This window comes from Perca flavescens, chromosome 12, assembly GCF_004354835.1.
Source record: "Perca flavescens isolate YP-PL-M2 chromosome 12, PFLA_1.0, whole genome shotgun sequence".
NCBI lineage: Eukaryota > Metazoa > Chordata > Actinopteri > Perciformes > Percidae > Perca > Perca flavescens.
In genome coordinates this window covers 17,667,658-17,810,525 of record NC_041342.1, presented here as the reverse complement: position 1 = coordinate 17,810,525, position 142,868 = coordinate 17,667,658, and the positions used below count along the sequence as shown (strand labels likewise).

General features: G+C 38.5%; 10 protein-coding genes across 22 annotated transcripts in view; 3 read left to right on the top strand and 7 right to left on the bottom strand.

Moving 5' to 3' along the window:
• Positions 1-12,359, top strand: part of adcyap1r1a (adenylate cyclase activating polypeptide 1a (pituitary) receptor type I) — a 20,664-nt gene extending 8,305 nt beyond the window's left edge. Inside the window, exons 3-13 of the mRNA XM_028593339.1 lie at positions 776-886; positions 1,001-1,101; positions 1,184-1,281; positions 1,547-1,673; positions 2,919-3,072; positions 5,602-5,662; positions 6,340-6,409; positions 6,526-6,617; positions 8,208-8,337; positions 9,318-9,359; positions 12,156-12,359. Of these exons, the coding sequence (XP_028449140.1) occupies positions 776-886; positions 1,001-1,101; positions 1,184-1,281; positions 1,547-1,673; positions 2,919-3,072; positions 5,602-5,662; positions 6,340-6,409; positions 6,526-6,617; positions 8,208-8,337; positions 9,318-9,359; positions 12,156-12,359 (1,190 nt within the window). The remainder of the gene's footprint in view (positions 1-775; positions 887-1,000; positions 1,102-1,183; positions 1,282-1,546; positions 1,674-2,918; positions 3,073-5,601; positions 5,663-6,339; positions 6,410-6,525; positions 6,618-8,207; positions 8,338-9,317; positions 9,360-12,155) is intronic.
• A 5,065-nt stretch (positions 12,360-17,424) lies between these two features.
• On the bottom strand, positions 17,425-44,937 carry LOC114565955 (vasoactive intestinal polypeptide receptor 1). The gene is made up of 13 exons (XM_028594296.1): positions 44,821-44,937; positions 43,984-44,089; positions 31,098-31,205; positions 29,110-29,210; positions 28,012-28,109; positions 27,578-27,710; positions 26,565-26,718; positions 23,754-23,814; positions 23,539-23,608; positions 22,812-22,906; positions 19,251-19,380; positions 18,398-18,439; positions 17,425-18,131 (listed from the first exon to the last, which is right to left on the bottom strand). Exons 1-13 carry the CDS (start codon positions 44,935-44,937, stop codon positions 17,985-17,987), a joined length of 1,362 nt encoding a protein of 453 aa, XP_028450097.1. The 3' UTR covers positions 17,425-17,984.
• A 4,363-nt stretch (positions 44,938-49,300) lies between these two features.
• On the top strand, positions 49,301-63,506 carry eef1da (eukaryotic translation elongation factor 1 delta a (guanine nucleotide exchange protein)). Of its 11 annotated transcripts, none has more exons than XM_028592672.1 (11): positions 49,387-49,419; positions 49,897-49,918; positions 50,891-50,926; positions 52,273-52,897; positions 54,430-54,544; positions 55,460-55,531; positions 59,351-59,429; positions 60,379-60,467; positions 61,015-61,215; positions 61,866-62,060; positions 63,388-63,506. In XM_028592672.1, the coding sequence occupies exons 4-11, from the start codon at positions 52,305-52,307 to the stop codon at positions 63,424-63,426; spliced, it is 1,383 nt and encodes a 460-aa protein (XP_028448473.1). In that variant the 5' UTR covers positions 49,387-49,419; positions 49,897-49,918; positions 50,891-50,926; positions 52,273-52,304; the 3' UTR covers positions 63,427-63,506. The 11 variants fall into 11 exon arrangements, with proteins under 11 accessions (XP_028448475.1, XP_028448478.1, XP_028448480.1 ...); XM_028592671.1 differs by lacking the exon at positions 55,460-55,531 and adding an exon at positions 57,443-57,499 and having other exon boundaries at positions 52,273-52,936; XM_028592669.1 differs by having other exon boundaries at positions 52,273-52,936.
• A 5,153-nt stretch (positions 63,507-68,659) lies between these two features.
• LOC114565513 (E3 ubiquitin/ISG15 ligase TRIM25) lies at positions 68,660-77,663 on the bottom strand. Its single transcript, XM_028593610.1, has 8 exons — positions 76,182-77,663; positions 72,950-73,036; positions 72,631-72,864; positions 71,215-71,374; positions 71,080-71,130; positions 69,971-70,021; positions 69,618-69,677; positions 68,660-69,518 (listed from the first exon to the last, which is right to left on the bottom strand). Exons 1-8 carry the CDS (start codon positions 76,764-76,766, stop codon positions 68,992-68,994), a joined length of 1,755 nt encoding a protein of 584 aa, XP_028449411.1. The 5' UTR covers positions 76,767-77,663; the 3' UTR covers positions 68,660-68,991.
• A 388-nt stretch (positions 77,664-78,051) lies between these two features.
• On the bottom strand, positions 78,052-83,658 carry ftr67 (finTRIM family, member 67). Its single transcript, XM_028593611.1, has 7 exons — positions 82,952-83,658; positions 82,066-82,161; positions 81,674-81,907; positions 80,481-80,640; positions 80,270-80,383; positions 79,527-79,625; positions 78,052-78,612 (listed from the first exon to the last, which is right to left on the bottom strand). The coding sequence occupies exons 1-7, from the start codon at positions 83,549-83,551 to the stop codon at positions 78,545-78,547; spliced, it is 1,371 nt and encodes a 456-aa protein (XP_028449412.1). The 5' UTR covers positions 83,552-83,658; the 3' UTR covers positions 78,052-78,544.
• Positions 83,659-84,647: 989 nt separating this feature from the next.
• On the bottom strand, positions 84,648-88,445 carry LOC114565575 (protein THEM6). Its single transcript, XM_028593715.1, has 3 exons — positions 88,252-88,445; positions 86,485-86,989; positions 84,648-85,929 (listed from the first exon to the last, which is right to left on the bottom strand). Exons 2-3 carry the CDS (start codon positions 86,983-86,985, stop codon positions 85,822-85,824), a joined length of 609 nt encoding a protein of 202 aa, XP_028449516.1. The 5' UTR covers positions 86,986-86,989; positions 88,252-88,445; the 3' UTR covers positions 84,648-85,821.
• Positions 88,446-89,236: 791 nt separating this feature from the next.
• LOC114565119 (protein THEM6-like) lies at positions 89,237-91,536 on the bottom strand. Its single transcript, XM_028592984.1, has 3 exons — positions 91,404-91,536; positions 89,515-90,022; positions 89,237-89,437 (listed from the first exon to the last, which is right to left on the bottom strand). The coding sequence occupies exons 2-3, from the start codon at positions 90,016-90,018 to the stop codon at positions 89,330-89,332; spliced, it is 612 nt and encodes a 203-aa protein (XP_028448785.1). The 5' UTR covers positions 90,019-90,022; positions 91,404-91,536; the 3' UTR covers positions 89,237-89,329.
• Positions 91,537-92,129: 593 nt separating this feature from the next.
• Positions 92,130-113,428, bottom strand: LOC114565118 (uncharacterized). Of its 3 annotated transcripts, XM_028592981.1 has the most exons (25): positions 113,353-113,428; positions 109,058-109,187; positions 108,403-108,564; positions 108,109-108,246; positions 103,754-103,905; positions 102,738-102,841; positions 102,453-102,642; positions 101,254-101,385; positions 100,319-100,462; positions 99,100-99,235; positions 98,061-98,211; positions 97,834-97,976; positions 97,165-97,276; positions 96,603-96,666; positions 96,270-96,473; positions 95,999-96,144; positions 95,711-95,829; positions 95,025-95,146; positions 94,564-94,661; positions 94,081-94,214; positions 93,759-93,883; positions 93,486-93,631; positions 93,174-93,276; positions 92,927-93,063; positions 92,130-92,758 (listed from the first exon to the last, which is right to left on the bottom strand). In XM_028592981.1, the coding sequence occupies exons 2-25, from the start codon at positions 109,185-109,187 to the stop codon at positions 92,626-92,628; spliced, it is 3,225 nt and encodes a 1,074-aa protein (XP_028448782.1). In that variant the 5' UTR covers positions 113,353-113,428; the 3' UTR covers positions 92,130-92,625. The 3 variants fall into 3 exon arrangements, with proteins under 3 accessions (XP_028448782.1, XP_028448783.1, XP_028448784.1); XM_028592982.1 differs by lacking the exon at positions 108,403-108,564; XM_028592983.1 differs by lacking the exons at positions 102,738-102,841; positions 103,754-103,905; positions 108,109-108,246; ... (1 more) ...; positions 109,058-109,187; positions 113,353-113,428 and having other exon boundaries at positions 101,466-102,543.
• Positions 113,429-119,310: 5,882 nt separating this feature from the next.
• On the bottom strand, positions 119,311-138,279 carry ccdc24 (coiled-coil domain containing 24). The gene is made up of 9 exons (XM_028593901.1): positions 138,215-138,279; positions 137,320-137,481; positions 133,298-133,482; positions 129,355-129,471; positions 129,141-129,245; positions 126,573-126,627; positions 121,751-121,814; positions 121,166-121,277; positions 119,311-120,406 (listed from the first exon to the last, which is right to left on the bottom strand). The coding sequence occupies exons 2-9, from the start codon at positions 137,467-137,469 to the stop codon at positions 119,419-119,421; spliced, it is 1,776 nt and encodes a 591-aa protein (XP_028449702.1). The 5' UTR covers positions 137,470-137,481; positions 138,215-138,279; the 3' UTR covers positions 119,311-119,418.
• An 83-nt stretch (positions 138,280-138,362) lies between these two features.
• On the top strand, positions 138,363-142,535 carry zgc:113531 (von Willebrand factor C domain-containing protein 2-like). Its single transcript, XM_028593431.1, has 3 exons — positions 138,363-139,145; positions 140,348-140,477; positions 140,633-142,535. Exons 1-3 carry the CDS (start codon positions 138,795-138,797, stop codon positions 140,821-140,823), a joined length of 672 nt encoding a protein of 223 aa, XP_028449232.1. The 5' UTR covers positions 138,363-138,794; the 3' UTR covers positions 140,824-142,535.
• Positions 142,536-142,868: the final 333 nt, after the last annotated feature.

Genomic DNA, 142,868 nt, shown 5'->3' with positions numbered 1-142,868 from the left:
TGTAATTTCTGCATCTATTATCAAAGTATTTATTAGTAATACAGTGGAAATTAGTAGAAATGTGAATATTTGGTTAGCATGTTGATTTACGGTGTGTTGCCCTAAATTTTCTGGTTGCGCCCCTAAAATTTTCAGTAGGGGGCCACTGTGCTCCTAGTGAAAAAAGTTAGTCTGGAGCCCTGGTGTGTCAATAGTAAATGTATATTATTTTGCGTTGTTTAAAGTCTTATATCGGTCTTATATTTGAGCAGGTGGTCGGTTCAAGTTAAGTGAGGCTGTAATATGTCCCCCTTCACTTTTAATAGTTTCAGGTTGATTTTTTATCATAAAACCTTAGTAAACATTGTCCTCTTACTGTCCAGCTGCCAAAATCCAGAGGTGAGAGGATCTGAGTTGATTAAAAGGTTGATACACTCATCTGAGTCAACTTCAATTATTACTGTACACTCAGAAATACAAGCTAATTGAGCATTTTTTTTGCACAGTGTTTTGTTTTTCAGGCTATACCAGAGGCTGCCTTATCTTATTACCTCAAGAGAGATAATACGATTTGAGAGTTGCCGCAACAGTTTTGTCCATGTGGTTGTCTCAAAAATGCTCTATCTTTGGAAATTAAACTTTATTATCTCCTAATTCAATTGCCTTAAATTCCAATTAATTCAGTTGAATTCAATTAAATTAGTGTCGGTATCATTTCATCACTTTTATAACAACAGAAATGCTGATAGAGCTTTACACTGACTTCAGTCTGTTTGTGTTTTTCTTGTCTCCTCAGTGTGTCCATGGATGTGGGATAACCTGACCTGCTGGCAGGCGGCCAATGTTGGCGAAGTTGTGGTGTTCAACTGTCAGGAGCTCTTCCGTGACTTCATAGACCCTGTGGATGGTGAGAAGAACCAAGAGATCATCTGTGTCTCTCATTAGATTTGGTCTAATTTGTATTTTAAATTATTAATTCCATTCAGTTCAATTCAGGCTGAGGTATATTTTTAATTTTCAGAGTTGGGGAAGGTCAGTCGTAACTGCACCGAGGACGGCTGGTCTGAACCTTTCCCTCACTATGCGGATGTCTGCTTCTTCTATGAAAACATCACTGATCCTGTACGACCTCCTTAACCATGTCTAAATTTAATATTACATTTATCACACACACACATGACTAACCCTCTGTCTCCAACATTAGGGCACGTACTACCCCTCAGTCAAGGCCCTGTACACAGTTGGCTACAGCACATCGCTGGTGTCTCTGACTACAGCCATGGTCATTCTCTGCAGGTTCAGGTGAGCATCACAAAGTCAGGTTTCTCATCATTGGTACATGGCTTGTTCTCCAAATTTTCTTTCATGTCGGTAAAAACTCAATAAAAATTTAGCCCGAGTGGGAATAAGAAAAAAAGCAGTGGGAGTGACAAAATCCATAAAAATTTGCTTTTTGTTTTTACATTTACAGTTTTTTTTACATCTGCATTATTTAATTTATTTGTCGGAGCTTTTAAGAGTGAAAACAAGATACGATTTTTATATATTTTGTCTTTCTTCTCTCCAGGAAGCTCCACTGCACCAGGAACTTCATTCACATGAACCTGTTTGTGTCCTTCATCCTGAGAGCCATCTCAGTCTTCATCAAGGATGGGGTGCTGTACGCTCAGGAAGACCACTGCTTCGAACACACAGTTAGTAATCTTTTTCATATACTGTGTGGTCACTCAGAAGCCCTAATACACACACATATCTATCTGTGGCTGATAAATTACTTCCTCATGTTTTCCATCAACAAGAAAGACCGTGACTGCTGCTTGTTTGGTTATTAATGAAAAAAAATATTTTCAATACACAAGGCTAATTATTTAATTAATTTAAATTTGAAGCAGATAATTGCAAAATGAGGCCTTTATTATTCTAAATGGTCCCTGCTGCAGATTTGAAGTCTGTATAAGATGTTTGCAGAGTTTTGGCAGTTGCAAAAATGTTTTCAAGATATATATTATTAATTACATATTGGTTAATCGGTTCCAGAGAGCATTATTAAAGGATTTCATCAATGTGCAGCCACTCATTATATAAAGGAAAGCATGCGTATAAAATGTGATCAAGCATATTCTGTTTGAGATATAAAGAGAAGTTTAAAGACAGAGGACTTGAAACACTTCCACTCCTGTCTTTCCTGTTTGATATGCACCTTTGAAGGAACTTCAATCACATGCAAATGTTTACAAAAAGCAAACACGCTATTAGATGACTAATACTCCCTGATTACAAATGCAGAACAAGCTCTTAGCCTTTGTCTGGTAACAAAACATTGCTCAGTGTTGTTAAGCAGGCATGATAAATAAACCTAATTAGGTACGCTAATGGCTTCAGCAAGGCCAGTGGAAATCTTCTACTACAGACTCATTAACATATCAATGGTTACGTTGCCCTTTTTTTCAACCCAGCTGCTTTAACCCAAGTTGCTTTGGCAATCCCAGGTCACCATTGTGGCACTGTGGTACAGTGCTGTAATTGGTTGACCCCTGTTAGAATATGGACTCTTTCATTAACATGATGTCATTAAGTCCACCTGACATGTAGGTGGGTCTCTACTGTTGGCTGTGAAAACATTTTAATCCACATATAGATGCTAAATGCTAAATGCACATTTTGAGGGTAGTTGCAGTGTGTTGGGACCCCGTCACTGCAGTGACAACGATCTCTGTTTACACGTTGATTTATAGGAATTGAGGACGTATGTCACTCTGACATGTATTGTCTTGAGCTTTTAAAAGAGAGGCTGATAATTAAACATGGATTTTACATTTTGAACAAAATGCTTTTACAGAGGATAAAACAACCAAGAAAGCCTATTTCCCACCTACACCAATAACATGTCCCTCTGCCTTTGCTCTACTAACACACCTCCCTTGTGTTTCCCCGTGCAGGTGGCGTGTAAAGCAGTGATGATTTTCTTTCATTACTGTGTCATGTCCAACTATTTCTGGCTGTTTATTGAAGGTCTTTATCTCTTCACTCTGCTGGTGGAGACTTTCTTTCCTGAAAGACGCTACTTCTACTGGTACACTATTATAGGATGGGGTGAGTAGTTATGGTGAAAAGTAGCAACTTCTCATTCAGTTCTTAATGTGAATTAAATCATTTATGCCACAATTTAAATTTTCAAAATTTAATTTACTTTTACGTTTTTTGTGTGAATTAGATTTGTATTCAAATTTGTTATGTTTAGAGCAGTGGTTCTCAACCGGTGGGGCCCGCCCCCCGGGGGGTGGGGGGGCGCGAGTAGGCTACAGGATGGGAGAAAAAAAAAAAAAGAATTCAGAAAAAGAATTTCCCCCATGTTGAAATGCAAGTGGTTGGACTGTAACACATTTTTGTCAAAAACTAATCTAGCGACTTTTACTGGTGTTATTGGAGACTTTGTTTTGTGGAGACTCGAAAGCACGTATCACTCTGCAGCTACTGTGCTCAACGAGCAGCGGGTGTTGCCGTGAGCCCCTCCCCCGTCCAAAAGCACTCACAGGCGGTCAGTCTCTCAGTAGCCTCGCGCACCAGTCCCAGCCTGCAGTCGGACCAGAGAGGAGACACACACCACTCCTCATATAAACTCATATTTTGCTCCTTGCAGACAGAGTGGACGCCTTCACACAAAAACTTGACCTGTGGCATGGCCGCATCAGTCGAGGGAACTGCGACATGTTCCCCAGCCTTGCAGACTTTATTTTATTTATTTCAATCGGCGTCTGAGCACCTGTCAGCAATGAGAGAACAGCCACTGACCAAGTGAGAGTGAGAACGGGTCAAATTAATTTCCTTGTTTCTGTAATAAAGACGATCGTGTGTGTGACTCGAACATCTCACATTTACCAACAAAACGTACAACGAAAGACCGCGCAAAACATTTCAGACTCTACTGCCAACGTGTGTACATTTTAACATTAATGTACGCTGTAACGATTTTTCATAATATAGTCACTGAAGCGGCTGCTGTTTCAGTACTGTCTGCTCTCTGCAGCGGGCGGGGCTGCTGCTCCATTTCCCCCGCGACTGACGCGCGCACGCACACACACACACGCACACACAATCACACCCGGTGGATGCAGGAAAAAACGCAGATGACCTAAATTGAGGACAGCTATGCTCCTTATTGTAAGTGCAATGAGAAGTTAAAGTCCAATAAGTACTTTATCGTCTGAATGCGTGTGTGTGTGTGTGTGTGTGTGTGTGTGTGTGTGTGTGTGTGTGTGTGTGTTTGTGTGTGTGGCCAGGATAGGACATTAACTAACAATGTGATCAACAAGCCACTAACAGTGACAGATATGTTCATATTTGATTCATTCAATAAATTATTATTTTTTGTCTTAAATCCACGGGCCATTTTCCTATTATACCAACATTTGCAGCATCCGGAGCCTTTTAAGGTTCCCTAGGAAATCTCATCTAACTTGGGGGCCGCCTTGATAATCCTGCATAGGGGCCCGGTGTTGGCTAGTTCTGCCACTGACCTCCTGCCCTCTTTCGTCATTCTGAGCAGCATTGATGCAGGAATACTCTCAACTCTGTGATGTCACCTTGAAGATTCTCCTCCCTTTCGCGTCGGCATATTTGTGGGAGGCAGGATTCTCAGAAATGACTGCAATCAAAACGAAATACCGCAATCGTGCACAAATCGAGGATGATTTGAGGCTACGTTTATCAGACATTTCGCCAAGAAATTGGAAGGGGGGGCCCAACTACAATGGACCAGCTTTGGGGGGGCCCAGCTTGCAAAAGGTTGAGAACCCCTGGTTTAGAGGAATAGGGAAAGGAATAGGAAATGATAGAACAATGGTAAATGCTATTGTATTTTAAACAAAACATACAGTACAGTATATTCTGGATTCTCATCATATACAGTTTGTCTTTGTCCTGGAGGTCTCTTTAAAACAGCTTTTTACTAATGTATTTGCCAAGACCTTTTAGATTTCAGCCAAACTTGCCAATAACTGTTTATTCAAATAACGTAGTAAAATACAGCTAAGGTAAGGCGAGGCAAGGCAGCTTTATTTGTATAGCACATTTCAGCAACAAGGCATTTTAAAGTACTAAGTTTTAAAATATATATATTTTTAAAAACAGCTAAACTAGAATAACATAGATATGAGATACAAGAATAAAACTTACAGTGCAGTATAAGAATTGAACAAGTATTTAAAGAAAGGCAGCATAAAAAAGAAAGATCTTAAGCCTTGATTTAAAAGAACTGAGAGCTGCAGCGGACCTGCAGTTTTCTGGGAGTTTGTTCCAGATATGTGGTGCATAAAAACTGAACGCTGCTTCTCCATGTTTAGTTCTGACTCAAATGACCTGAGAGGTCTGGGTGGTACTGTAACCAAACAATTTAGCATTCTTCCTATCTTGATTATGAAAACAGCTTGCTATAGTAATCTTTGCTGTGATTGATGAATACCCGACTGAATAAACAGGGTCACAACCACAAAAAATATGATATATAATTGTTGAATGTTGGTATTTCCCAAAAGTATGTTTAGACAAATGAGAAGTACTGTGATTATTATGACAAATGTACTGCATTTTTTTCCTCAATGTATATGATTACTGTTATTTCAGGAACTCCCACCATCTGTGTCACTGTCTGGGCAGTTCTGAGGCTCCACTTTCATGACACTGGGTATAACTCCTCTTCCAACTTTAGATTCACTATTTGAAAGGGAAGAAATGCACGTTTACTGTTAACCATGTTGTTCATATCGTATAAGGCACTATAACCTACTCAGAAAAGAGGCAGAAGCCTTTGGGTTGCTAAGACACAGAAGTCCACATTTTGTATTAAGATATCTCTCAATTTCCTCTTCATCTTGACAACTATACAATTTAAGATGGGGATTTGCAATTTCAGAAATTTAGGTAAACAGATAAGGGAAATAACTCCCTTCACCACAGATAATTTGTTTATGCTGACAATGTTTATAAAATCATTGGAACAAATTTAATAAAATTGTTAACTGATGTGTTTTTTGGTATGCAAATTAAACCTTCCCGTAGCCATTTAACAAGCTTGTGTTCAGCTCAACTTTATCTTTTATCATTTCTTGTGCAAAATACACTATAATACTAGTGAGTGTAAGCAAACAAACAGCATTCAGAATTATTGGACAGTTTTTCTAAGAAGGTTTAATTATCATTTTAGGCCTGCTTCCATTTTAAGTCGTCTACTCCCCTCTGACACTCGCCTCCACCCTTCTTATTTTGCAAATAGCCACTTGCTTGACATATTGTACTAAATGTTGAGAGAAAAGTTAATGATTATTGAAATGCACTGTTCTCCTCTTTCTCCTCCTCCTCCAGATGCTGGGATACAAATGATAACACTGCCCTCTGGTGGGTGATCAAAGGACCTGTTGTGGCCTCCATTATGGTATGACGGATGCTAATTTGTTCATCCAATTTTCTTATTTCTTATTTTCTTCACATATCCATTGCTTAACTGGCTGAAATGTAATGTAATTTTGGTTTTGTGTTGGTTTTTCACAGATCAACTTTGTCCTCTTTGTTGGAATAATCATCATCCTCGTGCAGAAGCTTCAGTCCCCTGACATCGGAGGAAACGAATCAAGCATTTATCTGTAAGTTACAATAAGCAAATTCACTAACTCCAATGTTATGTAAAATTAAAAGTGGTGTGTGTGTGTGTGTGTGTGTGTGTGTGTGTGTGTGTGTGATGTGTGTGATGTGTGTGATGTGTGTGATGTGTGTGTGATATGTCCCTAAAGATGTTGTCTTTGTTGTATTGTTGTGTTGTCTTTGTGCTGTGTAGCAGCTGTGCTCAGAAATGCTTCAGTGAGCCCACACAGGCTGTTCAGCATTCGTGCAGGATGTCAGAGTTATCCACCATCACACTGTAAGTGTGTGTGTGTGTGTGTGTGTGTGTGTGTGTGTGTGTGTGTGTGTGTGTGTGTGTGTGTGTGTGTGTGTGTGTTGTGTCTTGTGTCGACTGCATGTGTGTATCTGTGTTTTTTTAATGATCTGGACTCTCAAATGCATACTCTCTCACACACACACATTTGTATTCTGTACTTGTGAGGACCCTCATTGACATAATGCATCCTCTATAGCCCCTATAATCATCACAGCTACCTAGCTTCTAAAAAAGCTGAGCACTGTAAACAAACAGGAGTAAATGGTGCATTTGTTGGGGAACTATTTTCAGTGACCCCCACTGCAACAGTGTAGCTCATTAATGTGTTTTTAAAACAACAATGGTGCTTTATTGCAGTAGTAGTAGAATAAGATATCAGGCTTTGGTTACTAAGGCAATACTTGTTTGTAGGACTGAATCATTGTTGGTTTTGGTCTTTTCATGGGATTTTTTGGCAATAAGAAAAATAAAATATATTGTGTCTTATATTTAAAGGGAAACTTTGCAGTTTTTTTAGCTTAATTTACCTTAATTGAATAGCTTCGGAGTCACTGGAATGGTTATTGGACTTTTCCCAGGTTGAATGGTGGTCGTCTCACTTCCCCCTAGCACCTGTGAGCGGAAAAACCACCCTTGCAACTTTTGGCCGCCGAGCCTCCGGCCTCAGTGTCAGGAAGCATCACGTGATATCAGGTCTCGCAATGTAACAAATTGCTTCACGGCACTGCACACATACACGCCCCCATCCAGGAACCGGCTAGCAAGAACAAGGTAGCGATGGAGTTTTTCACACTATCGTCATGGCTGAGCCGGCAAAAAAAAAGCAGAAAGCAAGGAAAGCATTGTCGGAGGAACAGAGAAAGAGGAAACTGCAGACTGACTGAGTGAGTTTTTACACATTGGTACTGTATCTATTCCGAAGCTGTAGGGGGAGCTCTATAGAGAAACCTGCGAGCAAAAAGCGAGAAAATACCGAAGAAATTGCCAAAACTGCATAGCGCCCCTTTAAATGTAAACACTAAACATAATCATATGATTGTAACTGCTGCATTTTAATACATTGATGCCTTGATTGAACTTGAAGATTAACAGGGATTCATTTATTTCTTTAATTTATGGCTTGACTAAAAATTTAAACCTGTGTGTAAATGACTAGTTTACTATACAACAGTAATAAGAAAATGTGTCATAATTGCATTAGTAGCTCTGTTCTGCATCACGTCCAGCTGACCAGCACTAGTGACAAATGACTTTGATTTGTATTTTACTTATATTTCATTAAACTGTTTTTGTGTAGGCGTCTGGCTCGCTCCACCCTCCTGCTCATCCCCCTGTTTGGTATTCACTACACTGTGTTTGCCTTCTCACCTGAAGATGTCAGCAAGAGAGAGAGACTAGTCTTTGAGCTAGGACTGGGATCCTTCCAGGTACGCTTTAACAGCTCGAAATATCAGATGATGAAGGAGAGAACATAATGATGATAATAAATCATCTGAGTATACAAAAGAAAAAGAGGCTCTTCAGGAGAGTGATGGTGATATTCAAACCTAGTCATTCACTAACCACAGCTATGCAGCAAGCTAAACTCACTTCCAATAAAAGTTGAAGGACAACAGTTTTCCTTTGAAGTTTTTCCTAGAAGCAGTTGTAAAACTATGAAGAAAACATTAGACATAAATTCAGTGATAGTGATTACAAATCAAAAGAAGATGAGATATCACAAACAAGTTAAACATTGTTAAACAATGATTAGTATTGCAACAACTGGATTAACAAAAGTATAGATTCGCTGTTAAGGGACATTGTGTCTTGTAGTGGTGTGCAAAATAATCACTTCACGTTCGTATCGCGATTCAAGCTCTACCGATTCAAAATTGATTCATAGAATTCCAAAAATCTATTATTTTTTTATTGTATGTCTACTGCAATCACATAGGAAAAGTAACTACATTTACATACTGTGAATGCTGCAGCGCTGTGAAGGAATAATCTCCAAGATTACGTTATGTTCTGCCAGCTCACAGCCATAGCAGGAAAAGAGTCAAAGGCTGTAACATCCCTCTGGGTGTCGACCCTTCTGCAAGTATAGAAAATGGCAAACAAATCTTTAGAGGGAAATACACTCTTCCTCCTGAACAGCAGCTCCATATTCCTTTTATAGAAAATGTTACAGACTGGTCGACATGATGTGCAGTTTACTGATGACACTTTACAATCCCTGGATACTGAAGTTGAAGTTTTTCAAAAAGACACATCTTCAGAGCTGTCAGCACACACTATTTTATCTAGCTTTTAATAAAGATGACTGAACATTTGAAAGTGTGTCCTTCCTCACAATGATGCAGTGGTTTTTCTATGAATCTTTATCTGTATTTCTCTTATTTTTTGTCTCTTTTCTCCTCCTCAGGGCTTTGTTGTAGCTGTCCTCTACTGTTTCCTCAATGGAGAGGTAAGCTTTGGTCCCTTTTCATAAACAGAAATGCTTTTAATGCTATTTTTGATGCACATAGCACATCAGCAAATTTTAGGATAATGTATCTAAATATGTGGACTGATTATTACCCAAAACAGTAACACTTTACTATAAGCCCTCTATTTCTAAATGTATAATATAAAAACACGTAATTATTTATAACACACTATAATTTAGATGTAAGCGAATTTAAGGATTTTTCAGGTGTTTATTTTGTGATTTGTCAACAATTAGCCAACAACTCCTATAAAGCAAATGTAACTGGCGTTAATGAATGATTGATAAAACACTATAACATAGCCATAATAACATTTAACGATATATAATTAAAACAAACTATAACATTCTTACAGCATGTTAAAAAACATTTATTAATTTAGGTCCACTTAGATCTTTTATTAGTGCTTTTAGTCACAACTTGTGGCCTTCATCAGTTAATGGAGTTTGCTCCTTTGTGGAAATACTTTACAAAAAGGTACACAAAAATGTAGGTGGTTACTGAGGAACAAATGAGAAACGACGAGTAGTTAATGGTTAGGTAATCATTCGTTAATGATTAACCATGCAGTATGATGCATTATTTTATGTGCAGGTACGCACAATGCTTCACTAGTGTCTGAGTCCCAGTCATTCAGGAATTTCTCATTAACTAAGCAGTCGTTCCTCAGTAACTTCTCATTCGCTTACTGTTAACTATTGATTCATTAATACAGATACTCCCAGTCTGTTCATCAGTAACTGATCATTAGTGCTTGAGTCCCAGTCATTCAGGAACTTCTCATTAACTAACCAGTCGTTCCTCATTTGTTCCTCAGTAACTTCTCATTAACTTACTGATAACTATTGATTCATTAAGACAGTAATGCCCAGTCTGTTTATCAGTAACAGATCAGTAGTGCTGAAATACAGTTACTCAGTAACTTCTCATTAACTTATTATTTACTAATGATTCAATTAATACAGTAACTCACACTCTGTTGATCAGTTAATTACTCATTAGTGCTGATATACTCAGTAACTTCTCATTAACTTACTTTTTAATACAGATACTACGAGTCTGTTTATCAGTAACTTATCATTAGTGCTTGAGTCCCAGTCATTCAGAAACTTCTCATTAACTAGCCAGTCATTCCTCATTCCTTCCTCATTTGTTCCTCAGTAACTAACTACGTTTTTGTGTACCTTAAAAGTGTTACCAATATAATTACTAATAACATGAACTAGTTTTAACACAGTTATAATTTACATTTTATATATATATATATATATATATATATATATATATATATATATATATATACATACAGTACTGTGCAAAGGCAGGTGTGGAAACAATGCTGTAAACTAAGAATGCTTTCAAAATATAAATTGTTTATTTTTATTAATTTACAAAATGCAAAGTGAGCGGCCAGAAAAACATCTAAATCACATCAATATTTGGTGTTACTACGCTTTGCCTTCAAACTAGCATCAATTCTTATAGGTACACTTTCAAAAAGTCAGGGAACGTTGAGGATCGTAGACACAGTGGTCGGCCAAGGAAACTTAGTGCAGCAGATGAAAAACACATCAAGCTTATTTCCCTTTGAAATCGAAAGATGTCCAGCAGTACCATCAGCTCAGAACTGTCAGAAACCAGAAGTCTGGCCAGAAGTGGTCTTCATGGAAGAGTTGCAACCAAAAAGCCATACCTCCGACATTGAAACAAGGCCAAGCAACTCAACTATACATGAAAACATAGGAACTGGGGTGCAGAAAAATGGCAACAGGTGAAATATTTGGCTGTAGCAGAAGGCAGGTTGTTCGCTGAAGGGCTGGAGAGCGGTACAATAATGAGTGTCTGCAGGCAACAGTAAAGCACGGTGGAGGTTTCTTGCAAGTTTGGGGCTGCATTTCTGCAAATGGAGTTGAAGATTTGGTCAGGATTAATGGTGTCCTCAAAGCTGAGAAATACAGGCAGATACTTATCCATCATGCTATACCATCAGGGAGGTGTATGATTGGCCCCAAATTTATTCTGCAGCAGGACAACGACCCCAAACATACTGCCAAGGTCATTAAGAACTATCTTCAGCCTAAAGAAGAACAAGAAGTCTTGGAAGTGATGGCACGGCCCCCACAGAGACCTCATCTCAGCATCATCGAGTCTGCCTGGGATAACATGAAGAGACAGAAGGATTTGAGGAAGCCTACATCCACAGAAGATCTGTGGTTAGTTCTCCAACATCTTTGGAACAACCTACCAGCCGAGTTCCTTCAAAAACTTTGTTCAAGTGTACCTAGAAGAATTGACGCTGAGTTGAAGGCAAAGGGTCGTCACACCAAATATTGATTTGATTTAGATTTCTCACTGCATTTTGTTAATTGATGAAAATAAACTATTAACACTTCCATTTTTTAAAGCATTCTTAGTGTACAGCATTTTTTCATACCTGCCTAAAACTTTTGCACAGTGCTGTATATATAATACACGTAGAAAATATATATAAATTAGTGATAGTTAAATCTGTCCTCCTGATGAAAACTTTATATCAAAACATGCAGCACGGTCTAACCTAATTGCTAACCTCTGATGTAAAATATGAAGACTTTTATAATATAGTTTATATGATATAACCTTTACTAACTGTTACAAATGCTTCACAGGAATGATAAGTGTTATTTAGTGTCAAATACATTAATACACACCTGATGTCTTAAACTATCACCCACTGGAGCTGGTACAGCTTAAAGTACATAAAAAAAATGACCTTGTGAAGTTTCTCCCTGAAGGTGCAGTCGGAGATCAAGAGGAAATGGCGCAGCTGGACGGTGAACAGGTACTTTGCTGTGGACCTGAAGCAGCAAAGGCACCCTTCGTTGGCCAGCAGTGGAGTGAACGGCGGGACTCAGCTGTCGATCCTCAGCAAGAGCAGCTCCCAGATTCGCATGTCCAGCCCACTGGCGGAGAATGTCAACATCAGCCTCCCAACCTGAGCGTCTGATTGGCAGGAGTCAACTTCAAGGTGCCGTTCCACTTATGTACATCCAGACCAACCAGATCAGACCAAAGTGGCCCCTCATAACTCTTACATTCTATAGTTAGGCCTTCTGAAAATTAGATATTTCTGAAAGCATTTACTGGAGATTAGAGGTGCATAGCTGACTTTCATACTTTATAACTTCATTTGAATATACAATATCATTTGTTTGAGTATTTTAGTCAACTCTGATTGCAATCTTTCCTGATTAATGATGTACTTGATATCTGAACTGACAAATTCCACTACATAGATTAAAACAGAGACCTACTAGAAATTCCCTTTCTACCAATGTTTTCTATTTTAAATTATTTTAATAATATTGATGTGAAGTTGTTGCCAAAAACAGTAACAACTGTAAAAAAAGAAAACAGTAGTTAAACATTGAATGTAGGGGTCATATTTGGCTGTTCGTGTGTAAAGTAAATGTGCTTTAAAGTGCCATACAGGTTGCCTGACTGGATCCGATCTCTTTACAGTCCAAAGTTAAATAACAACCGCGTTCGCCTTGCTTGTACGAATGCACATTGTTTAAATGTTTCATCTTAAATTTAAACATTTTTCTACAATCAGCCGTAAGTACAGAGTATGTCAAAAAATAAATGGGTGGCGGGGGTGGGGGGGATGGGGGGGTGGGGGACTCATGGACTTTGTAAATAGTTACTGTTGGTGTTACGATCAGATTTTCTTTCTTTTGCATAACGCAGTATTGTAATGACCTTTTCACACAAAAGGAACTGGAGCCCAAATCTGTAGATTTCATCAAACATCCTGAGGACCCAGAAGATCCTGCCCCTTATATTCTGACCAAATTTTTTTTTATTAAATAAAAATACACACAGTATATGAAAGGACATAATGCCAATGAATGAGCACTGTAGGGCAGTGGTTTCCAACTTGAAGGTTCACACGATTAATCTGAGGGGTTGTGAAATGAAAACCAACATTTTTCGCCATTAAATTGTGTTAATTTTAGCTTTTTTCGTGTAAAACCAGATACTTTGATGTCTTCAGGCTTCTAAAAAAAAAAAAAAAAAAAAAAGCATCTGAGAAAGGAAAATCAGGCTTAGCTTGAAGTGCTCACAGCTCATAAAAATGTGTGACTTTTGTGAGGGGGTCGTGAGTTGACTTTTAATTGTTTTAAATGATCACAAGACAAACTATAGACCATCTGGTGATGGGATCACACCAGCTGCGAAGCCAAATCAGGACAGGGGTGTAAATTGGGGGGGCCATGGCCACTTCCCTACTTTCTATCCCCCTGATTCTGGTGCCCTTGCTCGGACCACACCCATCTTGGCAAGACACGACCTGGGTAGCAGGATCGGCCAGGCGTTCATGCTCCCACATTCAGGTCCTGTCCCCAAACAAACTGGGCTATCCTGACCCTAAACACTCAAGGTCAATGCCTACCCTCAACCATCTTGCCTAACCACTCAGCTGCTACGCAAGGTTGTGTCTTGCCAAGAACAGTGGGATTTATGATTTATGTTCACAGCTAGTATCATGTCCTCCAGTTGATTTCCCTCTCACAGACTTCTTGCAGACTGTGAACATAACATGTGCCATTTAGTGGATACTTTTACCCAAAGCCCCTCATAGTGCCATGAGTTTATATGTACAGCATTGTATTGTAGGCAGCGAAAATCAAACCCTCAACATGCTCTTAAACAATAACAGGACTCTTTGTCTTTGTCCTCTTTTCTCTAAGCTTCTACCCATCGTGCCATAATAAATTGCTCTTCATTTAAAAAAAAAAAGTAATGAATCATCTCCTAGACTCATATTCCAAAGTGCCTATAGTCAGTCTCAAATAGTTATCACTTTTATTTCCAGTACATTAAACAGATATCTATCTAAAGTTGTAGAAAGAGTCATTTCCTGCAGAGAATGTACAGAGTGGTGTGTTTTTATTGTAGATTGTGGTGCAATTCTTCAAGTGAAAAGAGTCCTGCTTTGTTATTTATTTATTTTTAATCATGATGAGTTTGACAAGAGTTGTGTAATAGCTCCACATAACTGCTATCATCTATTCAAGATAGTCTGTTTCAATTCAGCACCAACGTCAAACACATAAACAGCTTCAAAACATTACATGTTGTAACGGTCAACACAAAATGCTTTAATGTGACAGCTCTTGACAATCGAAGAGTGTTGCCCATTTTCTCTTTCTGTCTTTTTTGTTTTTGCACAAACTAAGCTAACAAACAAACAATAACTGTTAAGTTGAGGAAATCATTTAATAAGATGAAATGTGATGTGTACGATGTGTACAGAAGGATTTATTCACAATGTTTACTCAAGATATTTATTTTTTGACTGTCATCTGAGCTGATTAAAAGAATGTAGTATCTTTAAAAAATATATTGAATATTGTTCAACAGAAAAGGATGTATGTATATTTATTTACCATAAACTGGTTCCATGTGAAATGACTCAATGCATAGTACACTTTGTGTGTGTGTCATTTAGTTGTATGCCTGATGTATGATTTCATTACATTGATTTATATTGACTCTCTTGGTCAAAGTGCCATAAATGTAGTGACAACTGGTGAGATGTGTGGCATAATGTCTCATTTCTAATTTTAAAGAAAACAAAAAAAACACAGGAACTCGCTGGAAATTGCTGTCCAAGGTTGTGAGAAATAAAACAAATATATAAACTCTAAAAAGCGAGATAAAAAATAAACACCACTGAGGAGATGCATCAATTTTATGCATCTGCTTGGCTGCTTTTGGACAAAACAACGTGTGACAAGACACTATTGAGTGAACTAGAGCCAGAGGTTTAATTAGGAAGTGGAAGAACAGATAAAACACAAAGTGTGTATGAGGGTGTGATAAAAACCACTCTGCTGCTGCTTACGTGTTCTATCACCAGCCGTCACTCTGAGTCTAAATTGGCTCAGATGGAAACGACCATGTCTAAAAGCTGTTACTGTCTGTAAAAGAAGAGTAGACAACTCCCTACTTTACTATGTATGTGCTGTATATTTGTTTACCACAAGGTGGCAGCAAAGTCTTAGATCTTTTTGTTTGACAGTTTTATAGAGAGGGGGAAGTTTGACTGGCATTGATTTGCTTTTTGAGCCTTGTACTTTGGATTTTTGATGAAATAGGGGTAGTGTGGGGCATTGAGGCACTTGAATGCCACATGCTTAACATCGTTCACATCTACGTTTTGTGATTTTTCTTTACACAAATCAACAAACAAGCCTATAAATTGGAATTTTCTAAATCTGCACTGATGCCCCATCTTTATCCTAGAATTTTCTTCCTTCTCTCTTTAATTTCAATAACAAACTGTGAACTAATTTCAAAACTTACTGAGATGTGAGTAATAATTGAAAATTGGGGGCACCTTTAACTGCTATAATAAATGCAAGCTGTGTAATGTAATTTTTGCTAAAGCTGACCACACCTCTCTCCACCCATGCACCTCTTCTTATGGTTAGTTTAGCATTACGGTAACACACTAATCTTTATGTGTCAAAGAAAAGCACTTGACAAGTTTTCTCAAAGCAATAGTCTAACAATTTAGGAAATACGTTCATTCACTTTCCTGCTGACGGTTAGGTGAAAAGATTAATACCACTTTCATGTGTGTAAGCTAAATATAAGGCTACAGCTAGCAGCCGGTTAGCTTAGCACAAAGACTGGAAGCGGGGGGAAACAGCTAGCTGGATCTGTTGAAAGGAAACACCTCACTTAACTTCCTGTAAACTCATAACATGTATTTCTACTCTTCTGTTGTGCAGATTAAACAAACAAGATGTAGGCCTATGCCTAACTTGTCTATTAGTGTGCATCCACTAGCTAATATCTACTAGCTAGCTGTTTAATCTTAGCTAGTATATATTGGCTAACTAATAGGTACATTATATCTAGATTATCACTAGCTAACTGTCCCCCTAGATCTTACTCTCAGCAAGAAAGCGAACATTTCTTGTATTTCCAAAATTGTCAAACTATTCCTTTAAAGGTAACTATTCTGTGTGTGTGTGTGTGTGTGTGTGTGTGTGTGTGTGTGTGTGTGTGTGTGTGTGTGTGTGTGTGTGTGTGTGTGTGTGTGTGTGTGTGTGTGTGTGTTCTATTGATTGCCAATGAATTTTTGAATGTACAGATGTTGCTCAGCTGCTCTTAAATGTCGCCTGCTATCAATTTGCCATGGTGTACAAATGATGTCTTTTCTTGATTATATATACAGTACACTGTAGATGTATATTTTTGGCACATAGGTCGGTGGACCTCTTGACGAAGACCTGTAATGTTGGTGACCGTGTTTTTGTACATTTATGTTAATGTAACAGTTTTTAGAGTATGTGAATATGTTTGAAAGTTGGAGAGAGTGTATTCTGTACGCATGTGTATGTAATGACAAGTATTAATGAGGATATAAGTAACTTAAATGTCAAAAGAATATCTATAAGACCTCATCTATATTATGTTCTACCTGTGACAGTGTGTCATGTGTAACATGCGTTCTGTTGTCCAAAATTCATGTCCCAGGTTGTGTAAATTTGACTGCAAAATAAATCTATCTGTGGTAAATTGTTATTTTGTGAAGATTTGCTTTATTTCGCTTAGCTATACCATCCATTAAAATGGACAGTGTACAGATTTGGCAGCAGATTTATGGGTACGTTGTTACTTTTTATCATAAGAGGAAATTATCTTTTGGCTGAATAAGATCCTTGTTTAAAACCAATGAATTTAATGTAAGGAGAAGCGTAAGACAGACCAATTTGCTGCTTCTCTTTCCTATTTTGTTTTCCAAATCAAGGTACATATAGTCTTGCAGTGGCAGACCTATCTCCACAGCACTTTGGAGTAAGGTCTGGCTACACCACACATTCATTCTGGGATAGGAGAAAAAAATGCTTTGGGTTGTTTGCATTTCTTTAAACCAATCACAAGCGTCCGCTAAGCTCTGGACACAGCGACAGTGGCTCTGCAAAATGGCCTCAGAAAGGAACTTGTTTTGGTGGAACATTTGCACTCCACAAAAGAAAACGGCACATATAACATTAAATGAAATTAACTGTTCACACAATACAGTAATGAGCTATTTAAATTCAGTCCATATCAGTCCTGCACATATTTTCAGCCTGCAACAAAATAATGAAACTGCTTATGTTCAGTGCAGCACAAAACAATTGAACAAGTTAACCTCATTTTACATAATTAAGCAAAGTTCAAACACTCATTGTTTCCACAGCCATCTCTACATAATCCTCCTCAACATTTGCTCATTTTTGTACTCCAAAATGTAAACAGAACCATGTAAAATCATCCTCCTGAAAGCTCTGGGCCACCTCTGTCTCTACTGTTGCCTTTCCACAGTGTCACCATGGTATCCTCACAAATCAAGAACTATTGTGTGATGTGTGCTATCATGGTCATTGCTGCTGCTGACACTGATATATATTTTCTCAATCATTCACCAGTGTTTATTACGCTCCTCTCACAGAGGCGTTGTTGAATTAATGCCATCAGCAGATTGAGCTTTGCCTCTGATAGTTTCCTTGACATTCTCACATTTCACAACAAGTTGTATCTCATGGATGTTCTCTTAAAAATCATACTGAAGAGATGTTGCCACTAGAAGGAGGCCGCCCGAGCCCCCCGCGGGCTGGAACTGTGATCTGAGTGATACTTCGCTTGGCTGGGGTGAGATGATTTTGATTGTGACACTTCCACAGCCATCTCCGCAGCTCTGTTTGAACCTGTAGACAAACTCATGCATGTGGAGCTGTACTGTAGGAAGAAATAGACTAACTAGTTTTGTTAAAGCAATTCTGTGTACAATGTACAATTGAGCCCAGTGGCAGTATATACAGTACTGCAGCAGATAATGTAGCATTACCAACTTGCAGAAAGGCACAGATGTTACAGCTTTATGTAGTTTGTTCTTGTCTCTTTCTGTCTGTCTGTCTATGATGTATGTTTGCAGGACTTTTGTACGACAACATTGTCACCTATATTCACTTACCTCTCCATTCATGAAACAGTAAAGCAGTGCCACCACAAAACCCTGCAACACAAGAGAAATGGTGACTGTTTTCAAAGCATAACACTACAATCATATATACACACTCCACTTAAATCACTAAAGTTAGTGCTGATAGTATGTAGTCAGCCTCAAATATAAGAGAAAAAAGGTACAGTATAGCTCTTGGGTGTAAATATCTCAGATAATGTGATTTTGGAAAATCAGTCTCAGATTTGGACTGATTTTAAGCTTTAACAAAACTGTTCAGGTCATAAGATGTTCCTTCATTTTACACACTTCAAGTGACAAATAAAACATTTGAAAGTTTTAAAATGTAAGTTTCACTACATCACTACATTTCACAGATTAATATTTTTGGTTAATCTTTTAGTTGCATCAATTTTTATATAGTATGTCCGGCTATCAGAATTGCCAGCCCACACTTAATAGCCAATTTTAGTCAATGAGCAGAGATCAAGATATGACCTTTCTCTTATACAAATTAATCATCATCGTGATGAGTCATGAATACAGAAATATTACCAGCCATTTTACTTCCAAATTCTTCCTGTCATCTCTTGACTGTCACATCTTAATAAAGGCATACAAATGAACCAAATTAAAGGTAAAGTGTTAAAGATTATGTTAACAAAAGAGATTGAATTCCAGGAAATGGCGTTATTAGAAACACCTGTGCTTTTCCTTCTATCACAAGTCAAATATCTGCTGTGAATAAGGACTGCCTTTGAGAGCATCCTACAGCAGTTTATCGTTGCTAACTTTTTTGTGATTTGTCTTAATTTAGTCTTTAAGTCTGGTTTTTGTGTTTTGCTCCCTCTTTATTGTTTTATACCTGAAAGGATCCCAGCCCCAGCTCAATGTAGAGTCTGGCTGCCACTCCAGTGTTCTCAGGCAGGAAGGCGAATACTGTGTAGTGCATCCCAAACAGAGGGATGAGGAACAGGGTGGATTTAGCCAGCCTCCTGAGAGAAACAAATCAAGAGGAGTGAAAGAAAGAAGAAAGACATCAGTCCAGGTAATGTAAAGGCACAACCTCAGGCTAATCCGTGTTAAAGGCCCTGAAAACACATTTTCTTAATCGGCTTGTTCATCTGAGCGATGGGTCTTTCATAAACACATAATCTTATGGCTGTTTCACATTAGAGATTTCTGTAATTTTGTTTTGTTTCATCTTTGTACTTTTTAGTCTTATAAAGGATCAATCAGGATGAAGCCACTATGATCGATTTTCCTAGATTTGTTTGCTAATGTGTGGATTGGTGGCCTAGTGGTAAAAGAAGCGAGTTTGGGACCGGGAGGTTGCCGATTCACTTCCCACCGACAGAATAAAATCTGGATGGGAAAGTGAAAGAGCAGCACTTGTCCCTCCCTCATCACCACCACTGAGGTGCCCTTGAGCAAGGCCTTTAACCCCAACCGCACCAGTGGAGCTGCTCAGTGGCCAGCAGATCAGACTGTGGTTGTACTGGGCAGCTTCCACGTAGGAATGTGGAACTGTGTGAATGTGACAGGTCGTCTTTGCAAATGAGAAATTGTTCTCAATCTACTTACCTGGATAAATAAAGGTTAAATAAATGTCGCCTTGTCATTGTCAATCAACTCAGATGCTAAAGAAAATTAGCTGAGTGTTTCAGTCCTAGACTCTTTTTACTCTGACTTCAATTGTTGCTTCTTAATTTTTTATGTTAAAGAGAAAATTTGAAAGTTTTCAGGTGTTTTTTAAAGTAAGATGATCATCTCAACAACAACAATCTGAATATGTACTAATAATGGCTTTTCACAGTTTGTTGCACCTTTACCAGTGTCAGTCTAATCCGTGTTTCAGTTTTAAATGCCAGAATGCATTATTACGCCAAGTTTCATCAAAGGTAGACCGGATTTGACAAATATCAAATCCTCACTAAACAAACTGACCTTTAAAACAACACCATCATCAGTGGAATGGATTAAAATGTCAAAATACAAAACCCTGATGCATTGTGCTCAAAGTTCAGATCAGATTAGTGATGACTGAATATTGTGTAAATGTTGTTCTTTAATTGTGGTGAAATAAGATTATAGCACCACCTCTGCACTATACATCCCACAAAAATACAAAATCACAACTACCCCTGATTAGTACCCCTGTCTTATTCTCTTAATCCTGTTTTTCTTGTGTTCATTCTTTCATGTCACAAATATGATAAAACTAGCTAGGCAGTTGGCATATATCTATTGATCTACTCTCACCGATCAATCAGTTAATTTAACCCCAAAAGAGATTTCTGCAAATGGTCTTGTTATCTGGTGATTATATTATACTAAAAGCTGTTTACAAAGACGTGACAATAGTTATTTAAATGTGTTTAATAACAAAAATAATCTCTCCGATCAGAAATAACATCACCGCTTTGGCTGCTGGAAGATTAAAGACTTAAAAAAAAAAAAAGGAAATAAAAAAGGTTGGATTAGGCTCAGGACTTTAATAGGATTGTGTTTGTCTTTTGTCACACCTGGGATCCATCTGGATCAGATTCAAGTTTGTAAGAGAGATGAAAGTGTAAAACATTCATTGAACTGGTGGAACATTCCTGTCGCAGTATCAGCAGACATCTATTTCTGGTATCTGGTTCTATTTCTGTGGCTGCTCTCATTGTAAATAAAGTCAGCTGAGCTGGAATCTGAAACAACCAAATTTTAAAAGCAAGATAGGATTCACTCCAGTAAAGCACCATTTCTGTGCTCCAAGAGTAGATTCATAGAGGCAGCATTTTTTCTCCTAAACTGTGAGGAAGACTTTAGCATTTTATCAAGGGTTTCATTGATTCACTCTCCTTTCCTTATCCATACTAACCCCTTCAAAGTTTCTCACATAGCAGTTTTACCTCAACACTGAACAATTGCTTCATAGTTTAAAAGAAGCACTTACTGTAGAAGACTTAACTTTGTCTCAAAATGCATTGTGTGGAGAAAAGGAGGGTCTGAAAAAGTCAATCACTCTAATGAAGGATTCTAGCAATTGGAAGCTGGACTTGAAATTAAATACTTGTATCTCCATATTTTGTATGTATGGAGTATTGACCCAGTGGTGTTGCTAGATGGAAAGTCAGGGGATCATCAAAGTAATTACAAACAGGGTCGTAGCACAAAATTCTGGGCCCTGTAGAAAGTAATTCTCTATGGGCCCTACCCCACATCCACAGCTATTCATTCTAGCATCTTTTTGGGCCCCCATCACATAAGGGCCCTGGGTACTCAGACCCCCAGTCTGACACCCCTGAGGTGGAATTAAGTGCCTGTACAGTATCACATGGAAATCCAGCCAATAGACTTGATCATAGCAAACTAATTTGTCATAGCAGCAAAAGCACAGATGCTACTAATAACAATAATGATGGCTTTGTTTTATTCAAGTGTCCCTGTAAGCCATAACAGGACCCTGAAACTGTAGCAGCTTAATGGAATTCAGCCATCATTCATTTTATTTATGTTTTTAAATTAATTTTATTATTTACACCTGTGCTTTTCCAACTGTGACATTCAAACTTACATTTCACTTTAAACCACAAATATTAACCTCATGGTGGCGCTAAAGAAAAAGTCCTCTAAGGTCAAAGGATCACATTCATTCCTACATTTTTGGAAGAACACAATTATTTTGGAATATTACTGAATATTTTGTCTGTGAGGACTTGGTTTCAATATTTACACCTATTCTTGCGAGGTGCTGGCTCGCAGGCAGACATAAAAAAAAGAAGGTGAAAGCCATGCAGTTACGTAATCCCATCTAATTTTGATATAACCCGAAATAAAAAATTGCATCAGAGTTATGAATGCGAAGCTTTTCCAACATATTTTAACTAGAATATTTAATCTTAAAAGGCAAATTAAAATGGAACGTCACATATGAAGCATTTTGTTAAATTCAGGGAGCTCTGAAGTCAAGCCTGCGTTAGCTGATTGGTATCAGCTGCTTCTTTCATTCATTCATTGCAATCAGCTGTTTGGCTGCATGCTGGGAGGTAACATCCAATGTCATTATTAGGTGTACAAGGCAGCCTTTATAGCCTGACAAGTCTCACTAGTTGCTCTGCTCTTGTCAACACTGTTGCAGCTCCCTCTGTCACCCCAAACTCTTCTAACCTTTCTATTATGTTGAAGCATTTGTTATTGCTTTACTGAGATATAATATTCATCGTGTGTTGGTTAAGAGGGAATAAGTTCTCCCAGCAGAGTCCTTGTTGCTACTCGGATCTTTGAGAGTGACTTTTCCACCAAAACTAGCTGTGTAACCATGTTAAAATTAAATTTCCATGTGTGAGTGTCTCTGGAGGAATTCTGAATATAGTTTACTTTTTTAAGAGGGACAGTTTTTAAAGTCTTGGTCCAGTTGTGTTAGTAAGTTGTGACTCACATAAAGTGTCTGGTGTCATTGTTCCCGGCCATCGCTGAAGATTTAAGCTTTTGAACCAGGATCCGGATCACGTTGATGAAGATGACTATGTTGACCTGATAGAAACACACGTATGCACAATTATCCAAATAACAAAATCCACAGTGAGTGAGAGAAAAAAATCACCCAATATTTGAGTGCTACTACAGCTGCGGAAATCTGCCAGCGACAGTCAACAGAATGAAGTAACCTTTGTTTTAAAAATTACTATTAATTTGACCTACTCTTGTGGTATCCTAGCTATAATGACTTACTAGAAATACAAATAATAATAAAGTATAATATATTGTTAATACTTACCGATTACAAATAATGTTACATTTCCATACCTTGTTTAAGACTCAAGTAGAATGTAGCTGTTAATAACGAACATTTCAGTAGGATGCGCTACTTGTTCAGAGAGAGAGAGTATGTTCAGCATACAGGATGCTAACACTGCGTCAGACCGAAAAAGGGAATAATGCTAGCTGGAGACATGTGAGAGTAACTTGTAAATATGTCATGCCAAACAGTTAAGTAAAGCCTTTAAAAGTATTTGGATGTTGTGGACATTCCACTCTTCTTCAACACTCTTATCATTGTAAACTGCATGAACACAAGAATGGAGAGTTCGACAGACGTAGCAACTGTAACTGAGAGGAGCGGAGCTCAGCAGACCATGATTTAGTAGAGCTACAGTTTCACTTACCAGCAGCGTGGCTGTTATTGGCCCTTTGATAATCCACCAAATAGGAACATTGTCTGTGTCATCCCAGCAACTACAATTAAAAATTCAATTAATTGAAATCATGTTACACTTAAATCAGACTAATAATTACTACTACTGTTTAACATGCATTGGTACAATGTTATCATAGCAGTGAATTATGAGAAAATACTGTATAGTTATGTGTTAACTCGTACCCTCTGTCATCATAGAAGAATCTGGTCAACACCCAAAGTATAAGAGCTGTTGACGGGAGCCCTGCAACGTAAAAGCAGAGATTAATTATTAATACATTGTGTATATGTCAAGTAAAATTCATCTGAACGACACTCAAGCCCCAACTGACATGTATTTGTAATGAAAATGATGTGAGGCATATAAAAAATTGTGAGTTAATAATAATAATAATAATAATAATAATAATAATAATAATACATTTTATTTATAGAGTTCTTTTCATGGTACTCAAAGATAGTTTACAGTAAAAACCAGCACATATATCACATTAAAAACAGATAAGCAATAAAACCAACACATAAAACAAGCATATTAGAAGCAATTAAAAAAAAACAATGAAACCAGTAACTATCAGGTGAGAAATGTAAGACTATTTGTGTGGAAAGCTAATCTGAAGAGGTGTGTTTTGATTAGTTTTGAATGTGTCCAGGTCAGTACAGTTACAGATGTGTATGGGTAGGGAGTTCCAGAGGGAGGGGGATGCAATGGTGAAAGTTCTATCACCCCAGGTACGGTGGTTGGTCCTGAGTGGTGGGGAGAGGAGGTTAGCGTCAGAGGAGCGGAGGTTACGGGGGGGATTGTGGCGGTGGAGTAGGTCTATGAGGTAGAAAGGAGTCTGGTTATGGAGGGCTTTGTGGGTGAGGAGGAGGACTTTAAACTGGATGCGTTGGGAAACAGGGAGCCAGTGGAGGTTCTGAAGGACGGGAGTGATGTGATCACGGGAACGGGTGTGGGTGAGAAGACGGGCAGCAGAGTTTGGGATGTATTAGACTTTATTTAAGGCTTTTGCAAGTTAGTGAGTAAAATTAAATGTATCCGTCTCCCACTTGAATCTTCATGCAGGAAGAAGAAACAGACACAGGATAAAAGCAGGAGTAGGAGAGAGAGCAAGATGGTACAAACCGGAAAGAAGCTGATAAAACACATCAGAGCCACTCTGAATACTGGGTGAGCACCACATCAAACACACACCCTGGGTTCCTTGTCAGCTTGTAAAACCACAAATAGTGGGGAAAAAGGTATTTAGGTCCATATTTCCCTTAGCAACAAGTGCATAGTTTTATGTTTGAATCAGGTTTGAATGTGTTTTGTTAGGTTCATATGGTTGAATGGAGAATATGTCATGTATCATCATAACTATAACCACTGACTCTTACAATAAGCAGATTGGAGTACAAAAAGCCCAGCATGATCTAAAGAAATTTTGTTTTGAATTGTTGGTTCTGTTGGCTAAAAGTTTAAGAAACTCTGGCTCCTCACTAAAGAAAACCAGCTTCTGTCTCCACAACATATTAACAGCTATGCCTTCACTGCCTAACTAAGCACAGCCGGTAGTTGCTCAGTGTTATTGTTGCGTTGTGGTAACAGGACCAAAATGATACAGACTGTGGAACGTCAGCACTTGAGAGTACCAGCTTAAATAGGGAAATGGGAAAACCATGGAAATCCGTTGACTGAGGATACACGATAACACAAAGCGAAAGCACTCAAAACATCGGTAGAGAGCTCAGTGCAGTGCAGCAAAAGATAAGGGAGAAAACAAAGGGAGAGCCAAGGAAACACAGGAACAGCTATTGTGTAAATAAAATGTTGCCAGGTTTGTGGAACTGAATTACTGTCTGGAAATAGATTTCCAACAACCCAAATGTGAATATATTGTGTAATAACAGGACAAAGAAAACAAGAAAACCTTCCAGTATCACTCAATGTGCTGTTATACAACACCACAAACAACGGGCTCTGCAATGACCAGCTGAATCCCTTTCTCCTCTCTGACACAGTCTCAAGTGTCTATGTTAAGCTTCACAAAGGACTGTTGTACTGGATAATATATCATCATGTTTTTGTTATTTATTAGGATGAGTGTGCTGTCGAAACTAAACCAGCCAACCAGATGGTTTAGTTACAAAGAAGCATAGTGAAAAAAAAACGACTCGGCAAAGCTAGCTAACGAACTATCAGAATCTTCTTTACATCATTAATGCTGTGCATAGGTCCTTGTCGTGGTGTTTTCAGAGTGTGTAACTAAGACAGCCTACATAGTGTCAGGGAGCCAGGGCGGCTTAGCTCCCTCCAAAAAGATGTGAGCTTAGAAAAACGGACCTGTCAATAATGTGTGTAACATGATTGATCTGATAATGTTCATGACGTATCGTGGTTCATGGGCTCAGTGATTGTGGAGTGCACCTCCGGCTTACTCATTGATTTCAGCAGCCCCTCTCATCATTTCTGCTGTGCATTTAAGCTTATTATAACCTCTGTCAATCAGCATGCAGTGAAGACTACTACTGCCTGTCACAATCACACACCTTTGTGAAGCAAGTTTCTCTTTTGTGTCAGCCACAAAAGCAGGGAGAGTGCAGGGGCAGAGGGGTTGTTTAGACCTTAGTCTGGTCTGCCTGACTCATTAATACTTTATCTGACTGTGATTGTGCAAGTTAGAATCTATGGCCCGACCATTGCAGTGAAATATCAGTGGCCTAACTATGTTGTGTATGGATAAATCCATGGCGCAGTTGTGCTGAAGTAGCAGACAGATTTGTAATTGCGATTTTCTCTGAGGCCCTTCTGTCAGTTTTGTCTCTACAGTATAATATTCTTTCAACTATTTGGGGGGTTAGGGGGTCGAACCAAAAGAGTCGTTCATGTTTTGCAAACAAATCGCCTACTGTATATATGTGAATATTATGTGTATGTAGACAAAGACTTGATTGTTAGTCTGTCATGGGCTTGTACATCCTCAGACTACCTCTTCAGTCATCTCTACTCACCCCATCCAATCAGGATGTACCACCAGAAGTATTTCCTCTGAGAGACGAAGGACAGGGCCAGCAGGGTCTGTAGATACATGCCCTCCACCAGCAACCAGAAGTAATTGGCCAGGATGCTGAACTGGAAGAAAGCCACGGCTGACTTGCACGCTGTCTAGAGATGGCACAGCGAAGTAAAGTTAGTACTGGTCTGGATGTGTCATTTTGTAACACGAGGCAGTACAGTAGAATACGCTAGGCACTTTGACATGTGTAACTGTTTAGTCAGTGTACAAGTTGTGGCAAAAATGTGTGATTGTTGTTAAGACAAAATCTGAAAGCTAATGCATCAATGACAAACAAATTCCTTTGTATAAGAGCTCAAATATTTTGCTGCATCATCAGCTTTCATAGAAGTACTACAACAACTACTACTGCTACTCAACTCTACACATTCTGCAGAAAAGGATGACGTTTAATCTGCCTGTTTTGATTCACTGTTTCCATCAGCATCTCTGGTCTTTTCAGGGCGGTTTAACCAACTTAAAAGCAAAGCCTTCAAAGTCCAGGTCATTATTGCATGTATTTTTCATACAATTACATAATTCGGTAATAAAATATCCTTCAACAAAGCACTGTCAGATCTACTCTTAAGAGAAAATATAATTGAAGAGACATCCTGGCGGAATTCCTCGGTTGGTTATTGATTGAAGCAGTTTTCACCACAGTGCAAAATATTGGATTCATTATGTATTCCATATATTTGTGTTTTTGACGTCATTGCTAACACTGTCCACTTAACAACCACTCAGTTCTTTGTGTTTAAACTATTTTGTTGCTGAAAGAATTCACCAATCTTGTCGACTGAAGGGATTTCACTGAGAAACAACTGCTATTCATCACTTCTTCCACTTTTTCACTCTCTTTCAACTTTCTTTTTTTCTTCTTACATTGTTAATTCAATCATACATGCACATGCACATGTGGGAATTTGCTTTACGATGGAAACATTATTGGCTAATAAGCATGCTCACCGTGGACACCGAGCAGTGGTCCAGGGTCTCATCAGCAAACAGAACGGTGTCTTTAATGAAAACAGCGCTGGCTCTCAGGACGAAGGAAGAGAACAGGTTGATGTGGATGTAATTTCTGGTGCAGTGAAACTTCCTGAAAGAAGCACCAATTCACATATACTCAACCAGTATTACTAATAGATTCCCAAACTACTATATAACGAAGGCCTTAATGGGGCCTTTTTCTGATATAACAGTTGATCATCTGAATATCTGTTGGAACATGTTAGAGTTATATATACTTGTCCTTAAAATAGCTTTTTAAATTTTCTTCACCACCACTCTAAACGCTCCAGTTTAGGATCTTAACTACCTAAATGTGTGAGTGAGCATCTAGGTTGTTATCCCTTATTGTTTGTGTGTATCTGGGACTGTATGTGCTGCTCTGGTCTTACCTGAACACTGTGAACACCACTATGGCTGTAATGAGGGAGATGAGCGAGGTAGCGTAGCCCACAGTGTAAACCTGTCTGAATGTAGAGAGGTAACTCGTCTGCAAAGAGTGAAACAGACAGTGAGTAAATTGTGATGCTGTCAATTGTATGAATTGGGAAATTACTCAATAAGTGGAATGTCACATGTCTGAAAGTGTGGATCTGACAGAAGTGCAGTGGTGGAAAGTAACTAAGAACATTTACTATCAGTAAGTACTTAAGTTCAATTTTGAGGTACTTGCACTTTATTTGGATAATTCCATTTTCTCCTACTTTATACTTTGACTCCACTGCACTTCAGAGGGAAATACTTGTACTTTTTACATTTATTTGATAACTTTAGTTGCTAGTTACTTTGCAAATTCTGATTAATAATACAATACGGTTTTGTATCAAACAAAGTTACCTCCCCCATACATGTATTCTTGGAACAAAAATATCACAAATGCATGTTGTCTTTGCACTAAACATAAGAGAGAGCGAATACTAATTCAGTTAGTTAGAGTTTTTTTCTGACCGATAGCCAACCCTCTTTAACCAATTATTAACCGATCATTAACCGTTAACCGACAAGCAGGCAACAGAGTCCCACAATGTTCCGTGCATTGTCGTGGACACATGCAGCCACTTTCCTGGAACCGCTTGCAAGTCCACAGCAGTCTGCGGCGAGGTTGTTTGCTGTGTCTCTGCCTGGCATACTCTGTGTAGAACGGCCGATTTAACCCACCAGTCCTCATTGATATAGTGACATGTGTCACATAGCTTTCCGTTGTAAGCACCATCCAGCAGAGAGCCACGAGCAGAAAAAAAAAAACACAACTTGCTAGTGCAAATTGGCACTAGCAAGTTGACTAGCAGTTAAGAAATAGATTGTATAGCCTAAAAAAAGTTTTTTAATAACTTTAATTTTAGTTTTTATAATATTGTTTTTAACAATAGTATTAATCAGTCATAGTTCTTATTGTTGGTTAATGGTTAAACACTTAATCATAAACATCCCTAGCAGAAACATGAAGAAGCTTAACTGATTGACATGATTACAACAACATTTGTGTCTACCTCAGATTCAGGCTCACTGTTGTCATTGAAAGCACAGGCCTCGTTGTAGGGTGGATACATTTCTGACCAGCCATCCACCGTACAGTTCCTGTAAACATACCCTGATGTGGGAGCAGACAGCAGGGAGACAAGAAGGGCTTCAAACTGGTTTCAAGCAATTCAACTACTGCAAATATTTTCACAATACATCATATAATCTATTCAGGAGCTCAACCATTTTGTTATTCTTCACTTTCTGTGGCTTCATTTTGTCTGAACTTGAACTTCTTTCAACATGCAGTTTAAATGAATTGTTAAATGCTGCAGAGAATGGTATAAAATGCAAGTGACCAGTAGCAGAAAATAACTAAGTACATTTACACTAGTACTGTACCTATGTACAATTTTAAGGAACTTGTACTTGTACTTTACTTGAGTATAGTTTCATGCTACTTTTACTCCACTATAATAACAAACGTATGATTGGATTGAGAAACATGGCAGTTTATACATTTGTTACAATTAGCCACATAAATCAAAACTGTATATGTCCTAGAATCCTGTAGCCACTGACATTGTGCAACGCCGCTAGGAAAAAACTTTAAAAGCTGATTTTACTGCTTCAAACTTCATTATTTTCAAGTTTGTGAGCGTAAGAAATGGTATTGTGAAATAAAATAAAATCTCTCATATTTTAAATGGTGTAATGTAAGCTACTTTGCAATGGAAAGTGTCATTCCTGCGCACATTTGGACTGCTACACATTTCCTCTCTTGGACCATTTCCCACCATTAGTGCTTTCAGTCAGAAAACATTTGATTCTTTCATGTTCAAGCCTACTGAAATTTTAGGTCTGGTTAATGTCCATTTGAAAACAGCAAGTGTCGGGAGAAGGTTGTCAGCTGGATTGCTCCCTGCACTGCTGTGTTTGTGGGATTATACATCTAAATGTGTGTGCCACAGATGTGTGTGTGCATGCAGGAATTAGCTGGACTGTTTGAATAAAGACACAGAAATGCATGGTAGCAGGTTTTGTTTCTCTATTCTGCTTCTGCTTGAGTCATATGCAATTCAGATTATAATGAGTCATGATTTCCATCAAGGTAAGAAAGCAAAGAACATTATTCCTTAATGATCCTTACCTTACCACCTTTAATGATGCTATTATAATGACAATCCTATCAAGACAAAAGAGTACAAACAGTCCCACATTTTTTGTCTTGAAGACAAAGGTTTCCGTATTTAAAAAATAATATAAGCTGTCCTATGAACACTATTTTGGGATGCAAATGATAAATAATTGTTTAAAATGTAGTCATTACATAACACATAATTATAACCAATCATTATTAGGAGGTTATGTTTTTGGTTTGTTTGTCAGCAGGATTACAGAAAAACTATTCATTTTTTATGAAACTTTGTGGAAGGATGTATGGGCCAAGAAATAACCAATTTTTTGGGGGGAGGATACACAAATTCTTTTTCACTTTCTTTAATATTGCAAGATAGAGCATGGCCTTGACAGAGGTCTGTGCTCTCTGAGTGCCCTTCTAGTTTTAACTGTAACTGTTTCAAAAAGGATATTACCTCGAAATATAAAACCTTAAACTTAAAAATCAACAACACTTTTACTCTCATGACTATATTATTGTAACTTCAGAATATGTCTATATTGCTGTCATCAGCACCATCTTTCTGGAAACACAAATCCGTCAACAGCCAAAATGAATGTCTGTGACATGCGAACCCTGCAGACAAGATTTGATGTAATTTCTTCTGCCAGAAACCTTCCAACAAACACTTCTTGACAACAAGCAACATGAATAATTCATACTGTGCTCCTTTATCACAGCGACTCCAGCCTGCATTAGTGTTGCAGATGATATATATTTAGTAGTGGAGCTACTAACCCTTTACCTTCTGTATTTTAACTACCCTATTGATATACATGACTGGAATTTAGTTATTCTTTTCTGTTTGTTAAGTTTTGGATTAACATGGAAACCAACCTTGATTGCTGGAGAAATGCTGGAAGACATCAGAGCATGATATGTTGACCACCTGCCCAACTTCAGTTCTCAGCCAGCAGCCAATCTCATCCCACTCTGTGTTACATCCTACAAATACAGACAGAGGGAGGAGCATGGTCAGTCAATAATTATAAACAATAATAATAATGATACTGAACTTTATTTATGCAGAAAAGTTACAAAGTAAACCAGGATTAAAACATTTCAGGGCTGTAATGAGGCATATGTATTGTATATGTACAGTATGTATTTACTGCATTTGCATAATGTCTTGTGTTTGGCTTTTTTCATAACAAATTCCTGAAGAGTTTGTGTTTTCTGTCAGTCCCGTGTCATCACATTACTATCAGTTGAGCTGTTCTGTCTGCTGGACTGAAGCAGTCACTCACATATCTTTAGAAGTCAACATGGCAACATGAATACAAGAGACATCATCTAATTTTCTCAGTTCTACAAGGCCCAGACAGTGATGCTTATGGCAAGTTTATTCAGTCTGAAATACTTTAATGTTTTCTTAAAATGTTGTGTTTGTGTTGGTCCACCACTTCGATTCCTGACAAAAATATTTTATTTATTAAAAAATTATTTTATTAATTGCTGTAAACTTTTGTACAGACATTTGTGGTTCCCAGAGGATGAATCCTAAAGACTTTGGTGAGGTTGACATTAGTGGTTTTGAGTGAAATCTCAACTCAATCATCAACTATTGGATGGATTGCCATGGAAATTGTGCAGACGTTCATATCTCCCTAGGGACATACCTGATACCCAGTGTTGTAGTCAAGACCACCTAAACTGAGACCAAGTCATTACCAAGACCAGAGTGTATCGAGACCGAGACAAGACCAAGACTTTGACAGACCAAGAGACCAAGACCAGACCAAACAACTTAAAGATACAGTAAATACACAACTAGCTAATTTTTATAGCTAATATTCGTCCCAGCTGCATCAGTTAGCATTACATGGCAGAATTTACATACTGCTGTGTTTTCTTTTAGATGTTGTTTTGCAAATAAACTCTTTGAAAATATATATTAAATAAAATGTATTAAATAAAATATTATCCAATCACAGTAATGATGTTAAAACATGAATCAGACGATACACAGGCAATTTAGTGATATCCCTGCAGTTGTGGTCTTGACCGGTCTAGAAATGAAATCCAGAGTCCTCTTTATCCGAGACTGAGACAAGACCGAGTAAAAATGTGGTTGATTCCGCGACAAGACCCTCAAAAAGTGGTCTTGAGACCAGTCCTAAGACCAAGACCTGTCTCAAGTACAACAACACTGCTGATATCTGATAATCAGCGCCGCCGGATGTTCTGTCCCTTGCGTTGCAAAATTCTGTTTCGGAAAATACAACAACAAGCTACGGGATGAAAATGGCAAGTTTTTAAGAAAATTTGGGTCGTGCAACAAGTCAGGCTTGCTTGGTTCTTTCGGGGAATGATTGTAAAGATTTACAAAGAATATGATTAATGTTACGGCATTTAGCGTCCTATAGTGTTCCTGTCTGATTCTCTGTGTTTTAAAATGTCCTGCAAAAGAATGATGACTTTCTCACAGCATCATAGACTCCCTGCTGTTACATTTAATGAGAAAAGACTTGAAACATTGGCCCTTAATTTGCAGAAATCCACCCACACCAACTACAGAGACTACAGTTCATACAGGTGACCTGATTACCTAGTTACATACTTCTTTTCATGTAACCTAAAAAGGATATTTTTATTAAACCTGCATGGCCTAATAAATCTACTGTATATCAGCTGACAGGTCTTATCCACAGTCCTTGCATCGCTTAGGTTTTTCCATCTACTGTCCTAAATTTCCCATAAACCTGGGATTGCTTACCGGTCTCAGTCTTATGGTCTCAGCAGGTAAGGTGACAGGTTTGACAGGACTGAACAAATGAATGGAGTAACTCTCCACTCTGATACATATCATTGTGATAAACGTGGTGTGTGGTGCCGCAAATATCTGCAGTCATCATCCACAGCGGGTAAATGTCAACAGCAGTGACGAATTAAAAAAAATAAAATAAAAAGGCAATACAAGGAGTTTTTTCATTTATCCCCAAGGCTGAAGTGAGACCAAAGTAAATGTCAAATACATTTTCAGTCAGAAATCTCTAATATAAAAAAAAGTTTTAACTCCTCAGGAGCTGTTTCAAGGAACATAAAAGTGTTTCAAGGGGCCGGGAGTGATTTCTGACTAAAACATAAACAATAAAGATTCTTATTAATTTAACATTTTCTTGATTGTAGTGTAACAAAAGGAAAGTTTAATGTTATGAAAGCACAGTTAGGGACATAAATGAACCAATAATGTAACTTGCTGTCATATTTTAACCCCATATTTTACATTTAATTGAGATGCTGTGACTCATCTACTGGAAGAAAGTTTAGCCATCAAGATGTCTGTTATAGCAAAACTAGAGTTCGCAGCCAAACTAGCAGGTTGTGAACCAAAGACATTGCAACATCAATAGAGCTACACTGAGAAGATGTAAGAACAAAATGTGGTTCTAAGACATAAGAATTGACATTAAAAGGTCATTTGAGCCATTCACCATGGCTCCTGACATTAATCTGAGACAGAGCAGTGATTTACAGGCAGCAATCTGTCTGGATGAAATATCCTTCTTCATTTTCCTTATGTCATTTGTATATAGCCGGCATATCCAATCCATTATTCACTCCTTCTTTTGTGTGTCCCTATCTCGCAAAAAACAAACAATTGCATCCAACCAGGTGGTCTCACAAAAATGATGTCACCTCCAACATAACAAAGTGATAGTGTGCAATTTTTCACGGAGGACCTGGGAGTTTTATGATTCACGTCAGCGTCTCCTTTGTTGCTGTCAGGCTGAGTCAGACTGATATTCCTGAAGTAGAAAGGAACCAGGAGGGGCAGAGGCATTGTGTCGAAATGCACTTTCAGATCTCAGGTCTGTCTTTTCAGTGAGTGTTAGCTCAATGAATTGTTGTCTCAGGGGTGGTGCTATGAATTGTGGGGCTTTAACACAGCAGGTGGCTCAAGTAGACCCTACACCACCAAACACAGCACAACTTTATATTTTAATTTATACTGCTTTATTTACAGGATTAATTGTTATACTTGCATTAGCTACTTCTTTTAACTGTGCTGTGTTTGGCTCACCTGTAACTTAAAAACTATTTATGCTACATTTACTGTTCACACATCAATAAGTGAATGCTATTGTGCATTTTTTTAAATAAAATTGATGTAATTCCTGCAAAACCTGATTTTTATTCTGGTACGCATATCATCATCACAGCTTTAATGCTGCCAAGATAATTCATATGTCAAATGTAATCATTTGCACTGTAGACGGCTGCATTTAATTGTTCTTATTGATTGAACTATTTTACTTATTACGTTTTAAAAGCACTCCCATAGACATTGATTGTATTTATATTTCCGCCATTGTATATGGTCCAAACTCCACACATATGTCAAAATGCTCAGTATTACTCACTGATCAAATGTACGTAACCTCATTATGTACAATTTATTAATTATTAATTATTATTATTCCGTCCCATTGTATTTATAACAAAGCACATTGCACATAAAACCATATGATGAGCAAAGTCATCCAAAACTTATGCCAATCAGCATCATCAGTCAATCAGTGTGCACAACATTCACAAACATTTTCTTCAGGGAACACTATTCCACTTTTTAATAGACTCCTGCACAAAATATGCCAGGGGTAAACAACTTAGCTTCAGTCTGCACAAGAAAAAAACTTGAGAAATTGTATTTCTGCTTGTTCCACTTTGTCTCAGAAAACGACACTTATGCTATATCATCTCTTAGTAAATCAATTATTTGTCTGTAGGGGCCAGAGCAGTGTGAAATTAACGTATAAAATATTTACAGATTTGGGGACCACAAAAGACATTTTGGTAAAGATAAATCTTTAGAAAGCTTGCACCCTAATAGACAATTTTTACAGAATACATTTGGACATAGCAGTAAAAGCACATACGTAATCTATCAGTTCGTGGACAAGTCTCACTTGCTACTTGAACTACACCTATACTTTTCCTGCAAAATATCTGCTGTGGAAAAGGTTGATTCCTGTCATCTTTGGAAGGCTAACTTGAAACTCTCGGTGTGGCCTCGCATAATATGCATTTTTTCCTCTCTCTCGTGGGCTTTTATCTACACTAAGCCACAATTAATCACATCCACAAAAACAATGCTTTTCAAACCGCCCCCCCTGTCAAGTGCATCTAGTTGAAATCCATTGTGGATAAAACGATTAGGACTGGCAGTGAAGTACAGGCTTGAAATTAATGGATGTAGTTACAAGCTTGCAGTTAACTGTAATCTGTTCGGATTTAGAGGAAGAGGTATGTTTTTAACAATGACTGTGCTGAGGTAATTGGTATCAAGGATCATACAACAAGTAGATTGGTTGGTCAACTAAACATTTAGAACCAGAGCTGTTTAATGAGAACATGCTCAAATCAGCATGATAGCATACCATGCTCATCGCAATGAGTTAATCTTATTATACAACGCTCTGGATTTATTGGAAATGTTTGGATCACATTAGCTGTGCCAGTGAGTCAGTGACACAGCGCTATGTTAGAAATAGCTTGTGAAGTTCGCGGACATATAATTAACGATCTACATTTGGAAAAACAAACATTTTTTAGCTGATATCTTAGTTACAACACGATTAAGTTAGCAAAGCAGCTTTTTGTTTATATGTGCAGTATTTATTCAGTTTGGGAAATACAAACAAATAAAATGCAAACCCTCCAAAGCTAACGTTAGCTCAAGTTGGCGAACAGGAACCAGAAATCGTTTCTGTTGCTCAAAGTTCGCTGAAGTAGCTAAATATGTCCATGGAAAAAATGTTTTTCAGCAAATATTTTATTTACAGCACAGTTGAGCTGTTTTTGTGCGGTATTTTGGTTTGGGAAGAGAAGAAGAGATCGTAGGATTAGCTCACTTTGGCTGGCTGAGGTTGACTCAGCTGGGACTAGAAATCCTCTTTCTTGTTTGTTTTTTATTTTTTGTAAACAAAATGCCCCACAATATGAATACAGTTTAATTATACCTGTATTTTGTTGGTAACTTCAGTGATGCTGCCAATAATGACATTAAAGCATACCCTCTCATCAGTGGTGTAGTCTAGTTTTTTGTAGCGAGTATACTGTGATTTTTTTCCCTCCCAGCCTCATTCTCGCCCGTGTCCCAGAACAACAACCCCATACATTTTTTGTAACGTTACAGCGTATAGCATCAGCCTCATCTGGCTTATTTTCTGTAGTTTCTGTAATGTAACTGTCTGCTGCAGTGTCACCTGAAGCTGCAGTACCTTCAGCTGCAGTAGCTTCAGCGGCAGGCTTACGAAAAAAAATGAGAGTGTAGTTTGAGTTGGCTTTCGTTTCATATACACTTTAGTGATTCACATTAGTTAATTTCATGTTTGCACAGAAAATGACCACCAAGCAACTGTGTTGTTGTTAGGTGACTCGCAACACAGACATGGTAAATTTATGACCAAAACGTTACGTATCCTTGTGCTTTTGTAAGTGGGTATATGGAAATTCTTGACCTTTCATAGTGGGTATATGGCGTATATCTGCGTATCACGTAGACTACACCACTGCCTCTTGTGTAATATTGCTTAAGAGATTTTATTCTCCAACATTATGGTTTCTTAATGCCAATTGTTGGCCTCTAAATTTTAGATTTGGTGAGAGGGGAAACATCCTTTTTAAGCATATCGTATGTGGGAGGATTGTGTTCTGGTTTACACGGATGGGTTTACGGTAATCCTAATAGAAAAACACAAGGCGTTTATTCAATAGAGTAAACAGCTTCCAAATTGTATTTCAGTTTTCATGGCAGAGACGTTGGCACATTTCTGGGCACTTTGGTTGTTGGAAGAAACAACCAAACAACAGTGTCGTTTGTACAGACCCAGCTGCAGAGTTAATGGCACTTTATGACAAGAGAGCTGAAGGTTGACCTGATTTAAATACTGAACTTCAGCTGTTGCTTTATAAAAAAAATCAACTGGCAGCAGCAAAGCAGCAGTTAAATTCATTAAAAGTTTGAAAGTTGTAGCGTCATTAAAAAAGGTCTGATGTTAAGGTGGCAGAGGAAGTCGGACAAAGCGTAACACACACCACCCCCATTACGTTAAGTAGTGTTGCAATTTGTTGCCATCATTTGACAGCTGTAGCACACACACAACGCATGCGCCACACAGACAGGAAAAGTGGTCAGCATGTCAACCTGGGAAGCAAATGTGATCAAAATTCCTGCTTTTTAGGTAATTGACAGCATACCCTGACACGATGACAGTAAATGCAACCCGTATGTGGGTTCATGTGAAAATAATGGATGTGGGTGTTTTGTAAGTGCAGCCTATGCCCGTTAGTTTTGAATGGTTTACTTCCAGTTTGTTACTTGACATTAGCAATATTAAAATTATGTTATGAGGAAGGTATTGTACTTACTAATTTGGTGCTGGATGACAGCAAAATGCTGATTTAACATGTAGAAGAGAAAGGTACTGTATATGATATAGCTTTTAAAATTTGCTTGTGGGTCTGTTGATTACTGTAAAGCACTTTGTGACCCATTTTGTCTGTGAAAGGTGCTATATAAATAAAGTTTACTTACTTACTTACTTACTTACTTGATTAGTCAACACTTTGGTCCAGAATAAAACAACCATTGGATGGATTGCCATGAAATTTGCTATAAACATTAATGTTGCCCTCAGGACAAATTGTAATAACTTTTAATCTAGAGCTACTATCAGGTAAAAACTTTAACTTGTCCTATACTTTGATTTATGACTAAATACCTTCAAAACTAATGATATTCCCATCAGCCTCAGCTGTACTTTAATTTGTACTGTGTTTGATGCGATTTGGCAATATTAGCATGCTAACAGGCTAAACTAAGAAGGTAAACATGGTAAACATTATTATTACTAAACATCATCCTGCCCTCCACTTTTCTGACCTTAAATCAAGGTTAGCTGTGTCCAACAATTTCTGAAGTTTCAATTAGCCAGCAGTGCAGTGGTGACAAAGTAAGCAGGGTTTAAATTTATTTTTCATTCATTACTCAAGTATTTTTCATGTGTACACAAATGAAAATGTCTTCCAAGAGAGATTGTGAGGAAAATGTTATCCCCATACTGTAGGCTATTTAAACAACATTGTGTCTCCATCCTTATGATGCTTTCACCCTTCCTTCAAGTGTGGCTGTTCCTAATAACACCTTTACCCTCGAACACAGTCAACATACGCATATTGTACAACCTACTTCTCTAGCTTAACCCGACCCTTAGCATTATTATTGTGTGATTATGTTAGCATGCTGATGTTAGCAGCATCACAGAGCTGCTAGCGTGGCTGTAAACTCTTTGTCTTGTTTCTTATTGTTAAGGTGTTTCTGTGTGCACATATTTTTCAGGAAAATATTGCCGCAGACACAATCCTTTTGTACAGGTCAGCTCTTTTGCACTGTGTTTGAACCAAAAGTTATATCTAGGTTGTTTACTGCAAGCTGTTTGTTGTGTTGGATTTACCGATTAGATTGCTTGCAAGTGTGAATGAAAGTTTTACTGACTGTCAAGTGGGTGGAATAATATTCCCATAAGGGAGTTCCTGCTCCTAGATAGGCCTACTTAACTTCAGATCACTGGATTTGAGTACAGACACTGAGAGAGATGTGCTGATTATGAAAAGATTTCATTTTTAGCCTGAGATTAAAATTAAAAGAAAGAACGAGGCACAATTATCTATGTTAAAGAACTATGTGTCCTCAATCATCCACATAATAATTGTCACAGTGCAGCAAGAATCTTTGTGTAACCCTCTATGTAACCACACAGGGAATTCTGAACTATTATGTGGGGAAAACCATAATAATGTAATTCCCTGGTGTGTCTAACTGTCAGAATTCACAATTAACACTCATGTCAAGAGGTTGATGACTAATTTCAAACATTTCCTTTCCGATCGACCCAAAGGTTTTATCTCCCACTGAGCAGGGCTTTATTCTTGGACCTTTGTCAAAAGACAGCTCTAGAGAAAGCAATACATTCAGCCACTTGACTTGTCACCTCATTTAGGATTAACAATGACATTTGAAACTAGAAAATGGATTTCCTGCAGAAAACGCTCGTGAATACTGAACAGCTAAATTGCTGAAGCTAAACTAAATTGCTGGCTTTAATGCGTAAGAAAGTAAAGCAGTGAGAATAGTTGGAAAAGTGGGAATGGTTTAAATTAGTATAACTTTCAATGAAATGTTAAATAACACCAAAAATTTATGAAAATTGAATATTTGTATTTTTTCTGAAAAGCTGTCATTACGTTTTGACGTATAAATTGTGTATGACAAGAAAATATTGTGGGCGTGAGAGCAAGTTATAGCTAGCTAATGCAGCATACACACAATTACTTCGGACATAGGGTGAGTGCTTCCAGAGTGCCGCTGAGAGAGGAACTGGATAATATCTTTCATTTCATTTCTCAATTCATTTATTAAGCAGGATGCATTCAGTTGACGTCTCAGTGGAATTTAATGTTTTAATGGGATTTAAAATTTGATCTTTAGTATACATTTGGGTGTTTTTGCTTTTGCCAGAAAGAATATCATCGTGTTTTGGCCAAATATGACTGATATTTGACACTACTTTTAACCATTTTTTAAAGCTAGTGCGTAGTCTCCCCCATAAGGATTTCTAAGTATTGACAACAACACTGTCGGTGTGTAAAGTGCTCATATTATGCTCATTTTCAGGTTCATAATTGTATTTAGAGGTTGGACCAGAATAGTTTTATGTGGTTTGATTTTCCAAAAACACAATATTTTTGATGTACTACACATTGCTGCAGCTCCTCTTTTCACCATGTGTGTTGAGCTCTCTGTTTTAGCTACAGAGTGAGGCATCACACATTTATTCCATTTTGTTGGGAGTTGCAAATGCGCATTAACTAGGTAAGCACTGCTAGCTAGTCAATTGCAGAGTATGAGGGCGGGCCACGCTAGCAGCTAGGCGAGCATTATAACCTGTGTTACAAAGTGACGAGCTTTCGTCACGGAAGTATAGGCTGGACTACAATAGAGCTGTTTGGAGCAGTTTGTGAACAGTGTTTTTGAAATTGAAATACAAGGCATTTTTTTCCTTTTCCTGGTCAAAAGGGGATGAAGGATATTTAAAAAATATATAACAAAAAATAAAATCACTCGTTTTTTCATATTCAGAGATCAGATGTTGACATTTCCAATGCAACAGCGCCAGTGTACCAGTGTTGCTTTCAGCACAGGCTAAAATTACTTTGGAACATAGACTGTGAATATTAATATTCACAGCTTTGGAACACTACTCTGATGATGCTTGAGCGGACTTTTATTTAAAAATGTCACATTTATTTATTTCCCTCTCCCTGCCTCCCACCGACTCTCCGTCTCTTAGTACTGGTGTCGTGCCAAGGTACTTATCCCCACCAGGATTTGTATCCTCTGGCCGCAGGAGCGCGTGTGCACTCAGAGCGGAGTTTAACTGCTGCACTTCAAATTCACCTCTTAAATGGAACAAATAGCGACAATAATCAATAGGGTTTTCCATATTAACAAGGATCTCATTTATCTACATAAATACGTTTATTTGTCTGTTACATTAAGGCGACATGTGAATTGTTTAATGCGTCATTTAGTATTGTGGATTAATCTACAGTGTTTCTAAAGTTCCATATTGCCATGCACCTTAGCTACATATGCCAACTGATAGGCCTATCTATGTGAGTCATGCAGGTTTATGAACAATATTGGCTTTTCAATTAACCGCTTTGTTCACCTGTCTACCATATAAGTTACAAAGGGTATACACAAAATATCAGGCCGTTTTTTCACCTGATATTTTGTGTATCCCCTCCCCTAACATGCAAAGGTTCTGTCCTGTCATCATGTGTGTTATTTCCTGTGTTTTTCAGGTCACAATGAACAACATGAGATAATATGGAGATGTCTGCTGTTTTCTAGCAAAAGTTACAGAGGGGATACACAAAATATCAGACTGTTTTTCACCTGATATCCCCTAACATGCATATATAAATATATGCCTCATTTATTTATTTCAGGATGTATTTCATAGCCATATTTATGTAAAGAAGGTGCAAAAAGGATCAGTCACTCAGGAAGTTGGGCAACAAGTTTCCCTCAACTGCAGAATCAGACGCTGCAAAGCGGAAGCTAACTTCAGCGTGGTGTCAGATGAATTCATACAGTCTATGGTCACATCATGTTTGAGCCATTTTCAGCTCAAAATCTCCTCACATTTCTTGCAGAAAATCCTCTTGCACCCCCACTCTCCTGTGATATGCGCACAGAGATTTCTGCACATGACAGGCCTTTTTGTAGCTATGTCTAAAATCACATCAGAGTAGGAATCCAAAGTCATTTTAGCCTGTGCTGAAACTCTGGTACACTGGCACTGTTGCCTTGGAAACGACAACATCTGGTCTTAGAATATAAAAAAGCAGGCCTTTTTCATATCTGTTTTCTAGTGATTTTGTTTTTTGTTATATGAAATAGAAAATAAAAATCAAAGCATATTTTAAATTTCTCTCATCCCCTTTTGACCATGAAAAGGAAAAAACGCCTTGTATTTCAATTTTCTAATTTTGTATTTTAAAACAAAAATCAAACAACCATTAATATTTAACAAATTAATAATTAAAATAGTTTTTTAATACCTGTTTAAAGGAAAATGTAATGACCAAAAGATACACTGACCCACGAATGTCTGCACCAAATGTCATGACAATCCATTCAATAGTTGTTGAGATACTTAAAACCACAAATGTGAACCTCACGGTGGTACTAGATGAAAAGTCAGGGGATCCCGGAAGGATCCAGTTGTTGAGTTATGTCAGTCGGGACCAAGGCTTAATGTTCTGCATAATTAATTAATCTTGCCGTCACAAGAAGCAAGCATAGACTGTAGGCTTCATTCAGCCTGCCTCAGCTCCATCCATGCTCCACCTCTTTGCCCATTTTTGGATTAGCCAATTAGCATTTGTTTTGGCTCTTCAGAAACCTATAGGTGACGTCACAGAGACAGACTATGGTCTGGACCAAAGTACTCAAGGTCCTCAAATGTGAGGCTTTTTTTCCTTTCTCTATTTTATACCATTATAAATATCTTTGGGTTTTGGACTGTTGGTCAGACATAACAAGCTGTCACCCTGGGCTCTCAAAGCTTCTGAAAAGCATTCTTCACTGTTTTTATTGACATTTCATATAAGGGATTAATTAAAAACAGAATCAACAGGCTAACTGACAATGGAAAAACTGACAATGGAAAATAATTATTAGTTGGAAACCTAAATCAAACCAAATGCATGAAGCAGGACACCAGTAAGTGGCTGATTTTAAGTCAATGGCAACACATTTCACAGCAGTATAAAACGTGACGTCTACTTGGGCCCATTACCACCAGGAGTCAGTCACGAATGATGACTGTCATCATTTCACAAAGGTGAAATTTCAACTCAGCATGACTCTCCAACTCGTCACAATTACATGTCACCTGCATGGTCGGCATTACACTGATGGACGCACAAACTACTCACACACCTACTCAAATTCATCAGCATACATTTATCTGCGTAATGAGCAGCGGAAGACACCTTGGCGTTCACAGTCATCAGGGGTAATTACGATCAAATTAGTCTAGAAATGTTAAAGTTCATCACTCTCTTGGAGGGGAGTTGCCAGAGTGTTGTTCTGGGGCAGTTTCTGATGAAGTGGAGAAGAGTTCGGCTTAATATGAGACACGCAGTGCGGCAACTTTTGGAGACGCCAGCTTTATTATTATACAATAAAGTCAGATTAGAACGACAAGCTGATAAAGCCTTACCAGGAGGAACAACAGGTGTCAGTGTGGGTATTAGATCATAATTATGAAGATTACATGGTGTAATAACACCATGTCCATGCACATTGCATGTTTATCTATGTTTTCCCCTCTCCTACGTTGTGTGAACTATCAATGTTCTCACATAAACCATATTTTCCCTTTCACTTGCACGGTGTGAGAAATATTAGGGGTTCTCGCACTACTACATGTATGGTTATGTCAGGTAAGGGCTCTAAAGATTATTAGATTAAATGAAATTAGATTCAACTGTATTGTCATTGTGCAGAGTACAAGTACAAAGACAACAAAATGCAGTTTGCGTCTAACCAGATGTGCAAAAAACAGAAAAGTGCATGTAATTGTGCAATTACATGTGTGACCTAAATATCAGACAAAAAAAACTAAACAAATATGTGTAAAATATTTATCTAAAACAGCCTGGAGTCACATGGGGACCCAAAAGAACACCAAAGGTACAAACAGTGTACGGGTTATTAAAAATATCATCATGTTTAATTTAAGTAAAGTCATTAAATGTAAAGCAACAAAAAAAATGTCAAGCACTGATGTAGAGGCACCAAGGATAATAGGTGATGGATGTGCTCCCATCAGGAGCGTCATCAGAGGGTCATCACGTGAATTGAGCTGCAAACTTTGCTCATTCAAAAATTATACCACAGAAGAAAAACAGTTAACTGCTAAATAAAACATCCTACAGAAAGTTTAACCCACATCATTTTCCTTCCTGTGTGTTCATAGTGTGGGTTTTTTAAGCCCATCTCAAAACTATTCTTGCTTTTTACGTTTAGCCCACTCTACTGTCTAACAACCGCTCGCAGTGCGCCAATGTTTTCCCAGTGATCTTTTAAAGAAACACAAAGCAGCACCAGCAGCAGCACAGAGCAGCATCGTGAACCCACCGCTGTGGTCGGTCTTGTTTTGCGCTTCGCTCTTCCTCGTCTGGCTGCAAACCTCCCGAGCCCTCAGGTGCTGAGAGATGATGGCGCAGTCCGGATGAATTGCTTCAGCCTGAAATTACGAGACAACTTCAGTTATCTACAGTATAGCCTGAAAGCAGACACGTGCATCCCCATGGCAAGTCTCTTTGCTTGTGCCTTGAATGGGTGGGTGCAGCGATGGAGGAAAAACATGGAAACATTCGTTTAAACAAACAGAATCAATAGAGACGCCTCTTTGGATACCTTTTTATCTTTCTCACTCGTACAGGTTTATTTTTCAAGCAATTAGTTTTTATGTTCCATAACATCATCTCAGACGATGCCCACATTTTTAAAAGTAAAACATATTTGTTTTAATTTCCCTGCTAATTAAAGCTCTTTTCGTTGACATTTTGCGTATTTGCACGCTCAAACCTTGACAACATCTGGACCTCTTTTCTTTAATATCTTATCCGTGTTTTCCGTGTTGATTTTTGTCTTTGATTGATACCGGTGGTGACAGGTGGCGGTGATGGATGCACTAATTAGTGCCCGCGGCTTAATGAGGACATTTGCTGTCCATGTGTGTGGTGTGTGCTCCAAGGAGCCGGAGAAGTACAGAGGATAATAACGGTAATAGCGTTGCATTAAAGATGCCATCAGGCTATAATTAAGTAGGCTATCGTTTAATTAGCAGGTCAAAATGCAGCAGAAGATGTCCTTTTCTGCTGCATGTTACTTTTCTTCACTTCATAAATGAGAGTATTTTGGCCTAGATAGAAAGAATGTACGCCTATAACTTATAAAAGAATAAGCACTCACTATAGGCCTGTACCACAGATGAAGATAAAAGATGAGGACTACGAATGTCTCCTGTCGTCCCGGCAGCGCCTTACAACACACTTCCATTTTCTCATCTGTCTTCTTTATATCCCTCATCGGATGATGATGATGTGAGCGCAAATCCAGGTTATGTGTTCCTCTGGAGCCTCTTATAAAGACTGACTTATTCGTTAAAGCCCCGGTATGAAAATGTAGGCTACTTCTCCTTAAAATAGATGAATCCCCATATTGTCCCTACAAGCTGCAAACTTGTGGGAGTAAAGAGCTGCTGTCTCACATCTGCTTACTCTCTCTCTCTCTCTCTCTCTCTCTCTCTCTCTCTCTCTCTCTCTCTCTCTCTCTCTCTCTCTCTCAGAGAAGATCACTTGAATGGATATCTCCAGAGATAGCAGTGATGACTCCTGTTAAAACAATGACTTTCAAGTCACAAAATGTATATTGCAAATGTTACGACTGCCAGATGCCTATTAGGCTATGTCTCAAACAAAACCTTTATTTGTACACTGCCTGATATGCAAATTACTTCATTTTACTTTACTTGAGTATTTCCACATCGTGCCACTTTATACTTCTACTGCACCAAATTTCAGAGGCATTGTATGTATACTACCACTCTGCAAACTGAACTTTGCATATTATGATTATATATATATATATATATATATACAGTTTATAAAATATAGTGGTGGTAGAAATATATTTTACTAATACATTACAGATCTGTAGAAATACTCACACACATTTTAACTACTTTACTGTTGGATAGCTTCATCTACAGCACAGTATCATATGTTATACAGTAGATTGATCATATGTTTAGCTTAACTCTGTAGCTATCAAATAAACAATATAAAAACATTTCCCTCTGAAACGTGGTGAAGTACCATGAAATTGAAATACCTCAAAATGTGTACTTAAGTAAAGTGTAGTAAATACTTACTTACTTTCCGCCACTGATAAAATAGGATGTGTTTTTTTATTTAACTAACAAACAGTGTATAAAGAAGCTACACCTTCAAAATGCTTCATACCATTTGAAAGGGTCCATTCTGGTGCCTAACGTGTAGCCTACTTTTACTTTTGATACTTCAAGTGTGTTTTATTACTTCTCTACTCTTACTTTAATAGGATCTTGGATGTGGGACTTCATTGTAATGGAGTACTTTTATACAGTTGTATTGATACTTTTACTTAAGTAAAGAATCGTAATACTTCTTCCACTACTGATTATTAGGATGCATGGTGTCTGTTAACAGGATTACCAACCAAGCAAAGCAGGTACAGTAACTGCCCCAGGGGCCCCAAAACACGGAGGATGTGGTATCTAAAAGGCAGATAGGTGGGTCATGACTGGAATGACAGTGGTTAAAAACTAGAATGCTCTTACCACCTTGGTATCTTTGAACAAAGAATATATTTCCATTTTGTTTCACTGAAGCTGGTTTATGGACAGTAATTTAAAAATGGGGCCATGTAAGGCAGTTTGCAGGTGTGAATGTGGAGCAGGCCAGTGCTGAAAAAGCAAATCCTTCCCTACAGAATAGGTTCCCAAGAACAAGAACACAGGATTCAACCTTAAACTACTGCTCTGGAGCTACTTAGTGATTAATTTAGAGGAACATGTTTTTACAAAGCTCCTTGAAACAGTAGAAGACTACTATTGAATCTTTGTCCCTGAGTGTAAAACATGGTGTCCCACTGGTTTAAAAAAATATTAAAACAAACCTCTTGGTATAAAAGGTATCATGTTATCAGGTGAGGTTCCAATCATAGGGGTTTCCCATTAAGATAATCATGACCCGTTTACAAACAAAAGTTAACAAAAGGTTTGTGTGATACCACCAATGGCTGTTTGCTAATGGCTTATTTTTCAAACATATTGGTTATTTGCATTAAAACAAGACTTTGCATCGCCTGTTTGATCACTTGTTTTGTGGAAAACAACAGTAAGGATGTTGTATAAAGGCAAAACAGCTGAGTGTTTTATCCCCACAAGAACTAATGGATGCTATTCAAGCTTGTGTTTGCACAAGCTACAACTGATTATACTGCATATCAAAATTGAAGTTTGATCGTTTGGGTATAGTCATCAAATAGCAAAAATACCAATCCCAAGTTTCCAGAACTCAAAGTGATGTCTTAAAATCACCAACTGTCCAAAACAGAACAAATATTCGGTTTCACTATCACATAAACCCAGAATATATTCGGATTCAGTTTGTGTCTCATTATGGTCATTTTTTGGTCATCTCTTTCAGGTTGTTTCACATCTCTTTGTAGTAATTTGGCACTTTTAGTACTTGTTTCTTTTGCATTGATTTGTTGTTGTTTTGCATGATTTTGTGATATGTGTCTCATTGGGGTCATTTTGCATCTTATTGGGGTCATGTTTTGCGTCTCTTTGAAGTTGTTTCACGTCTCTTTGTAGAAATTGTGCATCTCTGTTTTTGTTTTGTGCCTGTTTGTGGTTGTTGGTATCTCTTTGTAGTCATTTTGTTGTCTCTTTGTGGTCATTTCAGTCATTTTTCAAGCAAAACTACCGAATCAAATCAAAAAGGTTTGATTTCGGCATCTCCAATATGTATTTAATAGATTATGTGATTAATTGATTAAACAATCAACAGATGAATCGATAATGGAAATAATCGTTAGTTGCAGCCCTAAACAAGACATCAAGACTGTAATGCTTCACGTTGAAATTCTGACTGCAAACAAGATCAGTGTTATAGCATTTATTCCACTACATTATGCAAACACACTAAGTTATATTTGTTGGCCCTGCCATTCATACTCTTCTTCCTGAACACAGGTTGCAACATGTTTTTTTGTTTTTGTTATCCATTGTTTTTTCTTAGCCGTAGCCCTGAAGCCTACACAGGCCTTGTCAGTGCTTCAAGACAAATACACATTGAAAGGCATTGCTAAAGAGCAATGTCACCCAATTTCAAAAATCACCTGTATTATTTCTGAGGCTGAGACACAGCTCAGGCAATACTTGTGTAAATGTGTTTCCTAAAACCTGAAGCTATAGAGCATACCATTAATTTTTTATGTCAGAGGTGTAAAATGTGGCGCTGCTGAGAACCCAGCAGACAAATACACCCAGATATGGGACACACATAATGCAAAAAAATGAAATGCTATCACAAATACTTACTAATGACAAACTAGGGCAGGAAAAGGCTGGATGATGCAGGAATGAATCAGCCAATTAGTGAAAGTGTTGTTGAACAAAGTCAAAGAAGGATGTTTTACTAATTTTAACAATGCAGATTTGTCATTCTAGAGTATAAATCTGCTGTAAAGGATCAATCATAAATTGTCTGAACTGCAGTGTACCAATACCTTTATTTTGGCCAGCATTCTGACTTCTATCAGATTTCTGAAGCTGCCAGAAGTAACTGATCAATCTCTAATTCACAGGAGAGATGATGACACTATCTATAGCTATTATGTTTCCTTTGACATTTTCACATTGCACATAGTTGTAAAATATTGTAATCATCGTACCCTTTTTTTTTTGGTTTTTCTGTTCAGTGATGTGCATTACTGAAAACACTATGACAAGGTCAAAAATACATTATATATATATATAAAAGTATATATATAAAAAAGTTTAAAAAAATAGTAAATAGCCTTAATATTACCGCAATACTAGAATACTACTAATAGCCTAATAATAACGAAAATAATTATAATATCTCAAACAAATCTACCAAAGCCACACTGAAAACTAGAATTAAATTTAAACTAAAATTTTAATTATATAACCCTTAACAAACCAAAATAATCTCTTCTGTGTCTTCCGGTCTATATAAAATATCATCAATAGTATTCATAGCCTTGCATAGTTTTTATTCAGGATTTATAGTATATTTATATTGGCTCGACTAGTTTGCCCCCTGCAGGACAAGAAAGGAAAAAGTATTTGGCTGCACAATGAGTTTAAATCTTAGTTAAACTTAACATTTTCAACATTTAGCCCAGTTTTATTTTAAAAGATGTCGTCACAGAGGTTGTAGGTGCATTTGTCAGACTGGAAAGATGACAAAAGCAAATTGCGTTATTGCTCGAACTAAACATATACAATCACAGTTTATGTATGAGACTGGGCCATTATTGTTATAGATGCATGGCTGGGTCCCACAACGGAACGCAGCATAACTGCGTATACAGCCTATCTATGCATGGACTGTAGGACGTAGCATGCTCATAGCTACGATGTTGACCGGTTCGCTTTGAATGCTGGGAAATGAAGTTTTGGTCAAAATGGATCATACCATCCTGAAGGTACGGTATAAATTATATCGAAAACACGGATGTCTTCTTATTTTCAGGATTCATAGAAAATTACTTGTTCTTATGTGTGTGTGCCTGTTTGTTATTATATTTGCCATAAACATTAAACAAAAGCGGAAATCATCGATACAGTAGTGGAAAAGCTAACGTCCCTCCGCCCTCTGTCACTGAATAATACAGGCGGTCCGCTAATGCAAATCCTCTTCTACCGTTGGATCCAGTCGTTGCTGCACGCAAAGGGACAGTTACTAAGCTGTAAAACGTCGAATAAAGCCAAGAGTAAGTGCAGAAGAGTTGTATTTTTATGACCTGGAACATAACAAAAAGTGTATTGTTTGTTAAAAACCCACAAAGTATTTTGAATTTAGAGCTTTCAAGCGCCACGTGGTCGAAGGAACTAGCTACAAGTTGCTGGGACTGTCAAAAACTTTTGCTAGACAAGTGTCAGTGTGAGGCTGTGAGCAAGCAACAGATAAAGTACAACACGAATTTTATACCTGTATTACTATCACTTTGACTGTGCCATATACCTGATTTGTGAACGATATTGTACATGAGTTCACTTCTTTCTATGATTCTCAAGTGACAAATTGCTGGCGAGTTCGTTATTTTTGTCCCCCATTTCCATGACTTGAGATAATTATAGTTTGTATTTATGTACATTTTCTTCAAACATTTAACAAAAAAATAGTCCTGTGGTTGCGTTTGTAGTTTGAGCATTTTTGTATCGTCTCTTATTTCTTTGTTGGGCATTAGTTTCCCATTCCAGTTACCAAAGGTGAGTGTTGATGTTGCAGCTGCTTTTCAGCTGATGCTCTAACACATGCACTGGTTTATTGCTGTTTTATGGTTTAGTGGAAGTATTTTGCAGTAAGTTGCTAGTTAGTACAACCTAGCTAACAATAATGCAGTCTAATACAGCAGGCCTGTAATAAATCCTACGTCTTTATGAAGGTTAAAATGTTTTAATTGAACTTTCAGAGAGATGTTAATTCAACTTTATGGTCATTTTTGAGGGTGTAGTTTGTTTTGCTGTTTTGCATCTTTTTACAGTCTATGCATTTTTCGTCTACAGTTATTGATATAAGGGCCAAGCTGTATCTATTTTGACACATCTGTAGATTCTTTTTTTTTTTTTTTTTCCTCTCACAATTCTTGGAGCCCAATGTCAACCAACAGTCCAAAGATATTTCATTTATAAGTTATAAAAAGAGAAAAACAGAACATTTAAAGGTAAGAGGGTAGTGTAAGCATTTGTTTGGCATTTTTGCTTGAAAAGTGAACAAACAATGTTGTTGATTCATCAACTAATTGTTTTCAGCTAATAAAAAAGGAAAAGAAAATATAAACTCTCAGATTAAGACAATATAATTCAACAGCTAAAAACTGCTGCCTCTGAAATAACCTGGTTAAAACACTGCACAGTTCCACATAAAGGTAGGATTTATTATAGGTATCTTACTGCATTAGTTTAGGCTAGGTGTACCTAACAATACTAGCAACCTAAGAGTGTATATCTGCACTAATAAATAATGCATCGCTCATGTTTGTAATGTTGGTTTTAAGTTACGTTTTTTATCTTTCCTTTTTTATTAGCTTTTTTATTTTATGCTTGACAATGTAAATGTCTTGGTTGTGATGTATGTAGTGCTTCTATCAGAAACATTTGGGTTGTATTCTATGATTTTTCAAATATAATTAAAACTTATGTAATTACTTTGAAATATTTAAATATCCCATTCCACAATAGGTAGTGTACATTATCCTCCAGCATGCCAAAACAAAGGTGAGCCAGACACTGTTGCACAGGTTGGATTTTTGGATGTTTCACAATAAGTATTTAATGCATAAACAGTGTTTCCTCATTAATCAGATACTACTTCTTTCCCCTTTTGTGACAGGGAAACAAAGAATTCTTCATTATAAAAATAACAACTATATAATTCATACCCTTATTAAAACTTTAAATAATCATAAATTAGATTATACACATTTATGAAACAACCTTTAATATATCCTTCTTTCACATGAAAAATAACCGCTTCAAAAGCCCTTTTAGTCTGCTATACGACTAACGTTACCTACTCAGTGACAATAATATTTCAGTACTTAGGCTACATAGCCCAACAAAAACATTTTGTTAAATGTAAATGCAACATTTTCTTACACTGCAAACAAACAACACAAGCACACGTAACCTTTTTGACCTCTTACACCATATGTCATGTCAGCGTCGTGTCCAGTCAGTGGCCTCTTCTCCGAATCAGCAGTAGCCGCATATGCTAGCGGACTGTTGTCCAAGTCTGTCTGCAATAAAAAACGCATAATAATAAAGATCTTCTACTGCCATAGCTGACTGCCTTCAACGAGGCAAATATTGGCTGATACAGATGTTCTACCAATAAATCGGTGCATCCCTAATAGCCTTGGTCTAGTTTTGCCCTGTACCTGTCATTATTTGTATGTAATTCACACTAAATTAAAATTGCTTATTAATCATAAAATCAATTCAAAAATATTTGTACTTCATAGATTTTTTTTTTTTTTTTTTTTTTTTTTTTTTTTTTTTTTTTTTGGAATGAATAATGAGGAAACACTGCAAACACATCCTAACCTAAATGTTGCCCCTTCTCACTTTTATGTTTTGTGTTAGCCACATTACACTTTGCATTGTTTGGTTTGTCTTTTGGTTTTTGAAAGTCCAATGGGAGATTGATCAATGAACTATTATTTTATTACTTGTTTGGGAATTATGTCATATCCTAAAAGCATACAAATGAAACCTTGTGCATTATCAGGCTGATTTATCTATTCTCAGACAGGTTAATGGAAATCTGAACTCTGACTATATATATATATATATATATATATATATATATATATATATATATATATATATATATATATATATATATATATATATATATATATATAAAAGTGTAAATATAAGTTTTTTTGATCAATCCACCGTCTCTTTGCCCGCAAGACCACATTGGCATCGCACATCAGCTGTTTATGAGATTTCTTTGATGCTTCTAACCATTAAAGTTTCTTTGTGATGCTAACTTCACACTGATCTAATGGCTCTAGCTTCCACCTGTTGCTTCTTTTCTCTCCTCATGAATACTAAAGTGAGTAGAAAAGAGACCCCTTTTAATAGATAAATGGATCAGTCTTGGACAAAGCGTCAACAAGGAGGAGCCCCTCAGCATGCTGTACCAGTGGGGACCTTCAGGCAGGGTAATCATCCCACTATGGAGAGAAGCACTATCAGCGGAGATAAAATCCCATTTGGGAGGCAGCCGCGACACACACGTTTGTCAGAGAGCCACAGCTTTGGGGCTGAAGAGGAGTGGTTGAGCACCTCCATGGAAGCGAGAAGCTCCTACGGTCAAAGCCCCGTCCTCCAGGGCATGCAGGCAGAGGGAATCTTGTACAACCGCAGTGCCTATGAGCAGGCCGAGAGCAACTACCAACGGCGGCTCGCCTCTAATGTTAACGGAACTCTGTCCTCCTCTCCGAGGAGTCCAAACACCAGAGGCTACATGACCTTCCAGTCTAGACGCAGCCTTGCTCAACAGCAGGATCCGGGGCACCCTGTTACCACCGTGAAGGCCTCTGGAACCCCCCACCGTCGGTACAGTAGAGGCCGCAACCGCACCTCCTCTGAGACCGAGCAGGGGGGCAAGGGCAGCAAGGGGCCGACCCAGAGGAAGAGGGGCCTCTCTGAGACGAAAAGCAAGCCCAGATGGGAGAAGTATGGCACATCTCACACAGGGAATGGCAGAGACGTGATGTGTGTTTTCGGTTTATTTAACTTTTATGTTTTTTGTTTATTTTGTTCGTCCTGCATTCTGTGTGGCCTTTTTCAGTTATGCTAATGTAGCCCAGGCTTAATAATGATACCCCTATATTGCTTTTCTTTTGATAGGTTATTAAAATGTGGTCAAAAGTAGTACGTAAAAGCTATGAAAGAAAATAGTGGAAAATGATTTAACTTTCACTTATTTTGTTATCTTTGATGGGCTTGTAAATGAGCCAATGTGTATAATATTTTTTTAAATGCAAGTTTTTAGATGAGCCTTTGTTTAGAGTTTTTCAGTTTAGGCCACATTTGGACAAATTTAAGCACTCGAGAAAATAAACGCACGATCTTCATTTAAACGAGGTCAATTCATTGACTCAGCAGGGGTGCCAACACAGGGCTTCAGCAAAACCTCACTCAACTTTTGCCGCAATGAAACATCATGTCAAGGCGCTGCAGTGGCCAGTTGATTATTTGTAATGTTGTTGCTGTATTTCTACTATTTATCTTGTGATCATTGTGACTAAAGATAAAAAATATTTCACAGTGATAACTTTCCAGTGTCGTAAAGTCCTGTCATGGAGTATTATAAAGTGCTCTGCAGTGTCATGGCATCTGACAAGCCTTTAATTTGTCTTATCTACACCTGCATCAATGCAGCCCCTTGCATTTTTTAACACTGACCTTGAAGTCTGACCTTGTGTCACCGAAGTATTAGTGTACACCATGCCATCGTTTACTGACATGTTGCAGTAAATTGGGTCTCTTTTGATAATCACACAATGAAGTGCACCTCTGCTATCACTAAGGGGGGTGTTGAACGGTCAGCGACCAACCTTTTGTTCTATAATCCAGACTTTGCAGACCAGGCAACTGTTTCACTGACTGAGGAATGTGTAGATGCCTGTCTGCTGCGCTAACATGTCAGCAGAATGAGAAGGGAGGTGAAGCATATATGCAGTAGTCTTTTTACCCGTTTGTTTTAATGTTTCTTTTTATTTGACAGAAACTGTTATTCTGCCATTAATTTACTGTGTATATGGTTGAAACTGTCTGCGTTACGCTTTGTTTTGTGTCTCCCTGTTTCACCTGCAACTCCACCTGTAGCTCTGCATGACATTGTAACATGTAATATACGGTGTCCTGGTTAAGTGTCTAGTAATGTTCTTTCACTCATTTCTTGTCACTGATTGTGCTGGCTGTGACGACTAAACGCCTGGTCATGGCTGTTGGTTAGTGGATAAACTGTTGGATGCAGATCAGTGTTGTATTTTGCAGTATCTTATTTATAAACCTAGGTGGCTTCGGCACTGTTAAAATCAGCTGAAAACTTACCTATTAAAAATGGCCTTTGTCATGTTTGTTTTATTTTACAGTTTTTATTTCTATTCATTCTTTGGTCTTTTAACACATTTTACTCTTGGGACTTTCTTCTGTAAAAGGTGCTATATTAAATAAATTATTTACCGACTTCCCCCCCTTAGTACCAACATGAGTGGATTGCAGTGCCTCGCCTCAGAGAACATCTGGTTTGACAAACAGCGCTACGATGAGGCGGAGAAGTGCTTCTACGAAGGAGCCAATGGACCCTCTACACAGGTAGAACAAGCAAAAAAAATAACTTTTTAACTTCTTTTTGAAAGCCTGTTTTTATGCAGCCCAAAAGCAAAGCTGTTTTTTGTAGTCAAGACCTTGTTTAATGTGCATCAACCTGATCATTTTTAGAAATGACTTTTTTTTCTTTTACACAACCTTTATTTCCAATCCTTCTCTTGCTGCTATCTTTTGAAGTTCATTCATCTTGTGGCCTACACATACTCAGCTCATGCCGCCCTGTCAATCACTGGCCTGTTAAGTCGCTCGATTTAGAAGTGGCTCGTCCTTGTGAGAGGGGTCACGTGGTTTGGCAGCTGCCTCTGCCTGTCTGTGCAGGACAGTAGAGTTTCTGTATAAACAATGTAGATTGGAGAATGATCACTTCCTGTGTCTTTTTAAAGGGTTGTTTCACCCAAAACTCAGAATGCCATATGGCTTCTCCTTACCCTTGGTGATTTCAAGCAATGCAGGTAGTTTGGGTTTTATGTGCAGAGTTTTTCAGATATGCTCCTCTACTGCTGCCTAAATACAAAGAGGGAAATATGTCTTTACAGAAACAATGTCCTGTTTACTTAGGATAATCAACATATCATGCTGTCAAGTTCTTATTTTGCTGGGTCTTGAGTGGAAAGTAGTTTCAATGGAAATGGTTCACATGGGAAAATGACAGCTGCACCATCCTGGGTTTGTGTTACCCTTGTGCCTCCTGCCAAAATGTGTGTAACTTTTTATATTTTATCATGAGGCACAACATTAGCATGTAGCTCACATTTATTTGCTCCTTGCTTAAATTTGTTAATTTGAGTCACCCTAAATGTTTGCTGTATGGTCCATCCTGCTTTTGTCTGTTTTGCATGCTGCTTTCTGTCATTTTCACTGCTCCCGCTTCATCACTGCTTTACCCACATGTACCTGGAGGGGAAAGAAGTTAATGCCATCCTGCAGGACATTGCTAAATCCCGACAGAATATTCTTCAGTCACTAAACGGAGTGAGTACTGTGCTACAAATGAGCCTCAGGCACACCCCCTGTAGTGGCAGGACTGTACTCACTAATGTCTGTGTACCAGCCCTAAAACAGGGAAACATCTGTTTTATTTAGAAATTGTGATTTAAAGTATAAATGGCAAGTTAAGGACATTTTAGCCATATTTCTTTCCCAGAAAACATTTGGCCTGCACTTGACAAGAAAAGTGCTTTATGCATGCTACATTTTCCGTTAAGAGACGCACTGTTCGACGCGTTCTCCCTCTCTCCTCTGCTTGTTTCCCCTATAATCTCCATTGCAATCTGTCAGTAAGTTGCATATCTGTTTGTCTTTACATCAATGCTATATTGTTAGTGTGTATAAGTGTGGTTATACTATACGTTATTTAAGTGTTCACAGGAAAAGTTGGCTTTTTTTTTCATCAGTAGCTGCTTAAATCCTATCCTTTTTTTTAAAGGATAAGATCACATGTTTTTAAATATCCAAAAAGCAATATTTGCATGCCCCTATGCATAGTAAACCTTATTGGTAGATGTAGTTGTTCCTCCAGTCCATACAGCCAAATTCCCTCTTTGAGTTACTACCTTCTCCCTTTTCTCAGCAAGCAAACGCTTTCTATAGCAGAAATGAGCATGGAGTTCTTTACTAAAAGGACTTATTTGTAGTGATGGTCAAATGAAGCTTCGTGAACCATTTTCTGAGCTCACTAGATGGCTCTCTCTGTTCAAAGAAAGGTTAAAGGAATGGCAATTTAGTGTGTTTTCAACCCTTTGTTGAAGAGAGAGCCCCATCTTATTTGGACAATGCCCACTCAATTTGGCCAACTCATATTTGCTTCAGCTGAACTTCAGAGGTAATTTTCACATGGGAAAAACACTTGATTTTATCCCCCAAAACCTACATTGAATTTGCTTTAAGACGGCATTTATTTGAAAAGTGTGAACTTATCCTTAAAAGTCAACCTTACTAAGTGTATCACTTCTAAAGAAACACACCGCAGGCGTAAGCATCGCGTATAGCAGGGTAGTGCAGCTATTTTTATTTCACTGCCCATGTTATCCAATCTGTCCGGTCGCGTAGCGTCTGCCCGCACGCTGCAGTGGTATTTTCGGCATCTATTTTTTACGCGATACACAAGCGTATGTGTCAGTCCAGGCAGGTAATCACATACAGGAAGACCACAGTGCAGCTGGATATTTTACCAAAATAAACACATTTCATAATAAAAACTTTGGCTGTCTTAACTTCTCACAGCAAGACACGCGATCAGGCACACAGAGAGACTGACGGACGGACAGCGAGAGTGACACACACAGCCACATATAGGCTACAATTACCACAGTTTTCCCCACTCATGTCTCTTTCTGTCGGGTAGCAAGAGAGAAAGAAGGATCGCTTTGTGACCGGCACGTAGAAATACGCGTCCAGTGTGAAAGGCCAGGCGCACGATCAGGCACTTATTTACGCTACGCGACCCTTACACGGGCGGTGTGTTCCCAGTGTAAGCTGCAGTGTAAGAGCTACTGTATTGGTTACAACAAAGTTGGAGCTTGTTTGCTGGAAACGGCTGCCTTGAAGGGGTCAATAAGTGTCTAAGACCAGAGTAAGACACAGTGGTTTCACAGACTTAAACATGTGCTATAACGGTTTAAATGGTTCTGTAGAGCTGCTAGATTGGTTTATATTTCCCATTTTGGCACTACAAGTGACTTTTTACTCAGTCATTGGATTTAGTTGTGATATAAAAAGTTGATTGATGCAGTTTTAAAATGTTTCATTCCATTTCTCAGAATATTGACATTGTTTTCTATGCCATTACTGACACTCTGAAATGTGTGTAGCATCCGACTTTCTTCCTACAACCAGTTTTTCTTCCCCCCCTTACTTTTCACCATTTTACATTGCCGGGTGCAGGTGAAAACTTCTCTGCAGCAGCCCAAGGGGCGCCAGCAGAAACGGCAGCACAGAAATGTAAGTCTTCCGCATCCGGTTTTGCTGCTCAAGCCTGGGAACACTGCATGGCTGAGACAGACAGCCTGGCTGTGTCTGTTGCTGCCTGGTGTGGAGTGTGCTACTGTTATCACAGCACTAAGATGTCTAATCCTGAAACACCATCTTACCATCTTGCATCTTTTTTTTTCTTCTTTTTTTTTAAGCTTCATATACTACCACACAATGGATTCAGAATTTGGGGGTGGAAATTATAATAATCTGGATGATTGTTTTAATTTTGTGATCATTATTAAGTGTTTTATCTTGAAAGTTCAATTCTTATATACAGTGACCATTGCCTTTTCATTTAAATTCTGAATCAAGTAATCAATAATTGATGAAACTTAAACTAGTTTGACATTGTGGGAAATACAATTACTTTATTCAGAGAGTTGGAAGAGTCAAAAGATTGGTACTACTTACCTGTCCTATCTTAGCACAAACACTGGAAACAGCAAAACCGTTAGCCTGGCTCTGTCTAAAGATGTATATAAAGAAAAATGACCTACCTGCCAGCACGTCCTCTAACATTTTATCTTGTTACTCTAATCCATACAAATACTACAGTGGCATGTTTGTTTTTGATTGGTATGGATCTTCTCATCTCTTTGCAGGAAAGCAAATAAGTTTTCCCGAAAAACTATCCCCTTTTTAAATGAGAGTTTACCTGCATGCGGTCGTTGTAAACATTAAATCTTCTCTTTAATGGGGATCAAGGGAGTTCATTTTAACAAATCGGCGTTGTGTGTGTGTGCGGTGTATCCAAATCATTGTTGTGTAATAGAGGTGTGACGAGATTAAATGTGACGTGACAAGCCTTGAAATTAGCATAGAAAATCCCCCAGCAATTCTCCAAAGTTGACTGAGTTTACTTTTGCAGAGCGATAGCAAGGGGGAAAAACTGCCTGTAAAAACGTATTGATGTATTAAGTTAGAGCGTTAGACTACAGTCTCTCTCTCTTTCTCTCGCTCGCTCGAGACACACACGTGTCCACGGCGTACAGTTCACTGCGGCGCTGTCTCCCACAGCCTACTCTCTTAATTTACTTTAAATGAGTCGGGAAGCGGACAGCAAAACCTAACTACTTTTTAATGATCTTAAACAAAGAGAAATGTTCTCTCTTTGTCCTATTATAGTCATAAATTGATACTAGAGTAGCCTCCTTTCTTGTTTAGTTAATTAATAAAATGCAGAGGAGAAAAGAGCATCTGTCTTCATAAAAATCATCTGTTGAGTGTTTGATGGTAATTTGTGTTTTAGAACGTAATCAATGTGAAACTATAGTAAAATAAGCTTTATTTCTCTTTCTACTGTACAATTCAAGTACAAAACAACTGGTCTCAACTACTGCCAGAAAACGCTTGGTTATGTTGTAACCTTGGTTCTCTGAGTGAGGAGACTCTCTCTCCACCATACCTATGGAATAAGTAACGGTGTAACTGTTAGTTATACAGGAGAGAAGCCAGTCATTTGAGTTTGTGGCAAAACCTTTCGGTGCTTTGAATTTTGTTTGAATAAAGGACTATTTTTCAGTCTTATTTCTTCTTTGAAGTTTTCTGTAAAATAGTTTTAAAATCTCGTCTCGATCTCGTGAACCCAATCTTGTGTCTCGTCTCGTGAGCTTGGTGTCTCGTCACACCCGTAGTAATAGATTTTAGCCTTGCGTGGGTTTCTTTTTAAACCTCACCACGTTGACTTTTTTTGCTTGCTTCTTCTCTTCAGGCTTGGATTGGCTATCAACCTGGATAAGAGCTGATTTGCTTTGTCACCATGTGAGACTATGACCTGACATGACAATTGCTAATTAATTTGTGTTTATCTCTCCACAGTCATCCTCACATGCAGGAGACCAGGAGCTGGTTTCGCGCATGAAGAGCATGGAACTGGAGAACCAAACTCTGCACAAAGGTATGCGTATGAGTTTTGTCATGTCTTCACGTCTTACACAGTATCCATTAGGGCTGTTTAAAAAAAAAAAAACACACACACGGATGCATATGACAAAAGAAAATTGATCAAAACAAGTTTTCACTTTATTTTGTTTTGACTCATACGCGCACATACACATGGCGCATGTATACCATTATGATTATTCATGCCAATTTCGTGGAAAAATATATTGGTTTGAGTGTTTTCCCTACCTGACAAAATTAAATAATGATGCTATATATTCAACAACAACAAAACGGATGTGTGAGATAAAGCTTACACAAGTAATTCACTTCTCGTTCCTTGCCTAAAACTTCAATTCATTTTAACTTTAGTTGCGCAACCTTGCCCCTATTTTCACCTGTTGCTGAGTAATGTGCCATGGTCTCGTGAGTGTAACATACCTGTAGCAAGCTCCTTCATAGTAACTAGCGGTAAAAAAAAGTCAGAGGAGCTCCGTGCTACAAAGCGGCGATTGCTTGGTTGAGTTAAGCCGCTACAGACCTCCGTCACAGCTCTGTCGTATCAGCAGCATTTAGTAGATGTGTTGAGCTGCAACAGAGTTCCTCGACACCGGCTCCGGTGCTCCGCATGGTGCTCCGTCAGGTCAGCGGTAGTTGGTGGTTCAGCTATCTGAGAATAGGTCACTGTGAGCCGTGTACACCGCGAGCTGCCGGTCATTTCGGCGGAGATTACGGTTAAGTAAGTAATGAAACGACTAGTTAAGAAAAGAACTAATATTAGTCCCAGCCATGTTGTTTGTGTATCTCTATGGCAAACGCGCGGGGGGAGGGCTGAGCCCAGAGGGAGCGTTGGCTGATTTTTCATTTAAACAAGTCGACGTTAACTGCACATTAGAGTTAAATCGATTTATCGCCCAGCCCTAGTATCCATACTTAATTTTCTTATAATTTTGTTTGCTTGTTAGTGGTGGTGGAGATGAGAGCAGCCCTCCAAAAGCTGGAGTCCAGAGTGGCTATGCTGGAAAAGAGCCCAACAGCTGTCCCATGTGCTAAGGTAGATATCTGCAGGTTTTTTTATTTCTTATTCTTTTTTTTTTTTTTTTTTTTTTTTTTTTTTTTTTTTTTTTTTAAGATTCATATGTTCTCTGTATTTATAAAACTACTGTCTGAAAGAGGCAAGACAGCCTTGTATCTGGAACAATTTGAAAAGTAATTTAATGTATTCTACTATGTTACTGTGTTCAGACTCAATTGAAAGAACCTTTCATTTACAGTTGCAGAAAAGTTTAGTGTTTTTTTTTGTTTTTTTTCTCGTATTGCAAGTTTCCTTTTATGTTTTGATAATCTGCTTTTGTTGTTTGCTTTGTCTTGTTGATATTTGTTATATTACCCAATTAAATTGTCTTGTATTGGGGAGTACTTTGTATAAGCCATTTGGCTTCCATCCTCCCCTGCACATATGGATTGACCCTCTTATTGTATCATGTTTTAATTGATTGAACAAATGGATGAAGAAAGAAAGATACAACTTTATTGGAAAAAGCCTTCTCAAGAGCAGACCTTCACAGATATGTCCTGTCCTTTTCAATTGTTATGACCAGTCTGCTCCAGTCAAGGCTGCTCCAGTCAAGCCAGTAAAGGTGGAAAACGGTGATGACGATGACATTGACTTGTTCGGCAGTGATGAGGACGACGAGGAGGCAGCACGCCTTAAGCAGGAGCGCGTGGATGCCTATGCAGCCAAGAAGTCCAAGAAACCTGCCCTCATCGCCAAGTCATCTATCTTGTTGGACGTCAAACCCGTAGGTGTCCTCTTAAACTGTATCATGTTGCTCATTAAAATGCTAGTTCCTTTTGTTTTGTTCTCATACAGGGAACCTACAGTTGTGGAAAATCTGTCTCCCAAGGCCATGGATTAGTTTGTACAGTGATTCTTGATTTGAATGATTTTCTTGTTTTGGATAAAAGGTGAAGAAAAAATGGTAACCATTTACTAGAAGGTATCTACATAAGAGTGATAGCATGAACCCTAACCCTAACTTCTCATGACAAAAACCGAATGACACTTACTAAAAGAAGCGTTATGTCATAAAAAATACTTGTTTATAATGTCTGACACGTTCATGACAGTGTCACTCTTATGTAGATACCTTCAAGTGAAGTGTAACCGAAAAAACAAATGGTTTCCTTTTTTAAATTAATTTCCACTTAATTTATCTACTTAAATATTTTTTAATAATTTAGCCAGAATGAAACGATGCATTGCAAACAATGCATCCAGTGCATTTATTAACTCAACTGTCCAACAAAATAAGTTAAACATGCATGTAGTCAAAATTAGTATGCTGTGTCATTCAACATACGTTGAACATAAGTTGCTGCAAACTGTCTTATTATAACTGTCTGGTTAAATATTGTTTGGTGTGTCCCCCTCCTCCATGTGTTCCCTTAGTGGGATGATGAGACTGATATGGTGAAGCTGGAGGAGTGTGTGCGCTCGGTGCAGATGGACGGGCTCCTGTGGGGAGCATCCAAACTGGTGCCAGTTGGCTACGGCATCAAGAAGCTGCAGATCAACTGCGTGGTTGAGGATGACAAAGTTGGCACTGACATTCTGGAGGAAGAGATCACCAAGTTTGAGGACTATGTAAGTAACAACCACTCTGATGTAATTTGTTCACCCTAATAACATGTTTTTCTCTTACTTTGAGTTGTATCTAGCCATGTAGATAGCTTTGATTTCATCTAAGTTTTTAAGACCTCTGTTATACATCTCTGCCTCCACCCCGATACTATGTTGATAAATGGAATTTAATTTTTTGGCACTCACAGGATTAAATAAAATTTGCAATACAAGATTTAACAGCAAAATTTGGTTTCCAGAATTTGTCAATTTAAGAAATTACTTAATTTAAGAACATGTCTAGCTACCTCAGTAACCTGGCTATTGAAAATTGGTGTATACAGGCAGCAGGTCAGTAATTAAATTTATCCTACGGTTATTTTGGAAGCATGGCTTAATTATTTTAATTGTAGTAAGAAGACTGTGCTTGACTTGTTCAATTGTGGAAACAGACTTTTTTTTTTTTTATTAACTTTTTTTTGGGCTTTGTGTTAGTTTCAGTTTAAGTCTCTAACTTTGGATGGAATTATTTAGAAGACAAGAGCCTATTGCTACATTATGATCGGTTTCCATCCAGCCTCATCGCTGTCACGGCATTACTTTCCATGTCCAAAGTCTTTGTCCTGCACATGCATATTTGTAAAAAGCTGAAAATAAACTCTTATAAATGACCAAGAAATAGGCATCCTCCAGATGAAATTTAGCTGGGGAAACAAGACTTCTAAATTACATGTTTAAGAAAGCCGACTGTAGCCATGTCACTGAATTGCTTTTACGCACTAAATTTTACCCTGTTTATTTCAGACCTCAAACACACACTTTTACTGGCGTTAGCATGTAGCTGTAACATACCACAATCATAACGCCGCAGTAGTTGAAACGGGAGCGTTCAGAACAGTTGGAAATCTGAACCTTTTTAGCTCACAGGGATTTCTCTAAAATACATTTACCTCAATATCTGAAGTTTTGGCCACGTTTAAAATGAAAATCTGACATAACATTGTACATAATGACAGAAAACACAAAAAAGCATAATATGTCCACTTTAAACCCTTACCAGATAACATCAAAGTATCTGCATTATTGGATAGTATTACAGGCAAGCCTTTTGTGATTTGGGTAAACCAGAACATACATTTCTCTCTGGGATAAATAGTGGACTTCAAAAAACTTTTTTTGTAAAATCTTCTTAGGAAATATGCTCTTTCACTTTCTGGTGGAGAGTCTTTGTTCTAAGCTAACCATCTGATGGATGTAGCCTTAACAGAATGTATAAGAGTGTGGTATTGATCTTATCTAAATCTCCATCATTTAAATGCTTTATTGTTGATTTACTTTTCTTCCTTTGCAGATCCAGAGTGTAGATGTTGCTGCCTTCAATAAGATCTAAGCTCCATCAGCTGTTTACCTGGTCAACCAAAGTGTTGCTGCTGCTCCGGTTTGCACGGTTATTAAATTTTTGAGCACAAACCTCTGTCTCAGTTTTGTTATTATTCTTTGTAAAACAAATATTTTACATGGAGTCACAGTATAGTATGTCAAACAGTCATAATACAGAGTCAAAAAAGACATAGTATGACTGAGTTAAACCCTCAAACTCTAAAAAAAAGTCATAGAATAGTATGTCAAAAAGTGATAAAAGTCATAGTATGGTATGTTGAATAAAAGTCACAGTATAGTATGTCGGAAAAAAGTCATAGTATGTTGAAAACAGTCATAATACAGAAAGTCAAAAAAGACTGAGAGTTGAACCCTCAACCTCCTATCTTTTTATTTCCATCAGCTCACTGAGCTATAAGGGGAACCCAAGCACACTGATTCAGAGGTGTATTTATCTTTTACATTAGCTATAAAACACAAGGTCATAGTGTTTTTTTTAAACAAAAGTCTTAAAAATGTCATCTCAACAAATCACAAAAAAGTCATAGTATATTATGTCAAAAAAGGCATAATATGTCTGAGAATTGAACACTCAACCTCAAATCCTTTTTTCTTTTCGTATCCATCTCTAGCAGTTTATCTCACTGCGCTATATGTGAAGCACCAATCTATTGGTCTGGAGTTGTATTTATTATTTACATTACTCAAAAAGCAAAAGTTTTATAGTTTAGTATACAAAAAGATCATAAAAAGTCATAGTATAGCATGTTGAAAAAGTCATAGTATAGTATGTCGAAAACAGTTATAGTACAGAAAGTCAAAGAAGACATAGTATGTTTGAGAGTTGAACCCTCAATCTCTAATCTTTTTTTTTTTTCTTTTTGATTTCCAGCAGCTTATCTCACCGTGCTACATTAAAAGCATAAAGCTACTTCTCCGGAGTTGTATTTATCATTTACATTACTCAACATTTTTTATAGTTTAATATACAAAAGGGTCATAAAAAGTCATAGTATAGCATGTTGAAAAAGTCATAAAAAAGTCATAGTATAGTATGTCGAAAAGAATCATGAAAAAGTCATGCTATGTTTGTCTAAAAAAGTGAAAGTATAGTATGTCGAGAAAAAGTCATAGTATAGCATGTCAGAAATAAGTCTCAAAAACGTCATAGTAAAAAGTTACAGTATAGTATGTCTTAAAAAATCATAAACGTCATAGTATAGTATGTAATAAAAGTCATAGTATAGTATGTTGTAAAAAGTCATAAAAACATCATAGTATAGTGTGTAATAAAAAGTCATAATAAAGTCATAGTATAGTATGCCAAAAAAAAGTCATAAAAATTCAGAGTATATTATGTGATGAAAATTCATAGTATAGTATGTGAGAAAAAGTCATAGTATACTATGACTTTTTAGTATAAGTATAATAGTATATTTGGAAAAACCTTATGGTATAGTATGGCGAAAATAGTCATAAAAAAGTAATTTAATCGTATGTCCAAAAAAAGCATAGAATAGTATGTCAAAAAAAGTGATAAAAGTCATAGTATAGTACGTTGAATAAAAGTCACAGTATATATGGCGAAAAAAGTCATTATAGTATGTTGTAAAAAAAAAGTCACAGTATGTCGAAAACAGTCATAGTACAGAAACTCAAATAAGACAGTCTAAAGTCTAATCCTTTTTATTTATTTTATTTATTTTTTTATATCCAGCAGATTATCTGACTGTGCTACATGTGAAGCATAAAACTACTTGTCCGGAGTTGTATTTACCATTTACAATCAACATTTTTTTTATAGTTTAGTATACAAAAGGGTCATAAAAAGTGATAGTATAGCATGTTGAAAAAGTCATAAAAAGTCATAGTATAGCATGTTGAAAAAGTCATAAAAAGTCATAGTATAGTATGTCGAAAAGAATCATGAAAAACTAATGCTATGTTTGTCTAAAAAAGTGAAAGTATAGTATGTCGAGAAAAAGTCATAGTATAGCATGTCAGAAATAAGTCTCAAAAACGTCATAGTAAAAAGTTATAGTATAGTATGTCTTAAAAAATAACAAAAGTCATAGTATAGTATGTAATAAAAAAGTCATGGTATAGTATGTCGTAAAAAGTCATAAAAACATCATAGTATAGTGTGTAATAAAAAGTCATAATAAAGTCATAGTATAGTATGCCGAAAAAAAGTCATAAAAAGGCTTAGTATAGTATGTTAAAAAAAAGTCATAGTATAGTTTGTCGAAAAAAGTCACTGTATAGTATGTCAAAAACAGTCATAAAAATTCAGAGTATATTATGTGATGAAAATTCATAGTATAGTATGTGAGAAAAAGTCATAGTATACTATGACTTTTTAGTATAAGTATAATAGTATATTTGGAAAAACCTTATGGTATAGTATGGCGAAAATAGTCATAAAAAAGTAATTTAATCGTATGTCAAAAAAAAGCATAGAATAGTATGTCAAAAAAAGTGATAAAAGTCATAGTATAGTACGTTGAATAAAAGTCACAGTATATATGGCGAAAAAAGTCATTATAGTATGTTGTAAAAAAAAAAAGTCACAGTATAGTATGTCGAAAACAGTCATAGTACAGAAACTCAAATAAGACAGTCTAAAGTCTAATCCTTTTTATTTATTTTATTTATTTTTTTATATCCAGCAGATTATCTGACTGTGCTACATGTGAAGCATAAAACTACTTGTCCGGAGTTGTATTTACCATTTACAATCAACATTTTTTTATAGTTTAGTATACAAAAGGGTCATAAAAAGTGATAGTATAGCATGTTGAAAAAGTCATAAAAAGTCATAGTATAGCATGTTGAAAAAGTCATAGTATAGTATGTCGAAAAGAATCATGAAAAACTAATGCTATGTTTGTCTAAAAAAGTGAAAGTATAGTATGTCGAGAAAAAGTCATAGTATAGCATGTCAGAAATAAGTCTCAAAAACGTCATAGTAAAAAGTTACAATATAGTATGTCTTAAAAAATCATAACAAAAGTCATAGTATAGTATGTAATAAAAAAGTCATAGTATAGTATGTCGTAAAAAGTCATAAAAACATCATAGTATAGTGTGTAATAAAAAGTCATAATAAAGTCATAGTATAGTATGCCGAAAAAAAGTCATAATAAAGTCTTAGTATAATATGTTGAAAAAAGTCATAGTATAGTTTGTCAAAAAAAAGTCATAGTATAGTATGTGATGAAAATGCATAGTATAGTATGTGAGTAAAAGTCATAGTATACTATGACTTTTTAGTATAACTATAATAGTATAATATTTGGAAAAACCTCATGGTATAATATGGCAAAAAAAAGTCACTGTATAGTATGTCGAAAACAGTCATAAAAAAGTAATTTAATCCTATGTCGAAAAAAAGCATAGTATAGTATGTCAAAAAAAGTGATAAAAGTCACAGTATAGTACGTTGAATAAAAGTCACAGTATAGTATGGCTAAAAAAGTCATATTATAGTCTGTCGGATAAAAAAGTCACAGTATAGTATGTCGAAAACAGTCATAGTACAGAAAGTCAAAAAAGACATAGTATGTCTGAGAGTTGAACCCTCAACCTCTAATCCTTTTTTTTTCTTTTTTTTGTATTTCCAGCAGCTTATCTCACTGAGCTAACCTGACAAGCCAGACACTACAGAATAAATTTGCTGCCACTAGGGTACGTCTAGATTCCTAGGCTATCACTGTGCTATATGTGAAGCGTAAAACTACTTGTCCGGAGTTGTATTTATCATTTACATTACTCAAAAAAAATGTATAGTTTAGTATACAAAAGGGTCATAAAAAGTCATAGTATAGCATGTTGAAAAAAGTAATTAAAAAAGTCATAGTATAGTATGTCGAAAAAAATCATGAAAAAGTCGTGCTATAGTTTGTCTAAAAATGTGAAAGTATAGTATGTCGAGAAAAAGTCATAGTATAGCATGTCGGGGAAAAAAAGTCACAATATAGTATGTAGAAAACATAGCACAGAAAGTCAAAAAACCTATAGTATGCATGACAGTTGAAACCTCAACCTCCTATCCTGTTTTTATTTCCATCCATCAGCTTATCTCACTGAGCTATAGGTAAAGTCAAAGTGTAAATAGTCATAAAAATTCACAGTATAGTATGTCAAAAACAGTCATAAAAATGTCAGTATAGTATGTCGGAAAAAGTCATAAAAACGTCATACTATAGTATGTCAAAAAGAGTCATAGTATAGTATGTCGGAAAAAAGTCATAGTATAGAATGCGAAAAAAAGGCTTAAAAACGTCATATTAAAAAATCACAAAAACGTCATAGTATATTATGTCAAAAACAGGACAGCATGTCTGAGAACTTAACCCTTAACCTCCACTGAGCCATCTATGTAACACAAATCTATTGTCCGGAGTTGTATTTATCGTTTATTTAAACGTCATGGTAAAAAAATCATAAAAAAGTCATAGTATGTGTAAGAATTTAACTTCCATCCTTCTTCTTTCATCTCTAGCAACTTATCTCACTGAGCTATATGTGAAGCACAAATCCATCGGTCCAGAGTTGTATTTATTGTTAACATTACTCAAAATACAAAAAGTTACATTATAGTATGTCGAAAAAGTCATAGTATAGTATGCGACAAAAAGTCTTAAAAATGTCATTAAAAAATTACAAAAAAATCATAGTATATTATGTTGAAAAAAAGTCATAGTATAGTATGTCAAAAAAGTCATAGTATAGTATGTAAAAAAAAGAAGTCACAGTATAGTATGTCATTTATCATTTACATTACTCAAAAAGCTCAAAAATTGTATAGCTTAGTATACAAAAGAGTCATAAAAAGTCATAATATAGCATGTTGAAAAAAATCATGAAAAAGTCATGCCATTTGTCTGAAAGTGAAAGTATAGTATGTCGAGAAACAGTCATAGCATGTCAGAAAAAAAGTCTCCAAAATGTCATAGTAAAAAGTTACAGTATAGTATGTCTTGAAAAATCATAACAAAAGTCATAACAAAAGTCATAGAATAGCATAGTATGTCGAGGAAAAAGTCATAGTATAGTATGTCGGGGAAAAAAATCACGGTATAGTATGTAAAAAAAAAAAAAAAAAAAAAAAAAAAGTCTCAAAAACACGTATGTCGAAAAAAAGTGATAAAAAAAAAAGCACAAGTAGTTATGTGTCTGACTATTTCTTGGCCGAGAGTCATTGCAAATAACCCCTGTAAAACAGTGCACAAGAGACAGAATGAACAAATTGTTTATTTATTTACAATTGGATTTGATGCACAACAAATCCCTATATTATTACATAAATGTGCTCAAACAAATACACATCGTTGAGTTTATGAAAATGTCTTCCTTTGCAGATCCAGGATGTGGATGATGCTGCCTTCAATAAGCTTGTTACCTGCCGCACCAAAGTGTTGCTGCTGTTCCCAAGTTGCACGGTTATTAAAATAAACATTTTAAACATAAACCTCTGTCTCAGTTTCATTATTATTCTCAGTCAACATTAATATTTTGAACCCCATATTTACAAAGTTACTTGAGAACCGTTGATGTAGTGCAGTCATTTCATTTAAAGAGAGCACAGCCTCAAAGTAGAGCTCAAACCCACCCAAAATCCTGGGTATACAGGCTGAGTGAATGTAGTCTTGACTTTATGGAGTAAAACCATTCTATCAGAAACATTATAGAAAGACAAAGTCCCACCCCTGAAGTCCAGATACACTCCTATCCTGCTGCAGCACGGAGCAGCGATGGTCAAACCCTCCTTATTGTGCTGAAATGAACAGACTGAGTAAGAGCAGTCCAGGCTCCAGGATTTGGAGTTGTGTCCAAGCTTACAGTCACTCCCTGCTCCACTCCTGCCCATGGTTTTGTAGCAGATGCCGATGGAAACCCCTCCTTTACCAGCCCACTCTACCTCCCAGTAGCAGCGTCCAGCCATCCCAGCTCTGCACAGCACCTGGGCCCAGCTGGTGAAGCGATGCGGATGGTCCGGGTATGGCTGTGGCTCCGAACGTGTGGTCACCTCTCTTTGACCGTCAGAGAAGCTTAGATACGGGTTGGCCGTGTTCAGGTCCAGGGTTATATCGTTGTAATCTGGACACAACAGATGCACATTGTCAGACACCAACTACTAGTTAGTGGATTTCATAAAGATGGATGTTCGTTAGGGTTTATCAAAATGATTGTACTCACATTGTAGAAAATCAGCTCTTGTCTTCGGTTCTGAGTTGTATGGTACCTCAGTGTCTTTTACTGTTAGACAGATGCAGGAGATAACACATTAAACAAAATAGAGTTGGTAACACTTTACTTGAAGGTATCTACATAAGCGTGACATGACACTGTCATGAACATGTCATAAACATTATAAACAAGCCATACATGTTTATGACATAATGCTTCTTTTAGTAAGCATCATTCGGTTTTTGTCATGACAAGTTAGGGTTAGGGTTAACGTGTCATGACAGTGTCACATGTTCATGACACTGTCATGTCACTCTTATGTAGATATATCTTCAAGTAAAGGGTTACCGAAACTTCCATACCTTTAGTCTTTTCAGAGGTACTTTGATCGCTGGTCTCCTTCAGTGAAATGACTAGAAATGCAAACAAACAAACAAACAGTATTTACTGTTCACAAAATAATCATCTTTTAGTAAGTGTCATTCGATTTTTGTCATGACAAGTTATCGTTAGGGTTAGGGTTAGGGTTCATGTGTCAAGACAGTGTCATGTCACTCTTATATAGATACCTTCAAGTAAAGTGTTACCATAGAGTTAATTTGGACGCCCCTGATTCTGGAAGTAAAATTTCCCATTCATTTTATCCATAGACAATTGTTACGTGACTCACAGTTGGAGCTCTTCTACTGTTTGGATCAGCACTTAACTCTCCCAGTCAAATCATCAGTACAATAGATTAAGAACTGTGTTAAAGGTTTAGTAAGTGATGTTAATCCAATATACTTTTTGTCAAATTCAGGAAATATCTCCTCACTGCCACCCAGCTCTCTATTTTCTGTGTGCCCTGGACAAGCGACCCTCCAACTTCACAACTCATTTATTGACAGACACTAAACAGTTACCCCCTTCTTTACTGTTGCCATTTTTCTTTCTGGCACCGCACATATGCAGTTAAAATGTCCACATTTAACATGAATTTTGTTAACAGGATCCTAAATGTGCACTTGATATCTACATATTGTGCTAAAATAATCCAATCCTGCTAAAATGTGATTGGAAAATTGCTGTTCTTAGAAGGGGTTTAACCACTAAAGAAACTTTGGTTACACTTTACTTGAAAGGTATCTACATTAAGTGTGACATGACACTGTCATGAACGTGTCATAAACATTATTTAGATAATGTGTGACATGCACCTACGACACCAAAACAAATTCCTTGTATGTGTAAAAAATGTACTTGGGAATAAAGCTTTTCTGATTCTGATTTATGACATAACGCTTCTTTTAGTAAGGGTCATTCGGTTTTTGTCATGACAAGTTAGGGTTAGGTTTGGGTTAAAACGCAAGGGTTAGAGTTAGAGTTAGGGTTCATGTGTCATGACTGTGTCATGACAGTGTCATGTGTTCATGACACTGTCATGTAACTTATGTAGATACCTTCAAGTAAAGGGTTACCAAAACTTCCATACCTTTAGGCTTTTCAGAGGTACTTTGATTGCTGGTCTCCTTCAGTGAAATGACTAGAAATGCAAACAAACAGTCAGTATTTACTGTTCACAAAATAATCATGTTTGTGGTAATCAGGTGTAAAAGAGACATCATACCTTTATCAGAGATCCTGTTGAATTCTCTTTCAAGTGTTTCGTCCAGACTGTCTTTGAGATCAGCTAGGGCTCCTCTCATGGTTTTATACATCAAATATTGAAGTGCATCAGTGCTGGGCATCTCCACAGTCTTTGTAGGGAAATGAAGGGACTTGCACTTCTGTGGTGACATGCAACACAACCAAATTAGGGGACCGTATTTGGGCGTGATTGATTGATTGATTGATTGATTGATTCACACACACACACACACACATAGGGAAAAAAAAAAACGTTCTGTCACTTTCAACTGCTTTTATAATTTTAAGCAAACTTAACATATGCAAATATTTGTTTGAACATTAAAAGATTTAACAACTAAGACATAAACTGAACAATTTTCACATTCATGTGACTAACAGAAATGGAATAATGTGTCCCTGAACAAAGGGGGGAGGAGGGTGGGGGGCGTCAAAATCAAAAGTAGCCCTCAGTATCTGGTGTGGCCACCAGCTGCTTTAAGTACTACACTGCATCCTCATGTACTGCACCAGACTGGCCACTTCTTGCCGTTGTTGCCATCCTGTACCTGTCCCACAGGTGTGATATTCACATGTACGGATCCTATGCAGATGTTGTTGCACGTGGTCTGCCACTGCGAGGACAATCTGTGCTTCCTGTCTCCCTGTAGCGCTGTCTTAGGCGTCTCACACTAGGGACATTGCAGTGTATTGCCCTGGCCACATCTGCTGTCCTCGTGCCTCCTTACACCATGCCTAAGGCACGTTCACGCAGATTAGCAGGGACCCTGGGCGTCTTTCTTTTGGGGGTTTTCAGAGTCAGTAGAAAGGTCTCTTTACTTTGCTAATTTTATTAAACCTGTGACCTTAACTGCCTACTGCCTGCAAGCTGTTATTGTCTTTTCGACATTCAACAGGTGCATGTTCATTAAATGTTTATGGTTCATTGAACAAGCATGGAAAACATTGTTTGAGCCTTTTACAATGAAGATCTCTAAAGTTACTTTGATTTTTACAAAAGTATCTTTAAAATACAGTGTCCTGGAGAAGGGGCATTTCTTTTTTTGCTGAGTTTATATACACAATAGTCAATATATATTCCTGGGGATTGATAAAGTCAAATAATATACAGTAATAGTATAATTTATTTGTTGATGATATTTTGTATCATTCATTTGAATCTTAAAAGTAACCAGTAATTTAATTTCTAAAATAAATGTAGTGGAGTAAAAAGTACAGTATTTACAACTGAATTGCAGTGGAGTAGAGGTATAAAGAGCAAAAAAAATAGAAATACTCAGGTAAGGTACGTGTAGGCCTACCTCAAAATTGTACTTAAGTACAGTACTTGCAGAGTAATTGTACTTGCCATCGCTGTGGTTGGACATCACTGGCTGAGTTTTGTTTTGTTCCATACCTGAAGAAAGTGTATGTGGTTCTCAGTGCCAGAAATCTTCTCCAGCTCAGCACCGGTCCTCCTGAGCTCGGTTACGTCCCTCTGGATCTTCTCCAGCAGCTCCTCGGCCTGACTGACAGCTGCTCTCTCCTGGACTCTCATCACCTCCTTCACCTCACTGCTTTGTTTCTCTATGGAGCGGATCAACTTGGAGAAAACCCTCTCGCTCTCCTCCACTGCTGCTTCTGTCGAGTGCTGTGGAGGATTTAAACATTTTCACTTTTTAGTGTAAGCAGCATGTCAACAGCATATTTAAAGCTCCTTTTGAAAATGCACTCACCTTAATGTATCTGACAACATATCTAAGTTCCTTCTCCGTGTCCTTCAATTTCTGCACAGACTTCAAAGAGGATTCTTGGAGTTTTTTCTGAGAGAATACATAAGAGTATCACACAGCGCAGACCCTTGGGCTGCTCAGTCGAATATTTTCTTTCCACGGTTGACTTTCATGATGGAAAGTTTTGATTTTACAATCAAAGGGTCGGATTGCATGGAAGACCTTTGGTCTATCAACCTAAACTTTTGACACAGTAAGATCAGAGCACAAGATTTGGCTGCAGGACCAACTAGGCACATTTCACAACCCCATTTAATATTTGAAATGTTGAAGCCGTTACACCAGGCTATAAAAGACATTTTCTTAAAAAGGTATCTCAATGTTTCTTAACTGCAAACAGAATCACAATTAGTCACCCTACTACTGTCTTTTATATGCAGCAAGTTTTAAAAGCATTTCCAAATAGTCAAATGGTGTTTTTGGTCACGGATTCATTACCGAGTCAAATCTGAACGCACAGACATGATAAAAAAATTAAATAAAAATGTTTAGATTCATATGGAATGCAGTTTTATTCAATATTAAATAAATTAATAAATACATTAATAAATGAAAACATGAATAAATAAATAAGCCTTTAAAATGCATCATAAAATAAATAAATGACGCAATAAATACATAAATTAAATAAATGTAAATATTCATAGAAAATGAATCAATCAGTTAAATAAATATATTAAAAGGTTTAACTTTTAATTATTATTTCATGGTACTTTTATTTCAGAAGTCCACGTTTATTTATTTCAAGAGACTTTATTTCATAAACACATTTATTTATTTTGGTGGTTTTTATTTCCTACTGCCATATTTATTGATTTCCCTCTCTATTTATTTCCAGTTCTTATATGCAAATCAGGGGGTGTGGCTCTCTCACATTCACAACAGAGCCGTGCTCCGTACCCAGCCCACAGTCACCTGTTCTGGGGTAACTGAACCACCAACTAAACAACTGCTCTAATTCACATTAAACTGAACATTTCCATTGATGGTGAAATGAGACAAGATGAATGGGACTTCTTTGGGACTATTTATGTGGACGTTTTGGTCCTCATTCATCTCGTTTCCTTCTTGCGAAGCCGCGCAGTTGTCACACCTGTAAACACAATGTTAAATAAAATAAACAATAAATACAGAAACGTCAGGTCAGCGGTAGTTGGTGGTTCAGTTACCCCAGAATAGGTGACTGTGGGCTGGGTACAGAGCACCGCGAGCTGCTGGTCGTGGTGCACTCTCACTTCAGCCTTTTTTTTCCCACGGCTCTGTTGTGAATGTGATCGATAGCCCCGCCCCCTGGTTTGCATTAGGGCTGTCAAAATTGCTCAAAAATGACATTCGAATATTCCCTCTAAAATAACACCAAATATTCAAACTATTTGAACATCTGGTTGCGCATGCATCCAAGGTGGCGCGCGACATCGTGATGTCAAAATGATGCAATATCCGGCCGAGCCAAGGTCGCACACGGCTCTTTTTTTTCAGTGGCGCGCAACAAAGCGGAAACAGGAGGCCTGAATGAGTTCGCCAACAACCGGATGCCAGGACTCTCAGAGTGACTGCAAGTCTCTCTGGTAAACTTACTGGGTTAAGAGGAGTTCTTTTATGGTGAATGAAAGGCTTGATCCGACGAAGTAGGTCAGTGAATCACATCGAAGCATTGACGGCAATGCTGTTGCCAGTTCTGCCGTTGTTTACCTTTTTCTTCTTCTTCTAGACCATAGAAAGGGCAGCGTCGGTAGCCTTTGCTCATTAGCGCCACCGCTGTTCAGGAGAAGACTGCAGCTAGTGTCGCGACCACCAGCGCAGGTATAAATAGTCACGGCGATCTCATGATGTCACATTTGTATGCGCCAGCTGGGCGGCATCCACTATGCTTTCAGGCGCGCTAGCAAAGCAGACAGCCAGACAGCCTCTTCTACCGCGAGCGTTTTTTTCCACTTTTTTTTTTTTTTTTTTTTTTTTTAATTCGAATATTAATTTTCACCTTCGAAATTCGTTTTTTAAAAACTATTCGAATATATATTCGAATTTAGAATATTCGTTGACAGCCTTAGTTTGCATATAAGAATAGAGAGGAAAATCAATAAACGTGGCATTAGGAAATAAAAGTCCACGGAAATAAATAAATGTGGATTTATGAAATAAAAGTCTCTTGAAATAAATAAATGTGGACTTATGAAATAAAGGTACCATGAAATAATTAAAAGTAAAACCTTTTAATATATTTAACCAATTGATTCATTTATGTTTTTATTTATGCATTTATTCATTTATTTAATATTGAATAAAACAGCATTCCATAGATTCAGGCCCTAATCTTTCCGGGGATATCATTATGTCCAGTGGCCATCGCGAATAAACATCCATGAAATCACAGAACAAATGTTGCTCCTTATAACTCCAGAACTTGCCTGAGAATCATCACGTTTTTAGGTTTTCAGTATCGCAGTAATCCAGTGATAGTTGTCTTTACATCAATGGGTGCATTGCAAACTGAAACTGCTAAAAGTTAATTTGGCATACTGTTAATGGTGCCAATTTGCCAAAATGGAGGAAAAAAATAAAGGCTAAAAAAAAAAAATGTATAGCCCACAGCTAACTTAATGCAACCAATACTTCCGATTAACATCTCCCAGAGCATTATGGGAACATAACATTAATAAAACATTGTTGGAAAGTACAATTTTGAGATACTTGTAGGCCTACTAATATTTCCATTGTCTGCTACTTTAAACTTCAACTACACAACATCTCAGAGGGAAACATTGTACTTTTTATTTCACCACATTTATTTGATAACTTAAGTTGCTAGTTACTTTACAGATTCAAAATAATAATACATAGTGTAAATATGATGATGTCTTATCTGTTAAGCTAACACTGTATTGATCCCAGGGGGAATTTACAAGCTACCCAGCAGTATTTATAAAAAAATGCTCCACTTCTACCAGCAGCAACATTAAAGGGATGTTTACACAATAATTAGGCTATATTTCGTTATGAAACATTCTGTATAAGGGGTACTTTAGGAAATTATGATGCTAATACTTTTGTACTTTTACTTGTAACAGATTTTTTTACACAAATGTTTTAATTCAATTAAAAAGGCACAGGCTGAGAAGTAGCCTACCTTCTAAACATCAAATACACACTTTCAGATAAATCCTGTCTGACTCACCTGTTGTGTTGCTCTCTCATCCACCACTGAGACTGCATCATGGCCCTTGTGTTTCTCTTTGACACACTGGGAACACACACACTGCTGGTCAGTGCGACAGTACAGCCTCAGCGATTTATCATGATGTGGGCACAGCTTCTCCCTCAGCTGATCCACAGCTGGGACCAATTTATGGACCTTCCCATGAAAGCGTTCTTCGTGGACTCTCAAGTGAACAGCACAGTAAGACTCGGAGCACACAAGGCAGGATTTTACAGCTTTGCTTTTTCTCAATGTGCAAACACTGCATTTCGTTTCCTCGGGTTTGGCCAAGTGTCGAGCTGCGTCTTGAAATCCAGATCTCTGAAACTTCTCCACCACTTCGCCCAGAACTGTGTTTCTACTCAGCAGAGGCCTGGGATTAAACACCTGCCTGCACTGCGGGCAGCTGTACTGGCCTTTCTGCTTGACCCTTGTCCAGTAATCTTCAATGCAGTCCAAGCAGTAGCTGTGTCCACAGGGAATCGTCACCGGGTCTCTTAAAACCTCCAGGCACACTGAACAACAAAACTGGTCTTGTTCAATAGAAATAGTTGCTGCAGCCATTTCCTACACTCCGAACAGAAACGGAAAGGGACAAAGATGGGCGTAGCGAACAGGTGTGCTGAGTACAGCTTCTCAGGTTTCACCTACACCTGTATGAGTCGTGATAACCTCGGATCTTTAACCCGAGTCTTTAAATTGACTCGCGAATCGCGGGTCTCTAGTATCATTAACCCTGTTCAGGTGAGTCATCCTACAATTCAATCTAAAATGATAACAGCGCCACACACAAACCTCTTGCAACATTAGCTACTACTAGTCCTAGCCATCTTAGCTGCAAAAGGCTTTATAACTTACAAGTCAACTCAAGCTCCTGAGTGAGCAGAGAGACAGTCCCAGAGACAGGTTATCCGACCATGGAAGAAGAGAACCCGCAGACTAACAGCCGGAAGCTCGCGGTCCACTCGATGACTCGTGAGATGTCGATGCTCGCGCGAGTCAGCCAGTCCCGCTTATCAGCCGGCTACGTGGTCACCATGAGTGGATCGGATTTATTCAGAGACGAGCGAGTCAAGTCTCTCCTCGAGCTCAGAGTAAAGCAAATCCACAATAAAGCCATTCTTTCACTTCTGAAATAACATATAATGTTCTGCGCGTGACCTAGCTAGGCCTACTGTAGGTTTGGTGTAAATGTATTATGTTGAAATGCAATTAGGTCGAGCAGACAGTCGATTTAAAAAAATAATGTATTCACTATGGGCATTTCTCCGTTCCCGTTTCTATATTGAAAGCCTATTGCTTAGGCTACACTAAGACAATAAATAAAGTCTGGCTCGAAATGCTTTCTTTCAATTGATGGCTCTCCTGTGAGCAGCTGCATGAGGTGGCGAGTGGTTGTGCGGAGTAGGACAGAGTTTCCTTGGCGAATTAGCAATACTGACTCAAGTGATTCACGTGACTCGCACAACCCGGTTCAGTTTAGTGAGTGACTCAGAATAACCCGAATCCTTAAAAGGAACCGGCCTAGTTTCACCTGCTGCACCCTGAAGCCTCCAATCACAGCCGGCAAAACCAGCAAGTAGGCTGTCCCTCCCAGATAAAGCAAACTGTGCAATGAACAACCTTCTATTGAAGCACCTCTCCGATACATAAGGGGAGTTCATATTACATGCACTGACCTATGAATATTATATGACATATAGCCTTTTACACAAAAGCACTGCAGTGTGTTTGTGTGCGCAGTCAACCTGCTATTCCACTTTTACATCACACACCTAGTGCCTGTATTTGTACAATGCAATGTAAACCATACTCCATGCAAATAAACAGCACGCTTGAGAAAGACTAGTTTTACAAGTGTGTTTGCTTTTTTTAATGTCAGCATGTCACAAATCACAATATATCATTACACGTGTCTGTAAAGCAAACGTATGGTTATGTTGTTTTGGTTAAAAAAGGAAAAATCTTTATAAAAGAATTACATTGTTAAAATTAACTTAAACTTCACTAAATGTCAATGACATTTCTTTTCAAATACTGAAATAAGATGCAGTGAGTCAGTCATGTTTTAGGCTGCTTATAACTCAAGTAAATGCATTGTCAATGTGATCTAATGTGGCACTAAATACTTTCCTTTTCTCTTTCCCACCTACAGTATAGTGCAAGATGCAAGTATAGCTGATGGATCAAAACACAGCAATTAAATAATACTAAAAGATTAATTATGAAATGTACAATTTACAAGTGTTGGTACAGATTTGTGAGAGAAGAGCACTGAGGTATAATGACATTCAGCCCGTGTGGGTGCATGTTAAATGTTGATTTTGATGTCCACTACAAGTCTATTTCCTCCTGGGGTGAGCGCGGCGCTGAAGGTTCCTCTGTCTGGATCCTGAGGAGAGTTTAGAGCCTGAGCAGACAGAACAGGAATTATTAGTCTACAGCACCCTGAGGTGACAAAAACATTAGGACAAGAAGGATATGTTCGAGAAAGAGCTTACAAATATATAATATATTCCTGGACATGATCTGTAGTGGGTAGTAACGAGCGAGCATACAGAACCATTTATCCAGCAAGATGCAATGCAATGAAATCATTTTAATTGCAGTAATTATATTATTACAAATAAACCCCCATACACTTAAGATGTCAATGTAAGATTGAATTTTAAAAAACACTAAATTACCACAGATGAAAAAAATCTACAGTACAAAGTTTCCTTTACTTATTTAAAATATATTTTATTTTCAATTATTTAAATATCCACAACTCACCTGTTAGTTACCTGTTGTGTCATAATAAATCTATGCACATTTTCATAATTTGACACAAAATCCCAGTATGCATGGATCAAAGTGATCAAGAACGAACAATGAAAAAAGTGACAGGTACACAGAAGAAAGCACAGAGGAGGCAGCTGAGTGACAGCTGTTTTGACAAGGTAAGACATGCAATCCTCTCAATAATATTAAAATGCTGCTTTCTTAGTAATCCGTAATTATAGTCCAGTAATATAATAGCACTCTAATACTTTAAATATTAAGTGCACTTCTATTTAGGTAAAATTATAAATACAGGACCTTTATGCGTGGTTTATGTTGTGGTATTGTTACTTTAATTTCAGCCAAAGATCTCAATACTTCTTCCACCACTGCAGGATTTATGTTATATATTATACTGAATGTGTTTCTCTCTGTCTGTCACTAAAATGATAACATTTGTGATATGTTTTACATTTTGTTTTCTTGTGTAAAATCGACTCTACACGCTGTTTAATGCTGATATACATTTCTTTTTTTTGATAATACAGTAGCTCTATTTACCAAATGGTGAGAAGGCAAAGGTGGGCACAGCAGATCCAGGAGGGAGGAAAGGGTTGAGAGGGTTCACAGGACTTTGTTCTAGGCCAGGTGGTGGGATCACTGAAAGCACAAAGAGAACAAACACTGTGACTGCACAGTCTCAGCTGTCCAAACTGTCAGAGTCTGCAGCACTGTCATCCTTCCACTTGGGCAGATTCAGCAAACTCTACTATAAACAAACATGTTGAGTGAGGTGTTTGTGCGCATGATAATGTGGTTAGGATGGGATGCACAAACAGGGTTTCTGCAGGGATCAACCAGTCAAATTTAAGACATTTTAAATATCACAGACAGACTAAATGGAAACTATCAATGTAAAGAAGCACAGATGATATTTATTTACCAAGTGCATGAATGTATGGTGTTCATATCACATTTTTTTGGCAGGCATAGTTGATAGATTACATTACATGTAATTTAGCTGATGCTTTTATCCAAAGTGACTTACAACTGCTATATATGTCAGAGGTCGCACGCCTCTGGAGCAACTAGCTCAGGGACACATTGGTTGATGTATCGCAGTGGAAATCAAACCTGGGTCTCCCACACCAAAGGCATGTGTCATATCCACTGCGCCATCACCACCCACATCCCTGACAACCAAAAGTTGTGTGGTGTTTTACCACTTGTATTTAAAGCTGTAATTGTGGGACTGACTAATGCAAATCATATTCTAAAGAGCATGAAAATGTTTATACTCTCACCTAGTGCTGCTTCCATTTGTACAGCTGATTCACCATCACTGGACTGGCCCATGGGCTGTGTTGTGTCCAGCTGTACAGCAGGATTTGGAGTACCTACAATCACTACATCTCTCACTAAAAAAAAAAAAGAAGAATATCACATAAACAGAGTTGACCGAATCATTTGTATCATATAAAAACACAAACTTGATATAACCCTTTGTCTATCTACCTCTCTCATAGATGCTGACAAATCCTCCCTGGCAGACCTCCAGCAACAGTCCTTTAAAATCGGACACAGCTGTCATCACGGGGCCAAAGGTGAGGTTGGGGTCAATGGTGACCGTAGGCAACGCTGACAGCACAGGTGGAGCATGGAAAGACTCAAAACTCTGGAAAGACAAACAGAGACCGAGCGTTTGAGATGTGTTACCGTGCCGGAAATCTGAACAAATCACCCTGTTTGGTAGCCTAGAAATCTAGACGCACCCTAGCAGCAGCAAATGTATTTTGCAGCCAGGGGGGTCTAGGCACTCTCCGTTGGCTTGCGAGCTGGAAAAACCAAACTCTGGCCGGGCCAATCCCATCGTGTATAGAGTCGGTGGGCGGGCTTATGGCTGCTGCCGCTGGGAACAGCGGTCTTCTGGAAGACTTGGAGTTAAGCTTTTCTTTGAGAAAAGAACAAAGAACGGCACAGAAATCATTCTTAAAAAAGGAAGATGTGTTCGGGGTTTTGCCAACCAGATACAGCAAAAGTTTAATCCATCAACACGCTCCACTACCTTCTTCGTTGCTCTGCCTGGTTGTAGCACTGTCCTATTACGTGCAGAGGGAATTTGAAAGACAACCGTTTATCCCGCCCCTCGGATTGAGTGCTGTCAATGGTGAGTTCCCAGACCCAACGAAGTATTCAGATCCTTTACTAAAGTAAAAGTAGTAATACCACACTATAAAAGATACTTCATTGCAAGTAAAAGTTCAAAATCCTACTTAAGTAAAAGTATTGAAGTATTGTTAGCAAAATACACTTAAAATATTCAATGTAGTCATTATTATGGTTAATTTGCTTTCAAACAGTTTGGAATAGTACAGCTTAAAAATTAGTATATATTTTACTTGACAAAAAAAAAGACGTAGGACTAAAATTACTCAATATGCAAATGTTGTGCACCGAATAAGGCATCATATTTTATAAATTGATCATATGTTTAGAATATAAAATCTTATTTTGGAAAATAACTTCAGAGGTCATGAATTTATGTAGTGAAGTACAAAGTGAAATATTTCCCTCTGAAATGTAGCGGAGTAGAAGTATGAAGTAGCAGACAACAGAAATACTCAAGTACAATATCGAGGTATTTGTACTTTACAGTACTTATGTAAATGTACTTAGTTACTTTCCACCACCAATCTGAACATTGTTACCTGAAGGAAATGGACATGGTCCTCAGCATGGGTAAGTTTGTCCAGTTCAGTCTCGTTCTTCTTCAGCTCAGCGATCTCCTTCTGGATCTTCTCCAGCAGTTGCTCGGCCTGACTGACCGTCTTCTTTTCCTGGGCTTTAATCAGCTCTCTCACCTCGAAACGCTTCAGCTCGATCGACCGAATCAGTTCAGTAAAGACGGCGTCGCTCTCCTCTGCTGCTGCCCGAGCAGAGCGCTGGAGGGAGAAACATATAGACGTAACATATAGAAGGCATTGTGTGTCAACTGTCAAATTAGGAACTGTTAAAAGAAATCTGAAAGAGGTGAGACCTATTTTAGCACCTATGATCTACTGTATTTGTATATCAGACCAAAAGGGATGTTGGCACTTACAGTGAGAGAGAAAATGGCTTGTCTGATCTCCTGGACACCCTTTTCCCTTTGATGAATTCTCAGCTGAGAGCTCTGCTTCATGTCACCAAGCTGCCTCTGCGGGAAAATAGTGGGAAAACTTCTGGTCTTCATAGTTATATGACACTGTGTTATATTTTGCCAAATACAACGACTACTGGTTTCAATATATCGTCCATGTGTCCATGTTCATGCTGTTTAAAACCCCATTTCAGATCTGTGGAACCTTTCTATTATTTGTGAAAATAGAAAAAGCCATATAATAGCTTTTTCTCCAGCAGATCAGATCTAGATTAAAAAAAAACTACTGTACTTACATTTATCAAACCAGGACTAGATTAACATTGAGACTCTAAAATCCTCCTTTTTAAAATCCTTTAAGATTTGTGACTACTTTATTGTACTTGTAAAACTGAAGAAAAGAGTGATTTCACTACATTTTTTCACCATCCAGAGCACATTATACCAGAGAACTGTAAACATTACAAAAATGGTTTTAAATTAAAATCTATTTCTTTTCTTTTCAAAACATTATAGCTTTCATTTCATAAGCCACTTGTACTTGTTTTCTTTAATGTGGAACAGATGTATATTTTGTTTGTAAATTGTGCTGTTGTGGATTCCTGTTTGTCGATACTTATATTGACTATGTTCATTCAGACACCTTAATCTCAATGAGAATAGCTGTTTAAATACATTAATAAAATATGTAAAAGAGAAGTACGTAATGGACAATTTCACTGCTTTTACACCATGTAGATCACATCAGACCCGGGTCGATATGGGGGGGGAGGGGGGTGATGATAGTACTGTCTCATATCAACAGCCTTATCTTGAATCAATCAGATGCTTTGATTGAACGGATTACCTGCTTCTGTTGTATCTCTGCCTCAGCCAGCACCGTGTCGTGGCCTTTGTGTTCATCCGTCAGACACAGGTAACAGATGCACTGTTTGTCGGTGCGGCAGTACACCTCCAGTAGCTTGTCGTGTCGACCACAGATCGTCTCTTGGAGTTTTTTGGAGGCCGACACCAGCCTGTGCTTCTTGAAAGCAGCCGATTCGTAGTGAGGCTGGAGGTGGACGTCGCAGTAGGAGGCCAGACACACCAGACAAGACTTCACCGCTTTGTTTTTCCTCCCGGTGCACACGTCGCACTCCACGTCGTCGGCCTCAGCGAAATTTTGACTTCCAGTCGTCGTTGTTGCATTTTGGAGTCCAGTCTTTTTGAATTTCTCCACCACGTCGGCTAACATGGTGTTTCTGGCGAGAACTGGCCTCGGGTTGAAGTTGTGCCTGCACTGCGGGCAGACGAAGATCCCCAGGTAGTCGTCCTGGTCCCAGTAGTTCTGGATACACTCCGAGCAGTAGCTGTGTCCACAGGGGATGGTTACAGGGTCCCTCAGCACGTCCAGACATATCGAGCAGTTGAACTGGTCCTTGTCCAGGACCACTCCGCCTTGAGCCATCGTCGAAAAACGCTGAAGTTGGCGTAGAAAATGAGCGAAAACACAGGAATCTGACAGACAGCTGCTGCTTTGTTTACAGGAAGTGACAAGAAGCGGGCGTGGCCAGAGAGGCGTCACCGGAAACGGCTGTAAGGAATTTAATCTTTAAAAAAAAACACTTAATTTCAAAATAATGTTAAATAGTAACATTCAATCGTAATCACTCAATTAAAAAATGGAAACGAAGTGATGAAAGTTTTTTATTTTATGTAGGGTATTAGTTTGCCTCTCTATGTTGTGAATCTGTGTATTTGTAAGTACTTAAGTACAATTTTGAAGTAGGCTACTTGTACTTGAGTATAATTTTCCATACTTCATACTTCTAACGTTATTCCACTACAGTTCAGTGGCAAATATTGTACTTTTTACTGCACTACATTTCGCAAATTTATACAATACAATACAACAAAATACAATAAACAAATACATTATCATTTATATATATAATTATGGGTAAGACTTATTGATCTCTTGGTGAAATTCACAAGCTACCTGGCTCTCTCTCTCTCTCTCTCTCTCTAGATAGATAGATAGATAGATAGATAGATAGATATAGTGTAATGAAGTGCAGATCGAATTGTTGCTGTTGGAAACTAAACTTTACTGTCTGTGTCCAAGCCAGTGGTACTCAAGTCTTTTAATACATAGTATTCCATTACAAGTTAAAAGTACTGCGTTTAAAATCATAATTGAGGAAAAGTACAAACGTATTATAAGCTAAATGTACTTTTACATTATGTAGCAGATACTAATAATATTGTATTTTACTGTATTATTATTGATGCATTAACGTAGGAATAATTTGTAATAGAGCTGATTGAGGTCCAGCTAAGGTTATATGTACGTTATATATAATGTGGGCAGTTAAAACAATCACATTTTTAATGTTAAATCTTAATATGCAAATGATAACTATAGCTGCCAGATATATGTTGTGCAGTAAAAAGTGAGGTACAAATATAGGTCATAAATATAGAATCGCAAACCACAGTACATTAGTAGGTCAGGTTATTGCTGAATAACAAGCACTTAAAAGGCAAGCTCAGTCACAGAAACATGGTTTTCCAATGCATTTATTTAAAATGCCTTTAAATACGTAAACACAACAAACAGTAGGTAATTAACCCATTTAAATACATCATAAATAATATATGTGGAAAATAAAAGGACAGTGAATTTCTTCAAACTTAAATTAATCAAGCAGGATTTTCAGTGTATCAACAACATAAATAACAGGTTATACATCTTTAAATATTGATTTTGTTTCCTCTTCATACAGAACAATACATTACTTTGGTCACAAAATAAAGCTTTGAAGCATTAAAAGGGAAGGTTCCAGATTTCAAAACACCGAGCATCATCCTAACATCAGTGTTTATCGTGCATTGCGGGTTTCAAAAAGTTGCCAGCAACCTCATATTAACAATTTGCTTAATGTGCCTTTGGATTTGAGCACTTTCTCTTAAAATGACATGCAATTCCAATCTAGAAGCATACCCTCTAAAAGCATGTGTTATACAGTGAGTAACAGAACAATACTGTACTGATTAAAAGGATCCCTCAAAATCAAATATTCCCTTTCAGATTGTTAACAGGAATTCAGTTTGTCTACTCACTTGGGTTACTTTGTGTTGTGCAAAATGCTGATGGGAATATTAAAACAGTTCAAAACATGTTCATGATGTCCATTCAAGTATTTCATCAAACTTACCTTTTTTTGTAAAAAGTTATAATTCTCTGAAGTTATAACTGTAAACTACGGCTAATCAAGAGAAACGGGCACAAAAGACTGGATCTGTTTAAAAACATGCATTGATGTCAGTGGAAGATTAACTTTTAGTCTGCATGCTTATCTGAATTTAGAGGATTTTGCTAAAATGAGATGAGATGTCTAACGCCAGTCTATAAGCTGCAAGAATAAAGCTACATTCTTGTGTCACTTTATTCCGAGAGAACTTTCAATATGATCCCAATGCATATAGTGCATTTTAAAACATGGAATATCTTACAGTTCAAGTTTTGTAATAAGTTCAGTATTTCTGTTCAAATCATACAAAAATACACAGCAGGAAGGAGCGGACCGAAAACGGAGATCAATTGAATGTTGTAAGTAAACTAAAAACTCTCTACGATGTTTAACTGTTTGTGTGCATGTATGTTTACTGTATACAGTATGTGCGTGCAATGCAAATTATATGTGGGCCTACACTCATGATACATGGTGTGGGGCTTCACTTGTTCTTCTCTTCCAGTCCACTCTCGGCTCTCAGTGCCTGGCTGCTGGCTGAGATGAAGCTGATCCAGTGTTTGAGGTCTTCAGGAAACTCGGGGCACTCAATCTGCACACAAACACAAAATTAGCCAAAGAAGAATAATGCCACATTATAGAGCTGAAACTATTGACAGACAATTGTCAAGTTTGATCATTTAAATACAAATGTTTTAAAGAAAAAGGCAAAACACTTCCATGCTGCAGTTTCCAAAATGTGAGGATTTGATGAGAAAGAAAACTCCATTTTGGATTTTGGACTATTGGTCGCAAATAACGTAACATAACCAATATAAATTATTAGTTGATTAATCAATCAATCAATCAATCAATCAGTCGATCAACAGAAAATCTAGTAACTACTGTAGTTTGATGGTCAGTATCTTTAAGTCATTTCTCAATCAAAAATGCAAAATATTTTCGAGGTCCAGCTTTTCCACCTTGCAGATATGCTTTTTTTCTTTGTCTTATTTAATAGTAAACATAATATTTTTATGTTTTTGAGTGTTGTTTGGGGGAAACCCAAAGCAGATTAAAGCAGATAAATTGATAACAAAAATCATTTTCATTTGCAACCCTACAAGAGTCATACCAATACTTTTCTTCATCTCCAGCTATTCCTCACCTTTCTTTTGCAGACAAACTCGATAATGCTCTCTGGGCTGCAGTGCACCACGTTCTGTCTGCAAAGCATGATAGCAGAGACAAAACCATCTTTCTTGGACACAAACCGCTGCTCCAAGTAAAACGCCTTCTCATCCCATCCCACTATTTTGGTCCGAATCTCAAAAGCCTCACAGAAGGCCAAGGAGCGGCGGTACCGGATGGTGGAGGCCCCTACCACCATTCTGGCTCCCAGTTTCCGTGAGGCCATTAACAGCCCGTTTCGCATATAATGGTGGAAACGGGCAAAGTCACACTCCCTTAGATATCGGGAGTTGTTCATGTGGCCCATGTAGTCCAAATCATGGGGAAGGACCATGCCATCAATGGTTTGTTCAACCAGCAAGTCCCATATTCTGGGTTGGAACCATGCCTGGAAGAACACCTGGACCCCCCGCAGGAAGTACCATACATCCAGACTGCAGAAGAGCAGGAGGAGGGCACCCAGCACCAGCAGCAACATCTCTCTGGAACAACAGTCCAAATAAGATAAAAAAATTCTGTTGTTGTTGTTGTTGTTGCAGCAGCACAAGGACAATAGCAATAGTACAGATCTAATTAAAATAGAAAACTATACAAGAGAATTTGGAGACAAAATTGCAAGGTAAAGTGACATGGTGTGGTTAAAGTGACAGCAGACATATGATTAAGTAATGGTATTTAGAGTTTGTATTAATATAGAAGCATTCATATAAAATATGATGCAAAATCTAACATATTAATATAATATAGTATAAGGCTGGGCGATATGGAGAAAATCAAATATCACAATATTTTTGACCAAATACCTCGATATCGATACCGCAACGATATCGTACTGTTGACTATTGGTGCTTTCACAAAATATTTACACAGTGAGATTTTTGATAAATAATCATCAGTAATGTGGATATAATGACTAAGTGGGTAAAGGCAAATAATAGAACAATTACAACAGTCTGGTGAGTTCAGAAAATGACATCACTTTACTGTAACGCAGCCTTTAAAACCAGGAAAAGACTACACTTATGTAATATCACGATATTACAATATCCAAAATCTAAGACGATATCTAGTCTCATAACATATCGATATATCAATATATTGCCCAGCTCTAGTATATGGTAAATTATGATATAGTATGGAATATGAGATATAGTATAAGGTGAAAGGTAGTAATAATAATATATAGTACGTTACAGCAATATAACAAAGGATATAATGCAATAGAATATCAAATATATTTTTAAAAACAGTATAGTAATATATTATAAAACATTAATGACAAGAAACAAACTAATTTAAAGGAAAATTATATGACACATATTACAAGTTCATGATAGCAATTTCCTTTAAAAAAAAATGCTTGTTTTCTAAATTCTAACTAATAACTCAGTATTTAATCACATTCTCCTTTGACCTCATCAATGTCAGTACAGACGTGTAGAAAAAGGTGTGCATTTTTTTTTCTCCATTCATTGGCTTTATATTACAGCTAAACAATACGGAAGCATCATATCCCTATAATCACTCACTTCAACCTTGAAAGCTCAATGCAAATGATCGGGGCGCAACCTGCTGACAGCCAAATCTGTTAGCTTAGCTGCTAGCTACCTGCAGATGGTGGCCTTGTAGAATAGAGACCATTCTCTTGACGTGTGAAAGTCGCTGTTTTAATTTTTCTCACTGTCGAAATTTAAAACATAACCACAAATACAGCAGACTTATTTTTTATGGCAGTACAACTTACCGTGCGTCCAGAAGAGAGTGTTACCATGGGATGCGATACGACCACAACTTGAAGAAGAAACCGGTAGAATGAATGAACATGACTTCCGGGTATGTGACGAAACGTAACTCTTCTTCTTCTTTGAGATTTGACGGCACTTGGTATCCTAATAGTGGTGCATTACTGCCACCTTCTGGATTTAGTCAAGTCTTACCTATTGGAAAATTACCAATGTGTAATTACTTTATTTTACATTTAATACCATATGTATCACTACACTGGACACACCCCTTTAGTCACAGAGACAATATAACTTATGTGACAGTTTGTCAAATTTTCCTTTCTTCGTTGTTAAAATACCTTGGTCAAATTCTTGTTCATTGTGTTTAACCCTTGTGTTGTCTTCCCGTCAACCTTGAAAAAATACGTTTTTGACACCTTTTATTCACAGTTGGTTTTTGCTTTTTCCAACGTTTTAAATTTTTTGAAATTTTTCTTCATTTTCAGCGCTTATTTCTACGTCCCATATTTTCTGATATAAAACAAAAATTGAAAACGGGTCAATGTGCCCCAAAGTCAACAAGGGTTAGGCATGGGCCGGTTACCGGTTTCAAGGTATACCGCAAAACCACTACAATTTTCTGTCTCACCGTTCTTAAAGCACGAGCTGTTTCTTTAGGAGTCTTCAAGGACAGAAAGTGCAGTTTAGAAATCCCTCTCCCTGCCAGTGTGCAGTGTGTTTAAAAATAAAATACACGGTGTTCAATGGGAAAAAAAGTTGTTTTTTTACCCAGACATTTAAAAAATAATACATAGCTGTAACTGCAATACCGTGAAATTTTTGCTGAAGGTTATCATACCGTCAGACTCTCATACCGGCCCGTGCCTAGTTGTGTTACATCTTTTTTTCTGATTTGTGACCAATATGATTGATTTGCTTACAGTAAATACTTCTGCCTTGGACTCTTGTGTATAGTTGATATATAGATGCATAGGCACGACTGTGTTTAAGTCAAGTAATGTGAACAGAAAACCAATGCCTTTTTAATCCTGAGATGGTCTTACAAAAAGCCAGTCTTAAAGCTGCCCATGCAATGTCTTATTTGTTCTTCTCGTCTAGTCCACTCTCGGCTCGGAGGGCCTGGCTGCTGGCCGAGATGAAGTTGACCCAGTGCTGAAGGTCCTCTGGAAACTCAGGGCACTCCACCTGCAGGGAGCACACCATAGACTCAATGTTCTTTAACTATCTAAATTTGCATATGTATTTAATCATTCGGTCCTTACCTTCCGCTTACACAGGTGCTGCATGATCTTGTCTGGGCTGCTGCGTATGACGCTCTGCTTGCAGTACATGACGGCACACACCAACCCATCTTTTGTTGACACAAATCTCTGCTCCAGGAAAAAGGCTTTGTCATCCCAAGTGACTATACGACTCCTCAGCTCGTACCCCTCACCTATAAACAGAGCCCTGCGGTAACGGATGGTGGTGGCCCCCACTACCATTGAAGCTTTGAGTGCTCGCAATGCCTTGAACACACCATTACGTATGTAGAGAGAGAAGCGGGCAAAGTCACACTCCCGGAGGTAACGAGCATTGTTCATGTGGCACATGTCAATGTCATGGGGAGTGACCCGGCCTGTTTGGATCTGCTCTGCTGTGACATCCCTGATTGGAGGCTGGAACCAAGCCCGGAGAATCACAGCAGCTACCCGGAGGAAGTACCACACATCCAGACTGCAGAAGAGAGCCAGCAAGGCGGCGAGCACCCACAGGACCCACCACATCTCTCTGGAGAAAGGAAACACGCCACACAAGCAGAGGAAGGCAGTGGGGTTACTGTGATGTGTAGATAGGATGTAATTAAAATCAGCCAAGCTCAGGTAGATGTATGATAGTTATGGTGTTTGATTCGTTATTTAACAAACAAAGGTAGAAGAGAACTTGAATGTTATTTTAATAGCTTGTACTCATCATATTGCTAGCTTCCATAAAATAATATGACAAACTAACAATCTTAATATCAGCTACTATTAATGTTAAATTTGCATATCTGCATGTTTGTAGCGTTTATCAGTTACTGATGTGTTGCTTTGACTTGTAAGGAAGATTTCTTTAGTAAGCAGGTATTTATGAGAGATTCCATTATTTTTTTTTATTTTTTTTTTTAAATGATTCTCCATTTTTACTTATTTGTGTTATATTCAATAATATTCTGATTGGCTCAAAAACACAAATGGCAAACAGGGGCTCTGTATCTGCTTGAGACTCACTTGAACGCCATAAAACGGTGACAGTGAATTAGACTACAGTGATTTAATGTTTTATAGTGGCCAATAATGAATAATTCTCATCCTTTTTATGCATGCATGTGCATTTCATTTTACATTTCTCACAAAAGCGAGAGGAAAGTGTAACGTTAATAAAAAATAATAATAATAATAATAATAATAATAATAAAGTATGTTGGCGTGATTAAATGGGTTTAATCCGGGATGAGTTCCCCGTAATGTTGACATGAAAATTGTGGCCCAGTATGGATGTAATTATTCAATTTTTTTTTTTTTTTGCATTACACTACAGGCAGCAGACCCATTGAGATTCAACGTGACGGTTTCAAAACGAGTTTCAGGGTTTCCACTTTTCAGGATACCAGTGAAGTGATTTAACTAAACGTGAAGGAAGGTAAACAGGTTCTACAGGAAAGGCAGGATAGCAAGGCTGACTCAACCTCTCAGTGCATGATCAGTTGAAGATTGTAGACAACCCCAACCACTAGCTAAAGGAGTTGTTACCAAGGCTATGCGAACTGAGATTATTGCTAGCTAACGTTACATACAATGGTAATTCAAATAAACCATAAGGAAATCAGTGACATGACTGCAGAACTAGATTACACGAAACTACTGCATTTAGTCTGGTTAGTACTAGCTACAGTCTGAGAGTAATGCTGTCTTGAAATATCATTCACAAGAGTTAAAAATAATGCCGTAACATTTTGTGATTTTAAACGTTAAGTCGTATTGGCAGGTCAGACGTATAACAACCTGTTGAGGTAACGTTAGTATTGACAGATTTTAGTTTAACTTTTCGGCGAACGTAAACAACTTTAGACAGTAAATATACCAACGTTAATGATTTACACTTTTAGGAGAAATCTAGAAAAACTCACCTGCTGTCTGATTTCTCCTGATTCCACTCAGATCTGCGGAGTCGACAGCATACCAGCACCAGCCCTCTACGTAACGCGTGCTGTACAACAAGATAGTTTTTGATACCGTTTTAATATATTCGGCTACAGCCTTCAAAATAAGAGCATAACTGACGCAGTTTTCGAAAATCAATCGGGAACAAAGCGTATAAACACGAAAATGTTTTAAGAAATCCGTTTTAATGTTGTGAAATGTCCCACTAATATCGCGTGTATGCATATACTGCATTAAATATCGTTTTCTTAATTCAAGGAAATTTAATTTGAAGGCCAACGTGATTCACTTCCTCTCTTACGTAGGGGCAGAATTGTCGGCGGTTATTGGTCCCATATAATGGACGTAATAAGGTAATTTAATGCCTTTAGACTGCTAACCTAAGAATACCAATACATCCATGAAGAATACTAGCAAAGATTTCCTTAAACGGTCTCTGATACTACGAACAAACGATAATAACTCAAAGTCACATGGGGATACGGGAGATAACTGTGTGAAAAAGTTGAAGCGTATCTTAGTAACTAAAGTAACTGCAGACTCAGTAATATTGCCAATACAATAATATTGCCACCTGAACAATTTTAATTGTCATACTTTACAAACTTTGCAACTCAAACGTTATATTGTATATACAAATTTTAATTACAATGTAAAGAGAAATTGAACCATTTGAAAGTTAACATCAACAATTCTTTCTGAAAATTATTTTATTGAGAAAATATTTGTCTTTAACATTCCTTGCTTCAAAGTGAAAAATATGAATTACTCCTTTCACATAAAGATCAGGCTATGGCATGCTTGTATAAAAGTCCCACTTGTGTGCGTGTGACTTATAACACACCAATATTTTTGATGTGTTTTATTTATTTTTATTTACAATATATTTGAGTGATAAAACTGTAAATAAGGAACTAGGACAGCATTTAAAAGAACATCGAACAATCAAAAGTTAGAAGCACAATCAACTCCAAACGAAAAATTGTCCATCACTGTTCATATGAAAGTAGAAGTGATGTCAGGAAAAGAGTCAAATTAATGAAAATAACCTGCACTAACACTTCCCAACTGACTGACCAAATAATGTTCCAATATAAATTAAATAACAATAACAACTTCTATTGATACAAATTATGAGTAGATGGTCAATCTCCTTTTTCACAGGAACCGGATAAAAAAAAAAGAACACTACTCAGCTGCAACGTCAAACTGAATCTGACGAGAACGATGATCCGTCACCATTTTCTTCATGTCCTGGTCCGCTCTGATGTTACTCATTTCAAGCACGTGTTCGGGGCCAGCCATCGGATCGTACTGGTGTCTGCAAAAGAGTGTACGGTCAACTGAAAATACATGGCAATGAAGCTGATAAGTCCTTTTGTGCTTGAGAGACATGAGAAGAAGGGTTCATATACAACCATGTGATTTCTAAACTGTATCAGTCATTTAGGTAACCATACAGATTACTCATTATTATAAACAAACTCACTGCTTTAGATGTTCCTCAATGGCCTTGCGTTCATACACGGTGCCATACACCGTTTTTACAGGATCAACAAACATCTTCTTGGTGAGTGGACAGATCAGATGTTGGGGTATAAACTGTTGCACAGACTCCACAAATTGCTTTAAATAAAGAAAGAAAAGAAACAAAACAGTATGTTATTGCAAAACGTGAAATACATTTTTATATGCAAGACAAATGATATCCACCACTATATATATAGCTCATTTACTTTCTCCATGTCATCTAGTGACTTTTCTGCAGTTGCCTCTGTATGTTTCTCAGCTTCTAGTTCATACGTCTCACGGCTCGTCAGGAATTCCTCAGCCAAAATGCTGCAAAACGAAAAATGTGAGTCAAATACTTTATTTTTCAACACAAGTAGACTAAAAATAGTCTGAACTTTGGAAATTGGTCAAAAACATTCTCAGCATAGCAAATATCTCTTGGAAAAAATGAGACACACAATGCTTCAAAAAATAAATAAATATGTGAGTCAAATACTTAAAACACACGCACACACGCACACACTCACGCAACTTACCTGTCCAGTGGATCAGCAGGCTCAGGGATGATGAGCAGTCCATACACAGCTTCTAGGAGCTCTCTCATGGTGATGTGGGCATTGTAGTTGCGGTCAAATATGTTGTGGCAGATGCGACCCACACTGTTAACATTGCAGTGGTACACCTGTCATTGTGTTAAGAAAACACATACATCTCTAACAGATAACATTACTTAATAATGTTAACAATTGCAATGTGCGTCTACATATATACTAAATAACTTCTCAGTTATTTGTATTTTGGCAGGATACTTGTGTGACAAAGCGGATGAGTGGAGGCTTCGCTGGGTAGTCAGGACCAAAGTGGCAGTACAGCTCAAACACTCCTTTCTTGTACGGTGTGTCAGGAGGGCCTTGCATGAGAATCCTCCAGAATGCTGAAAAGATTAGAAAAAAAATCTTAAACCTTGTCGCTATTAAAAAATAAATACATTTGCATGAATTAAAAAAAACAAAAAACACAAGGTATACTGTGTTTCAACACAACTTGTACACATCTTGTACATAGAACTATACAATAAAAAATGTGGCTACCCCCCACCCCCCCAAAAAAATGAGCAAACATGCCACTTACTAAAGTCTGACTCCGATGGAAAGACTCTGAAGAAGGGATGTGGGTAACAATGCAGACTCTTTAGCTCATCCAGGACACGTTTGTCCTTCTCCAGGAACCACCCCTTTGACTCCTTAAGCTTCTTTTTCAGGGCACTATAGAATGATTATTAATGCTTCAAATGTAATGCAAACACTTTAAGGCAGTAAATATAAGTAACATGTTTGTCATTATAGTATGGTAAAAATACACTATAATTATTATTACAGTTTGAAATCATAAGACTAAGAGCTGCTAGCTTGGCTGTAGACTTAGTAGTTTACACTGATCAACAAATATATTTATAAGCAAATGCCTCTTTTTATGTGTGACACCTTTACATTGTTAACTTGTTCGTCGTTCTACAATTCAGAAGTGGTCATCAGCAGATGGATATGGTCCTAATAACATTACTTGAACAAGTTTCTTATCAGCTCCTATGGAACTGTTGCTTCCATCACTCACCTCTCCGTCACTGTCACTTTGCTGTTTAACTGGCTTGGCAAAGATGTCTCTGGACATTCGTCATACCCATGAGTAATGAAGATGTTGGACAAACTATGCTATAAAATGACAGGAACAAATTAATTTGAATTTGCACATCAACACAACATGTAAAAGAGATAGAGTGGTTGCCCCTCAACCACAAGGTTGGAGGATCAATCCCAGGCTCCTCCGGCCACATGTCAAAGTGTCCCTGAGCAAGACACTGAACCCCAAGTTGCTCCCCGGATGCTGTATGTATAGCTGTCCACTGCTCCTAATACTTGTGTATGGGTTAAATGCAGTTGTTCGGTTATTTTATTTTATACACACATTGTACTATGTGTATGTGACAATTAAGAAAAAAGTTGATCCTTTTTTGTAATGTGTTCATCTCCATATCACTTCCAACATAATGGTGGACGATGACCTATAAAACTAACCTGACTGATGGAAGATGGGTCAAGTTTTTCCTTGAGTTTCCTCTGCTCCAAAGACAGAACTGTCTCAATCTCAAAGAGCTTCAGACCCTCTTTGATTGTCTGTGGTTTGAAACAACAACCACCTGAAAGCAATGTGAGGTGGAGAGATTAACAATTTTCTGAATAAAAGGTCTGCAGAGTACATATTAACGTATAAATAAACAAATATTATACCAACAACAATAGATCTATGCTTGAGCCATCTGCTGTCCAATACCTTGAACCTGGTCATAAGAGTGTAACAATGATAAGGTGAAGTTAACAGTCAACAACACTAAATAAGACAGTGAGTTGGAGGAGATCTCTTGAATTTGCAGAAAGTTTGATGGCATATACTGTACATAGTATTTTTTTTTTTACACATTTTAATGCATGATTACAGTGAATATACCCCTTTCCTACTGGCCAAAACCCCAACATCTGGCTTTTTACAATCTGTATTCACTGCCGGGTCAAATGGATCTGCAGTAGGCACAGGTATTTAACAGCTCCAGTGCTGATCGGCAGTGATTGAGCAGGACACCCGGGTAGATGCGCTAATTTTGGGCCCTTTCCCACGCAGGTTTGTCAGTTTTAAAAAACCTGCATATACACGCAAATTTTGGTGGAAAGGTGCATAAGAACGGCGTTTTTCAAAGATGCCATACCTGTTGCATTGCTGATTCCATGAAGCATATTGTTCTCCACATTTCCAAGAAGTACAGAGTCCACAATGATGTTAGATTTTAGCAGTTTGGCTGTAACAACATCTGGCTCTATTGAGGAACTATGGGAAGAATTGAGATTATGTCAACTCACTTAAAAATATCACAATCTGTAGTTGACAATTTAAAGTCATGTTTGCTGATGACATTTTCTTACTGCTCACAGTATCAATATATGTACTAACCAGTTAAGTATGAACAAGGTACCAAAACTGCTTAGAACAGATTTACCCAGAATCATTTCCATCAGTGAGACAAATGATGCGAAGTCTACAATCTGGGAACCTCGTCTTGACCTTTTCCAGCTCACATGCCCCACGTCGCAGGGCGTCATACAGCAGAGTACATCCACTGGCCTCAATGTTGTGTACGTGTTCCTACAAATGTGAAGAAAAATAAATAAATAAAATCACTTTACATTTAAGTTTATCATTGCTTTACAATCAGATGCACATTGTACTAAAAGGACAGATCCAAGATAGCTCTGATTTAATGACTTTACCTTGAACCTTTCCAGATTTTCAGTAAACGTGTGGAGAATTTTCACCAGGGAGTCGAACTTCACAAGGCCGATGACATGATAAAAATCATAAGCCATGGTCCTTGTTGCAAAGTTGTCAAAGAGCTCCTTCACAGCATTGATCTTCTTGATTTCTGCACTTCCATAGCACTCTTCTTCCATGGAGGAGCTTGTGTCTATCAACACCTAATGAAAATGTACACTTTTTTTATGAATTTAGGTCAAGAATAATCATAGTATAGCTGCCAAGTGTGTCCTGTGTTCCCTTGTCAGTCCTACATTCAATTATCAAAACAAGAGAGAGACAAGTGTTACCAGTATAGCCTCTTTTGGGGTCCTGGTTGTGACAAATGTTCGGTCATCGCTAAGGTCTCCAGTCCTGTGTTAAATGTCAAAAACCGTCAGTCAGAAAAATGGTATTGTGACTGTTACAGTAAATAGAAGAAAATGAATCAGCAGCAACATTGTGGCTCTGGCCATTAGTTTACTGCTCATACCACGATTCATAGTTTACTGCTGCTAAATTTGTTCTTAAAGCATTGTGTGCTACTGTATTGAAACAACAAAGGTTGAGTGACACTTTCTCTTTCCAATTTGTGCAGGCAAAATTCAAACTGCTATAGAAACTAGAAGAAAAATAAAAACTATAGGATGTTTACACAGAAATGATAGACACCCACATAGGCGCTTACAAAAACTGTTTTTGTAAAGTTTTCCACAGTTGCATCCTTTATTTCATACAACATGTAAATTATACAATAATTCACAGTCTCAATTCCTCAATAGACAGGAATTTAAGAGAAAAAAATATTTCATCAGAGCACATGATGCTGGGAAACATAAGGTGGATTCAAGATACTGTAAAACAGGTACTTACCTGGCTGCCAACTCATTCACATCCACGGTTTTGTTTTGGCCATCCAAACAATCATGCACTACGATCATATCAGGGGATCCTTTTTCTTTATTCAAACATACGCCAATGTTGTCTGACAAAAAAACAAAAAATAACACAATTAAATAATTTACATTACAAAGCTTACCACAAACATGGTAGTAAATATCAGAGGCAATATGGAAACCAGTGAGAAGTTCCTTTCAGACTGGTTTAGAATTTAGCGCATAATAAAAAATAAAAAAAAATAAAAGTCTGCAGGGCCTTAATCTATAAATAATGCATCATATGTGATAAGTGTATTTTTTGTACCTAGAATAAATGTAACTAAAGTTGTCAAATAAATGTGTTGGTGTGAAAAGTACAATATCTCCCTCTGAATGTAGTTCAGTAGAAGTATAAAGTTGCATAAGTTGAGAGTTCAGAAGTAAAGTACTTCAAAAGCGTAATACAGTACTTGACTTAATGTTCATTTCCACTACTGGTTGATCCTTGTTTCTTAGTGTACAGGCTTATATAGGAAACAACCGCTGCACAAAGTTTTAATGTGCATCATACACCGCCAGTGAGTCTTACCCTTTAAAAAAGTAACAACACCATTTGAAACATAGATGTGCAGAGTCAGAAATGACCCATCCAGGTTGTGATTACCTTCACTCAGTAGAACAAGGCGTGACCCGCACTGTCCTAGCTCCTTCAGATGTAGAGGTGGGGTCACATTGATGTATTGATTGTCAGGAGATTGTAATTCTTCCATCATACTTCCAAAGGTCTTCTCCATGTTTACCTGGAAGCTGCCATTTAATTGTACAGTTTAGTGAAATTCAAAGCCAAAAATAAAACTTGTTTAAGAAAAGTAAAACATTGACAATACATACCTCTGACCAGCCGTGTTGTCACAGTGAATCCAAAGAGCATAATTTCTGATGAATGGAGGCAAGCTGAGCAAGACCTTTTCAATGTCGTTGGCTCTCTGTATTGATGTTTCTCGCAAAACGTCTTCAGTGCAATTTGGAATTTTCTCTCCATCTAAAACAAAGGATAGAAAATGAAGTGAAGCTGATAATACCAGATAATTGAATAAAACAAGGACAGTTCTGAAAGAAAAATGTATGTTTTGTAAATGTCAGTTTGTATAAATAACTAGGGGTGTGACGAGACAGCCAGCTCATGAGATCGAGACAAGATTTTAACACTATTTTAGAGAAAACTTCAATGAAGAAAAAAGACCGAAAAAATAGTCCTTTATTCAATCGAAAGTCCCAAAATGAAAACCGAGCACTGAAAGGTTTTGCCACAAATTCAGATAACTGGCTTCTCTCCTCTATAATTAACAGTTACACCATTACTTATTCCATATGTATGGTGGAGAGAGAGTCTCCTCACTCAGAGAACCAAGGTTACAACATAACCAAGTGTTTTCTGGCAGTAGTTGAGACCAAATGTTTTGTTTTTCTTGAATTGTCATTGTACAGTAGACAGAGAGAAATAAAGCTTACTTTACTATTGTTTCACATTGATTACATTCTAAAACACAAATTAAGAGAGGCGGTACTCTAACGTTCTGACGCTGGGTTTTACAGGCAGCTTTTTTCTTCCGCTATCGCTCTGCAAAAGTAAACTCAGAGTCTACTTTAGAGAACGGGCATGGGATCTTCTATGCTAATTTCAAGGCTGCTTCTTTTTACGGTTCCTCACAGTATTCTAAATGGATCAGTTCATCAAAAGGGCAGAAAGATGTCCATACCTTGCGGCATGGACCCTTTTACAGTTTTCATGTGAAGCTAGCACAAATTAATTTTCTGTAGCTGCTCCCCAATAAAAGTAAAAAAGACCTCTGCTTCTTTATAGACATATTTTATGATCAGCTCCTCATACGTAAAAATGTGTAGAAAAGTCATGGTGTTTTAGTTTTACCTTTGATTTTCTGCCGAACATATGCTCGCTCAAAGGCTCCAGGCACTCCAGGTACTCTGACTGGTTCAGAGAAGCGGCTGCCATCTTCAGACATAAGAGTGATTGGTGCGTAGATCTCCTGATCTGATGCCAGTTTCTGTCAAAATAAGGAAAAAGTGATCATTACTTAAAGTGGCTATATGTAACATTCAGTTTGTGTTGATTCTAGCGGCCGCTTTGGACAAAAGTCGTAGTGTTTTTACCACACCTGCTGTTGTAAAAGGTCTTATCTTTACAATGCTGTATTACCGAGTTAGCGTCGCGATGAAGGTTTTGCTCAACCAGAAAATCATTCATTACAATAAAAGAATAAGTTACAGATGCATTGTTGCATTTCAAGTGTTGCATACGGTAACTTAGCCTACTTTGGATGTCTCGTGAGATAAACCGGGTATCCCTGTCACTGTGTCATGGGCCAAAGCATTAGGAGTTTGTTGAAGCAACCAACGTAATAACTTAATACAGTATAATATAGAATATAATAAAGCCCATTAAATGAAACCCACGGACACTTTACACAAGTAACAATATAGGGGAAAGAAAACAAAGGAAAAGAAAATAGTAAGCCGACACAAACACAGACTTAAAAAGGAAAACGTCTGCGCTAAATGGAAGGGGGGCGTAATTTAATTTAAAGGGGGCGTAATTTAATGTCGGCTACTAATGTACAAGCACTGTAAAGTTATTTTATGAATGAAAAAGACATATTACATACCTCAGGGCCAATTTGGGTCTGTTGTGAATCATTTACAATCCCGTAATTGTCTCCCATCTGTTAAAGCCCGACCGAAGTTCACTCATTTATCGCCAGTTGTCTTTCACTTTCCCTTTTAGCAGTTTGTTTAATTTCCTTTGTTCCTGCCCCAGTATCAGCCATAACTACAACAGATAACTTCTAAAATAACATTAAAATACAATTAGGCCTATATAAAGAAATCTCATGCTTCCTTTTACCTGGTTCCGCTGGCATATGCCACTGGCTTTTTTCGGTGTAACAAAGAAATCTGTGACCCGTCAGAATGTGTTACTGTAGCGCTGTCTACCTGCTGCAAATCATTGTGACTTTGCAGGAAAAAAAACAAAAAAAAAACGCTCGCAACTTCATTAAAAAAAAAAAAATAATAATTACTGGTTTCACCGTTCACAAGCTTATATTAGTCAACCCTCAGTATCTTCATACCTTTGCTTCCGATAAGAGATGTGCCCAGCAGTACAGTGAATTCTCAAAGACATCCAGGTCTTCAATGGGTTTCTCCTCTTGCTGCGTTTTATGTTGAGGCAAAAGCTCTCTGAAGAGTATGTACAAGCCTTCAACAACTGCAATCTACATCAAAAGAACAAGTACAGCTAAAGAAATGGGTACTGGTGAAAGCACAAGTCATTGTCTACAGGTTAAGTTCAACCAAATTACAGGAAACATCTTCCCGAAACAACGCAGACCATTCAGGGATGCAAACAATTTTTTTTTTATGCACATACTGCGTAGATGTGGGAAGTAGGGGTGTTGCAGCACCTCATAAAAAAAACAGGTGGGCCTATTCTAAAAACCATCAATTGATAAAAAAGTTAAAATAATAAAACAAAGCCTAAAGTCTGTAACAGAGTGATACCTGACTCATATGAATGGGTCCAGTGCTGGATGCAGATCGGCCACACACACACACACACACACACACACACACACACACACACACACACACACACACACACACACACACACACACGTCCGTTACTCTGTCTTCATTGATCAACACATGCCTCAGGATCTGCACGAATCACGTAGATCACCTATTTCGGATTCGAATTGGCAAATTTTGTCGAAAGGTGACAAGTTTGCATCCCTAAACATCTGAAATCGGACCTGCTAAAATATCTGCTGCGACCAATCCAATGAAGGTGAACAATTATTATTTTTGCAGAAAATTGTTCCTAGATGGATCTCAACTAATTTTAATTTAAAAAAAATTTAAGCACAGCAATTTTGCACAACATTGTTTCCACAGGACTAGTTACATAACGTGCAAATCCTCAAAACGTAATGCAGCACATGAGAACACCCACTTCAAAAAGTACAATGAAATTACAGGCAGAACTATTTCGGCTCATATTGGTTACCTTCTGATTCCTGGTTAGCGGTTCATTCCTGCAGAATAACTGATGCAAACTTTGGGCAAGAGGGTTACATCCAGTCAGTTTTCTTAGGTAGGAAATCAATTTCTTCAGTTTCTCTGTTGAATAATGATGTTTCTTGGAAAAAAAAAAAATTTTAAAGCAGGATTAAGCTTGGAGGGGAAGGAAGGTTAACATTACTAAATGTAGCAACTTACCATTTTTTTCCAAATCTGTTTCATTACTTTGAGTCTACAGCTATGCTAGGGCCGCTGTCTGTGCCAAATCTTATGGCAATCCATTCAATAGTTGTTGAAATATTGGACCAAAGAGGTGAACTGACCGACTGTCCGAAATTGGCATGCCTTGGGATGCTGGCGTGGTAAAAAACTAGGGGTGACACGGAATAGTCAAATATTTGATTGAAGGAGCCCGATTCAACTGCCAGTCTTACAGTTGACTCTTCGCAGAGGCAAAAAGCCAAGTCCTGACCAAAGATTTGCAGAGAGACAATTTGAAACTTGCAGCTACTTGTATTGAGCCGGTCTGCAACGTTCTGAAACCTACCAGTTCACACCAATGCGACGAGATAGTGTATCATCTTCATAGCATCTTTGTACTTCCGTTCTAACTTCGGACTTTCAGGCCTTTTTGTAAATATGAATGTGGATAATGTTAGTGATAGTGAGATACTTGTTACAGATGCTTTTCTAGTGGAGCTGAAACAGTGAAAACGTTATATTTCTCTGTTTCACTGCATTTTTCTAAGGATGCTCAATCTCTTCAGTCACTCTCTAGCTCGACCATATACGGTGCTTGCGGGCGCTCGTTGAGCCTCCAGGCTGGTTCTGAACGCTGCAGCATTCTAAAACCGTTTTGTCTCATTGCAAATTTTTGGTCTGACTGAACTGGGCTTTATGAAACGAGAAACATGCCAATTTGGATATATGGGGGCGGTCAATGTCAGATTTTACATAGACCTGTTTTCCTGTTTTTTTTCCCCCCAATATGTTAATAAATAGCCTATTATGATATAAATAACATATTGCTGTAAATAAAAATGAAGTGAAAAGAAAGAAGCTTTTAATAAATTTTTAAAGTGAGTGAATAAATCCAACCGCCCCATGACATATTTAAGTTTCACTTTCCATGATCCGTGACAGACGGTAGTGTATAAAGTACTGATAATATAAAATAAAACTTACAACAACAAAAAGTGAAGACAAAAACACACTGATGCCTTTCTGGGTTTGTTGGACTGAAGGCACAAAATCATTAATGAAGACCGTCTCATTGCATGAAGTCTCATTAGAAAAGGTGGACAAAGAGAAGTTAACTGTTGACTCTTCAGAGATCCCACAACTTTGCAGAGTGTCACCATCACAATTTTGACCTCTGCAAATATAAGCACAGGAGAGAATGAAGACAGAAGTACTGTATGAGAAAAGAAATCTGACTACTGAAAAATAGGGTAACAAGCCATAAGATACTTGTAATGTAGGACATATCCTGGTATTCCACTTTCATTTGCCAGCTTGAGTCTCAGACTGGTTATGGTGTCACTTGCCAAGTTCACTGTCACCTCAAAGTCTCCCTGTAAGAAATAAGTAAATACAAATTATAAAAAAAGACCAGTTTTGTTTTAAATAGGGATGCACCAATACCAATGCCAGAATCGGGTATTGGTCCTATACTGTGCACATGTACTCGTACTGTGGTAGTTCATCATAAAATCACTACCACATACACAATACTACCACACACGCTACCACCTCATAGCAACGTGACATCGACTGCTCCGTCGAGCAGGTATAGGCGACGAAAGAGGAGCCAGCTGTTTAGAGAGATTTTTGGCCGTAAAAATAACAGAGGCTCTTACCAAATACATGCTTGCACTGTTTAACGGTTGTTAAAGCTATAGTGCGTAGATTCTACCGCCCCCATGAGGAATTCTAAGTAATGACAAGAAAACTGTTGCCGTGATTTCACGGCAATGGCTTGAATGTAACGGACGTTCAATAACGTTCATTCAGTATGTACTAGGTCTCACAAAAAGGCATTGGTGCATCCCTAGCTTTAAATAATGTATACGTTTATATCATATGTTACAAAAATCCATTGCAATCCCCAAAGTGGTTAATGGACAATGCCATCTTAGAGCCCTATCTTAGAGCTCTGTGCACTGCATTCAGTAGTTGGACTAGAAAGATGAAGTTTACATGCATTTCATGAATTTAGTGATGTCTGATGGTTATATCTATTTGCACCAATTTGATTTCTAAAGAGTTGTAATTGTTACAATTGTACAAAAAGTAAAAGTATTTATGATGTGTGATTAAAAGAGAGATGTGATCCCCAGAATGGCAGTATAAAATATGATCAGTAAATATATATTTTTTTAAAGTAGAGCCATAAAGCAAAACATATTCAGCTTGTACAATATCAATATACCATATTAGTCAATATAATCATTAGCTGCATCATGACTAATATAATTAAGACGCACCTTGAGCATGACGTGGCATCGAACCACATTGCCTCCATGGGTTTTGACAACCTCTCGCTTTGGTAATTGAGGAGCCTGTTTCAGGTTTTCCCTTGGTGTGAATATGGCATAAATTACAGATCCACTTTGAATATGTCTGTCTTTCAAAGACCCTGTATGAGAAGACAACATTTTTAGTTGACATGGTGAACGTATTAGCAAACACTTACACATCCAGAGTAAAATTTGAAATTTACTTGAAGTTGTGTTTCGGGCCACCTGAAGAATTCCAGTTAAATATTCATTCCTTTTAGCTCCGTTCTTTTTTATATCCGTCTTTTTAAATTTCTAAGTGTTTCTGTCTCCGTGGAGGTGAGTTGGTAGTGTACAGCTGTTGTTACAGCTATTACTCTGAAAACAGCTGCCTGCTTGAACCACAAGATTTGGGCTGTAAAACCAAAACAAAGAGCTGAGTCCAGAGGCCTGTACTACGAAGCAAGATCAACATGGCCTGGATTTCTTTCAGTAATCCGGCTTCACTAACCCTAACAACTGCGGTCCCGGATAACCAGTGTCACGAAGGTGGTTATCAACTAGTTCAATCAACCCAGGTTTGTCCAATCTAGAGACGCGCGCGTTCACATAAAAGAGGCGGTGTTAGCGCACCACGACCAATCGCAAACATCTACCAAAGCCGCATATATATGTATAAGAAGAGCAAATTATAATTCTACATAAATATGAAGGACGCAGACTCGGTTTTCCAGGGAAAACGCAATACAGTCGCTGCATCCTAAAACAGGAAGGAAAGCTCTCAAAAAAAAAAAAAAAAAAAAAAAAAAAAAGCCAACGCTGTAGATGTTTAAATCACAACTCCAATATCACTTCCCCATCAGTCATAACAAGCAATATACAATAAACATAATTACATTTGTGCTTTCCATAAACTGTCGTTGCTTTAGCCTATTATTTCAGTCTCAACCCTGGCAGTGGGAAGCGATCATGAGAGCAAATAAAAAATATAAAAACATAATTCAAACCGATGTGGCATTGGCGACACACGGCTCAAGAAGCCGATACGTAATTCCCTCCCATTAAAATATATAGGCTATATTTCATAAAAATACCCATGTTAACGGGGTTGTTGGTCTCTAAATGTTTTAACTTTTATGAGCACACCCCTCTCTCCCCCTCTCTCTCTTTCTGCACCGAGCTCCGCCTGATCTTCTTTAAGAATGGTGACGCCGTTATCAATTGACCTATTGATTGGTCAGTAGGCGGTGCTTTTACACCGGTTGATCTCTGATCTCCAACTTAACCTGCTCCCAACCAGGTTAGGTGTTCAGCATGAGTTACCACGGCGACTGAACCCGATAACAACTGATCCACCTTCGTAGTACAGAAAATCCTGGGTTGAGCCTTAAGTTAGCTTGTTAATGCCAAATCCTGCTTCGTAGTACAGGCCTCTGGGGTCTGTTTCAGAAAGCAGGTTTAGTGAAAACTCTGAGTTTGCTAACTCTAAGAAAGTGGATTTTATTTCGGTGGATCCTTGAAAACGCACCAGAGTTTTCATATCTGCAGTGAGAAGGAAACAAAGTTTTTCTTCTCAAAGTCGACTAAACTTCCCCCTTTCTGCCTTTTTGGAGGAAATTTCTCCGTGGCTGTCCACGAGCGCCAAGGGATTCGTTCTGTTTAATTTCTGTGGAAATCTATGGTCAGAAACAAACGGACTGAACACACCGTAAGAAGGTCTGGGCAGAGATAAGTAGTGTGTTTATTAATGAGCAAAGGGTTCGCTACCACTTGTTGCCATTAAGGTGATCTGATTTAATCATGTACTGGTCCATATGTGAATATTAATCTGGTCTGTGAATGTATCAGTGATCATGATACGGTTGATTAGGTTGTGTTAAGTAGCTGGGTATAACTGTAATCGCTACCTGCTAAATCACTCCTTTCACGGAGGTTTAGTTACTGTCTGCGATAGAATCGCGAAATCAGCCGTTAGCCACTGGAGTGGTTATAATGACCAAAGTTTCTCTCAGTAAGTCAAAAGTCTCAGTCTGTCCTAACTACACGTGTGGTCCAGACCTGAGTAGCTGAGGGGGGCGGGTCATTATCGATAACTAAGATCAGAGTGTTTTCCCTTCTTTACCCTGTCTCCTTTTACTAATTATACACACACACACACACACACACACATACACCTACACGGACACAAGCTAGCTTGTAGCTCCCGAGCTAACAGTGCTAGCTTCACACGTGGAGTCGGCATCACCTTGTACAGAGCTAACACATGACCTAGCATACTAGGCTAAGCGTGCGCATTGCCTAGCAACCCCCTCGGCTTCTTCAGCCCCTCCCCGGGCACGCAGCACCACTACCGCCCTCTTGAGGCTAAATAGTTTGTGCAGCTCACAGGAGTAGCCATTTTTGGAGTTGTTTTTGTGTTAGAACTACATTTCGACACCGCCCCTCCTTTTTCACTCACTCTCTCTCACACACACACTCACACAGACGTGTCCATGCTGCTTTGTTTTTGCTTTGTTTTGGTTGTGATATTGTAAAAGATATATAAGTTTATTATTGAAGGATTATTGATTAGCTACTGATAATTGTGACGTTAATAAATCTTATTATACTTAATTAGCAGTTGCTTGTGATTATTTGTGTACTTGTTGTAATAATTGCTGGTCGATCAGGTCCGTGCTTGGATTCACCCCTTCCTTTATTTCCTTTTTAAAGGATTACCACAGAAATGAGACTGTTCCACAGTTTGATTATTGGTCCCTGACTTGCAGGGTGGTGCCCCGTTTTGATTGTTTGCTGATTTGATAAAGTTATTAATAACCATATTCATAACTTTATTAATATTGATAAAACATCTTTGATAATTTGCCAATGATCAAATCTGTACCCTACGAGAATCCTACATATGCATGAATAAAAAAATAAAAAACAGTGTTGGTTTATTAACCATGTTAGGCAACGATCCCGTTGATGAAGAAGCTGTATTACTTCGCAGGGAGTTAAATATGTCTGGAGATGATATTGAGGCCCCTACATATTTTAATTTCCACATAACTTCCTATTTGAGCGGTATTGTTTTTCTTCCCAGTCTATCAGTTATATGTAGCCTACATAACCTTATCTGTCCTCCTATCACTAACTTCACCCATCGTGGACATGCTCTACATCCCAGCAGATTATTTGTGTCACATTACATTTTTTTTGCAAACGGCAGTTTTCTTTACAACATTGGTGATGCGGAGCATATTAGTAAAGCCACTCTATGCAGAGCTGTCAGAAGAGTGTGACTCGCTCCAAAGCGTGTTTTAAACGTTTTTGTAGTGTTCCCTGAACACAAACCAGTAAGAAAAGAAAAAAAAAAAAAGACTTCCACAGTATTGCAGGTGAATGATGTAAACCCTTTGAAATAAAAGATTATGAATTATAATCCTGTTAATGATGGTGCTGTAGCCACAGAATGGGATTAGTACGCCTAGGACTTTTTCGCCTGCAGTACTGCACCTAAATGAAATAGATTATAGGTTCAATACCATTTCACCAGTAATATTATACTTATGGTTAAATATGATCTACACTATATTGGAATATACACATTCACTCTAGCAGCAATTTTCTCCCACGCAAATTCTCTTTTGCAGCAGCCGCTGTGTTGATTTTTTTAACAAAATATATATGTTCAAACTGGCTGTGCCTATGTGTGCCTGAGTATTTCCGCCAACCTGTTTGTTTGTGGTTGTTACCATGGTGAATTGTAGTATCATGGCTCCATTCATGCTGCCTTTTTATTGTGGTGGTGCAAGAGCTTAACTCTGAGTGAACCTAATCTGAGTTGATTGAACCAACTCAAATCAGCTGTTCTGGAACCGAAAACTCTGTTTCCCATCTCAGGGTAAATCAACTCAGAGTTCAGGGTTAGACTCAGAGTTTGTTAAACCTCCTTCCTGAAACGGGCCCCTGGAGTCCCAAGATGATGGATGCTTCAGTACATCTATAGGTCACTGCAGTACAATTAAAACAAACAATGGACAAAAAAATTATCTTGGCAATATAAACTTTAAGTGGCACCTAAATAGGCACCAAAATCTGCGTTGCTATTTGGTCCGGTAGATAACGGTCATTAAGGCACCGGTGACGTATTAGCACCGGGTCTCGGACACCCCCCAAAAAAAAAAAAACTCTTCGGATCTACACGATTCACATGGATGACATTTTCCCCATTCAAAACGGTGATTTTCACCAAAAGGCGACTAGTTTGCACGTATGTTATTGATAAAAATAGGGCCGGTGTGTTGTAAATGCAAGGGCCGTTTTTTGATCTCAGTCCATCACTGTTCAGGTCTACTCACATGTGTTAAAGTAGGGATCATCTGTCAAGGGCATCCCATCGACTGTGTAAAGACAGACTCCTTTTGAATTTCCAACACTTTCAAGATGGCCAATCCTCAACATCAGATCCTCAAGTGTGTTTTGTGCTGGATCCATATCTGTAAGTTCAAAATAACCACTGTGAAGCTGTTCAGTTGCATGTCGATGTCTGCACAGTGATCACTAACACAATCATCACATTCATCAACAAGTCAGTGGCTGGCCCAAGTTCATCTAATGAGCAGAAATTGATATAAAAAATGTGTTCCTACTACCTGCAATACATTTTGGTTGAGGACATTTGGGATATGTGTACTGCAGATAGAACGACTCCAATGGTTTCTGCACAGGCGTCAAAGTTTGATCTTGGCGCTCAAGAGCTCTTTCAATGAAGTTTTTCATCGCTGAAAAACGGTTTTTCTCCACATGACTTAAACCTGTAAAAATGTATATGCATGTATTTGATTAATAAAATACATACTAATAATTTTTTTTATAATTTAGTGGAGATTTAACTCAAAAATGTAGTTATTTACTGACATGTGATGTGCTAAACACAATTTTTCATTAATAATAATAAAAATAATAATAATAAATGAAGCACTTAGAAACATTGTATAAAACACACTGTAGTACTAACTGCCATCTAATAAAACTGACAAAAACAATACCCTAGAAACACGTCTATCAAAACATTTTACAAAAAAGGTTTTTACTACAGGGGGGTTGTATTGGATTGGACTGGATTGCCATGTACATGGTTTATATATTTCTGGTCACCAAGTGCAATGGGCCTTGAATGAAAAGTGCAAGTGAATAACATGTTCAGACTACAAAAACATTAGATTTATATAGATTTAATTACTTTCCACTGAGTGGCAGCCAAACATGTTTTTACAGTCTTTGGTTTTAAGCTGAGATTCATCTCACCAATATCGTTCAGATCTGCATCTGTTACGCCATCCAGGAAATCCACATTTTCCTTTACGCCCAACTGGACAAACTGGTTGTAGAAGGAGTCCAGTCTGAACTGCTCAAGTATGTTAAATATTGCATCCATCTAAACAAAGACATCAAAATACTTTATTTTGAGAGAAAGAGTACTAGAATACTTGCAATCGAGCACAGATCAATAGAGTTCACGCCAGTCTCTGGGTCAAGGCAAGTCAAGCACTTCTTCCTTGTTTCATGGCGGGTACTGTGCCCCAAAACGTAGGGGGCTGATTGGCCGAAGAAGAGTCCTGTATATCTGCAACACTGAACTCTATCTGTGCTTGATTGCTCTTCCTTCATCTACCCAGATGTCTATCACAGTAACTTGAAATTGAATTGTGAGAACTGAATGTGAAGCTATATAGAGAGTTGAAATGTCAGTGAGGATCAAAAATTATACTGGACTTCAGTTCCAAACGAATAAATTAAATTTCAAATTATACTATTCAAATTCAGTTTTTCAATGCAATTATTCAAGTTTAGCAATTCAAATATAAATTAAAAGCTGCAAGCAGCGTTGGACGGGCCCTCACGCCTCTGCATGCGGCGGGGTTACTGGCGGAACCCACTCCTTGCGACCTTGCATTTGCCCAGCACTCAGACACTGCAAATCGTCACCAATGAAAAGGGAACTCCCTGCTGAGTTATATGATACCTCAAACAAGACTTTACGTCACACTGTTCATTAGCTGTGAAAGGGGGCATGGCCAAAGCATAGGGGTCGGGGCAAACCATTACCAATAAAAAAGGAAGTCTCTGCTGAGTTAATTGATACCTCACATTAGGGCTGGGCGATATGGACCAAAAGTCATATCCCGATATATTTTGGCTGAATATCGATATACGATATATATCCCGATATTTTTTTCCGCAAAGTGAGAGCAAATGTTCAGTCAAAGCCAAAATCAAATATGACCTGTCACAAGTAGTTTCATAGAAACAGTTGCAAAATCAAATAAATAATAAACCGGTTTCTTCCCCTGGTTCATGATTAAATGCTCAGCTGTTCAAATAATAAAATGTAAACCTAAATACTGTATAACAGGAGTACCTTTTTTGAAATCAAAGCTCCATATTTGTGATTCGTTCCAAAGGTCAATTCAGCTTTTGATATTAATATAATCTACTTTGTTCAAAATGTAATGCCTCATGCCTGTAAGCCTAGGTTTATAGTCCCATTCTTCCACTTGATACTGCTTCCACTTAAGTAAACTAAAAGATGAACTATCGACTACAAAACAAAGAAACTAATTAATGTGTTAATACAAAGAATATTTATTATGATCGGTTCACAGATCTGAGTCCAAACGGAAACTTTACCCTTCTGAACTAAGAGTTTCTGCTTCAAGGTGAAGTTTAAAACAGACTGAAATGTCCAGGCTCTTTCCTCCACTATTTATTTCTGTATGTATTTATGCGTTACATGTCATTTTAACGGGCACTGAGCTCCAGATCCTGCAGCTGCTGCTGCCCCGCTGTAGCTTCTCTCCGTCCGCCTGCCGCCGGCAAACTTAGTGGAACTTTCCGCCGATACGTGTAAGATCCTACCGATCACCACTCTGTCTTTGGCTGGTCCGATTTGGATCAGCGGGGACCGGCGCAGCAGCGAGGCAAAGCTGTGTTTTTCCCGGGGGAAGAGACGCTGCGGCCGGCCACGGAGCTCTCAGCCTCCCGCTGCCGCCGGAGCTCAGATTGCTGGTCGAAGGCGGCATACATAATCATAAAACACATTGTCACCTGTTAAATGTTATTCATTGCTGTTTGTTCTTTTCATTTCTTCTATCGAACATAATTAAGCAGTACAAAAGTCCGGCATCTTTAGCGTTGATCTGAATGCTTCGGACCCCTGTTCCAAGATGGCGGCGGTTTTGACGTATGTTTAGAACCTCAAGGCGACATCTGTGTATATATCTATGGGAGCAAGGATCACATTTGAACTATATCGATATATGCAATATGGTCTAATTCCATATCTCATTTAAAAATATATCGATATATTTTTTATATCGATATATCGCCCAGCCCTACCTCACATAAGACTCTACCTTAAACGGGTCAAGTTTTGTAGGGGGTGACGAAGGAATAATAAGTCATTCAGTTTCAAGGGGCTTCACCGCTGTCGGCGCTCGGGCCCTAATGATTCAAATTGAGTTTCTGGTGGCACATATTTCAGCCCATAGCTAAGCGCCGGACTGAGCAAAGGTGCCTCTGCAAAATAGCCTCAGGAAGGAACTTGTTTTGGTGGAACGTGTACTGTACGTTCAAAAGTTGTTTTGGTTGTGCAACAGAAAACTCAGATTGGACAGATAGTCTAGCTAGCTGTCAGTTAACCATAGTTCTCATAAACCGACCAGAGTTTAAAATGCCAACACAAAGAGAAGGAAGGTAACGGACATCTGGCCGAAATCAGGGACATCTGGCGGACTTTCCGGTAGCACCTGAACAATCCTGGAAATGAAAAGTCAGCGATATAGACTAATTATTAACATACTTTCTTCCTCTGTATAGCTTTACTGGATTTAACCAGAAATGAGGACACAACTCACAATTAAACAAGAATGGCCACACTAAAAAAAAAAAAAAAAAAAAAAAAAAAAAGAAGAGCTATAGACACAGGGGAGGGTGCCACAAGCAATATCAGGCTTCATATATTAAATAACTACTTCTGCATCAACAGAATAATAAAACATCACCAAGGCAAGATTATTTAACAATATAGACTTCACAGCAACCGCAGCCCACAATGTATACAACATTATTTACATAGGTTGTTGTATTAAAGATCCCTAATCTCTTACTTTGGCACTTCCCATCTACCTCACTTCCTTTCCTCATGTTGTTCTTGCTTCCACTTTGTCACCCCTAATTACCTGATTGAGTTCAGCTGGTCACCCCGTATTTAAAGACTGCCCTCCCTCCGTCACTCTCTTTTACTTTAACATGGGGCCGGGGCGGCAGCTGAAATACAAGCCCGCGTGTATTGTTTTATCATTTGCACCATAGTTTTGAGTGGAAATAAACCTTTGTTAAGTGGCTCTTCCTGGTTCCTGGCTCTTGCATCATAACTAATGCCCCCTGATGATAGCACTCAAACTCAGAAACTAACCCCTGAACAGCCTCGGAATGTCTACAGCCATCATGGCCTGGAGCTAAATAATACGGTCAGCATGCTAACCACTATGGCATTGGTCTAACCACCGCCACATGCTCACAATGACAATGCTAACATACCTGATGACGGTGCTGGTAGAAAAAAAAAAAAAAAAAAAAAAAAGTCATTACAATTACCGGCGGCTTAATTGCATGTGTAAACTAAAGTTTAATGGAAATTCTACTTGTTGCAATATTTCAGATTTATTTTTGCAGATTTTGGTCACTTGCTTGCTCGCCTGGTGGTGCATCAAATTAGTGATTCATTAAGGTCGATGCAACATTTTGTTTTTAACTATGCCGAGGTACAATAATGCTAACATTAAGGCAATACCGTCATCCTTGATTTTTATTACATTGTTACTATTTATATACTAACTGCATGCCCCGTGACACCCCTCCCCATACCCCGACAGACAGGTGAACAGACACACCAGCTTCAGACAGATAAACCATAGACTGTATAATATGGTAGCTACAGACACACCAGCAGCTTCTTCTCTGCTGCAGCAGCTGATTTGGCTCCTTTCTTGTGTTTCAATTTCACATTATTTATTTGGATTTGTTTTCACGTGACTTTTGTTTTGTAACGGATGCCTCTTGAAAGTAGCCTAGAATTCTAGACACCCTAGCGGCAGGCTACATCTTGATGTGGGTCTGGCTTGTCAGGCTAACTTGAAAGTACAATAGGTTACTTGTGAAAATATAGCCTATATATGTTATATGCAAGTAGGCCTACACAAAACACGACTGTAACGAAATTAAGTGTAATCGTTACCCCCTGTTTTTCTGTCACTCACACCATTTTCTTGAGTACTTGACAAGTTAAAAAAAATAAAAAAACTGTAACGTTACAAAAAAACTTTTCTTATTCATGTTGTCCCCGTTAGAGCCCGAAGAAACACCAACAGTATACGCCATTTGTCTTGGAGTAACAACATCAGCAAGACAGCTCAGCAAATTCAATAAATTAGGATCACTTGAGGAAAATACACATATTCAGTTGTTACAAAAAACTGCAATATAGGCCTAGTCAAATCTACTCAATTTCTAAAAGAAAAACATTAAGGGAATAATCGTACCTTTAACTGTATCAGAGATCACGGGACACGGACGGTTGTTTAGATTCAGTTTCTATTCATCGGAGGGTGTGGCTTAGAGAAAAACGAAACTACTAAAAATGTTACTAAACGCAGCACCATCAAATGTTTGTAAATGTGTTGGTCAGCTTGTCCATTATCCTCTAGAAGTTATCAAACTCAACTTCACTAGGGCCACACTTGAAAATAAGAATCACATCAAGGGCCAGACATGTTTAGTTTATTGATATGTTTTTATTTAATCAAAAAAGTAAAATATCTTTGACTGTATTATTGCATGTGTCATATAGTCTTCTTACTTACAAGGAAATTGAGTCATGATTAATGTTATTATTTATAACCACAGAGAGCTACGCTTTAATTTTCTAATGTACAGTTAAAACACCATTCAGTGATTATAACACATTTATACTTAGAGTATTATTTGTGATTTTAATGAAAGCAGGGCTCTTAACAACACATGTTTTCCTATCAAATATTTAGACACTGCAAAATTTCAAGCCGGACGTCGTCGGATACAAAAATAAATCTATATATAAAGAGGAACAATACAGTGATGTCATTTAAATGCTGATTTTTTTTTTTTTTGAAACAAAACCTGGGGAAAAGACGATAGAAGGAAGTAAAGCAAGAATAGGTCGAAAATAGTAATACAAACTTTGAAAAAAAAAAAAAAAGTAGAAAGAAGGAAGGCAACACTAGGTCGACAAAAGTGACAAAAAATTCAAATAAGCGACAAACTTTGAAAAAAGAGAAAAAAAACTGAAGAAAAAAAGACAGAAAAAAGGAAGAAAGGCAAAAATAGGTCAAAACAAGCGACACAAAACCTTCAAAAGCAGGGACAAAAACTTTGAAAAAAGTGAAGAAAATGACAGTAGAAGTAACCACAGCCTTGTAACTGAAAAACATTTTGCAAAAAATGGCACCTATCCCCTGCAGTCCTCCAAAGTACCCCTAGGGGTACACGTACCCCCATTTGAGAAACACTGTTCTACAGGGCTAACAAGATACATCAATAAAGTGGTTAACTTATGAGTGATTCAAAAGTTAGAAAATAATAAGAAAATACATTTTGTTCTGTGTATTTTCTGTCTTCTCTTACATGTTTTTCTTCTTCTTGTGAAACACCAGTGAGTCTAACTTTTCAGGCCTCAACAAAAAATGAAACAACCTGAGAAGGAACATCACATTTTGGTTGAATTGTCCACATCTCAAACATATGCAACCTGCGGATACCAGGGATTGTGACTAGCATTTCTTTGCTACAAAGGGTCACAAATTTAAAAGATTAAGAAGCAGTGCTTTAGACCAGTGATTCCCAACCTTTATTTGGTTCATCCATCCATCCATCTTCGTCCGCTTATCCGGTGTCGGGTCGCGGGGGGAGCAGTTCCAGCAGGGGACCCCAAACTTCCCTTTCCCGAGCAACATTAACCAGCTCCGACTGGGGATCCCGAGGTTCCCAGGCCAGGTTGGAGATATAATCCCTCCACCTAGTCCTGGGTCTTCCCGAGGCCTCCTCCCAGCTGGGCGTGCCTGGAACACCTCCCTAGGGAGGCGCCCAGGGGCATCCTTACCAGATGCCCGAACCACCTCAACTGGCTCCTTTCGGCGCAAAGGAGCAGCGGCTCTCCGAGCTCCTCACGGATGACTGAGCTTCTCACCCTATCTCTAAGGGAGACGCCAGCCACCCTCCTGAGGAAACCCATTTCGCTGCTTGTACCCTGGATCTCGTTCTTTCGGTCATGACCCAGCCTTCATGACCATAGGTGAGGGTAGGAACGAAAACTGACCGGTAGATCGAGAGCTTTGCCTTCTGGCTAAGCTCTCTTTTTCGTCCAACGGTGCGATAGATTGAATGCAATACCGCACCCGCTGCGCCGATTCTCCGACCAATCTCCCGCTCCATTGTCCCCTCACTTGCGAACACAACCCCAAGGTACTTGAACTCCTTCACTTGGGGTAAGGACTCATTCCCTACCTGGAGAAGGCATTCCATCGGTTTCCTGCTGAGAACCATGGCCTCAGATTTAGAGGTGCTGATCCTCATCCCAACCGCTTCACACTCGGTTGCGAACCGATCCAGTGAGTGCTGAAGGTCGCAGGCCGATGATGCCATCAGGACCACATCATCTGCAAAGAGCAGCGATGAGATCCCCAGCCCACCAAACTGCAACCCCTCCCCACCCCGACTACGCCTCGATATCCTGTCCATAAATACTACAAACAGGATTGGTGACAAAGCGCAGCCCTGGCGGAGGCCAACCCTCACCTGAAACGAGTCCGACTTACTACCGAGAACCCGGACACAGCTCTCGCTTTGGTTGTACAGAGATTGGATGGCCCTGAGAAGAGACCCCTCACCCCATACTCCCGCAGCACCTCCCACAGTATCTCCCGGGGACCCGGTCATCGCCTTCTCCAAATCCACAAAACACATGTAGACCGGTTGGGCATACTCCCAGGCTCCCTCAGGATCCTTGCGAGAGTGAAGAGCTGGTCCGTTGTTCCACGACCAGGACGGAATCCGCATTGTTCCTCCTCAACCCGAGGTTCGACTATCGGCCGAACCCTCCTTTCCAGCACCTTGGAGTAGACTTTACCAGGGAGGCTGAGAAGTGTGATACCCCTATAATTGGCACACACCCTCTGGTCCCCCTTTTTAAAAAGGGAACCACCACCCCAGTCTGCCACTCCTTTGGCACCGTCCCAGACTTCCACGCAATGTTGAAAAGGCGTGTCAACCAGGACAGCCCCTCCACACCCAGAGCCTTGAGCATTTCTGGACGGATCTCATCAATCCCGGGGCTTTGCCACTGTGTAGTTGTTTGACTACATCAGTGACTTCCGCCTGGGAAATCGGCGACAATCCCCCATTATCCTCCAGCTCTGCCTCTAACATAGAGGGCGTATTAGTCGGATTCAGGAGTTCCTCAAAGTGCTCCTTCCACCGCCCTATTACCTCCTCAGTTGAGGTCAACAGTGTCCCATCCTTACTGTACACAGCTTGGATGGTTCCCCGCCCCCTCCTGAGGTGGCGAACAGTTTTCCAGAAGCACTTTGGTGCCGACCGAAAGTCCTTCTCCATGTCTTCTCCAAACTTCTCCCACACCCGCTGCTTTGCCTCTTTCACGGCAGAGGCTGCAGCCCTTCGGGCCCTTTGGTACCCTGCAACTGCCTCCGAGTCCTCCGGGATAACATATCCCGGAAAGACTCCTTCTTCAGTCGGACGGCTTCCCTGACCACCGGTGTCCACCACGGTGTTAAGTGGGTTACCGCCCCTTGAGGCACCTAAGACCCTAAGACCACAGCTCCTCGCCGCAGCTTCAGCAATGGAAACTTTGAACATTGTCCACTCGGGTTCAATGCCCCCAGCCTCCACAGGGATGCACGAAAAGCTCCGCCCGGAGGTGTGAGTTGAAAGTCTGTTGGACAGGGGCCTCCTCCAGACGTTCCCAATTTACCCGCACTACACGTTTGGGCTTACCAGGTCTGTCCAGAGTCTTCCCCACCCTCTGACCCAACTCATCACCAGATGGTGATCGGTTGACAGCTCTGCCCCTCTCTTCACCCGAGTGTCCAAAACATACGGCCTCAGATCAGATGAAACGATTATGAAATCGATCATTGACCTTGGCCTAGGGTGCTCTGGTACCAGGTACACTTATGAGCATCCCTATGTTCGAACATGGTGTTCGTTATAGACAATCCATGACTAGCACAGAAGTCCAACAACAAACACCCACTCTGGTTTAGATCAGGGAGGCCGTTCCTCCCAATCACGCCTCCAGGTGTCTCCATCATTGCCCACGTGTGCGTTGAAGTCCCCAGCAGAACAATGGAGTCCCCACTGGAGCCCCATGCAGGACTCCAGTCAAGGTCTCCAAGAAGGCCGAATACTCCGAACTCCTGTTTGGTGCATATGCACAAACAACAGTCAGAGTTTTCCCCCACAACCCGCAGGCGTGGGGAGGCGACCCTCTCGTCCCACCGGGTAAACTCCAACACAGCGGCGCTCAGCCGGGGCTTGTGAGTATCCCCACACCCGCCCGGCGCCTCACACCCTGGGCAACTCCGAGAAGAAAAGAGTCCACCCCTATCCAGGAGTATGGTTCCAGAACCAAGACTGTGCGTAGAGGTAAGCCCCACCAGATCTAACCGGTAGGCGCTCCACCTCCCGCACCGGTTCCGGCTCCTTCCCCACAGAGAGGTGACGTTCCACGTCCCCAGAGCCAGCGTCTGCCGCCCGGGTCTGGTCCGTCGAGGCCCCTGACCTTCACTGCCACCCATGTGGCATCGCACCCTTAAATGTGAACCCTTAAAATGAAGCTCTAAAGAGTTGTGAGCAATTCCACCAGAGTGATTTTTTTTCTTTCTCTCAAGTGGTTGTATATTTGTTAGAGACCATGGAAGCAGAAACTATGAGTACACAAGAAACACTTTTCACAAGAAAAACAAAAATAAACAAAAAACAAAAACTACATACAGTAAATGTGTGTAGCAGAACTACTATACTCCCTCCCTGTCCCATCAGTTATCTAGTGACCCTTTAAATTCATCTGGTGACTGGAGGGGTCTTGACCCCCAGATTGGTGACCAAACTCTACACATAAAAACATAAAATACAGGGTTGAGGCAGCAGTGTGAAAAGGCAAAAAGTTGGCTAATCTAAAAGGCGTAATTCAGTCGTTCTGATGTTTTACACATTTCAGCCACAGTCTCTAAGTCAGCTGGTGGTTGGGGCCATAAATACAATGACTTTTGAAATAGCACTATATTGTAAGGCGCCCAGCCCACGAAGAAAACAACCATGAGAGTAAAAATGAGTTTTAAAGTTTTGTTCTTTCTTCTTTGGGCAGTTGGACGCAGCAACCTGCACATGATCTGAGAATAGCAAAACATGAACACCACTGAACTCACTATGAAGAGAATATTTTGCTGGTAGGTTCCCCATAAGCTCCAGTAAGAATTTGCATTTACACAGTGATTCTGCTCAACTTTGGTGAAGATGAAGGCTGGACTGGCGACCAATATACTCACTGCCCAAATGATCACACATGCTACAACACTGTAGGAGCCTGTGGTGGACACAATGTTAGGATTCATAAATAAATTCAAAATACACATATTCAGTTGTTACAAAAAACTGCAATATAGGCCTAATCAATTCTACTCAATTTCTAAAAGAAAAACATTAAGGGAATAATCGTAACTTTAACTGTATCAGAGATCACGGGACACGGATGGTTGTTTAGATTCAGTTTCTATTCATTGGAGGATGTGGCTTAAATAAAAATGAAACTACAAAAAATTTTATTAAACGCAGCACCAACATCAAATGTTTGTAAATCTGTTGGTCAGCTTGTCCATTATCATCTAGGACGTTTAAGTAGGATACCTGTAGTAATAGTAGTAGTAGTAGTAGTAGTAGTAGTAGTAGAACCCTGTGCTGTGTGCTTGTTTTTTCCTAAATGCCATACAGCCATGATTTGGCATGTTAGGTGCGTGTTCTGTTACAATTTTATGAAAATACTGCAAATTATTTCATTTATACTTTTAAGTATAAATGTGTTATACAAATTTTAAATAGAAAAAGTGATAAAAATAGATAAAGTTTACAGAGAGTATTATTTGTGATTTTAATGAAAGCAGGGCTCTTGACAACACACATTTTCCTATCAAATATTAGACACTGCAAAATTTCAAGCACTCATTTTCCATGTATGTAGATACCAGAGTTCAAGTTATGTTTTATTGAAGCTTTATGGGGGAAAAAAAGATATAGCTGTAAAATTATTCCAGAGCAAAACAACTTATGCAACTGTTAAGTAATCATGCTCCCAAATATAATAGTGATTCTGAGAGGTCTAATCACTATGTAGATAAAGTATGTTCAATAGTTTGCCATCTTATCTACTACAATACCAAACCTTTCTTGAATTCTTGCTGCAACATACTATCTTTATTTTTCTTCCCTTTTTTTCTTAATACAACAGGTCAATGGCACTAACTACCAGACTATCTTTCTGCTCTGGTCTGTGGCTGACTTCAAGTTGACATTGCAGGAGGGACTGGCTGGTAAAACTCGCTGATTTGCTGACTTGTGGTGCCCTCAAGTGGTCTTTTGTGGGAAGTAAAGAATTGTCCATTTATCCGTATCAACGCTGGATGGGTGCATGTGGCTACTAGGCTTTGCTGTTGGATGACGTCTTTACCAAGATGACCATTTGTACTTCTATCCATTCCATTGTTGCTGTTCCTACTGCCAGTATGTGCAGAAGAGCTCCCAGTTTCAGACTGAAACCTCTCAGAAGTACTCTTCCTTCTGTCATTATATGTCTGCACTGTTGTTGACACTAAACTACCTCCACAGGTACTATTCTGTCGCTCATTTTGTGTCTTTGATTTCCCAGTCGTTGACACAGGATGGTCAGCATTGCTGCTGTTACTGCCTGCATCCAAGTTAGGGGTTGAGGGGGTAGTATTGATGTTTCTTGACCTCCAGGCCGGGCTGCCATTTCTCTTCATCTGTGGTGACAAATCACACTTTCCGCTCAGGCTGTGAACACTGCGATAGGATGACAAATGGGTTTCATGGATGCGTGACTTTCTTGGAGGTTTTATTTGAAAACTTGGACTAGAAGTTGGGGTCATGCAGTGGAGACCACCACCATCTTGCTCTGAGGAAAGATTGTCATGGTGTACGGTTTTAACCGTCATCTGGTCACTGCCAGGCCCTGGGATTGAAGTGAGGACATGGTGGTTTGCTTGCCCAGAAGTGACGATCCTGCTGCAGATAGGTGTTTGTGTTTTCCTAGCTCCAGTGGAGGCTAATGTGCTTCTATGGTGTCCATGAGTCCTAGACGGTGATAAACTGTTAACGAGTTTAACTGATGCAGATGGCTTGTTAGGAGGACCCCCGAGCGGTGGCCTGGGTTTAGTATGGCACAGAGGAGGAGGTGGATGTGGTCTTAGGGCTGATGTAGCGCTTAAAGATCGCAGAGTCTCATCAGAAACCCTTTGTCCTGCTGACAGTCTGGGAGAAATGAATCAGAATGGGAATCAGATCGAGAAACATTTTCTTGCATGAAGACAACGAAAAGGACATTTAAAGGTCCCATGGCATGAAAATTTCACTTTATGAGGTTTTTTAACATTAATGTGCATTCCCCCAGCCTGCCTATGGTCCCTCAGTGGCTAGAAATGGTGATAGGTGTAAACCGAGCCCTGGGTATTCTGCTCTGCCTTTGAGAAAATGAAAGCTCAGATGGGCCGATCTGGAATCTTGCTCCTTATGAGGTCATAAGGAGCATGGTTACCTCCCCTTTCTCTGCTTTGCCTGCCCAGAGAATTTGGCCCACCCGTGAGAGAGAGACATCATGGCTTTCAAACAAGCAAAGTGGCAGTTGATCAAGGCCACACCCTCTACCTTGCCCCCCCCTCTCCTCCTCAACAGCTACAGACACAGAAATGGCACATACTAGGGAAAGCTCATTGTGGGACTACACCAAGGCTGAATTTCGGGAAAGAGACTTCAGAAACAGTATTAGCGGACCACTAAGGTCTATATAAAAGCATCCAAAGAGCACCATGTCATGGGACCTTTAAAATAGTTTGTTTTATAAATCAAAAACAACACTGTGCATACATCGAGAAAGCTTGAATGGAATGAGAAGGCACATATTATTTAAATATACATTTTGTCCTGTCATTCCCTTTTCATTTTATTTGTATTCATTATGGCCCTCTTAAAAACAAAGCCTTTCTGGGGGTAGTAACAGAAAAACATACTAACCTGTTTTTCAATTGATTCAAAGGGAGAGGGCAGGAAGCTGAAGGTAAAGTAGCAAGCGAAGAGGGGTAAAGATCCAAGTCCATTTGTATAGCTCCTCTTAGCTCTTTCAAATCTGCACATGCACAAATGCAACAGTATTGAGATTTGAAAAAAGACTGCAAATACTGAAACACACTGTCAGATACGCAAGTACAGAACACCATCAAAAGATAACAATCACCTAGTGCATATGAAAAAAAGCAAGTACTCATTATTGAGTTCTGAAAATGAATGCTATTGCTTTTTTACCCAGACTGCTCTGAAGAGTACTCCGATTAATTTCACTGTCATTTGTCCCAGAGTAAATGGATTTGGCTGGAATCCTCAATCGCTTTTTCATTAATAAATATGCTACAGAATGAGTATTACCAGCTATTCGAGGGTGTGTAAAATCTTTAGCATTCTCATTTCATCTGTAAATGTATTCAGTGGGCCACAGATTCAATGGGACATAAGCGATAAAGAGAACTGTCCTCACACATGTGTTAAACAATAATGTGCCACCAGATGGTAGCAAAACACCAACATGTTGGTATATGGACTCACCTGCAAGTGTAGGTTCTGATTGATCAAATTCCCATTGACTCCAACACTTGTGTTTTATATTTCCCTGCAAGGAACACAAGACACAGAATGCAGTAGAAAGAGGCAGCGCTTATGTTTAATCACGCAGTTTGAGTGTACTTAACATAATGCCACGGCACAAACTAGGACATATTCAGCTTCTAGTGACAGTAGTAGACGTGGAAAAATGGGAGGTAAATGTATTAAACATGTTCAAGAAAGCATGAGCCTTTGGAAATAGCAAAGGAACAAAAATAACAGAGGAAGAAAGAGGGGTGTGTGTGTGTGTGTGTGTGTGTGTGTGTGTGTGTGTGTGTGTGTGTGTGTGTGTGCCCTAAACGATGGAGCAGCAGTCTTCCATTATAATTTGGCCTCAAATATCCAAAGCGAAAACCATAGGTGTGTGTGTGTGTGTGTGTGTGTGTGTGTGTGTGTGTGTGTGTGTGTGTGTGTGTGTGTGTGTGTGTGTGTGTGTGTGTGTGTGTGCAAATTTCCATAGATTGTAAAACCAAAGACCTGATTGAAAAGTGTCTTCATGTGTTTGTTATGAGTGACTGGCAGCCTCATCTCCTCATTTTACAACAGCACACAAACACTATTGAAAAGCGTCGATTGCATTAACACTCACACACATACACACTCACCAGCAGACAAACGTACCCACAGGCCTGGAGACTGACAGTAAAAACAAACCCAAACCTCCCAGTATTGTCTTTCAGAGTTGCAGACAAAGTATGTCTGGTGTCTCTGACAGTGAAGTGACTGAAATCCACATAACTGTAAAGCACGTACACACTCTCTGAAAATAGGCTTTGTGGTCCGTGTGGGATTTGAACCCATTACCATGGCGCTGACTTGCTGATATTTTAGGAAAAGCTGTTACTGTCATTATTCTCATACATGAATCTCTAGAACCCAAAGCCACATCTGCACAGCCAACATACACAATCTCTCCCTCAGCTGATGCAGAACCAGAAACAGGAGAACAAGGGTCACCGTTCCTGCTACAAAATCCAGCTGAAACCAGCTAATGATGGTTGCCATCTGGTCTGCTGTATACTGGAACCATGCTGGCCAAGCTTGATCTAGCTGGTCTACCAGCAAAAACCTTCAATATCCTGAGTGAGATGTTTTATTCAGTAGCATCAGCGTATGCAGGTCATGCTCTGACTGCTGATACTGGTTTAATGATGAACAGGTTACATTTTGACCACATGTCTCTCTTGTGTGACCAGTTAGTATTCTTATTTATCACCATGACCACCACCAGGCCACCTTTGCCCAGTTTAGACCACCAAAACCAGACCATCCCTTCTGAGTCTAGTGACAGATTCCTCACCCACAGCAAACGTCACAGCATGAGGAACATTGTGGCGCTCATGCACTGACAGAGCACAGCTGATAATAATATTATTATTACTACCACCTATCCCTTACAGACAGTGTCTGAGCTATGGCTGAGCCTGAAGTGGCTATGAAAACACACATGAAGCCTTGAAGGTCTAAACCCACATCATCTGCACTATTATTATTATTTTATTTTTTTAAGATTATTTTTTTTCCCTTTATTACAGTGACAGTGGATAGACATGAAAGGGGGAGAGAGATGGGGATGACACGCAGCAAAGGGCCACAGGTCAGATTTGAATCCGGGCCGCTGCAGGACTTAGCCAACATGGGGCGAACGCGCTTACTGGGTGAGCTAGAGGCCGCCGCCATCTGCACTATTATTAACAAAAGCAACAGAAAAGGCTACTTCAATTTACAGAGCACCAACAGTGCAAGAAAAACGGTGACATCTTCAGCACCATATTATATAGGTTATATAGAACATAGATTCCAAACACATTAGATAACAGAGATGAGTCTTCTGGCCGCAGTAACAGTGCAGCCAATAGTGCAGACAAAGTCATTATATGAGCCTCCCTCCTGCTAAGAGAAAATGGGTCATTACAGTTGTGTTTACGACAAATTAATGATTCGATCATACCGTATTAAGCCTCTAAACGCCTGATTTGGCTCCATTTAATAGCCGTTATATAATTTAACTGCATGGAATAACAGTAAATCAATAGCAATCTCAGCTGCGTCAAACGTGATGGTGATGAGAAAGCCATGACAGTCCTTAAGCCGGACACTTACAGGATCTTGACTTAAAACAATGCATGGCACAGCTTACTGCCAAACACTGTCAAAAGACATTTGTGGACATTTAACATATTTTCCTCACAAAAACTGAAACCGACATAGCTAATTATTACAGGTCCTTGAATTAAACAAAACAGATGTTAACAAACATGAAAAATGTGATTAGAGTTGGAAAGTCTGAATGTTTTCCTGCTTAGCATTGGGTAAAATCTTCCAATTTGGATCAAAATCCAAATTCCTTTTCTCCATCAAGCCCATTTACGTACTTAGAATTTGAAGCAGTGAATTAGTGACTGAAAGAATAGTGTAGATATCTTTTTCAGCCTATATAATTTAAACTTAAAACGTGTGTTTCTGTCTCATTCACCTCTTCTTTGCCTGTGGCAGGAAAATACTAGATTAAACTTCAATAGGTCAATAGTTAGAAAAGGTGAGAACTGCTAGCCATAACTTTAAGTTTCACTACTTCCAATGTTAAGCCTCCTCAATAGTAGATACTAGACGTATAATATTAACAGATAATTAGACTTTCTAAAGATTTGTGTCACGGTAAAAAATAAAACTCACACAGAAGATCCTAATGGCTGACTACAGTGTACTTCCTTTCAAGGATTTATGAGTTATCACAGCCAATGAGGCTGTTATGCCTTGCACGGCACAGCATCAACATCATCCACCGCTGCAGCAAATAAAGGGAATGCACAATAAGCTCATGCCATAAGAGCACAGCGCCACCTGAGCCACGGGTTCATCGCACCTGTTCACGCACCAGATAGAAACCCTTCGCTTGAGGAGATAATTTCTTTGCAGTGAATGTTCCACATTTCTGTTTTATCGCAGGATAATTTCAAGAAAGATGTTTAACTGTCTTTATAGTTAAAACCTCATGACGACCAAGAAAGGTCTCTGTACAATTAGCTTCACACCCTTAGGTCTTTAACACTGGAACAACACACCTTGGGTCAGGAAAGGTTACTCTAATAATTGTCCTCTCCTCACTCTCCAACACCCAGTTAGTTTTTTTCTATAGTAAAAATGCCTGATGAGGTTTTCCACAGACAACCCCTGTGCTGTTTGTTTCATCTTTGCAATGGGATGTTGACAGAGCAACATTTGAATCGGTCTTCATGCACCAAGTACAATGATATGATATTTTCTTAACAAACATCTGAAACCCCTTTGAGAGACTATTGTCAGTTATTTTTTTCCTCTATACACTTTTCCAATATTGTTACACACAATGTAACACTTCCAGGCAGACACACACATACATTACATGTAACACACATATAGAGGGTACAGAGAGATGTACAGAGAGATAACTTCCACATCTGCTCTGCAGAGAAGTCCTACATATGGCCAATAACTAACTCACTCTGGTTCTCTCATTATGCCAAGCAAGCATGACAGTGCAGCCAGATTGTATGGCGTGCATGTGTTTCTTTGTTAATGTGTGTGTGTGTGTGTTTGTGTGTGTGTGTGTGTGTGTGTGTGTGTAAATGTCTCTGTATGTACTGTATGTATTAAGTAATTTGAGTGATTGGAAAGAGATCGATCTTACTCAGCACCGCAAATCTCTTGGCCAGACAGATGGAAAAAACCCTTGCAGGTTTCCTATGTGTGTGTGCGAGTTTGTGTGCTTATGTGTGTGTGTGTGTTTGTGTTGATGAAGACCTTAGCAGGGTTTTGGTGCCAATACAGAGTTAGCAGATCTACCCGAGGGAGTCCAAAAGGAATTTAAACTTTACTTGTTTTGGGAAAAAGTGTGTCCCTGGTCGAGGAAGTCAGTGTCTTTTTGAATGGAAATAATCAGCATAGTGTAGAATAGACAATTTTAAAGTTATGTATTAACCAAGCATTGTGCAAATTGCATCAACCAACTGGACGTCATGTTGCCCAGTAAAACTTTGTTAAAATCTTAAAAATTTAATTTTGCATTGTAGTAAAATATCACAGAAACCAAATACTGTAAGTCAGGCTACGTTTGGGGAAATGTTTCCAAAATGATGCACAAGACAGCTAGAGTATTTCTTTTAGTGTAATGGCACAGTTGCAATGAACAAAAGAACAAGCAAGAGTATTTATCTAACTAGATCAAGAACAGTATTTAATATTGTGTTTTTTTGTTTTTGTAAAAAAGCTTTAGGGAAATTTAAGGGAAAAATCAGTTAGGTAGAATTATGCCTGAAGTAAACTCCTACTATATATATATATATATATATATATATATATATATATATATATATATATATATATATATATATATATATATATATATATATATATATATATATATATATATATATATATATATATATATATATATATATATATATATATATATATATATATATATATATATATATATATATATATATATATATATATATATATATATATATATATATATATATATATATATAATATGAATAGGATGTCCAGATTTACAGTTTGTTCAGCATAGCATCATAACTCAGGATGCTTACAAGGTTATATTGTATACATTCTGATTGTAAAATCCATTCACAGCTGCATCAATATAGAAATTAAGGTTTTGGCCTGGTTTCCCATACATAATTTTAGGATTTGGATCAGTATTGCGCTGGAAGCTGAAAAAAAGAATTTGGTAGTTGGCGGTTTTTCATCCTGTTCTTACCTTGAAATGCTTCACCAGCCTGTTCAATGCTTCACATTCCTCCATTAGGATAGACCTAGATAGACAGACAGACAGACAGACAGACAGACAGACAGACAAATAGATAGATAGATAGATAGATAGTTAGATAGACAGACAGATAAATAGATAGATAGATAGATAGATAGATAGACAGACAGACAGATAGATAGATAGATAAATAGATGTATAGATAGATAGATATACTGTATAGACAGACAGACAGACAGACAGACAGACAGACAGACAGATAGATAGATAGATAGATAGATAGATAGATGTATAGATAGATATATAGACAGACAGACCGACAGATAAATTGATAGATAGATAGATAGATAGATAGATGACAGACAGCCTTGATTTTTATCTTTAGTACTGCAGTAGTTTTTCATTAAAAATTTCGTAAAATCTAGGTCAAAGTGGAAACTGTGCAGTTAACAGTCAAAACACGCGCACGCAGCCAAACATCTAAGTTAAAAGCTGAGACTTCTTTTCATAATGGCTGTGGTTTGTTAAATGCAGTAGAAATGCTTCACATATTTAATACCCATTTATTGAAATTATATCCTAATTTTATAAGTGTGACCAACTCAAACAGTAGCATGTGAATACTGCAAAGTGTTATATGTTATAGGTTTGTGCAGTGGTTGAATCTGTGACAAACATACACTATATAACATTTTCAAAATGTTGGAAAGTCGCACAGTGGTAGATTGATAAGCAAAAGGGTACAACACAATCACACAACTAAGGCAGTGACAACAGAATGGGTGCACTTGGTGTCTGCTCATAGTTTATCCTCTACAGTTTTCATAATGATACTGAGGAAACAGTGTCCTATTTTTCCTTTCCTTCCCTCTCTCCCCAGACACTTTCTCCTTCTCTGGTTACATAACCATAGTAGACTTTATTATAAACTTCTTTCAAATGAAAAAGAAACTTCTGCTCTGGGATCCATTTTCTGACAATGGGGCCTTTTGTTCTGATCGAGTCAGGAAATGGGAAAGAGAGGGAGAGAAAGAGAGAGACAGATAGGGAGGGGGGGAGGCTCTCTTTCAAGGTAGCCCCAGTGACTGTGTTGCCCCGTGGGCCTCAAAGTGAGGGTTGGAGGAAGGAAAGGAGGGATGGAGTGTGAAGGAGGGAGGGCAGCGACAGAAGCCACCGAGGAGAATTGAGGGGAAATTAAGGTAGAGCTTCGAGGAACTGAACCTATACCACAAAGAAAAAAAAACACACACATACAGTACACAATCTGCATGATGTGTCTCTGCTAGTTAGTATTACAAATCTAAGATGGTGCAGACAAGACATGTTTTTTTTTTTTACACCAGTGTGACATGTGATGTTTACTGTACATTCTGTTGTCTTGCAGGTTATCCACCTCTATGAGGGGGTCAGGACCACCCAAGAATTACCAAGTAATTACAATGAAATGACAAACAATTTTCAGCGGTGATGCAGAATGAAAATCTTTTTTAATTGTTTAAAATTGGCAGAAAATCGGCAGAAAAACGTGGAATTCTGTGTCTGCAGATTCCACAGTGCTAAAAATTCCAAAATGTTCATCTTAGATTATTAATTCCCGAACCGTATCAAGATTGATGTTAATGTTACGTGTTAACCAATATATCGTTAGCTGATTCTTTAATGCCCAAATATTGATATCAGTATCAGCATCAAAAATATGGTATCGGTCCAGTTATAGTCACAAGCAGGGTGCAATTTGCTTACAGTCCTGTGGTTGACCCATCCATAGTCTCGCATTGCCAGACCTACCTCCACAGCGCTGCGGAAGAAGGTCTGGCTAGTCCAAACAAGCATTTCGGGATAGCAGAAAAACGTGCTCTGGTCTTGGGTGGGCTAGGCGCCGGACGCAATAACGGTGCCTCTGCAAAATAGCCTTGGGAAGAAATTTGTTTTGATGGAACATACACATGTGCTTGTTCAAAAGTTGTTTTAGTCGTGCAACAGAAAACTCAGACTGGACAGAGATCCAAGCAGCAGTTAACCATAGTCCTCATAAACTGACTGGAGTTTAGAGTTGCCAACACAAAGAAAGCGGAAGGTGTGGGACATCCGGCTGGTCTTACAGCGGCAGCGGAGCAATCCCCTAAATGAATTGTCGTCGACATAAACTAATAGTGCGATAGAACAATAAAATTAGAGCGGCAGGTGCTAGATGTGTTTAGCCGTTACAGAGCTCCGTGACGCCGGCTACATAGGTCCGTCGTATCAGCGGCAGAGAAAAAGTGAGTGCCATGCTGCAGTGACGACAGTTAAGTTTAGGCACCAAAACGACTAGTTAAATTTAGGAAAAAGATCTCCGCTCCCTGGCTTGAAAGCGTTGTTTTTTTACATTGAGACCACGTTTTGCTATTTCATTTTGATATTTTCCATTAATTATTGAAGTTCATAAATACGTGTTTTGGCATGCCTGGCAAAGTGGCACTATCCATGGTATTGAAAGGGGGATTTAATGCATGTTTCTGTTTTTTTCACAAATCACACCCTGGTCTCAAGCCATAAAGTGTGGGAAACACAACTTACCTGAGGCGGTCCACCACCTGGTCAATGTCAATGACATTCAACTTGTCTTTCATTGCCTCAATCTCATCTTCAGTATTAGACTGGACTGAACAGTGAGAGCTCGGTCTGAAGAAAAGAGTACACAAAGAAGATTAATAGAGATTTTCATGCATTATTTAAAGCCCTGTATACATTTACTGAACTTTTCAAGTTCTGTTGTGCCAGTGTTACTTACCTGCTTATGTTGTTAGCATTTTCAGGGTTTGTACAGTTTCTGTAACAGCTGTCAAGGTGACTCAGGGCGTAGTCCACCGTCTCAGGTTTGTACCGAAACAGGAGCTCCTCGCCATCTCTATAGCAACAACAGCACATGATTAAAAAAAAGACTCTTTACACAATTCAGTTTACTGTATCTGCAACTTTCTCTCAGAGTTTATATATGAATGAGTTTTCGGCAGTGCTTGAAGAATATACATAGACCGAAAGTGTTGTTATCTCTAAAGTAAACTAACTACTAAATAAACTAAATTATTTCATTTTAATTTGATTTATTTATTGCCTTTTATCTATTTATTATTTCACTTTTATTATTTCTATTTTTGAATTTAGTCTCCAGTTGTTTCACTGTTTATGTTCGTACTTTGAGTTGCACTAGCGTGTATGAAAACTGCAACATACAGTAGATAAAGCTTGATTGACTGAATAACATCAAGATCAGAAGTCACATTCCGGCTTTATGCAGGATGATCTGGTGGTGCTTTTAGTTCCTTAAATGCTGTACAACATGTGCATTTAATAGAACTCTATTATCAGAGCTGGGTTCATTTTACAATATCTGAATGATCCCTTGCTGAAAAAAAACAACAGAAACAAGCAGATGGTGTAGGCAGCAGCAGGCGTGGTGACACCCTGGTCAGTTCTGCATAATTTTATAGTCCATGAGGGAAAATGTGTCTTTTCTAGCCACATCTAGTCACTTAGACAAAGAAACAGAGGTGTGGGTGTAAATGGGTGGATGGCTAGGGCATCAGGACCACACAGGACGAGGCCAATAAGATAAATCAGTTGACTTTTACAATGTGCACACCCATCTTCACACCCTCAAATAGTTCAAATCATAGGAAGAATCTGGTATGGGGATGAGAACTATTTTTAGCCCCTCCTGTTGATGTGGCTTTAAGATAATGAGTTAGTTGGGCCTTTGATACAAATGTAGAAGGTGTCCTTGGATAATATGTCTGGTAAATTAGGTTAAAATCCCGCACACACGCACGCACGCATGCACGCACGCACACACGCACGCACACACACACACACACACACACACACAAACAATTCCAGGTGGATCGGAGTATGAGTATGAGAGTATGAGTATGATAGAGAGAAAGATGCTGGTCTCTATCAATCTTTGATAACAATGTCCATGCCAACAAAGCATATTAAATTGAACTAAATTGAGAAATAGAGGGCTGTGGAGCAATTAAGTGGAAGTATTATTACCGGGAAGTGTTGGGGTTTACTCCTGAAAGCCATTCAGCTGATATACACTTGGAACTTAGCCTAATTGAAGGATCAAAGGTCTGAAACACATTCCCAACCACGTCCACAGTACCATGCATCAAGTTCAACAAGTATACCGAAGCCCACTTCAAAGGGAAAAAGCGAGTTGTGCTGGCACAGTCTGTGTGGCACAAATACCTTTTTGGTAGTGCTCATACACAGCCAATAATACTGGGCTATATTTCTACCTCTGAATGGGACTTTTTGTAAGATATTTACATCCCGGTCTCAGTTCAGGTCTTGCTCGTGACACTTTAATACGACACGGTGCTGTTGTGGGCAGACCTGTGGTCTTATAGATATTGGATTGTCAGCTTAAACGGTCTTGCTGCCATCATGACTTTAAAGAAACCCCTGTAAGATTACTTCAAAATAAATCCCTGTCAACTGAACTGTCATAACAAGCGCCAGAGTAACATTATATATTTTATACATTTCTTTAGATGCATGAAATATTTTATATTCTCTTTACAATTTTTCAATTGAAGTAAAAACACAAAAATGCTGTTTGTGCTCAAGGGATGGTTGGTCACTCCACCACTTAGGTCCAAACTGAAATACCTGAACAACTATTGGAGGAATTTACATACAATTTTGTACATATATTAATGGTCCCCAGAGGATGAATTCTACTGACTTTGGTGATCATCTGGCTTTTGTTGTTTTGAGTGTAATGTTTCTACATTTATTGGATGAATTGCCCCCAAAACTTGGCACATACATATATGTTTTCCTCAGGATGAATAACTTTGGTTATCTTCTGGCTTCATCAGATCAACATTCCAGTTGGCTGACTACTGACATACCCATCTGACATAAATTAGTAATTTGGTAAAAATGAATGTAGATTTTATAGAACAGGTCAACATAGCACAAATTAGTCAAATTAGACTGGGGATGATGCCATACACAAAATAAGCCCAAACACACATAAAAAGAAAAGAAAACCTAAACCACTAGAGTTGCATGCAGCCTATAGTTTAACAATATATACGACATAAATGGACAGAAAAAAAGACGATCACAATACAAAGGAAGTCAATAAATTGACATGTACTAAATGGTTTGTCACAAAACGGAGAACAATCCATCTTATGCTGTGCTTTTCCCTAAAAAGCCTCGACAAAGCCTGAGAGGTGAGAGAGGGCAACATTCCTGGCAGCAGCGAGCTGGTTGCTGGGATAGTTACTAGCTCATACATATGCATACTCTCACCCACACACTTCCTCCCAAACACCTTTTGATACATAAATTGCGCCTTAAAATTGTAATGTAAGGATGTAGGGCAGTGTCACTAACCAATATTATCCTGCCAACAGTCTTTATGACATTCCTCTGAGTATTTTTAATACATGTCATGAAATTGCCAATTGCTACAAGCTCATCTCTGACCTGAGCTGTAAGATTAGCTGTAGAAATTAAAAGCCAAACAGCAATTAGAAAGTTTTATTACGACCTCTTGAGGAGCTTATAACTCCCGGATGAATGTGCCTCATAAAAAACCGACAGAGTACCAAGCTTCATTGTGTTCGCCCCGTTAGCAGTTCACTGACAAACAACTTGATAAACGTCTGTTTTACGCATTTTTGTAAACTCTTTACAATTTTAAGAGGAGTTTTATGAGTTTTATTTAATCCAATAAAGCTAGCATCGACTGTGCCTTTTAAAATCTAGTGTTTGTTGGCATTTGGTGTGGAATGCATTTAAGTCTCCCTCCTATAAATGTTCCATTGTTCCACAATTCCCAAACCAGTCTGCAACATCCCTATGCCAAAAAGCATTGTTCCTCTGCTTTCCATCCCATTTTTAACTGACGTGGGAACACAATATAGCATTTTATGGCACTCTTTGTTAGGGGGAAAATTACGCACAGAGTGAAAGCAGGGTCTTAACCTACCGGTACTTATTTATGCCATGTCTTGGCTTGTGAAAAAGCCAAAGTGTTGTGCTCAATTTAAACCGCTGACCAGGAAAAGAAAACCTTCTGTGAAAAAGTCACACTAACAAATTAGATCATGAGAGAAATTGAATTTATTGACTATTAGAGAAATAAATCATGCAAATGTCGACTCTAATGGCTGTTTATACATCTGGAACTAAACTGCTTTCTCAAGCATGTAGCTGACAATAATTTTAATTTTAATTCATACAGAATGTTGAAAATGTAAATTTCTGCTATCTTGTTGAATTCATCAAGTTCAACTAGTGACTAAGAGTTGACTGACTGACAAATTGTGTGCAACAATATAACGTTTTTGAGAGAGCGTTAATCTGCAGTGGTGTACTTCTAAGATTGCTACCACTGTAGTAAAACCATACTCTATGCCAATAACCAGTGTTGGATTGTTACGTTTGTATAATTTTAGTCTGTCCTTCATGCATTCCTATTTGACAGTAAATAACAAAAAATATATTATTTGTTTTGTTTCAACAATATCCCATTACTATCACTTGCATTACTAGTACAGTTTTCTTAGTGTCTTTAATGGTTCTCTCATGTTGTACAAACCATTATTTTTTTTGGCCAATCCTTACAAAGGCAAAAAAACACAACCTTTCACTTATTCTCACTAATAATGCACAGTGGAGTAGATTTGTGTGTTAGATCTTACACCTACCTCCCTTCCCTGCTGGCTCTCTCGCTGAGAGTCTGCAGTAACATCTTCACCTCGGCTCTCACCAGCTCTTTGACGGCAGGGGGGTCGGCTAGAGGGGAGGCCTGCTGACGTGGGAGCGGGGTCCCTGTCCTGCTGCGATTGTTTCCTTGCTGGCTCTCTTGCCACATCTTGTGCCACATCTCCATCTGCAAATTGTATTATTATGATAAGTGAAGGGGTTATATTGTACATACAATAATGTACCTGTATCATACTAACGGGATATTTCCAAGACGTGCTTTACACTTTTTGCTGTCAGTCCAGGTGACACATTCACAGCTGACAGCTTATGATCCTGCACCAAGTGATGGTACTGATAAATGAAAATATTTTAATTTGATTTAGTGAACCTCTCTTTTAAAGCCGAGGGGACAGTCCACCTGCAATATGCTGCAAGCAAGCAGTGAGCCAGACATCCGTCATCCAGTGACTCTCCTGACGGTCCTCTCTGACTGAGGATGATAGCAAGACTTTTCATGTCTCAGGGAAGGCGGTGAAGGATTATCTTATTTCTTTCGAGTCTCAGTGAGTCCAAAATATGACTATAAGCTTTGAAAAAGCAATTATACTGTGAGTGTATGGGTGCATAGTATTGTGGGTATGTGCAGGATTCCACTGTAGCTCTAGCTATAATTTAAATATTAACAATTGTGAATTTACATTAGATGAAAATATATCAATGATACAAACATATTAAGAATACCACCAACTTGCAATGTAAACATTGAAGTTGAACTGTTTTTGTTTTCCACTATAACTGACTATCTCCATTTTTCACTTCACTTTCTATTAATGAAAACATGTTCAGGGCCGTCCTTGGAACAAGAAGACCTTGTTGACTGTAAATTGCTGTAAACATTGAAAATGATCTTCTTGGAACAGGAAACAATGCAAAGGGACATTAAATCTGGGTAAAACATCCTTTCAACTAACATATTTTTTGTGAAAATCTGTAAATCTGAATAGTGAGCCTTACAGTACTTATGTCTCATACATTACTGTTTGACCTTAACCTTTGTTAACCCATATCTTGCTTACACTATGTCACACCATGTTAACATGGCAGCTTGTAATTTTACTACAGTAGGATTATCAATGCGGATCAAGGAATTGTTAAGCAAAAAAAATGCTAAAAAGCTCAGTCTTTATAGCTGACTTCCTCTATCGTCAGTAGAAGGTCTGACCAACCTCGTTTTCTGCATCTTTACAGAAAAATCACCGTATATACCCAAAATGTAACAGCCAAAGAAAAAAATTGTCCCAAAAAAAGAAAAGATGTGTGTGAATGTTTGTGTGAAGTCTGGATACCATTAACACCTCCACACATGTTGTCTGCCAATCATTTCTGTCATTTGCAGTCAAATACTTCACTTCAAAGGAATACACTGGAGGATACTAAACACACCGCTTCTGGTCTTTGCATGTGTGTTGAAGTGTGTGCACATCTCGTTGCATACCACGATTCACACAGTGTGTTGCATACTCATACATTACACACGCAGCCCTTTTCACTCACACTGGCTTCCTCTGTCTGTCTTTGGGTGTCGAGGTGTTAAGGATTCATGGCCCACTAGCTAACAAGTTGTTCCTGGATCTTACCCCCCCCCCTTCTGTGAGACTGTTGATCTCATCGAGGAGTTATTTGAAGGGAGTGCTGTTGAAACATGTCAGTTAAAAAAAACGTACTAGAAGCTATTATGTTGAATTATATAACTGGGTTTTAGACTACATTTAACTTAAAGGGCTCATTTTGATTCAGAGTAGAGATAAATTCAAGAGAGTGTAGAGGGGCACAGAGAGATTGGCCTTGTAGAGAGACTTGAAAAGAGAGGCTAATGTTCCCTCTGATCTAACCGCCTGAGACAATGGAGACCTTGATGGAGGGAGGACTGGCCGCATTGAGGAATGGAGCAGTCGCCTGCAGATCAACTATTACTTTTCACAGTGGCTCACTGAGGGATGGAATTCATTACATGGCTGAAGGAGAAACAGACAGGGACGGAGGAGAGGAAAAACAGAAGTAGAAAGAGATGGAGATAAGCAGACTCAGACAGCAAAAATAGAGAAAAGAAAGTGATCCTCCCTTCAGTAAACGTAATAAGTGAAGGGAACCTGCATGCACTACTAGAGTTAAATAAGGGCGCTCTGAGCTTTGTTTTCTTCTTTTATTTCCTGGAAATTTCTTAAAGCTTTTAGCTTGAGTCTTTCTTTCCATCTGAGGGCTTCCCAGCCAGCCACTGCATACACTGAATCATAGGTGAAAAAACATCAGAGCAATACTGAAAGTCACACACAGGGTACATGTATGCACACACACACACATCTACTGTATTTTCAAAGACACATACACAATTGGGTCAAAGTATATGTGTTGCTAGCGGTCTTATCAACAGTTGAGGATTATCCTCTTTAACCCTTTTATACCGAACCCCTGACTCACTAAGCTCACTGGTCCTATTTCCTCTTTCTGTGTGTGTGTGTGTGTGTGTGTGTGTGTGTGTGTGTGTGTGTGTGTGTGTGTGTGTGTGTGTGTGTACGTACATTCCTGTGTGCGTGCGTGTGTGCGTTTGTGTGTGTAAAAAGGAGGGATTCTTGCATGCTTCCACGTAAAAAATAGTTTTGTAGTTGTCACATGTGATTTTTAGATGTTGATATGTGGTCAGAGTCTACATGGCACAGCTTGAGAGAGCTGAAACAGACTACGTATGTCCACATGTTTTTCTGCAAACAGTGACTGGCCTGTTGCCACACTGAAGGCTGTTAACAAATGAAGAGATTTCAATACTGAACACACAAAAGAGGAAACAATAGAAGATGGCAGAAGGTACGAGCGTAGAAAAGCAAAGAAGACAGACAGAGAGAGAGCGGCTGGGTTGTATATGAGAAAGTATGCAGCAAATAGATTTTGATATCCCACAGAAAGTGCTAATTAGAGGAATTCTTTGTGAAATCTACAGCTACGGAGTTGGCTTTAAGTGCACATGGCATGGTCTCTCCTTTCAGCTTAAAAGGAATGTTCCCTCAGTAGACTAGGCCGCATTTCCTCACATTTAGATTTAAGGTAAACCACTGAGCAATTTTCAATGCACTGTAATGTTTTGAGTTCATTTAGAATTAGTTGATTAATCAACCAATCAGTTAATTGACACACAACGATTGAGAATAGTTTAATCATTTAAGTTATTGTATCTGCTTTTTGTCAGCATCATATACAACTATGTAATTACTGAAGTCCTGTTTTTTTTATCTGATTACAGTATCTTTCTTAATTCTTCTCCAATTTCTATTCATGATTTATGACCACACTTAAGGAGTTACTCTGTTTTTCTTTTAAATATTTTCTTTTTCTTTTTCTTTTCACATCACTTTGACTTTCCTTGACCTTGAATTGGCCTATTTATTGAGGTTTGTTCCACTCATTCTTAGCTGGGGAAGTTTCTCATCATCGACCCGCAAGTCTTTCTTGGGTAAGGTAATTTTGCCAGAGCTGAGTGCTTTCCATGCATGGGGCTTTAGGGCAGAGAATTTAGCTGGTCTTGAGTAAATATTGATGTCTATCTGCCTGGCTCATATTTGGATTTCACTGTAGCACAGTGCCAGTTGACCCATATTTCAATTTTATTAGAGAGTCTGGGAACAAATGAATGTATGCAGGAAAACTAACCTACTTACACAACCTAACACCGGAGTTCATAAATTGTTTGGTGAGAAATGCTTAACTGAGCAAATTCCTTAATTCACCCCGAAACTGAGCTAAAAAGGAAATTCTTGTAGATGGTGTGGTGGTAGTCTTGTGGGATCCTACCAGAAAGAGACCCACTGTCTGAATTCTTTAAATGGATAAAACATGAATGATGAAACCAGCTTTACCCGCTGAATCTGAAGAGGAATGTTCTGACTTGAAAGCATGTGTGTGGTATGTACTGTAGCTACATTCTGGCAAAAGAAACCAGAAAAAAATGCAGTCATGAAAACAATCTCACCTCAGTGTGCACCTCTGTGTACATGTCCACCAGGGAGTGGCCCAGTGCTGCTTGGATCTTTGGCAACTCTGACCCAGGAACATGTTCAGCGACCAGGCTCCACAGGGACTGGCCAGGACGCCAGAGCTGGTTTCCATCGTGAGACTGCATAGGAATGATAATCTAGGAGTGAAGGAACAGAGAGAAACTGCAGTAACACATTGGTAAAATGTAACACTCTACATTTACTCAAATACTATACTTTAAGTACAAATTTGAGGTACATGAACTTCACTTACAAAATAGAGATTGAGCTGGTAAAATATTATTTCTATATATTTATAGTCTTAGCTCTACATTGAGTACTTTTACTTTACAAAAAATTATATTTTGCTGACAACACTTCCGCCCCCAAACGATCATCATGGTAGGATTTCTTTTTTAAACTAACGTTACTGTTGCCTTTCCTCAAATAACCTTTGCGTTACATCGCATTAAGTTTGCATTAACGTTACATCGCAGTCATCCTTCGGGATTTCCCTCACTTCCGCCCCTTTTAAGTAAAATGTTGCATAACGTTACAGGATCTTGTAGATATCTAAATGCTTCTCTCACCACCACTGGTGCAATTAATAGCTTAAAGGTTTATGGGTATGTAACTGTTCTCTACAGGGAGGTTCCTCTTGCTGTAAAGTTATACAACTGCCGTTGTTTTTAGCTAACGTTAGGCTGGCTAGTTAATTGAGATCTCGGACTCTTCGGGAAAGCTAGGAAACCTTAACAACACGAGAACAGTGTTCCCATAGTGTATTTTAAACACGTACAATGAAATGATAAAACTGCTTGGGTAAAACACGGAGAAATTTAATAAAATGTGTTTTTTATGTTGCTAAAATGAAGAAGAAAAAACTCTCACCTTAACTGCAACACCCCAAGTCTGAGGTATCCAGGGTAAACGTTCCAGTTGCTAGGAGGAGATATCGCGAGATCTCTCGTAACTGTCAACATTAGTGTTCCACGGTCTACAGACTTGTTTTCTAATTATAACGCGATAAAAATGCATTACAAAATGACACAATGTAGCAAATTACTTATAAACATCAATGACATGCTTTGTAGACATAAGTAATTACCAAAAAATCAACACACCAGATGACCACCTGTGCCCTTGTAAAAGTCTGGGGGAGGGACAGACTTCAGCCTTCTGCAAGACTGGCGTGTGAATGTGAACTCTCGAAGAGGCAACAACTAGCCTATAACTTTCCCTCTTTATGCCCCCCAACCTCCACCCCCTTCCGGACTCTTTGCAGAAGTGTGCGCAGCCCCAGTAGGCTAGACCGCTGTCGGAGGAGGACTGAGGTAATGCCAACGATATTTGCGTCCAGTAACAATGTAACAAACTCGGTAATCTGTCTACCAAATCCCAGTTGGACTGCAGTGGCTGTTTCTTGGTAACCTTTTTTTTGTTTTGGACAAGGTGAATCAAATAAATCAACATGGTTTTCAGTGAGCGTCTTTCCTTTGAGCAAAGAATACGCACGGCCGTTTTGGCACTACTGCTTTGCGCACAGGCCGGTTTTGGCTTCTCAGTCGGCACACAGCAGGAAAGCACCTGCGAGGCCAACGGCAGCATATACTTTGTAGGGGAATGGTATTTTCTGGACTCTGATCACTGCACCCAGTGTGAATGCACCACCGAGGGCTCCGCATGTTCCCGCACTGAGTGCACTTCGCTCCCGGCTGCATGCATCCATGTCAGCCACTACCCCACCGACTGCTGCCCCAGGTGCGAGAAGATCGGGTGTGAGTACCGAGGAGTGGTGTACGAACTGGGACAGAACTTCCAGGTAAGCATGAAAGCTCTGACACCTGGTAGCTTGCAAAAACGGGGATGGCCAGGGATGGCTTCGAGTATGGATGGGGACTTAATGACCATATAGATACTCTTGTTATTATAGGGATAGATACTCTTGTTATTATAGGGCCTTAAATGTTCTCATATATACACCCATTTACATAACATTCACTAAAATACTGTATCTACACAGTATATGCAGCAATGGTTCCCATCTTGGAGGTCAGGTCTCAAGAAATATCTAAGGGGACATCAGATGATTAAATTGAATATAAAGAAAAAAACAAATATATATATATCTATATATCTATATATAGATATATATATTAGCTATATGCTAAAATCACTCTTTAATGGAACTATTGCCACACAAAGGCCATAACGGGTAATTAGGGGGTCATATGCAGACATTAGTTAATCTTAAGGGGTCAAAAAGGTTGGGAACTACTGATATAGAATATAGTTTAGTTTTGCTTTATTTGTGGTGGCACCTAACTGTCATTAACGGTACGTTTATTTAGTTTTGTAAGGGTAGAATACACAAATACAGCACCATCTGTTTTAAAAAAATATATTGCCAAAAAGTTCGACATTGCCTGTCTGCACTATCTCGAAATCAAATACTGCTGCATTTGTGAAGGCGCTAATGTCAATCATATTTTTTTTAGAAACGTTTTAAACTGCACTGACAAACAGTATGGGCTATATTTGTATAGACTGTATGTGCAGTATAGGACTCATGTCCAACAGAAAAAATGGAAACTGGGGAAGCCAGATTGTAAATAACTAAAAGTATCTTTCACATATACTGTATATCACAAAAACAAAAGTTGAGCTGAGCAGCCTAATACTGTTTCATGCTCTGTTCTGCAACTGCTGTTGCCTGTAATTCAAATGTGTAAAATGCACAAACATATTTTTACCCACACAGTTTCCCTAAGTTTGGATGTTTTAATAATAAGGCTATAAGCCAATGTACTTCTCTTTCAGTGTATTTCCTTCTAAAACTCTGAACCGATGAATAACAATCTGGGATGTTGCTATGTAACTTGAGCATACAGCTGAGAATTGGAGGTAAATGGCGCCCCCTATTGAGATGGCATTAAGGAGGAGTTGCTGAGAGATGCTGGTTAGAAATAAGATCCATGTTGAGTCTCATGCTGTTTGTGTCTACGTGTGTATGCATTTTCCCAGCCATCAGAATGTGAGCAGTGCACTTGTGACAGTGATGGCATCGCCCGCTGTCTAGTTGCAGATTGTGCCCCTCCACCATGTGTCAACCCTGTCTACCAGCCTGGGAAATGCTGCCCTGAATGCAGGGAGGGTATGTTGAAAATAGCATAAAAAAGTAGAAAGTAAAATAAAACACAGTTGGCATCTCAGAGATGAGTGTGTATGCACTTGACTTTATTTGCTTCCCAGTTTGTACTATCTGTTCATCTGCAGTTATACTTACCTCTGTTGCTCATCTTCCTCCAGGTCCTAACTGCTATGTTGATGCATCACGCAGCCAGGTGATTCCTGCAGGAGAACCCATCTGGGTCGACTCCTGCACCAAGTGTCGTTGTCACGATGGTCAGGATGCCGGCTACTGGGAGGGAAACCGTCTCGCCACCTGTTCCCGCCTCAAAAACTGTACGCCTGAACAACAGTCTACCAAGAAAAACTGATTCCCTCTGCCAGCAGAGAACCAGCTGTTACCCTACAGTATACAGTCCCTGATGGCTGATCAACTACACAGCTTCGACCCTTTAAGAACATGCTGAACCCTTGTGTGCTGCTGAAAATGGATAATCTGCAACTTCACAAATTCAAGTTTTTTGGGAACAGAACTGAACAAGAACCAAATAAATCATTTAAAACAAACACCAAAAGCCATCAGAACAGAACAGCTGCCATTCCACAAGGACTTTTCATCCAGGATTTCTGCAATACAAGAGACCCACTGAATTTGCCACTTTGGTGGACAAGGCTGCCCATTATCAGAACATAGCTAAATATTACAAACAAGGTCAAAATTCAAAGCTGATTAGACAGACCGGTCAAAGCTCCTGGTTCTCTGTATGTCAGTGGGTTTTGGGAATTTGATTACCTGCAAAGTATAATATCAACAAAGACATCATTATATAACGTTGTGGTCCTGTTATGTAGATGGACTCAGACTCAATATCTGGATATAATAACTTTATTAGTTTAGAATATATTCGGCTTCCATGGTGCATATTCCTAAATTTAGTTGCAGTGTTTAATCAAATTACCACAAACTAACGGAGTACACAATGCATAGAGGGTGGTCGGTGGAGGATCAATCCCTAATTACCTATATCAGGCCATATTGTATGTTAAGAAGAACAGACTTTATCCCGTTAGCCGAGAAGATGGTTTGTAGTCCTTGTAAACCACTGATAACAGAGAAATTATGGAGGAAATCAAGACTAAAACTCTCTCCATTTAATAATATAATATGAATGCAGTGATGGAAAAATTTTATGTTTTATTTACAGGGTCTCAAACACCCTCAACCCCTGAGCCTAACAGGAAAATCTATAATTAAACAATTCTGACGGGAACTAGAACAAACTTGTACCTTGAAAGGTGACCGCACTCCAGATATTTACCCTTTTATATTTTATCTGCCTGTCCACGGTTTCTTTCAAAAAGTTTTTAGAGTTTTAAGAGGGAAAGAATAGTAAACTTTTATACAAGCTAGTTGCCCAGGAGGCATACTTTTAATTTCCAGACACCTGCTTTGGGAAACAACTGGCAATATAACAAGGCCAATGAGATTATTGGATGATAAGAAATTGTAATTGACCTGTCACGGGTTGATGCACCAGCCAAATGTATGCACAGCTGTGATGCAATTTAGACTAGGAAATGGCTTAGCAAAGCAATTAACAATTTGTAACTGTCCTATAAATTCTACAGTTCAATTTCCAGACTAATTGAAATAGAAAATATGAGACTATGGCCTAACAAATGACTGTACAGTAGTTGTAGACAGAAGGGATATTTGAAAGGGTTATTTGTGCATGTACACTGTAGAGCAGGAAAAACAATCTATTATGAACTGCTTTATTAATTTCTCAATAGAAATAATGTGTAGACTTTCTTAGAAACAGCCTTTTATTTCCACTGTTATCAAAGAAATTGACCCTCTTTAGAAAGATCTTCAGTGTATGATGAAAGAGAAGTGTATTGTCATTTTATATAGGTTTATATGCAGCAGATCTCTTACTATTATTTGTCATTATCTACCAATTTAATCATGAGGGATCTTTGAATGAAAACCAAAAATGATATTTTCTTGTTATATGTTACTGTATGTGCAGTGTTGAAGCCTATAATGGCATTTACTGTACTTTATAAATAAGTCTCCCAAGCTGCTGCTTTATTAAGTACTGTCATTACAACTGACACGTTTCACTGCCCTAATTCTCCCTGAAAAGCTTCATTATGCAAGTTTGGGATTAAGTTGAAACATTTAGGGTTATGAACACCTTTTAAATCGTATTTTATCAGGAGGCTTTATGAATGAATACACTCTTTTTACCTTTTCTCGAGGGGAGTGTTCAAATCAAACAGTGAAGAGACTGAATAGTACGGTGGCCGTAGAATACGATCTGAAAGCTGTTCTTCCATATTTATCATCTTAATTACCGAATAATCAGAAAGACACAAGGTTAAAGGAATAGTTTGACATTTGTGAAATATG

What these genes read in the sequence shown, in the direction of transcription:
- LOC114565955 (XM_028594296.1), bottom strand. Translation starts at nt 44,937, where the DNA reads ATGAGGGATATAAAGAAGACAGATGAGAAAATGGAAGTGTGTTGTAAG. An exon ending in GCAAAACAAGACCGACCACA is followed by an intron (nt 31,206 to 43,983) that starts GCGGTGGGTTCA and finishes CTGTATTTGTAG; the next exon opens with GATGTAACACAGAGTGGGAT. An exon ending in GTGGTGTTCACAGTGTTCAG is followed by an intron (nt 27,711 to 28,011) that starts GTAAGACCAGAG and finishes TGCTTCTTTCAG; the next exon opens with GAAGTTTCACTGCACCAGAA.
- LOC114565119 (XM_028592984.1), bottom strand. Translation starts at nt 90,018, where the DNA reads ATGTGGTGGGTCCTGTGGGTGCTCGCCGCCTTGCTGGCTCTCTTCTGC. An exon ending in AGCACCTGTGTAAGCGGAAG is followed by an intron (nt 89,438 to 89,514) that starts GTAAGGACCGAA and finishes TGCTCCCTGCAG; the next exon opens with GTGGAGTGCCCTGAGTTTCC.
- LOC114565118 (XM_028592981.1), bottom strand. Translation starts at nt 109,187, where the DNA reads ATGGATGCAATATTTAACATACTTGAGCAGTTCAGACTGGACTCCTTC. An exon ending in TCAACCAAAATGTATTGCAG is followed by an intron (nt 108,247 to 108,402) that starts GTAGTAGGAACA and finishes TTGAACTTACAG; the next exon opens with ATATGGATCCAGCACAAAAC. An exon ending in TGTCTTCACTTTTTGTTGTT is followed by an intron (nt 101,386 to 102,452) that starts GTAAGTTTTATT and finishes TTTTTTTCCAAG; the next exon opens with AAACATCATTATTCAACAGA.
- LOC114565575 (XM_028593715.1), bottom strand. Translation starts at nt 86,985, where the DNA reads ATGTTGCTGCTGGTGCTGGGTGCCCTCCTCCTGCTCTTCTGCAGTCTG. An exon ending in AGTTTGTCTGCAAAAGAAAG is followed by an intron (nt 85,930 to 86,484) that starts GTGAGGAATAGC and finishes GTTTGTGTGCAG; the next exon opens with ATTGAGTGCCCCGAGTTTCC.
- ccdc24 (XM_028593901.1), bottom strand. Translation starts at nt 137,469, where the DNA reads ATGCAGTCTCACGATGGAAACCAGCTCTGGCGTCCTGGCCAGTCCCTG. An exon ending in AGAGCCAGCAGGGAAGGGAG is followed by an intron (nt 129,472 to 133,297) that starts GTAGGTGTAAGA and finishes TTGTTGCTATAG; the next exon opens with AGATGGCGAGGAGCTCCTGT. An exon ending in CAGGTGGTGGACCGCCTCAG is followed by an intron (nt 126,628 to 129,140) that starts GTAAGTTGTGTT and finishes CTGTCTATCTAG; the next exon opens with GTCTATCCTAATGGAGGAAT.
- LOC114565513 (XM_028593610.1), bottom strand. Translation starts at nt 76,766, where the DNA reads ATGGCTGCAGCAACTATTTCTATTGAACAAGACCAGTTTTGTTGTTCA. An exon ending in ACCACATACACTTTCTTCAG is followed by an intron (nt 71,375 to 72,630) that starts GTATGGAACAAA and finishes ATGTCACCACAG; the next exon opens with AAGTGCAAGTCCCTTCATTT. An exon ending in CAACAGGATCTCTGATAAAG is followed by an intron (nt 71,131 to 71,214) that starts GTATGATGTCTC and finishes TTGCATTTCTAG; the next exon opens with TCATTTCACTGAAGGAGACC.
- ftr67 (XM_028593611.1), bottom strand. Translation starts at nt 83,551, where the DNA reads ATGGCTCAAGGCGGAGTGGTCCTGGACAAGGACCAGTTCAACTGCTCG. An exon ending in AAGCCATTTTCTCTCTCACT is followed by an intron (nt 81,908 to 82,065) that starts GTAAGTGCCAAC and finishes TTCTCCCTCCAG; the next exon opens with CGCTCTGCTCGGGCAGCAGC. An exon ending in CTTTGCCTTCTCACCATTTG is followed by an intron (nt 78,613 to 79,526) that starts GTAAATAGAGCT and finishes CTGTCTGCTCAG; the next exon opens with GCTCTAAACTCTCCTCAGGA.
- eef1da (XM_028592670.1), top strand. Translation starts at nt 52,305, where the DNA reads ATGGATCAGTCTTGGACAAAGCGTCAACAAGGAGGAGCCCCTCAGCAT. An exon ending in TTCTTCAGTCACTAAACGGA is followed by an intron (nt 55,532 to 59,350) that starts GTGAGTACTGTG and finishes ATCTCTCCACAG; the next exon opens with TCATCCTCACATGCAGGAGA. An exon ending in CAGCTGTCCCATGTGCTAAG is followed by an intron (nt 60,468 to 61,014) that starts GTAGATATCTGC and finishes TGTTATGACCAG; the next exon opens with TCTGCTCCAGTCAAGGCTGC.
- zgc:113531 (XM_028593431.1), top strand. Translation starts at nt 138,795, where the DNA reads ATGGTTTTCAGTGAGCGTCTTTCCTTTGAGCAAAGAATACGCACGGCC. An exon ending in AACTGGGACAGAACTTCCAG is followed by an intron (nt 139,146 to 140,347) that starts GTAAGCATGAAA and finishes GCATTTTCCCAG; the next exon opens with CCATCAGAATGTGAGCAGTG. An exon ending in CTGCCCTGAATGCAGGGAGG is followed by an intron (nt 140,478 to 140,632) that starts GTATGTTGAAAA and finishes ATCTTCCTCCAG; the next exon opens with GTCCTAACTGCTATGTTGAT.